This window comes from Lynx rufus, unplaced genomic scaffold (genome assembly GCF_022079265.1).
Source record: "Lynx rufus isolate CCGP_SWC_20201006 ecotype Redwood Valley unplaced genomic scaffold, mLynRuf1.p SCAF_3, whole genome shotgun sequence".
In the NCBI taxonomy this organism is placed as follows: Eukaryota; Metazoa; Chordata; class Mammalia; order Carnivora; family Felidae; genus Lynx; species Lynx rufus.
In genome coordinates this window covers 120025401-120169579 of record NW_025814845.1, presented here as the reverse complement: position 1 = coordinate 120169579, position 144179 = coordinate 120025401, and the positions used below count along the sequence as shown (strand labels likewise).

At 38.7% G+C, this 144179-nt stretch overlaps 1 pseudogene; it reads left to right on the top strand.

Annotated features, from left to right (window-relative positions):
- Nucleotides 1-93942: 93942 nt before the first annotated feature.
- LOC124521300 (60S ribosomal protein L6-like) lies at nucleotides 93943-94789 on the top strand (annotated as a pseudogene).
- Nucleotides 94790-144179: the final 49390 nt, after the last annotated feature.

The window sequence follows — 144179 nt, the reverse complement described above, 5'->3', positions numbered from 1 at the left end:
TGGGCCAGCGTGAATCTATCACAGGAGAGGAAAAACACTATCTGCCCCCTGATGAATAAGGGGTCTGTTCCCTCACCACAGTGTCTCTGAAGTGCCACCCAGAGCCATTCCTCAGCGGTGAAATGACCCACTTTCACTGGGCTGCCGGCTAGCTGGGAGACTCTGGCTCTCTTCTGAAGGCTTAGGCAACCCACTCCAGTTCTCCATTTCCATGACTGAAGTCACTCCTGTTAGCCCCTGCACCATGAAGGAATGGAAATCTTTTTGATGGGTCTGACATAACACAAATTCAGCTTCTCTAACATATCTAACCACTTCTGTCTTTTGCCAACTAGAGGCTCTTTTGTATAGAAATGCCCTGCTCATCTGGGGGACTGATGGGCATTTCAGGCAAAAATGATGAAAAAGGACCAGGAGTAGACAAAGGAGGTATCATTTTTACAACGTGCAGGGCAAGAAAGCCATTATGGTGGTTTGCCAGTAATTGTTAAGCAAAAAATGAAATAACATGAAAATTGGAAAACACTGTGTCAAACCATATCGTATAGATTTCTTCACTGTAAAACGTTTTTTTCTCTCTTTTATATGTTCATATTTATTGTGAATCTCCAAGAGGAATGTCAGTTAAGCAATATTTCCCAAATGGTCTTGGTCATGGAATACTTTTTAGGTGAAACATCCCACAATATTTATTTAAGTGCAAATATCCAGAGGTACCATGGTATCACAACGTAACAAAACATTTGATGTTTACAATGAGACCTGTGATTATATAGAAAAGATTTTGTTTTGTCCATAAAATAAGTTCATGATGGTAAACTGTTAAAAATAAGTCAAAATGGGTTTTTGGGAGAGTAATAATAAGACAGGACATTTGGATATATGGTTGGTGAATAGGCCTGTTGGATATATAAACATACATAAAGCACTAATAATTAAATCTGTGTATAACTGGCTCAATAATTGTTTAAAATAAATAACAGCAGAAAGTTAAATGCACCCTATAATATACAAGTAGTTAATACTTGCTTTTAAAGAAAAGCATGTCAAATCTTTGAGAACGAATGGATTATGGAAAAATTTGAATACTTCAGAAGTCTGGTTATCTATTTAGAAACAAACAAACAAACAAACAAAAAAGCAATTTAGATTCTTATCCCTATAGATGTTACAATAAATTCCAGATCAATAAGAGTGGTAATATAAACAAAGAGAACCATGAAAACTAAAAGAGAAGAGAAACAAATATCAGTTTAATCTCTAAATAGATGGGAGAGAAATTAAAAGCATTCAAAACATCATAAAAATTAAAATTAGCATATTTGAAAATCTAAAAAGTAGGTGGCTTTGTGTGTCCAAAAGTTTAAAAATCAAATGATGATCAATAAATTGGGAAGTGTTAGAAACCAATTATTAAATATTACTATGTAAAACATATAGTGGGAAACATACCTACAAGTAATTATATGGAGAATTAATATAGACAATTATTTCACAATAGAAGAAATACCAATGCTATTAGATATTTTAAAAGATGTTTAACCTCACTAAATGTTACAATTTTAGAGGTTAAAAATCATACTTGCTAATCATATTAGCAAACAAAAGTACATTCAGTGTATATGAGGGTGTGGTAAAATATTTAACTTTCTAGAAAACCAATGTAATAGGAATTAATTTGGGGAATGCTCATATCCTATGGCTTAGTATTAATTGTTTTATTATTTACAAAAGCAAATGTGTGTTAAATTGAGGAGTTTGATATTATTTTCAAGTCAATATGTCCATTTTCTTTGCATCTTGATGCTGCTAGACAGTAGCACTTTACAAATCTATTTTTACCATAAATTTAACCAAGCAGAGGAATATTTTGGAAGAAAACAAATGTGGTCCTGATGACTCCCTGTTTTGGTTCAGAGACATAAATCAGTGTTTATAGAACCAGAGTGGTTCTATTGAGGCTGCTTTATTTTAAAAATGTCAAAAGCCACAAATGTTGGGAACCTCAGGGATGATAAAGGAGAGTGCTGACTACAACTCATAAAAACTATAACTAGTAGTACAAGAGGAAGCAATATTTCTACTAAAATTATTACTATTCACTATGTGAAAGGTTTATCTACTAATTTGCAAAATTTCTTTAGGTGGACAAATAATTCCCCAGCATGAAGAAGAAATGAAACGTTATTATATTTCTACTTCCTACAAAATCCAATCCGCAAAAGCAAATTAACTTACCCATTCATCATGAGAAATTTTCCACTTGACTTTAAATATAGAAGTGGCATTTAGTTGACACAACATAAACGCATTTATACAATCTCTAACAATTTATTAGAACTATTCATACTGTTAAACTAAAAGTTTTTTTTTAATTAATGGTTATTTATTTATTTAGAAAGAGAGGGCCAACAGAAGAGGAGCAGAGGGAGAGGGAGGGAGAGAATCCTAAGCAAGCGTGGAGCACGGAGGGTTCTATCCCTAAAGGCAAAGATGTTAAACTAGAGAAAAAGGATGCAGTTCTCCAGAGCAAACTTCTCTTAAGGGAGGGGATAGCCTGAGTTACAAAATCAATAATCTCTGTTGCCCATCTATAGGAACAGAAGCTTCTCTGAATCTTGTTTGGTGTGAATGAGAAGGCTGAATGGAAAATACAGGTAAGTCCCATTTGCAAAAGTCAAAGTGTAAGGGATAGGAGAGAGATTATACATTTTTTATTACCCTGCGGTACTGATCTCAGTTGGCTGGGAAGAACTCCTCCCACATAAAAACCCGATGTCATAAGGAGAATACTTGTAGCATAGACACACATCTGACTCCTTGCTGATACAAATCTCCTATAAATAGAGATGAGCAACAATAAAAGAAACCAGCACAATTTCTATACAAACATGCTAAAAGATAAAAAGAGGAAATAAGCTGGATAAAAACAATAGGCATACGAAGAACACTTCCTGGGAAAATGTTGCCAGTGATAATGGTAAAGTGGAAACAGCATTAGGAAGAATATAAATGACAAACAAGATATTAGGCATAGAGGATAGGATTGAAAGTTTTAAGTGAAATAAAATGGAAAGGAATAAAAAGTTAAAAAGCATTAGTTAAAAAAAACAATCATAGATGTGGTAAAGACAAAGGTGATCCAACATGAGCATAATTAGTCTCTTAAAGAAAAAAGTATAAAAATAATAGAAAAAAACTGTTTAAGATTTAAGAAAACTATTCCAAAATAATGGGAAAACTTGAAAAGCAAAATAAAAAGGCACAGCATGTTTAAGGAAAGATTATCATTGAACTTCAACAATAAATTAAGAATTTTATGGATATCAAGGCAAAAGTTTTAGTCATCTCTAAGGAGAAAATTCACTTCAGTCTTTGTCATGGCAAATTTCATTCCTGGAAGCCAGTGGACAAAATGCCACTTATAATGTCTGCGAGGAAAGAAAACATGACTCAATAATTTCTTCCCAGTCACTGTTGTTCAAGGAAAAAGGCAACATCTATGCATTAAAAAAAAATTTAGTGTTTATTTATTTTTGAGAGAGAGAGAGAGAGAGAGAGAGAGAGAGGGAGAGAGAGAGTGTGTGTGTGTGTGTGTGTGTGAGCAGGGGAGGGGCCAAGAGAGAGGGAGACAAAGAATCCAAAGCAAGCTCCAGGCTCTGAGCTGTCAGCACAGGGCTCGATGCGGGGCTCAAACCCACAAATGGTGAAATCATGACTTGAGCCAAAGTTGGCTGCTTAGCCAACTGAGCCACCCAGGCACCCCAACATCTATGCATTCTGAACATATTAGGAGTTAGTTAATATAGTTTCTATGAGCCCTTCCTGGAGAAACTATTAGAGTACAAGCTGAAACAAACCAGGATACATAAATATATTATTTAATATAATTAAAGCAAATATGTAGATTATACTTACAGAACATGATGTGTCACACATCTTAAAAATACAGAAATAATGTGAGTAGTAACAGGAGAGGAGAGAGAAAATGGAATGGTATAGTTACACTATTTGTTTTCCTTTTGTAGTTGGAGATAAAAGACAGTGCTTAAAACTGATCACTAAGTCAGTAGGGCTGTAAGTATATGTAAAGGTATAAATAAAGTAAACAGCAAGAAAAAATATGATTAATACATAAATGCATTAATAAATATAAACATATGGATGTAATGTCATCAAGAAATAAAGGTGAGAGAAGAGAAGGAGATCAAAGGGGAAAAATCTGCCTTTATCAATGCTAATAGTAGGGAGTCAGAGGTACTATGGAAAGGTACTATGGAAATGAACTATAAATAGAAAGTTTTGGTTACAAAAGTGAAAAACAGAAGGGAAGTGAGAACCTTCTAAATTATTAAGAAAAACACAGTAAGATATCTTCAAAAGCAATGAATACATAAGTGTTATCCAAAGAGCAAACATATCCATGATCTCAGTGATACCTAAGTAGTTTTTACAAAGACAGACTGGATGACAAAGCTGACCCAGCTTTATGCTGTATAGAAGATTAATGTCTAAAAACTGTTACTCTAAAGTTAAGGGGAAATGGTGGGCAAAGAAATACCAGAAAAGTACAAATTTTTAAAAAGCAGGAACAACAATATTTAAAAAGTTGATTCCAGAGAAAAACAAATTATATTTATTTTGCTTCTTTAAAAGCACTCTATTGGGCCCATTTGATGTTCTCATCTTTTTAGTTTATGAGTAAATTCTGATTTTTCAATGCAATCCTATACAAAGCAAAAATAGTGCAAGGATGAAAAATATCTTCACGCTGCACATCGAGCTCCATTCAAAAATAGAGTTCAGTTGTGACCTTCATAAAATACATGCATGTCTGAATCTCCTCTCTTAATCTGGAGTTCACTGCATGATCTAATATAGGCTTCTCTGTCCGGTTCACCTAGATGGGCAACAAAAAGAGCACTAGATTGGTTGTCAGGACACTTGGGTAGGTGTGAAGCTTGTTTATTCCTCTCCTTGAATGAGTTTGTGCAAGTTTTTTAGTCTTTATAAACCTCAACTCCCTTATCTGAAATACAGGGATTAGACAAGTGTGATGGTTAGTCCAGATGTTGCTGGGAAGGTATTTTGCAGATGTGATTAGCATATACAATCAGTTGACTAAGCAAAGGAGATTATCCTTGATAACGAGGATGGAACTCATTCAATTGGTTGAAGACCTTAAGAGCAAAAATTGAGGTTTCCTAGAGAAGAAATTCTGCCTCAGGACTGAAGCATTAACTTTTTTTTTTAAGTTACTTATTTATTTTGAGAGATAGCATGCAAGCATACATGGGGCAGGGGCAGACAGAGAGGGAGAGAGAGAGAATCCCAAGCAGGCTCTGCATTGTCAGCACAGAGCCCGATGTGGGACTCGAACCCACGAACCATGAGATCATGACCTGAACGGAAGTTGGATGCTTAACTGACTGAGCCACCCAGGCACCCCTTGAGCTTCATGGACCATTAAACAGTCTTTCTAAATGATCTCATGTTCTTGAATTTGTGCTCTACAGTCTCTAGTGTGAATCTAAGGCTTAAATCTGACTTCTCTGTATAAAACACTTCAGTGGTTCAGGACTACCTTCTACCAGTACTGCCCAGTAGAACTTCTCATGCTGATGAAGATGTCCTACAATCTGTACTCGTCATTGTGGCTGCAAATTTCATGCAGCTATTGAGCAAACCACATGTGACTAGTGCAATTGAAGGACTAGAGTTTTATTTTTTTTAATATTACTTAATTTACTTCTAAATAGTCATTTGTGGCTGGTGCTAGAGATCATTGGAAGCACATGTCTACATCATAAACTTCAAGCCCTCCATGTTGATAGCTGCCTGATTTCTTCAGCGCCATGTCTCTTTGCTCACACCTCACACTTTACAAAACAGAAAAGCTTCACCACATGAAGTTCTCCAAATGTGTCACATGAGTTGTCAACTTGGTGTATCTGCTTATGTAGTCCTCACAGCCTTCCATGCTCCAAGTTCACCTCTCTATCAACTCCTCATTATTGACCATTGAACTCAGAAATCTTTCCCCCAGGGTCATCCCAGCTGGATTAGGTACACTTCCTCCTAATTTTCATAATTTCTAATACATAGATCTATGATTTTTATTTTTACTATTGGACTCTATCTGTTTATGCCTCCTGTCTCTCCCTCTAGAGTTGCCTTTCTTGAGGCCAGGCCTTATTTGTGTCTTTATATTGTGAGTTCCTAGCTCCATGAATGGCTCATAGGTAGTGCCCAGTAAGTCTTTGTTGAATAATGAAAACAGAAAGAATGCATGGGACCGAGTGCTATAATGGAGGGCATTGGCTTACTAGACATGCCAGTGTTCACAGCCTTCTTGCTCCTTACATGAACCTGGAAAAACCTGACGTGGAAAAACTTCTCTTTGCTTCTGGGTTCCCCAGTTGGATTTTGAAGCCAGCTCCATACCAGGAGTTTACACTTGTCTGGCCCTTGTTATCATTAGCTTCCTAAAAGACAGGAAGCACCTTTATAATCATTTTCTGATTCCTTCCTTCCCTGTTCCTTTCCATTCTTGAAGTTCTCCTTTGGGAAAGGATGACTCTGGGTAGTGGTCACAGCAGTCACTCTGCTGGATTTAGCTTTGGGGAGGGTTTACCTATAATTGACCTGTGATTTGGGAGAGCTCTGAGAATGGTAGGGCTTTGGGTGAAGAACGCAAACATCTGTGCTCTAAATGAGCTAGCTCTGATTCCCCAAATTATACAGAATAGCACAAATTCATGCTGTCAGAACTTCTGTGACTAATTCTTGTTTTTTTCTGTTTTTAAAAATGGGGTTACACATTTACTGTGGATTATCATGATGTACCTAAAACACATCCATAGAGTATTCAGTCAAAGAGTTAAAAAAAAAAAAAAAGGAGGGAAGGGGAAGGGTCTACAGAGAGGTGGGTGAGAGGAAAAGGCAATAAATCTCAGGTCCATGGGATTTGGACAACAATCTACATGGGCAAATCTAACAACTGCCAGCTCTGGAATGTGTCAGCATAATATCATACTAACTGTTACCTGGTAGGTTGTCAGAATTCTAAGAAATGTGAAGATCAAAAATGTTGCAACTGGGAAGTATTCCAAATGCCTTTCAATGTATATTTGCTGAAACAAGGAGGTTATTAAAATGCCCTTTAAAAAGTCCCATTAAAGTAATAATCCAGGAAAAGGAGTGCATAATCTGAGAGCTTTGAGGCCAATAGTAAGTGAGTGCCAATATAGCTTACTGACTTTATTGGAGTTTTTCCATCTTCTGTTTTCATCTTTGTGTGCCAAGCAGTGACTTTTAGTTTGGATTCTCCATTAAGCAATGCAACATACCATCTCTACCATCACAAAATTACAAAATAGGAGAGTAGCTGCACATATAAATACAAATGTATGACAATTACCAACTTTCGTAGAAAATAGACACTATCTGGAACAATAGAAGGTTATAAAGGAATGTGAGATCTTGATTCATTGTTCTACTGGATATTGATATTGTGCCCTAGAAAATAATCTAATCAATTTTAAGTTCCAGCAGGAGCATTATAGACACACTGAAAAAAATCGCATAAACTTTCTATTGTAAAACTATCTAAGAATTGAATGGCATGATACATGAATAGCCGAGAGAAAATTTGTGCTTCTTGATTTTTAGAAAAATTTAAAAATCTTATCCAAATTTTTCTTAATCTCCTTAACCAACTAAATTCTCTGTCAAATTCATTGTTTGAATAGAAATCTCTTGTGCTATTTCAAGTTTTTTGTACCTTCTAGGTGGACTAAGCTTGTATTTCCTACCTACCTTTGTCATATTACCATCATGGACATTATAATAAGGCACCTCCATTTTCTTCTCTTCACCACTGTATTATTATACAAAAGGTTTTATCTCCTCATCTGAAAACCCAGATGTTTAAAACAGGGAGTCATTCCCTATCATTGGTTTCTTCACCCATTGTTCCTCTTATGTATGCAAATATATTAGCTATACCATCATTCACTCATTTCCATTCATTCATTTAATAAATTGACCACTTGCTATGTACCAGGCTCTGTATTTAGAACTGGGGATGTAAATAAGAACAAGACAGAACTGAAATTTACTCCAGTCCTACTCTACAATCAGCAATGGCTCCGTGGTTTTTTAGAGAAAGAATTTAAACTCTTCCTGTTGAAGCTCCCCATAAACTAATTCTCCCTTACAGTTCTGGTTTTACCTCTCACCTTTCCCCCAACCTAAATTCCCCATTCTTCCACCTCCAACCACATTTCATGTTTGTTCTTCCTTTTGTATCTTTTCTAATTGCATCTCTTCTGCTGGAAATGCAAAGCATTCCTCCCACATCCATTTCAATCCAATCACTTTTCAAGGACAAATCCTCTTTCCTTCATGAGTTCTTTGTGGGGGGAAAGGACTCTCTCCAATTTAATGTATCTACTTGGCTGCTAACAGGCATCTCAAAAAGTTTGAGAAATGATTTAAATTTAAAATAAATGAGTCTCATATTAGAATTTTGATTACCTTATTTTCCTTCTCAGTAAATGGTATTGTCATTTATCCAGGAGTTTGAGCCAAAACCCCAGGAAGTACCTTGACTTCTACCTTTTCATCACCAAGTCTTGCTGACTTTGCCTTCAGAACATATCTCACGCCTAACCTCTATCTCCATCTTTAACCCAGCTTGAGATGAACCACCATTGCTTCTTCTGCTTAGGGTCATAGTCTCTCCATCACTGCTTCTGTTTTCACTCTTTCTTGGTTATTGTGTATAGACAATTTGATGTCTTGGCAGCAGCTGGAATGATTTCTTTTAAAATAGATCTTGTTACTGCCTCTTGCTTTGCTTAAAATCTTTCAGTGTCTTTCCTTGGTACTTAGAACAGAAGCCTGGCTTAAATCATCTGGCCTCCCTCTTCCCTTTGCTGACTCAGCCACTTGACCCCTCTCTCTGCTCCTCCATCACAGTAAACTTGTTCCTGACCTGGCCACTTTAACCTTAGGGTTTTTGTACTAACTCTATCCTCTGCCAAAATGATGCTTCTCCTCAGTCTTCTTATAGGTTCTTTCCTTCTTGTTGCATGAGACAACCTTGCTTGCCCCAAATCTTTCACCTACTCTCTCCCTCTTTATAGTCATCATAGAAACTATTGCTACCAGACATTTTTTTTATGAATTCATTGTATTACTTATCTACCCCCAACTAGAATGGAAGTGCCATAATAAAAGAGACTTTGATTTGTTCATGCTTTTTTCATGACCATGGCTCTTACTCATCCATAAATAAATGAATGAGTCTACACAGCACACAAATGACACTAGATGAGTTTCAGATCTTCATGGTTTTCTGAATGTACCCCACTATCCTTAACATGAATTTAATTAAGCTTCTCAAACAGGAGACTGCATCTTGATCTTCTATTTACACAACATGTAACAATGTTAGATTACACTAAGTACTTCATAAATGCAGCCTCAATGTACACTTAAAAATGGTTTGATTAAAGGTGATTAAAAGTTAGGTATTTGAGATACCTACCATAAACCTCTCTACTATTTTGTCTGCAGTTGTTAAGACAGTTATTACTGGAACTCTACCTTCTGTCTAGGACAGTGTACAAAGACCAATGGAGAAACTAATTAGAAAATCACTATTTATCCTACCATTATTTTTTTCTTTTCAGGGAACATGAAAGCTAATGACTTAAAGGATAAAATACTGAGTCTGGGAAGCTCACAGTAATTTCATCCAGTGTCTTTGCAGAGTTGTCAGATTTAGCAAATTAAAATTCAGGATTCCCAGTTAAAACTCTATTTCAGATAAACAGTGAATAATATTTAATATAGTATGTCCATACAATGCTTTGGGTATTCTTATACTAACAAATTATTTGCTATTTATCTGAAATTTAAATGTGACTGGGCATCCTAATATTTTTTCTGGCAAACTTATTTTGAAGTTTTTGATAGACTTACCAGATCTTTGCCATATGTTACTTATATGACAGTGATAATGTAAACATCTTTGGAAATAGCATTTATTCTTTCAGGCCACTAATGTGCTCTTTTTTAAAAAAATGAAAATATAAGTGACATATAACATTGTGTATGTTTAAGGTGTGCAGCCTGTCAATTTGCTGCATTTATATATTGCAATACAATTACCATACTAGCTAACACCGCTATCACTCTTGACAAATGATTGCTTTATGGATAGAGTACCCACGTGATACCAAAGATTCACTGTCGCTTCCAAGAGTTCAAGACTGAAAACCAAGACTAAAAAACTAACAAACAGGGTACATGTGACATAGAGCCTTTACTGACCATTCTTTTCCTGGATTGCTGCCTTTATAGTGACCTTTGGGCCTTGAGGCCAGGGTAATCTATTTACTCCAGATCGGGACTTCAGTTTGTGGGCTCCCTTACATCGAAGTCCAAAACTGGAGTAAATACATTCCAGGATAGTTTCTTTTGGATGACATTTGGTCTTTTTCTTTATTTGTCCCTTTGGTTACTGTAGTCATACTTCAATAGAGTTTTTATTGGTCATGTTTTTCTGAATTTAAGAATAAATCAAATGTAAATGTCAGCATTTTCCCCGTACATAAAAATCTTTGTGGGAGCAAAATAAAAATGTGCTCCAGGAAGTATACATTTTAATGTTTCTTATTCAATAGATTAGACTTAAGAAATACATAAACGCTTCAAAATTCTCACTGACAAACACCGACTTCTTGAATTTGTATTGTTCACACACCATGTCCCCCTGGCTAGTCTGCCTTTGCTACTGCTGCTGCCTAGCATGCCTGAGTCTCCCATGAACCTCACTCAAGTCTGAGCTTTTGACAACTGGGAATCATTAGGAGCAACATTTATCATTTATTCCCATTTCATACAGAAACCTCATGCTAGACCAAGAGGATATAGAATTGGAAGACTAGTCATTTCCTTCAAGGAATCTCAAGTTTCCTGATTATTAGCCTTCAAAAAACTGTAGAGTTCAGTCAACGAACACCTCTTATTAAAGCAAGAATCGAGGACTTCAGAGGTTAATCTGGGGTTCTAGTTCTTTCCAATCTAGGGTACTGTTGAAGTTCCCCTGAAAGAGAAGTTAGCTTGACTGGAGATTGGTGAAGACATTTTTTGACATTGATCTAATTTTTAATTTACTTATATATTTTTTAATTTACATCCAAGTTAGTTAGTATATAATACAATAATGTTTTCAGGAGTGGAATCCAGTGATTCATTCCCTATGTATAACACCCAATGCTCATCCCACCAAGTGTCTTCCTTAATGCTCCTTACCCATTTAGCCCAACCCTCTATCCACAACCCATCCAGCAACCCTCAGTTTGCTCTCCGTATTTAATAGTCTCTTATGTTTTGTCCCCCTCCTTGTTTTTATTTTTGCTTCCCTTTCCTTATGTTCATCTGTTTGTATCTTAAATTCCACATATGAGTGGAGTCATATGATATTTGTCTTTCTCTGACTAATTTTGCTTAGCATAATACTCTATAGTCCCATCCACATAGTTGCAAATGACAAGATTTCATTCTTTTTGATTGCTGAGTAATACTCCATTGTGTATGTATGTGTGTATGTATGTGTGTGTGTGTGTGTGTGTGTGTGTATATATATATATATATATATATATATATATATATCTGTCGATGGACTTTGTGCTCTTTCTATACTTTGGTTATATCTATAGAGTTGTTATAAACATTGAGGTGCATGTGCCCCTTCAAAACAGCACACCTGTATCCCTTGGATAAATACCTGATAGTACAATTGCTAGGTTGTAGAGTAGTTCTATTTTTAATTGTTTCAGGAATCTTCATACTGTTTTCTAGAGTGGCTGCGCCAGTTTGCATTCCCACCAGCAGTGCAAAAGAGAACCTCTTTCTCCACATCATTCAGCATCTGTTGTTGCCTGAGTTGTTAATTTTAGCCATTCTGACTGGTGTGAGGTGGTACCTCACTGTGGTTTTAATTTGTATTCACATTGATCTAATTTTTGAGATAGGAGTTTTCATAGATGGAGTGATATGGAAAGCAAGATGGAAAGATGATTACACTAATGAAGTTTTAGATGAAATCACAACTCTGGAAAAATATTTCATTATGATGATTTTACTTGGTGATTTTGTTAGAGTATATCAGTGTCTTATTATTTCATTAATATATGTTGTAACTATTTCTCTAAAACTTAATTTCCTTTAGGCATTTGGTTTTAAAGCTTTTCTGCTTTAAATTAGTTGCTCCTATGCTTCCACCCTGTTATAATTTATAGACATACTAATGTTTCTACTTATCTCTCCCATCTACACAGCCTCATTAAATTCATTCATTAATTCAAAAAATATCCATTAAATATTTAATAGTTACAAGTTACTCTGCTGGTATGATACCATGAGAAACAAGGTTCCAGGACAGCTATAAAAGATCATGTTGGGTGCTACAGAAAATACAAAGACCAACAACACACAGCAGTGCTAAGTAAGAGGGATTAATTCATAAGTAAGAGGGATTAATTTCATCATAACTAAACCCAACGTAGTAAATCTTAACCATTGTGGAAAGGACTTTGGAATAGATCTCATTTTTTTTTCAACTTATTAGCAGTGTAACCTTAAACTAGTCAATGATTCTGAACCTCAGTTTTCTCATCTATAAAGTAGAATGGAGGGTACATCTAGGTTTCAGCCTGAATATTCCAGAGATCAAATGAGTTTGTCTTTGTGTTATGTTATCTATCACGAGTAATCCTAAATAGTGACAGTTCAGGAGAATGAATGTAAGGCTGATGATTGGTAAGAAATTAATTATCCAATACTTTACAATGTCCCTGAATAGATTCATATGCTGTGTATATTAGTTGTCTATTGCTATGTAACAAAGTACCACAAATGTAGTGACTCAAAACAAAATTCATTATCTCATAAGTTTTCATAGGTCTGAGCTCTCTTCTCAGGGTCTCACCAGATTGAAATAAAGATGTTGGCCTGGGCTGTGATTTCATCTGAGGCTCAGGCTATTCCAAGCTCATTCAGGCTTAGGAATCTTCAGTTTCTTGCAGCTATAGGACTCAGGTCTCCATTTTCTTGTAGGCCATCAGATGGTGGTCACTCTCAGATCCTAGATGCCATTCACCATTTCCTGCACATGGCTGTCTCTGCAGTTTGCTCCTCCAGTGCCTGGTGAAGACTCCCTTGCACTTTGAATCTTTTCTTTCAGGAAGGGCCAACCCTTTTTAGGGCTCACCTGATTAAGTCACACCTGCTCAGCATCTCCCTTTTCTTTACTGAAAGTCACCTGATTTGGAACCTTAACTACATGTGCAAAATCTTATCACATTTACTATAATGTACTATAATGTACAGTTATGTCCAGTTATGGACATGGATGGTACTGAAATCCATCATATCTACAGTGTCATTCACATTCAAGGGGAGGGAGTATACAGTGTGTGCATACACATTGTGTGCACACAGGACAAGAATCTCAGAATTCTGCCTACCACACACTGCATAAGAATTGATGCTGAGGAGTAAGACCCCTTAGAAAATGGAGAATTCTGACACGAAATGCCTCATGCCTTTTCAGCTCTTGTGAATGAGAAATCAACATTTTGCTTAAATCAGTTCAAATGAATAGAGAGGACAGTTTTTCACTTGAGTAGTTAAAGTAGAATAGATGGAAAAGGTAAAGTCAGTTAGAGAAGGATATGAGTTCAGGAAGAGATCCTTAATCTCTTTACAATGAGCTTTACAATCAACTATCTTGTTAAATCAGAATCACTCAATCCATTATATACAAAAATGAAAATGGATTAAGGGAGACTGACACCCCCAGTGCAATCTCTTAAATCTCCTAGTATGTAACACAAGTTATTTTATTTCTAATAACATTTTAAATTTCACAAGCAAGAAATTAAATTTATCACTTCAAAGAATAATGTCTTATACACATTCTAAATAAATTTAAAGAACATAAACTAATAAGTGTTATTAGTTTATAATTCCTTTCTGAGGAAAGAGTTTAATTTCTGGAAAGGAATATACAAAGACACAGTTGGTGTCATTACATTAGCCAATCATTACATTAGCCAATGACTGTTTCCATGTTGGCGAAATTGATTTTGTAATTTACTGAGAAATCCTGACTGGTGATGAAAATGATAAACATCCATTTTTCTTTCAGATGAATACCAATCTTACCTCTCTCTCCTTTGCCTACATCTTTTTGTGGCTTCACCACTTCTTTCATTTTTCCTTGGAGGTTAAGGTCAAGAAGGGAGAAAAAAGATAGGGCAGCAGTTTAAGAATTTACAACAGACACAGAGATAAATGAGGTTGCTCTTTTCCCCAGAGTCTTGTACTAAAAACTAGTAGCTTCACATAAAAACAGTAGCTGCCTTGCATCTTGGGTGGCTTTGCCTCAGTGATACATCACATTAAAGATGGGATGTGTCATAGTCCATTAGCTTGCCTATCTTATTATATTTGGCTACAATGGGACGCTACTCAAAAACAACATGCCTGAAATTGAAGACAGATGGCCACATAAAGGGTTACAGAGTTTCATATCATTATTTACTATTTCCTTTTTTACTGTGCTTTTCTCTCCATTTGTTATGAGTGCTGTGTAAGGACATTTACACTTTTTGAAAAGTGTCATTTATTTAGAAAGTAAGCAACAGGAGTCACAAGGCAGGGCAAGGACACATTGATATTCTGCTAATACCATCAGCTGGATGTGATATTTGCTTTTGGCTATGCTATTCATCTTTATATTTGCATAGGTTTATGGTTACAGAAAAATAAAATGAAAGGAATTTATTTTAGTTCTATCTCTGCAAGGGGTTTGTGACTCTAAAAGAGAGGATTCTGAAACGGTTCCTTATTCACGAGTATAGTAAGAGTTGTAAGAAATCAGTCCAAAAATAATGTCCATTCAGAATTAAAGTGTATGAGACTACAGCGTTCTGAGTTTTAAATGGCATCCTCACTGGCTTTCATCTAGCAGCTTGGGGCTTATAAAGGCACCGGATCAATTTCTTCAGGGTACTCATCTCAATGTCTTAGAACCCAGTGCAAAGGCAGAAATTGATTTTTGGTAAAGCCCCCTTCTTCTAAACACACACACACATATACTTACACACATTTACAGTTTATTTCTAAGACTTTTACTCAGCACCAGAACTTCTAACATTGAATAGCTCTTGGGGCACAGTTTTAAGGACTGTCATGCAGGTGAACATACCCAAAATTTGCCAAGCTACGTGATAATGTTTGAGAGGCAAACATGAGTGGAAAGAGCCAAGTAAGAAATAACACTCAGGAGGCATTTTATACGTCTGGTTGTAGGAACAAAGTTGGCCATTTCTTACATAGCTTCATGTTGGATTTTGTTTAGGGGAAAGGCAATTTATCTGGGTACACAAATATACGATTATATATATACGATTATATAAGTTTGTTTTCTAAATGAGAAAGTGACAACTTTTAAAATTGCAACAGAAACTTTTAAAAATTGATAGGATGTATGCAGATTTGTTATTGCCAGAGGAATAGCCACACAGGGTAAGGGAAAACAGTGAATTTTTTTCTGTTTACATTTCAATTCCCAAAGATAATTGTTTAGCCAAGATGTTTAGCCTTCATTGTGGGTTATTAGGAGCCACTAATAAAAGATTCTGTTTGGATTTTCAAAGTTTGTTTAAATATGTATGCTTTTTTTTCCCTCTACAAATCCAAGCTACATCAATACTTTAACATTGACTGTAGTGATGATGGCATGAAGCGGTATTTAAACTATTGGTCACATTTAGAATTTGTGTAGACATAAAGACAGTTAATGAATTGATTAACATTGATAGCGGATATTTGTTGCATGAATCTAAACAGAGAATTGCTGTATTTTGCCATTTAGACTTTTAGCATGTCATGTGAACATGAAGGATGTACATGTGGTATGTTAACCTGCCAGGGTGTGTGGTAGTACAGTGATGTGGTGTGCAGGGCTCAATCCCACGACTCTGGGATCATGACTTGAGCTGAAATCAAGAGTCAGGCACTCAACTGACTGAGCAACCCAGGCACCCCTGCATAAGACGTATCTAATTAGTTTCAGACATATGTATTGTTTTGAACTTGCCATTTTCAACTGATATATCAGGAATTGTTCTTCATATTAACAAATACAAATCCACAATAACACTTCATTTGGAATGGCCAGTTTCACATTAAATGGATGTATCAAAGTATGTTTAGCCAACTTCTTATAGCTGGGCATTGAGGATATTTCCTTTTATGTATTTATTTTCCTATTACAAACAAATGGAAGAACAGAAATGTGATTTTCTGAAGAAAAACTTTAAGTATGTGGTATGAGTATTAACTTTATGGATTAGAGGAAGATCGCTTTCAGAGATCTCATGAAGAGACTAAGAGGAGGAGAAGCAAAGGAAAACAGCCCTATATTGTGCCAAACATTGCATACTGGATAAACACTTTTTTTCATCCTAGGCGTCACCACCAATTTATAAATGTATCAACTATCGTTTGGTAGAGCTTGAGGAACTTTCCCAAGGCTGCCAAGCTGGTCAGTGGCAGAACTACCTGATAACATTATAATAAGAGTCACAAAGTCAGCATCACATCTCCTTATTGGTGCATGTACCCATAGCTGAGCACCCACCTACAGCACCTATTTACAGGATGTCACCATACACCTCATAGTTCATACGATGGTTTTGAAAGTTTTTATGTAAATTAAACTTTGAAGATTAAATGCTATTTTAAATAACAGGGTATTTATATGATATATATGTATATGTAATTAGACAAATTATATCATTTATGTAAGATTTTAAGTAACAAGCTATTGCACATTTTAGAGGTACTTTCATCACTAAGTCCTCCTTTGTAAAATAAGTCTCTTTTTGCAATGTAAGTAATTCATGATTTCCTGTTTTTCAAATTTCTTCTGTCTTTGCATCTATTAGTTTATTTTAAATTGGGGCATATTTGCCAGTCCTGCTCTGTGGTTAGTAATCTCTGTGTTTCAAATAATTACTAAATCCAGAAGTCTCCTTGGAGTTGGCAGAAATGAAATTTCATGGTGTAAAGTATAGTTTAGTAGCAGGAAAGTCAAAGGGACAATCACTACACCTGTACCTGGAGATGGAAGACCTGATTCCTCGTTCTGATGTAGTCACAGATTAGCCACATAAGCTGGTAAAATTCAAGTGATCTTTCGGTACTCAATTTCTGCCTGTGAAATAAAATCTCAAGGTGTTGTTGTGGGCAAAGAGAAAGGATAGATGTAGAGCACTGATATTTAAAGAACTGTTATGTGCCAGGCATTGCACTAGGTGCTCAATACCTTTTATGTCAAATTGAATGTTTCCCAATGCTTAGAGTACTGGTTGTGAATGTTGTTTGGTTATAAAGGAACCCGAAAGATGAATCAATGTTGAATCAATGACTGATTAGATACAGGACGTGAACAAACACGAAAGTCGTTGGGATCAACTCATTAGTGTTAAAGAGAGTGAGCAAGACAGTAGTCAAAATCTAGAGAGAATCAGTTAACCTTGGCTTTGACTCTAAAACTGACTTTTTAATTTCTTGATACTACTGCAATTAAGTCTCAGATTGGAGGGGAGTAAAGAATTGCCCCATGGGTTTAGACATGATGAACAGTGGGAGAATCTTGAGTGGCAGTTAGATCAGTGTGTGCAATTCCATGATAACTTTGTGAAGATAAGCAAGACCTGTGCATGTCCAAATGTGGCCTGTAAAGAGCCTGGGGAGGAGATAAGGGATAAGAGATTAATAATAAGAGAACATGCATTTGGTGTGGGTGAAAGGGCAGATGAAATTCAGTGATGACTTTTTGTGAAAAGTAAAAGCCAACTCTCTTGAGCAAAGCTGAGAAAGATCCTGAGAAGAAATAGATTGATGAAGAGTAGAAGAGGAGCACGTTTGAGGCCAGGGTTATCAGCAACTGAGAAGAGATGGGGTCAAGACAGGTGGAAGCGTTGTGCTCTTGGAGGGTTGGGGGAAGGAAAAGAGAATTAGGATTGTCATCATGTTTGCAAGTGATGGAGAAAGAAATAGGAAATTGAAAGTGATGGCAAATCTATATGGTTTGTAGGTGAGTGAGAATGTCTGGCAGCAGTTGTCAGAAGTAGCTGGGGAGGATGGTATTTAGTTTCTGAAACATTTAGTTGAATGTTTAGAGATTGGTTAGTAGAAGTAGGCAGAGGATAGTTCTTCTGAGCGTTTAGCTAGGGCAAGGGAATCAAGATTGTGAAAATAAAAAGAATTAGAAGTCATTGCTGCAAACTTTGTTTCAGGGTAGAATAATTAATCCTGCATATGTCATCACTTTCATTCATGCAGTCATTCACCCACCTAGTCAGCAGGTTTTTTTCAGATTTCCATTTATGTTCTAGGCATTGTGCTGTGCTAGAGATATAAGATCAATAAGAAAGTTTCTATTCCTAAGAGATTTATGACTACTGGAAAGATACAGACATGTATCAGTGACGAACAAAAAGTATTTCCTGTGTAATTACAGAAGTTTATTGAGAATGACCCACTTCAGGGCCTGTGTATCAGTGGGGCTTCCTAGAGGAGATCACATGCAGGCTGAGTTGGGAGATAAGGCTGTTTGCAGCTGGTTGGGGACAGATGGTTGGAACAAAAAAAGTAACTTACAAAAAGTCCTAGATGGGGCACAAATATCCCTGCTTTCTCGGGGGCCTACAGACAGCTCAGAGTCCAGACAACTGAAGTACAGCAAAGCCTGCAGCTAAGCCCCATTTGTGCCAAACTATACGTCACCATAGCCACCAACCATACTGCAACCTAACACAATTTTGGCAACACTGACTTGTCTCTAATCCATAGTAAGGTCCATGTGGCACACACACAGGAAACACACACATATGCATACATCGTCTCTGAAAAAAAAGAGTCTTATCTGTTTAGATAGTAAATCGTCCCAAGCACAACTCCTTCTTCACTCGGGTCATATAATAAAGCCAGGGCAATAGACATTCAGTTATACCACTTTTGCGCAAAGACTGTTCCCAAAGAGGCAAAACGTCTAGTTTCCTCATCCAGATGTGAGTTCTTATGACACGCCTATTCACCTTTTGGTTCCAATAATCTCAGTACCCTGCATTTGGTAGGAATTTAATAAACATTTGTGGAATGAAAGAATGAAGCAATAATCATAATACTGAAGTTCTGAGGGGCAGAGAGGGAAACTGGAATGCTACCTAGTCATAAAATAATAATAGTGATAATAATGTTAATAATAATAATGTTAGTAATAAGTAATAAAAGCTGCAATTTAATGAGTGCTTACTCAATATTATCAGGCAGTAAGCACCAGTTATACATTCTTTTATTTAATCCTTCTCAAAGCACAATGAAGTAAAAAATAGTATCTTCTCCTTGCAAATGAAGACGCAGGCTTAGACATGTTCAGGACACTAACTCAGGATCACCTAGGCTGTGAGGTGTGGAACTGTGCTTAGATTCAAAGTGCTTCCCCTATTCCTTTCTCCCTACCCACCAGCATCTCTACTGACTGTGTTCTGTGGGTGTTGTCCTGGGGGCCTTGCCCATGTCCTGGCATAAGGATCATTGCATAAAAACAGACAGGTTGTGGGGCGCCTGGGTGGCTCAGTCAGTTGAGCGCTGGACTCTCGATTTTGTCTCAGGTCATGATCTCAGGGTTGTGAGATCAGCTTAGGTCATGATCTCACAGTCACGATATGGAGCCCCAGGTCCGGCTCTGTGCTGGGTGTGGAGTCTGCTTAAGATTCTCTCTCTCCTGCTCTCTCTGCCCCTCCCCCATGCTCCCTCTCTCTTTCAAAACAAACACAGAAACAGCAGCAGTAGCAGCAACAACAACAACAACAAACCAGACAGGCTGTAAGGAGCTCACTTGTGGAGACTAGGGTATGGTTTAAGAAGAAAGTAATCCTTCAGCATTATGTCCAATAGAGAAAAGGCATCTTGGTTTTTAGATCCTCTTGTCCTCCCTGTTTCCTTTCTCTGTCTCTCTTTCTCCCATCCTCTCTCTCTCCTACCTTTCCCTTCCCTCCTTCCCTCTCTTCCTTTGTTTCTTCACTTTTTTTACTTGATGGATAATGATTAATAAAAGAAGGCTTTGCTTCTCTCTTCTGTACAAACGTCATCTAAAATTAAAAAGTGATAAAATTAAGAAGTGAAAGGTTGAAAGCCAGTGATCTAGTCCAGCTTCTCTCCTGATTCACATGTGCCATCTGTAGCATCCTTTACCAGGCTCATTTTATCCTATTCTCAAAATCTGGGGGAGGGGGGTCAAGCATGACACCCACTACTTTCTTTCTGTGGCACTCTAATCCAGTTCTCATTAATCATTGAAAGTAAGACAACCAGGGATGCCTGGGTGGCTCAGTTGGTTAAGCGTCCGACTTGGGCTCAGGTCATGATCTCCTGGTTGGTGAGTTCGAGCCCTGCATTGGGCTCTGTGCTGACAGCTCAGAGCCTGGGACCTGCTTCGGATTCTGTCTCCTTCTCTCTCTGCCCCTCCCCCCCCTCAAAAATAAATATAAAAAATTAAAAAAAAGAAAGTAGGATAACCATACTATTAATCTAAACTGTGATACATTTAAAAGTAAAAAGAGGGAGACACTAAAACTAACTCAATTATGTAATTCTTGAAATGTTTATTGACTGACAAATTGGTCTTAGTAAATTGATGGAATATAAAACAGTTGTATTGAAAAATTATTTCAGAAAATACTTTCCTTCAAAACGTCTGTAAATTAATATATGATTTTAAATTCATTTGCATATTGATTATCTGAACATTTAAAAAAATCATGTGGGTTGTCACTCATTATCAGGGAAATAGAAACCAAAATCACAATGACACTCATATGAGGACTTTAAGGTACAAACCAGATGAACATAAGGGAAGGGAAGCAAAAATAATATAAAAACAGGGAGGGGGACAAAACAGAAGAGACTCTTAAATATGGAGAACAAACAGAGGGTTGCTGGAGGGGTTGTGGGAGGGGGGTTGGGCTAAATGGGTAATGGGCACTAAGGAATCTACTCCTGAAATCATTGTTGCACTATATGCTAACTAATTTGGATGTAAATTAAAAAAATAAGTTAAAAAAAACACACTGAGATATCACCTCACACTGGTCACAATGGCTAAAATTAACAACTCAGGAAACAACAGATGTTGGCGAGGATGTAGAGAAAGGGGAACCCTCTTGCACTGTTGGTAGGAATGTAAACTGGTGCAGCCACTCTGGAAAACAGTGTGGAGGGTCTTCAAAAAATTAAAACTAGAACAACCCTACGACCCAGCAATTGCACTAGCAGGTTATTTATCCAAAGGATACAAAGCTGCTGATTCGAAGGGGCACATGTACCCCAATGTTTGTTTATGGAAGGGCTATAAATGTCCATCAACAAATGTCCATCAACAGACAAATGGATAAAGAAGTTGTGGTGTACACACACACACACACACACACACACACACACACACTACAATAGTTGGTGTTGAAGAAGAATGAAATCTTGCCATTTGCAACAACGTGGATGGAACTGGAGGGTATTACGCTAAGTGAAATAAGTCAGAGAAAGACAAGTGTCATATGATTTCACTGATATGTGGAAGTTGAGAAACTTGACAGATGATCATAGGGGAAGGGAAGGAAAATTAGGATAAAAACAGAGAGGGAAGCAAACCATAAGAGACTCTTAAATACAGAGAAGAAACTGAAGGTTGATGGGGGTGGGGTAAATGGATGATGGGCATCAAAGAGGGTACTTGTTGGGATGAACAGTGGGTGATATATGTAAGGGATGAATCACTAAACTCTACTCCTAATACCAATATTACACTATTTGTTGACTAACTAGAATTTAAATAAAAACTTGAAACAAAAACAAGGAAGATTTTTATTTTGCTGAAATAGTTTGATCAAATATTTTTATTGATTAAAAAAGCTGTAACCAAAACTTAGAGGAGTTATTTACAAAAAGTCCCCTGCCATGAAAGGTATGTAGGCAGTTTATAGAGAAGTTCTTTAGAAGCTTGACATTTCTTTTTTATTTTTATTTTTTAATGTTTATTTTATTTTTGAGAGAGAGACACAGAGCACTAGTGGGGGAGGGGCAGAAAGAGGGAGACACAGGATCCAAAGCAGGCTCCAGGCTCCGAGCTGTCAGCACAGAGCCCGATGTGGGGCTCAGTCTCACAGACAATGAGATCAGGACCTGAGCCGAAGTTGGATGCTCAACGGACGGAGCCACCCAGGTGCCCCAGAAGTTTGACATTTCTAGTGCTGAATTAATGATGGGCAGAAAAGAGAAAAAGTGTATGTTGCCCTGTTAAATGAATTTCTTTTATCCAACATAGGCTTCATCAAAACATTTTTGTAGTGTTATTACTCTATGTGTATGTGAAAGTACATTTTAGCAACTAGAGATTACCCTGATTTCGTTGTGATCATGAATTATTTGCATGGCAAAACCAATTAATTCTAAGTGCACTTCTGCTTCACAGGTTTCTTAATTTGGAAAGAAAATTTACTTTACCAAAATCATCTCTTCCTCCAAAATTTACATCCGTATTACCAATGTACTTTGCCACTTGTAAATTGGATACTTCAAGTTAAAAGCCACTTGACTGATTTTTCAATTGAAGCATCTGATGATTACTGGTACGAAATTGGTATCATTTAAATGTTTGCACATTCTTTTATTGTTAATGAAGTCAACACTAATTTTTGGTAATGCATAAAAAACAAAACCCCACAACTCTTAGAATGGAAAATGAGCAAAATTATTGTATAAAAGCAGTCATTTGATTAAATGAAAAGTTAGGTTTCAAAGAATAACATATAAATGCACTTTCTACCACTGGTTATGATAAATTATCATCTTAAAATAACTAGTAACTTAGGAAGTATTTGAGTTGGATTATATGGCATTACTGAAACTCTTTGCTTTGGATCTACAAAATAGCAATTTCATATAGTTCAGTGTAATGAGACCTTAATGCATTGTCAGCAAATTTGTGTTTTCCGGATTTTGTATGACCAGGAATATCACTATGACCTTTATGTGGATGCTAACTGCCAACAAGTTGTATGAAATAGAAATTCAGAACTTAAATTTTAATTAAGCATATAGTTTCATAGGGGTGCCTGGTTGGCTCAGTCAGTTGAGCATCTGACTTCAGCTCAGGTCATGATCTCGTGGTTCACGGGTTTGAGCCTCACATCAGGTTCTGTGCTGACAGCTCAGAGTCTGGAGCCTGCTTCGGATTCTGTGTCTCCCTCACTTTCTGCCCCTCCCCCACTTATACTCTCTCTCTATCTCAAAATAAACATTAAAAAATCATATAGTTTCATTTTTTTCAGCATATTGTTGCTGACTTTATTACAAAACAAAATAGATTTAAACAGTAAAATAACTAAATAATTGAAGATCAACACTGTACAAAGTTAAAAAAAAACAACAACACTGGAACAAGACTGTTCCAATTAATTGTTTCGTATTGCTTGGCAGAGAAATGTGGCCTTTGTTTCCTGCATATAGTTATGAAGACCTAACTTATAATTTTCTACTTTCTCCTCTGCACTTGCTAACTGGTGGCATGGTAGTTTTGCACACCTTCCAAGCCAAGCATGAGTGAAGGTATGGCATGTTAGGCCACCAAGTGTCCCACAACGATAGCAACATACACTGCTTATCTCTGTACCATCTGAGGCTGGACCCAGTTAGCTGCCCTCGGTTGTTGGGGTCCCAAGGTACTTATTTTACCAGTAAGCTTTCTGAATGCTGTTTTATAAATGGAGGTATTGGAAAAGGATGGGGGAAAGAGAGAGAGTCATTCTTGGTCACCTTTCAGATTTAACCACATGTTAAAAGCGAGAATTCTGTTTGCTTACATTTACCTCACAAGTAGTAGATGAGACCATGGCAGAAGCTGGAAATATAAAGTGGAAGTAGGCTCAACCATCCTATCTTATTTCAATGCAACTAGGAATAATAATACTTTGCTTTAAAAAAAATGTGGGGTGCCTGGGTGGCTACCAGCTCTGGGTGATGTATGGTATTGTTGAATTACCATATTGTACTCCCGCAACTAATATAACATTGTGTGTTAACTATATTTGAATTGAAATTAAAAAAAAAAAAAGAGAAATCCAGGACAAATACTAAATTGGAAAGGACTGCCTTAACAGGTACACCAAGAACTGTCCTATCAAATGAGAATACATGATCATCCTGATTAGAGAGTTACTCATTCACCCATTCCACAACTATTTACTTGGCACTATAAAGTGGATGCACTTTGTTAAGAAATGAAGGTCTGAAGAAATCTGCCTCCCTGTGGCTTTAGTTCCATCTGTGGATCATTATCATATGCATCACCCCCTTATGATAGCCCACTGATCCCTGAAAGATTGCACTCAGGTTCCCCATTCTAGCAGTTCCCAAATGCTTGTGTGCAGAGACATAATCCGAGAAACTTCTTTAGGAAGCACATATCTCCCCAAATGGCTCCCAAGACTCTGATTCTGTAATTTACAGGTGCAGCCAAGAAATCAGCATTAAAAAAAAAAAACAACAAAAAACCTCAAATGCAGTCTGTTCCTTGTTAAGTCTGAAATAAGTATGTTGACTTTCTTTTACTCTTCCTCAAATATCATACATCTTCTGTGCTAGGGCTAATTGGTGGCCATTTTTAGATAAGATTCCTGGATAAAATGGATAACCTGGATAAAATGCAATCCCTCAAAGCAGTGTGAGGGACACAAAGCAGTGTGAACCTCCAGAGGGACCACTGCATTCAATGATTCAGGCACTGCATTTCCATCAGCACATCCTAATATGGTCTTCTTTTCATGCATAGAATTGTACTGTGGGCTAATATTGTTCTTATAGCCATCTATGAATAACCATCAAACTATATCTTTCCCATCTTGTACCAAAACACTTGAGTATGATTATCTAGGCAATGGAATATTTATTTAAATGAATTCCACAGTAAGTCTGCTTTCTTTCTGAAAACTCTGAAATATAAAGTCAGTCTGATATGCTCTGTTTCTCCCTTAGCCCTCTTTACCTCCCTCCTTTCCTCTTCCCTTCCAAGAGAGGTTATTCCTGGCAAGGTCTCTGTAAGGGAGTATGATACCACCTGAGAAGCAAAACAGACCCAGATACAAATCATTCTACTCAAGTCTTGGAGTAGCCTTCAAAGAAAAACAAATTCCATACCAGCCAGAAGCTGAGTGGAGGCCAAGAACTGCCAACATATTTGGAAGGCCAAACCCCTACAGAAATATGGTCCCTAACCACCTTCTAGAGAGACCATCAGTTGAGGATGAAAGTGAGCTGAAATTTCATTACTTACAAATCCATCACCGAATTCAATGTTCAGGATTTTATATCCATAGCAGACCTAACTCATCTGCATGAAAATAACACCAAATAAGGCTAATAACACCAAAAAAGAAAAAAAAAACGCTAATTCAGAGCTACCCAGGTTTTCCATATACTTAATGTTGCCACAACTTCTTCAATTCCCATTCACAAACATGCATAGTAAGAATTTAAGACATGCAATGTATTGGAATAAAGTAGAGCTATCAACTGAATCCAAATAGTTTGTGGGACATCAGAATCACTGCAACATTTTTCTTATAGACTTGTGAATATGTGACTTTATAGTTAAGCCAAAGTCAGCCCATTGCACTTATGCCTTAGATTTAAATTGAGAACATTGGCAAGTCTCATGGGGAGAAGAAGCAAAACCAATAAACGAGGTTCTGGTTTTCTTGAATATACAACTGTATGGACAGAGGAAGGGAAATGATATCCTGATGGTCATAGAGGCACTAATGCCAAACTCATTCCCTTGAGCATTAACATTGAAAGAAAAAATCAGTTACACTACTTTCCTTTTAACCTACATTACTTCTGTGAAGATAACCTTCAATTCAAGAACAACATTGCTAAATGTTCAAAAATGTCCTCAGGGTTTTGCCTTGGTCTTTTTCTTAAGAAAAACAGTCCTTTGACAGGCTGAAAATTAGATTTAGGAAAGGAATTCTTTTTTTATTTTATAGAAAAAATGAATAGTAAATAGGTATTCTTTATTTGATTTCTGCTTACAGACTACCTTATTAGTAAACTTCATATTTGGCACTAAAAGAAAAAGATATCTTAGTGTCAAAATGCTTGGAGAATGGAGGTGATATCCCTAAAGTGGAAGTCTCCACAAATGGTTTTGATGACATAGAATACCCATTCTATTCCAATAGGTGTACCAACTCACTCTTCTAGGACTCACTGAGTAGTGAGATCTCGTGTCATTGTCCAGTGCAGTACAGATTTTGTTGTCAAAGGACCCCAACAGGGACTGTAGGTACCATCTAGTTCAACATGCTCAGGAAAGTGAGGTCCAGAGACTGACTTAGGAGCATACGGAAATTAATTACAGAATAATGAACATGTGAAAGAATTTCTCGAGTGTTTGGAGTAGACTAGAAATTGAATTCTGGTTCATAATGCCAAATTTTTTTCATCTGAAAGAGGAAAAAGATTATTAGCCCATTATCCCTCAGCATTAGCAGAAGTGTATATGAGACACTTTGGCAGTTAGTGGGCAGAAGTGGGGACACAGATACCTGTGAAACACTGTCCTTGGATATCACAGGAAATCACCTCTTCCACGCTCACTTCAATGATATGCAAGCACCACTGTCTGCTAGCCCCATTGGTCTTCTGAAATTACTAGAAAATGTATTGGCCCTTTTCATACTGGGTTTAATGACATTACTCTTCACCTAGTTAATGCCCCAGATCCAAAAGCTGAGTCATCTTGGCCTCTTCCTCTTCTGTCCCCAGCCACATTCCAACAGGACCAACTCCTAATGATCAACAGACATTCCCTTCCTTCCATATCACTGAGCTGACCTTAAGCTTCGCTTTCTTTACTGTTCTATTATAACAGTTGTTTTTATTTTTGACTGTGCCTCACTTGTCTCCATGCATCAATTTACTGTCCAAAATACCTCCAGAGAAATCTTTCTAAAATGTAAATCCAATCCTCATTGTTTACTTGCTCAGAATGCTTCAGTAATTTTGCTATCATTTACAGAAATAAGTCAAAACTCAGCATTGCACGTCATGCTGAGTTCTCCATGATCCAACCTCAGTCTCTCTGACTTCTTACCTTTTTTGTTGCTAATCCCTCTCCTTATTTTCTCTACACCATGCCCTATGTCATACTAATATCCATGCCAAGCTCTGTTTCCTTGTGTTACAACTTTGGTAATATTGTTCCCTATGCCTACAATACTCCCTCCTTCTTTGGGCATCTCGTGTTGCATAGAAACCTCCATTTGCCTCCCACATCAAGAGTTATCCCATATATAAAGCCTTCACTATGGCCTTCTCACCTAGATGATCCCATACTCTGCCATCCTGTTCACAACAGTTTATTCACACACGTGTCCTTTGCTTATAGAAGTTCTTGATTTTATTTCTGTGGCAAAATACATAACAGATGCACTTCACATGTGTGACATATCTTGGGTACATCTAGAATTCGATCTAGGGGCTATAACCTCTCCCCTTTCTCTTCTACTTAAAATAGTACATAAAATATAAATGATGGAGGGTGTATCTCTAACATGGAGATCCTTAAAACAATATCATTGGAAAGCTTCGGTGCTTTAGTAATAAAAGTGTAATTCACCCCAGTGATAATCTCTAAAACCCAGTGCCTTGCGATGCTGCAATGGGGTCTTTGCTTCTCCATTGCTATAATGTCAGTCTAGTATAGGATCTAGCACATAGTAGGTAATAAAGAAATGTCTGCTGAGTGTGTAAATTAATGAGCTACAGATTGGAGATTTCAACACGAATATTTGGCATTTAAACTTCTGTCAGGAAACATGATTCCAAATAAGGTTTATATAAATTAATCCATAATGACTGAACTATTCTAATGAAGACTATTTTTTAATTTTACTTTCTTTGGAAATATGCACTAAAATGACAAAATATATCAATTATTTAACTACTTATGTCCCTTCTTTATATATTGCTAACCATAATACACTGCATCAAAAATAAGTGAAATGTAGGGCACCTGGATGGCTCAGTCAGTTAAGCATCTGACTTAGACTCAGGTCATGATCTCATGGTTCGTGAGTTTGAGCCCTGCATTGGGCTCTGTGCTGACAGTGTGGAGCCTGGAGCCTGCTTCAGATTCTGTGTCTCCATGTCTCTCTCTCTGCTCCTCCCCTGGTTGTACTCTCTCTCCCTCTCAAAAATAAATAAACATTTAAAAAAAGAAAACACTTGTGCTTTAAAAAAATAATAAGTGAAATGTATAAGTCAAGTTGAAGATAAAGGGAACTGTTTGTATTTCCAATTAAATACTTCTTTAAAGTCACTCAGTCCTTCCTTTTTAGTTCAATCCCCACTCCCTGCTCCTTAAACACCCCCCCCCCCCACACACACACACATATCCCCACACACAAAACATCATTTAGCAGGGAAAGGTTGTGAAAGAAGTTGAAATCTGGAGAGAGTTCATATATGTTATAGGTCGTAGAACAGGAGAGGAAGGGGGACAAATGAACACAGAATCAACTTTGGGGAGATGATACTAGAAGTGAAAAAATAAAAAGAGGCAATTCTGTGAACTAATCACAAAATGAATGCTTTTATCAGGTACCATTTGGTGTGCCACAAATGAATTCAAAATTTAATGGTTTAAAACAACTATTATTTTAACACTTTAATGATTTTTGGGTTAGCATTTTGGTATGGGTTCTGCTGACAATCTGCTGCTATAGGCTGGACTCAACTCATCTCACTGAGAGTATCTTCAGGTGTCTGGGATTGGCTATATGCTGGCTATAAGTTAGGGAATATTGCCTCTCTTCCAAATGGTCACTTGTCATTTGACAGGACAGCTCAGGCTTTTTCTCATGTCATGGCAAGCTACCAAAAGCAAGAGTGGAAACAAGATCTCTTGAGTTCTAAGCTTGACCTGACTCGGTTCACTTGTGTTGCCTTCTATTAGCCAAAGCAGCTAATGAGGACAGATTCAAAGGGTGGAGAAGCAGACTATTCCTCTTGTTGGGATGGGTGGTAAAGTAACATTGCTGAGGGGTATGCCTGCATGAATGAAAATACTCTGTGGGCATTTTTTTGCATTTTACCAGAGATCTGAAGTTGGATTTTGATAGATCTGAGAGCAGTTCCAACCTGAAGATCCCAGGGAGTTTGTTCTTTCACAGACAGCTTTGAACCCAAACGTAAAAGTTAAAATTGGAAAAGAAAAGAAAGAAATTGATAAAATGACTTATTTAGATAGCTTTGCTTCTTTAATTCCAGTCTCTATGTCCTTTAGGGCTTTTTGTACTTTTGTTTCACCAGCTTCCATGATCTTCAGTATAGCACTAACAGAAGTGCAAATAGCAGATAATCTTCTCAGTTTTGATCTTAGGGGGAAGCATTTGGTCTTTTATCATTAAGTATAATATTGACTGCAGGTGTTTCATAGATGGACTTTATTAAGTTAAAACTTTCCTTCTATTGCCATTTTGCTAGGATTTTTTTAATATCATGAATGGGTATGGGACTTTGTCAATGGTTTTTTTTTTTTTAGTATAAATTGAGGCAATAATATGCTTTTTTCCTTTTATCTGTTAATGTAGTGAGGGTTATTGGTGGCCTTTTATAGATTCATCCAATCTTGCATTTCTGGAATAAACTGTTCTCTGTTATGATGTGTTATCTTTTTATCTATTGTTGGATTTGATTTGCCAATGTTTTCTTATGTGTTTTTGCATCTAACTTCATGAGGAATATTAGTATGTGATATTCCTATGAACTATGTCTGGTTTTGGTATCAATTAATTTTTGTTACCAATTTTGATAAAATAATTAAGAAATGTTCCTCCCTCTTCTACTTTCTAAAATAATTTGCATAAGATTGGCATTATTTCTTCAATAAATATTTGAAATAATTCACCAAGCCATCTTAGCCTTTAGAACTCTTTAAGGGAAAGGAAAACAAAAATTTTAATTGAGGTATAATTGACATACATTATATTAGTTTTGGATGTACAACATAATGATTCAATATTTGGGGGCACCTGGGTGGCTCAGTTGGTTAAGTGTCAGACTTCGGCTCAGGTCTGATCTTACCATTAGTGAGTTCAAGTCCCGTATCAGGCACTGTGCTGACAGCTCAGAGCCTGGAGCCTGCTTTGGATTCTGTGTCTCCCTCTCTCTGACTCTCTCCTGCTCACACTCTGTGTCTCTCTCTTGCAAAAATGAAAAAAAATAATGATTCAATATTTGTATGTATTGTGAAATGATTACCACAATAAGTATAGTTAACATCTATCACTATACATAATGACAGAATTTTTCTCGTGATGAGAGCTTTTAAGATCTACTCTCTTGGCAACTTTCAAATATGAAATATAGTATTATTAACTGTAGTCACCATGCTGTCTGTAAATTACATCCCTATGAATTATTTATTTTATAACTGGATGAGAGGAATTTTTTCATTATAGGGTTTTTTTTTAATGTTTATTTATTTTTGAGAGAGACAGAGACAGAGAGACAGAAAGAGAGAGAGAGAGAGCATGAGCATGGGAGGGGCAGAGAGAGAGGGAGACAGAGAACCTGAAGCAGGCTCTGTGCTGTCAGCACAAAGCCCAATGTGGGGCTCAAACCCATGAACTGCGAGATCATGACCTGAGCTGAAGTCAGATGCTCTACTGAGCCACCCGGGTGCCCCCATTATAGTTTTAATAGCCATAAGGCTATTCAAGTTTTTATTTCCTCTTTGGTCAGTTTTGGTAATTTGTCTGTTTCAAAGAATGTGTTAATTTTTTATCTAAACTTACAAATTATGTGGCATATATTTGTTTTAATAATTCCTTATTATAATTTTACGATCCATAGGTTTTGTAGGAATGTTGCCCTTTCATTCTTGATATTGGTAATTTGTGTTTTTTCTTTCTTTTTTTCATTAATCTTAACTGTACCTTTATGAATTTCATTAATCTTTTCAAAGAACCAGGTTTTGGTTTTATTAATTTTTGTAATTGTTTATTATCCATTTCATTGGTTTACATTCTATTATTTCCTTCCTTCTTCTAACTCTGAGCGTAATTCGCACTGCTTTTTCTAGTTTAAGGTGGAAGGTATAAGGATCATTGATTTTAGACACTTATAATTTTCTGATATAAGCATTTAAAATTATGAATTTCTCTCTAAGCATTATTTTAGCTTTAACCCACAAAATTTTTTTTTAATTTTTTTAACGTTTATTTTTGAGACAGAGAGAGACAGAGCATGAATGGGGGAGGGTCAGAGAGGGAGGGAGACACAGAATTTGAAACAGGCTCCAGGCTCTCAGCCGTCAGCACAGAGCCCGATGCGGGGCTCGAATTCACAGACCGTGAGATCATGACCTGAGCCAAAGTCCGACGCTTAACCGACTGAACCACCCAGGTGCCCCTAACCTACAAACTTTAATGTGGTGTGATTTCATCTCAATTCAGTTCCAAATATTTTCTAATATCCCTAGTGATATCTTCTTTAATACATGGGTTATTTAAAATTGTGTTCATTTTTAGGGGCGCCTGGGTGGCTCAGTCAGTTGAGCATCCGACTTTGACTCAGGTCATGATGTCACGGTCTGTGAGTTCGAGTCCTGCCTCAGGCTCTGTGCTGACAGCTCAGAACCTGGAGCCTGCTTCTGATTCTGTGTCTCCCTCTCTCTCTGTCCCTCCCCTGCTCATGCTCTCTCTCTGTCTCAAAAATAAATAAAAACATTAAAAAAATTTTAAATTGTGTTTATTTTCAAATAATTTGGAATTTTACAATGCATTTTATTATTGATTTTAATTTAATGCCATTGTTGTTAACAAGCATATTCTATATAATTATAGTCCTTTTAGATTTATTGACACTTGTTTTATTGATCAACACATAGTTTGTAAATGTCCATGTGCCCTTGATAGTGATCTGTGCATTTTGCTGATGTTGTGGGGAATGTTCTATAAGTAATAATTAGGTCAAATTGGTTGATAGTGATATGACAACTAATCCTTGCTGATTTTGTCTACTTATTCTATCAATTACTAGGAAAAAAATTTTGCTTTTTCTTCATCTATTTTGAACCTCTATTGTTTGGTGTATGCACATGTGAAAAATTGTTATATCTTCTTTATCATTATAAAATATTCTTCCCTTATATTCTTTTTTGTTCTTAAATGTACTTTGTTAGCTATTAATATAGCTACTCCAAATTCCTTTAGATTATTGAGAACATGGTATGTATTTTCAATCATTTTACTTATGACCTGTGTCTATATATTTAAAGTGTGTTTCTTCTAGAGAGAATATAGTTAATTAAGTCTTGCCATTTAAAAAAAAAATCTAGTCTGATAATCCCTGCCTTTCACTTGTAGTGTTTAGATTATTTACATCTAATATAATTATTAACAGGGTTTCATTTAAATCTGTCATCTTGCTATTTGTTTTCTATTCGTCCAGTCATTTTTTCTCTAATTCCTCATTCTCTTCCTTCTTTGGGGTAATTATCCATTTTTTTTCTATTTTTGTCGTATATTTTATTTTCTACATGTTATAAACATGTTTTTATTTTAATTAGTTAATTATATATTTTTTAATTAGGAAAGATAAAAATTATTTAATACTTAATCACATATTTACTATTTCTAGCTCTTTACATTCCTTGCTATAGATATGTTTCCATCTGTTATTATTTTCCTTTTACTGAAAGAACTCCCTTTAACATTTCCTGTAGAGCACGTCTGCTGGCTACGGTTTCATAGCTTTTTCTTGGCCTGATTTTCATTGCATTTTAGGAGGACATTTCCAGAATGACATTTTTCCTTTCTTTCAGCACTTTAAAGATCTTCTGGCTTGCACAGTTTAATTCAAGATGTCTGTAGTCATTCTTATCTTTGTTCCTTTCCACAAGATGTGCTTGTTTTTCTCTGACTTTTATCAGCAGTTTAATTGTAAGATGCCCGGATGTAGTCTTCTTTTTATCCTGTATAAAACTTATTGACATTTTTAGAATTGCTATGGATTTATAAACTATAGGTTTATCATTTTCATTTGGAAAATTTTCAGCTACTCCTCAGACAATGTTCTCTTCTCCTCCTCTGCCCCATTTTTCAAGATTACCATTACATGGATGTTAGACTAGATATTTTCCCAGGTTACTGAAGCTCTATTCATTTCGTTTTAATGTTTTAGTTTGTGCTTTAATTTGAATAGTATCTTCTGTGTATTAAAACTCACTGATATTTTCTTTTGAGTGTCTATTCTATTATTAATGCCCATCAGTTAAATTTTCACTTCAAATTATATTTTTAAAGTCCTCATCTGCTAATTGTATCATCTCTATAGTTTCTGAGTCTGTTTCTTTCTAGTGATTTTTCTCTTGGATGTGGATTATATTCTCCTGTTGTTTTAGCCTCACCCCTGATCTAGAAATATTTTTATTAGATTGTAGACATTGTCAGTGCTACATTGGTGAGTATATGGATTGTCTTGTCTTCTTTTTAAGAGTTTTGCATTTTGTTCTGGTGGGCAGTTTAGTTACTTGCAGACATCTCGATCTTTTAAAGTCCTGTTTTTACGCTTAATGAGGGCTACTTTAATGTTGTTTTAGACTTCCTATTTAAGAATGACTATTCTGGCATGTCTACAGAATTTCTCAAATGTTGAAGAAATCTTTACACTATGGAAATTTGTACATAAATGTCTCATGAATAACATCTGGGAATGATTCAAATCTCCGGTCATTTTTTGCCCAGATGCATTGAGCTCCACACTAAGTATGTATGGCTTAGTATTCAGCCAAAGGTTTAAGAGAACCCTTAAGGAGTTCTTCCATGGATTTCTTCCTTCTTTCCAATACTTTTCTCTTCAAATTGCCATTGTCTCAGGTTCTCTGGACTTCTATCTCTGTCTCCTCAAGCTAGCAATACACCTGTGCTCTGCCTGAGAGCCTTCTCTTTATACCACAGTACAGATGTACCTCTAAGTAGAGAGTCAAGGAAAGCATAGGGAGTCTGCCTTGTTTGTTTTCCTTTCTTTCAGGGATGCCAGTGCTCTATTTCTTGCTATCTCAATGTCTGTGAATAATTATGATACAGGTTCTTTCCAATATTCTCACTGTTTATGGCAGGGGGACAACACCAGGCCTAGTTACTCTATCATGATAAGATCTTTATTTGAGTTAGATTTTCAGTGACATTTTTTAGGAATTTTGGCACACCGTTTCTTTGCAGACAATAAGAATTTAACTTTACAGAAAAAAAAACCTACTTATGTAAATATATTTCTAAGATAATAATGCCCTCAGTGAAATGGTATATGTACTGTTGAAGTACTATTTCAGGAAAGCTGGCAATTCCCGAGATTATGTATAGAATTCTTCTATTTTCAGATTTTCTTTGAATCTGTTATCTTGATTATGATGTGAACTTATTAGTCTTGAGAAAATTATTTACTAGGGTGATCTTTATACTTCTTTATGGTTTTTTACTCCATCCCCCAATCATCTCCATCTGCCAAATTTTAATATTCTGCTCTTAACGGTTCCTATGACCTGATAACACTCTTATTACCAGTCTTGCCGCCTCCATTCTCCATAACACTTCTTTTTCATTTGACTTCTGGGGCACTATACCCTTCTGAGGTTGCTTAGTGACCACTTGGTGTTTTCTGTGGGCTCATTCTCTTCCCAAACTTTAAGTTGTTACTCAGGGTTCAGCCCTGTGTGCTCTTTTCTTCTGACTCCGTGTTCATTCTTTAGGTGATCTCAATCATTGCAATGCCTTTAATACCATTTATAAGCCTATGGATCCCAAAGATATCTCTCCAATTAAGATGACTCTCCTGAGCTTCAGATCCTTAAATGCAATTTTTTTTTCAGAAATCACCATTTGGATTACTATGTTTAGAAAGTAAATTTGCCCCATATGTCACTATTGTTATCCCTCTACTAATCTGTTCCTCATCCAATTGTTTTGACTCACCTGCTCAAGCCATCAGCATAACAATCATCCTTCACATTACCTCCTTCTTTCTCATCTTTCTCAGCCATAAGCTAGTTTTGCCAATTTTACCTTCAAAACCTTTGTTTACTCTTCTCCATCTCTACCACCACTCTTCTTTCTGTCTTATCTCTTTAAAAATTTTTTTTAATATTTATTTATTATTTTTGAGAGAGAGAGAGAGAGTGTGTGTGAGCAGGGGTGAGGGGCAAAGAGAGAGAGACACACACAGAATCCAAAGCAGGCTCCAAGCTCTGAGCTGTCAGCACAGCTGACAGCCGTATTCCATGTTCCGACGCTCAATGGACTGAGGCACCCAGGCGCCCCTCTGTCTTATCTCACTTTCAACCCACTCATCATCTTTAATCTGTTCTCCAATCACTAGTTCCAACGATCCAATTTTTTAAAATATACTTTTATTTTAAGGACAAAGTTAATTTTAAAATATAAAATATAAATAAAGTCACAGCCTTTCTTAAAAACTTTTCATAAGTACACTTTGACTGTAAAACAAGATACGTAACATGGTGTTTTGCACTAAAATTTTGACCATTTAGGGCAATTTTCAATTCAAGAATTTGGCAAATGCTTTGCATTTTCTTCACTTTATTAATTTCTGTTATCTTCTACATCTCAGATTAAGTGAGACATCCTAAAAGATACCATTTGCATTACTCAAGGATCTCCAGAGAGACAAAACCAATAGGATGTGTCCATTTATATAAATATACATATATATGGGAGAGAGGGAGTGAGAGAAAGAAAGAGGGAGAAATTATAAGGAATTGGCTCATGTGACTGTGGAGGCTGACAGGTTCCAAGATTGGCAGTTGGCAGGCTGGAAACCTAGGAGAACTAGTGGTGTGGTTCTGGCACAAAAGTCGGCAGGCGTGAGAACCAGGAAGAGCCGATGTTTCACTTTGAGTCAGAAGACAGGAAAAAACTCATGTCCTACTTAGAAGACGGTCAGACAGGAGGAGTGTTCTCTTACTCAAACTTTTTGTTCTATTCAGGCCTTCAGCTGATTGGATGAAGCCCATCCACATTAGGGAGAGCAATCTGCCTTATTCATTTAGTCTATGAACTCAAATGTTAATCTCATGTAGAAACATCCCCACAGACATGACCAGAGTAGTATTTAATCAAGTATGTAGGCACTCATGGCCTACTCAAGTTGACGTATGATATTAACCATCACACCATTTATGACAAAATTAAGTCTTACTCTGCCATTTGTTTTCTTTATTGTACATGTTACCGTTTTATTTACTTGTTTGTTTAGGTGTTTATGGATTTGTTTAATGTATGTTTGTAAATTCTATGAGGGCAGAGCTTCTGTTTTGTTTACTATTGCACATTTAATGCCTAATGCAACATCTAACTATCTTTAAGATTAAAATTCTAGGGGCGCCTGGGTGGCGCAGTCGGTTAAGCTTCCGACTTCAGCCAGGTCACGATCTCGCGGTCCGTGGGTTCGAGCCCCGCGTCGGGCTCTGGGCTGATGGCTCAGAGCCTGGAGCATGTTTCCCATTCTGTGTCTCCCTCTCTCTCTGCCCCTCCCTCATTCATGCTCTGTCTCTCTCTGTCCCTAAAATAAATAAACGTTGAAAAAAAATTGTTTAAAATTCTAAATAGTGTTTAGTATAGATGTTTACATCTAATATAGATACAGCATTAAATTTTTCTACCTGCTGTTGTGTATTATACTATAATATTAACACCTAGTTGGTATTTTTAATAAATTCTATGGCAATAAGTGAATTCATGAAGTCAAGTTGTTTTTTTAATAATGCTTTTTGGTGTTTATTTTAAAAAAAAACTTAATAATTTTGAGAGAGAGACTACAGAAGCAGGGAGGGGCAGAGAGAGAGGGAGGCTGAGAGAATCCCAAAAAGGCTTTGGGCTATCAGCACAGAGCCTGATGCGGGGCTCAATCTCATGAACTGTGAGACCAGGACCTGAGCCGAAACCAAGCGTTGGGAGCTGTACAGACCGAGCCACTTAGGCACCCTTTAAGCTGTTTGTTGTTTTTTTGTTTTTTAAAATTCTTGTCTCTTTGAACTTCTATAGCTGCAGTGAATTTTAAAAGCTTAAATCAATGATGTGTGTTTTAAACACCTATAAATTTTTTTTCATATATCACTGCCTTTAATATTATTCTTTAAGAGGACCGGAAAGATTTTTATGTAGAATATGTAAATGTAGCTGGAGAAGATGATGTACAGTTAGAATTTTGTATGCCCAAGTGAGTGTCAAAGGAACTCAATGGCTTCATTATTCTCTTAAGGATATTAGTATAAAATATGGTCCCATCTCTACCAACACATTAGTACTAGCTGTGGAGCAACTTGTGGTTTGCTCCATTCACCCAAGACTGTGGGAGTGGCAATAATGGTGCTCGTGATTGCTGACGGCACACCTCCATCATGAGGACACACCGTGGCCAACAGAGCCATCCAGAATTTGAAGGGCTGACCTGTTCAATGTCAGCAACTTTCGAAGGACCAAACCAGGAAGTTTGGCTTTTCTCTTGGCAGACCTTTACAACACTCTGTGTGTGTGTATGTGCATGTGCATGTGCGTGCATGTGTGTGTGTGGACACATGCACATGCTGCACATGTATGTAAAATGTGCAAAATTATTTCTTGAACAAATAATTTTTTACTTAAAAAAATTAAAGAGGAAAACATGGTCTGAGTGACCTTGATTTTTTATTTTTCATTTCAAAGGCATTTATGGACCTTGGCTCATGTCAACTCCTGGTGAATATGCCCTGATCACAGGCATAGTCAATTTTTTACAAAAATGTTTTGGATCTTTCAAACTTGATATTGATAACTGAAACTGAGCAGAGAGACATTAGCATCTGGTTTTGATGAATGTGGTCTGCTAGCACTTTAAAGGAAAAGCATTTAGGAAAAGACTGGAAATTCCTGCTCAGAAAATCAAAGTCCAATACAGTTTTTCAATACCTGATACTTGTATGTTACAAGTGACCTTGGAGACTTTATTCCACCAGTTCCACATATTTTTTACATTATAGCATTATAGCATTATGCTTCATTTTAGGATATGTTTAGGTTTTTGTTTTAGGGTATTTTTTGTATACTTGTTTGCTTTTCTACCATATATACAAAATAATGTCTTGCTTAGAGAAAAATCAGATACTCTCATTTAAAAATAAGACAATTTGGTTCTCTGCACCATAGGAAAATACTTGCTACCAAAATCAAAATGATTTCTATCATTTTGTATTAAACTGGCAGAAAGACATCATGTGCAGCACAACATACTGGGGGGTTTACCAGATTATAACATCCTCTGGTAAACTACAATTTTCTAGGGACAGTAACCATGTCTTTTGTATTATTATATATTTCTAAGTATATCTAGATCAAGGTCCTGCAAATTACAGATCTTCAAATCAGAAAAATTAAGAAACGAATGCTTCTTGAAACACTTGTCTTTTAGAAATTTAACTCCAAATATGCTGAATAATTATCTTAATAAAATAATTATTTTAATTTCTGCGGGCTTCTATCTAGTTCTACAGTCATCCAAGTACTGGATTCTCTCCTCTTCCTCTGTGTTATCCTGCCTAAAATCAACACTCTCAAAGCAGAAAAGGAGGAACAAGAATAAAAGCCAATGTTTAATCTTATGTGTATTACTTTTTTTTCTGAAATAGTCTGGTAAAGGACTGTTTTGAGAAAGCAATTAAATGAGGCTAAAATGAGGCTTGGGGATTATCAATAGCCATCATTTATTAGTGTTGTCCCTGTTCTACATCAAAAGAGATCACCAAGAAAGCGTTTACCAGAGACCGTTTGCATTGGCTGTGCTAAGGAAATTACTGTACTCAGCATGAGGAGGACAAAAATCATTTGTGCATGCAAAATACCTACCTGCTTTATGATTAAAGTATTTATCTTTCTACTTTTGTAATGAAAGTCATGGGATAACTTGAATCTATGTAAAATATTATGGTTCCAATGTCGAGTGCTGTAACAAAATGACCTTTTCTCTGTATTTCCACTAATTGGCTTTTAAGATGCTTTTGATGTGGCTGAAAAGGTCAAAGATCAATGAGTGGCTTGTTAGTCTGAATCGTTTATTTTATCAGAAAAAAAAGCACAAGCTATTGAAAAAAAAATAGAATTTTGAAAGAAATACACAGGCTATCTGCCTTTGGCAGGCTCCACAACTTTTCTTTGGCTCCTCCAAGCATGGGATGGTCTAATCAGGGGATTATCAAGTAGACTGAAGAACTATAACAAAGTTTTGTGCTGCAGTAAATATTTGTAAAGCAAAACTTTGGAAAAATCCATGATACATTTTCTGTTACTGATTTGAGAAATCCAAGGTATTCCTGAAATGATGCGGTATCAAATTGCCTGAAGAAACATGGGTCACATTGTCATTAGGCAATGCTATTACAGATTTCAAGAAATGAATCAAATTTGCGCTATAAGAGGAAAGGTGAATGGAGAGTTTACATAGAACATTGACATAAAAGGTTATGCAATTTGTAACTTAGAAAATATCAACTCTCTAATATCATGATTTGATCCATGGAGGAAATAACAAATACAACTGGACTTCTTAGAACACTATGTTTAAATTTTTATAAAAATGAAGGACACAATTTTTGTTATTGCCAAGAAGCAACTCATATGTAAACAACTGATTAAATTCAGGGAAAACTGTGCTCATTATGTTTAAAGGAGAGAGATAGGCAATGTTCTGCCTGCGTACTAGTTTGTGCTTAAATTAAGCAATAATCATGGAGTTTCAGGCCATGTAAGGGGAGCCTAATGACTGATTAGAAATAGTTTTTGGCCTAAAGCAAGACATTGGGTCATTAACCCTTAATGATCATGTATTCAAAAGAGATGCTATAGGTCCTTAGTTCTCTTAAATAACACCCAGAGACCGAAAGGTATGTTTGACTGCAGGTGAAGTTTTAATGGTTACAGCTAAGCAAGTGGAATTCACCTGGTAATGTGGAGTTTAATGTCTTAGGTCAGTGCACAAAAAGAAATGGCAAAAGTGCCATGCTGTCACTACAATGGCAATATCTCAGGTAAAATTTTATTTCCTTTGCTATTCATTTATTTATTCCTATTTATTCCTCTTATTTTATCTTAAATAATTTATTTATTTATTGTCAACTGCTTATTCATTTATCTAATAGATGCTGTTGAACACCCACTCAATGATCAGGCCTTCAGTGGATGCTAGGGGAAAATGATGGGAACAGAGACATGTAAAAATGCCATTGTTGAGGTAAAGGATTTACAGGCTGCTTTCTGAGTCAATGGAAGGGTGGGCAACCCAGGGTAGGGAGGAGTTGGGAGGAGTTGGGGAGAACATAAAGTCTGTAACTCAAACTAACATGATAAGTAAGACTTAATCATGCTAATCTGGTTGCAGGGACAGCATAGAGAGAGGAGGGGTAGAGGGTGGGGGGCTCAAAGAAGCTAGAGAAAAAGTCTTCAACCTACTCCCAGATTATGATTACCACTAGGCTGTTTTAATTTTTAAATTTGCTCTGTAATGTGATTGACAGATTATTTCTTATCCCTGTGTGGTTAAATAGTCGCAGTGGCTATGAACTTTAAACAGATCAACAATTCTATGGTACTTAATCTAAAATATATTTGGAGAAAATCCTAGTAGACCTTCACACTTAGCATTGGGTGAATCTCTCCATCCCCCAAACCCGCTTCCTCTGACCTCTGGTTGGGAAATCTTTTTTTCAGCATGCAGACAGACTAGATAATCTTTTGCTTAACATGTGCAGCAATCATTCATTTATCACAAGCTGTGGGCATTTTATTTTAGTTTACATCAGGAAGTCTAATTTAGGCTTAGCAGTTCATTAAGACAATTATTTTTGAGCTGGTTATTTGGCTTTTCTTCTCACAGTAGAAATTGCCTTTTTATTTATTTTATAGCTATTTTCTTTATGAGATAATGGAAAAATAAATTAGGAAAGTGAAGTGTAGACCAGTGGGGATGATATCCCTCAGATAGACTAAATTCAGTTTCCCGATGCCCCAGACACTAAGGCTCCCACCTCTGAGAAAAGCTTCGAGACAAATACTGCTTGTTACCTGGGATTGTTCCAAAGGAAAAGGTGGAGATATTTGTAAAGACCTAAGGTCCCTGTTTTACGCTTCTTAAAATTTTAAACCAATGACAACTTTCTTCAATTCTGTCTTTTCTATTTCCTCCTTAAGAAGAGTTAGAAAAATTTTTTTTAATGTTTATTTATTTATTTTGAGAGAGAGAAAGAGAGAGAGAGAGAGAGAGCAAGTCAGGGAGGGCCAGGGAGAGAAGGAGAGAGAGAATCTCAAGCAGGCTCTGTGCTGTCAGCACAGGACTTTATGTGGGGCTCTATTCCATGAACTGTGAGAACATGACCTGAATTGAAACCAAGAGCTGGACACTTAACCAACTGAGATACACCGGTGTCCCAAGAAGTTTTTTTTTTTTTAAATGCATAAAGTAATTGCATAGTACAATGTTAAATTAAATACATAGGCCATAGTGGTGTATTCATTATGATATTGATTATGTTTCTGCATCCATACATGCACCCAATAGCTATAAATTGGCCTACAGTCGATTTGATCTCACTTTAAAAATACCTCTCTGCATAACCAAATTTTAGACAATGGAAATATATTATGTTTATAGCCCAAAGAATAATTATTTTTATATTAACACACTCCTCTCCTTAGTTGTTTCCTTATAAAGCCTTTGCTACAGTGCTTCTTTTTTACATATTTCTTTAGGGTAATAACTGATTTACAGTCCCATAGTGAACACTGAAAGTTTATTCAAATTTCAAGAAAATTCTGATAGTCTTCATAAGTTCTGATAGTCTTTTTGAAAAAAAAAATCCTCTTGCTAAAAAAAAATTTTAAAAAACCCCAGCTATCCTGGATGTCTGTAATCCCTCTGGTAACACATTAATTTAGAATATGTATTTTATAACATTTCTTACTTTCTCTGAGTGGCAGAATCTTTTGCCAAATCAAGTGTTATGATGACCTTCAATGTATACAGCAGCCAAAAGTACAGTCATGTGGCTGACAGGGCAGTTTTCTCTCCTGGCCTGTCTCCCACCTCCACTCCAGCCCCACTCCTACTGAGGCTCTCAGAACACTATCGGAAAGCCCCTGATTGTGAATCAGCCATAACTTGCTCCTTGAGTTTTTTTCAGTTTAGAAAATTTAACCTAAATCATGCAGTCCAAAGGGCTTTTAAAAGTTGCCAAATTTGAATATTCTCAGGATTATTGTTCTTGATTGCTTTTTCTGATTCCTTATAAACAATTTTAAGACACAACTCTTCTGCAATCAAAGGTTTGCAGAAGATACCAAATGTATTTCCCACTAGCTGAAATTGAAAGAATATCTTTTAAACTACTCTCAGCAAGTATTATATGTGTCTGCCAGTCTTGTGTGTGTCCTTGGATGCAAACCCCTAAAACGTGCTATGGAATGAGCTCCAGGAATGAGAAGGGGTTAGGTCAATCACATTTCCCTCCTGACAACGTTTGCCTTTGCTGCCATCCCTTTTGCCCTCCAGAATCAGGTGAGAGAAGGTAACAGTGAGTCACTTCAGAAAGAGAGCAGGCAATCCAATACTTGAAAGATATCCTATGATCTTACTTTTTGGTGTCCAATGGAAGAGAATATGACTTAAGATAATTCTTCTCACAGGCACACTGAGTGAGGACAGAGCTTGTGTTTGAATCATATTTTTAGCCAGATACCTCTCAGAGCTCTAGATCTCCTTGGGAGTAAAAAGTGATCTTTATGAACCTCTGTAATTCCAGTACAAGGGCTACTAAAAATATATTTTGAATCAGTGAATGGGTTAATGTGTGTAAGGTAAAGAGTACCACCTATTGACTTTTTAATAAAACCATATGGTTAAATACATGAATAAAATAGCACCTGTTTTGTTTTGTTTTGTTTTTTGATCATGGTCAAGGAATCCCTACAACTAATCTTGGTCTGGAAATGCCAATTTCCTAAATTTGAGATGGCAGGTCATATTTGCCCATTCTTAAAATAAACACCTATTTATTATAATAAATACCTATATATTATAAATTGTCACCAAATCTCAGGTTCTCTGGTACTCTGTTAAAATAGGTCAGACTTAGTGAGTTACAGTAGTTCTAGAACTTAAATTGTGAGGAGACTTTTGCACAAAACTAGGTTTTCTAGAAGAGGGATGTTAGACTGAAGACTTCTGTTACGGACTGACAGATTCCAGGAAGGAAGAAAGCCAAGGATGTTCCATTTAATTAAAAACAAATTGAACTGATATCCTAAAATAAAATGCTTGGCAACCCACACTCCAAGTAGATTATGATTTGCAGGTAAACACGCCATGTTATGTTGCTTATATGGCCCTGCTGACAGAAAATACTGCTGCGTCGGTCACCTGGCATAATTTGTTGTCCACAGTTGCTTGGTAGGGAAGCAATTACTGTAAATGATTTTTCGAGACTATTTTTAGCATTTCAGGAAAAGCCAACTGAATAGCTGGATAACCATTAAATTCTTATGTAAGTAGGAATGAGCGCTCTTTCAGACAAACATAGTTCACTGCTACATCATGCTCCAGCTAGGGGAACCATGAAAGAGTTAATGCTTATCCAAAAGTGCCTTTATTTCCATAGAGGAAATAACCAATGGGGAAAATCTAGCTGCCCGAGTAATGGGAAAAATACACAGGGGCCACGAAACCTTTAAGATCAGACATTGTAGCATCTGTTAACTAATGTGGAATGACAGGGAACTTCTGTGAAAGTGTATGTTTGAGAATATAAATAGTAGAATACTGTAATTCATTACAATTACACTGTAGAGAATAAAAATGAAAGGAATTCTTCTTGACTGAAAGCGTGGAATGTTCCTATATCAATTCTAATAAGGAGACATTGTGACTGTTTCAAGACCTACCCATAAATCAGAAAAAGGAGCCTCTACCAGTCTGGCTGTATACAGTCTAAAATATAATACACAGACCTCCTTTCTGTGTTAACCCGTGACGATACAGCAAGCTAACAGCACCAACATACCAAAGCATTACAGTTTGCCGGTGTGCAAATGATTGAAAACTGTTTTGCCATGAATCATAGCTTTTCACCCTATTGGACTGTCACTGAAAACAATATAAGTATCTTTACAATCTCTTTTTGTCAGAGTAGAATGTGGGGAGCCTTCGTGTTTTAGTCTAGCTGGTGGCCAGATCTGATAAAAAAAAAAAAAGTCACTATAACAAATTAAAGAAAGAAAATCCTTTAGTAGACTGTAATGACTTTGTGCTCTAATTCTGCAGGCACTAGGATGTCAAAGGCATACCTTCCCCTGCAGCCATATATGGCCTGAGGGCCATTGGGCATTTTCTTTTTTTTTTTTTTTTTTTTAAGATGAATGTTCTGGTATGAGCATGCTCATAGAATCCAGTGACGTTCTTACTCAGGGTGGTCTGTAAATATTCTAAATCTTTGCTTACTATATAAAATTACAAGAAAGTGTTATCTTGCATCACTCACAAGCACTAGATTCCTTAAGCTATGCAAACCCTACTAAGAAATCATTCCCTTAAAAAAAAAATAAAATGGTTCTTTCCCCCACCCCTCTGCATTTAGCTAGGGACTATCTTTTGGCTGTCTATATTCTGGTTTATATAAAAGCACATAATGTTATAAGTCAAGAATATCACAAAGCTTTTGCTTTAAAATACATGGAAAGATCAGTTTTCTACGTGTCGTTTCGTCTGTGTCTCCCTGTCCATTTCTTTGCTTTTCTCTCTGGCTTCATGCTGTGATTGCCTCACTCTGAAAGGGAGATTTCTCTCACTTTACCTACTTTCTGATCTTTCATCTAAACCACCCTGAGTGCATGAACACAATCCCAGATGAAGATGGAAATGATGAAAAAAAAAAAACAACAACAAAAAAACCTTAAAATATATTCCAGCCATCCAGGAAAAAAGTACATATACTGGAGAAATGGATCCATTTTAAAGTAAATGTACGAATGAGTGAAAACTGAAATTTTGTCAGAGCTTTATTATTGGATACGTTAGAGTTTTGGCTTTGTTTTGCTACTTTTGCATGCTTGTGGTGTAATGAATTGTATTACTTTTAACTTGATGAGATACAAACCACAATGTTGAATTACTACTGGCACATGTCCCGGCTGGATGATCCTGCTACTATCATGTGACCATCTATTAGAATTCCCTCTCAAATTAATATTATCTTATGACCAAATGTTGAAAAGTGGGCCGTTGGCTGTATGCTCCTTCAGCTTCTAAGGAATTAAAATGATTTTCTTGCTTATGGCTCTGATTTGGGAAAGGCAAAATCAACTGTGCATTGTGCTTTAACACATGTAATGTTGTTTTGCCAAATCAGACATCTTTCCTCATGGGATGAGATTATAATGGCATTGCAAAGTAGTTCTCTTGAAACCTTCTAAAACAGATTATGTTCTTAAAAAACTTGATTCTTGACTTTGCATGTTTTAGCACTGCATTCCATTAAACCTGTGTTTGAAGTTACTAGGATTTGCTAAAATATTTGATAATGCCTAAGCAGATAAGAGATTATATGCTTTATGTATATAGTGGAAGGATTTGTTCCAGCTTGGATACAGGGTATTAATTGGCCACCTACAGTGAGCAGTGTTTAATATTTTGCTCCTACCCACCCCCGCTTCGGCCTCACTCCTTTCTTGCTGCTTTTCAGGCAGAAGAGCATATAAGTATTCTCTGAACTAAATTTGCTAACTTTCTGGAACACATTTAAACAATGTGTGCTACTTGTGTCATATTACATTAACTTCACTTACAATGACAAGTTGTATATATCTGTAATAAATAGCCCCTCAGGGATCAGATCAAGATTAAGGGAGAGAAAGTACACTGCTGTAGTTAAGTAATTTATAATATCTCAGTAAATGCTTACAAAGAGATGTTTGCATCAGTGGAGCTGATTAACAGCACTTGTAGTCCCTGATGACTGTGGGATGTTAAACTCTCCAGTGGAAAGTTACAATCACTTTTGGGTTCAATTTTTAAGAAGTAACCTTGAAGCTCTATACCGGTTGATACTATGTTCTTGTCTGCCATATCACAGAATATTTACAACAGAGAATCACTAGTTTTAAACAGACCAACATTGGCAGAGGGCAATGGTGGCGGTTGGGGAGGGGTGATGCTGGCAGGAATAAGCTCCTCAGCGCTCATGAGGTGGAGAAGAAAACCTTAGTTAAATCAAAAAACTATTCCTGATGTGCTCATTTCAAGTCAAGGTATTTTTAATTCATCAGAATAACACACAAAAGAAAAATTACAAATATCTATGGGTAGAGTACAGTCAAATTGTGCGATTGAGTCTGATTAACCACAGCATGTGTGGGGTAACAAACCATGCTGACAAGTCTGTAGTGAGTGAGCCAGTCCTTAAGCGTAAAGCCCACTCAGGTTTACCCGCAGACTTAGAAGTGTGGTATTCTAGGATTTGCAATTCCATCCTTTCCCCCTTCAAATCTGTGCAGTTCTGTTTCAGATTTGAACTTAAACATCCAGTCGCCTCTGAATGATTAGCATTTGGACCACAGTCAGCGAATTTTGCTTTTGGGTTTGGACAGTTTTCATCCATTTCTATGGCAAGTGGTTGGAAGTGATGTCCTGTGAAACCAGAATGCTTAATTGTGTCTTGGCTCTCAGGAAAGTTCAGAGAGAAGTGATTTTTATCAGTCTACTGTGGAATTCAGTCGATTTCTGGAAGGAGTTGAACGGTGTAAGCAAGTGAAGAATCTGGGCAGCTCCCCGCCTCTGCTGAGGTCTCTCTTCATTGTCAATTCGTGCCTGCTACTTAGTTTGAAGCGAATTGAACGTCAAACGCTCTCCTACACAAAAACTCAAAATTCAAATTCACTGCCTTTAAAATCCTCCCAAAAATGATTGTGGCAGGAGTGTGTATAATCACTACCTCAGCCGTGATGGAAGGATCAGTCTTACTATTTAGTGTCGTCGCACACATAGGCAGGGCTTTCTTGGTTGCTCACAATATGTGCTCAGTGGCAGTGCTCTGCTAAAGGTCCTGTGTTTTCATGCACCTGATCTTTCAGTCTGGCTCTCCACTGTGCCTCTAATAGGCTGCCAGGAAACAGGAAGAGGGTTTTTGAAACCCATCTACGTCTCCAGTGTTCTCTCTCAGGCTCAAGGGAAGTTTAGAGAAACAGCAACACCAAACCTTAGCTCTGAGGAACTAAACCTGGCCCGATGCTCTCCATGTGTGGAAGAGGCAGCTGCAATAGGCTTCGTGGGTTTAAGTTTTGGGAAATCAAAGCCAGGAAAATCAGTGGTCTTTTCCCTCTGCTTTTCACTCTCTCCTAACCAACTCTGGCGCAATGACTCACAGCCTACAATTTGCTAGAAGGAGTTGAAGGAGGATGGAGAACATGGATGGAGTGCAGAGAGGGTAAAAGAGTTGATGCTCTTACAAAGACTATTTCCTCACATTATTCTTTGGATTGTCATAATTTTGTTCAGCCCCTTAGAGTGAATAATTGACAGCTCTTTGGACAAATGAGAAGCGGACAAATCACTTTCTTCCTGGAGTCTAGCTTTGAACAAATCTGAGTGGAAACTGAGGCTTTTGTTGGTTCAGCTGATTTCAAAGTCTTTGCTGAAGCTCAGGGCATATCTTACACCTGAAAGGTAATTATTGCTTCTAACAGATGTACCACTGGTTTACTTCTTTTTAAGAGTTTGCTTCTGATTATCCTATTTTCTTTGTATTATTTTTATGAATACAAAAAAGTTATTCTTATTTTCTATTATTTATGAACTTCATTTTTAAAAAACAATTAAATAAAGTTTATGCAAAGTAGTGAAGACCAGTCTGGTTTTTTGACACCTGTTTAGAGAAGATTTGGGGGATCTTTAATAACTTTAAGACATGCCATAACATCGTCTTTTAAAATAGCACCTCCATTTAAAAAACACATTAAAGTATATTTATCTTTATACGTAACTCTAATCTATCTTCAAAATAAATTTATACCAAGTGAAATTCCATTTATGTAAAATCAACTGCAAAATGATAAAATGTGCTGATCTCAAGATTCTGGGGATGGAGTGCCTAGGTGGTTCAGTCGGTTAAGCATCCCAATTCAGCTCAGATCAAGATCTCATGGTTCACAAGTTCGAGCCCCACGTCAGGCTCTGTGCTGACAGCTCAGAGCCTGGAGTCTGCTTTGGATTCTGTGTCTCCCTCTCTCTTTGCCCTCCCTCCCCTTCTCTCTCCCTCTCTCAAAAATAAATAAACATTAAAAAAATAAAAAAAAGATTCTGGGGAAAATTGGTCTAAAGATATAAATAACATTTTATTATTTTTTTCTAGTTTTTCCAATTAAGCTCCACTGTAATAACTCCCATTTTATATTTAAAAAATGAAGTACAGAAGTATAATGTGAATTCTAAAGTTCTCAAAAATGCATCCACTTTGGGCAAAACAAACCTCAAAACTCCCAATCCTATATATTTTTTTCCCATAATTTCTGGTTCTGAGTTTGGCATCACATCAAGTCATATTTTCCTAAGAAATTAAGTCATTTCCATATGAGAAATTATTTATTAACTACTTTATTTTCTTAAAAGTTAATTGACTTCTGTGTTTTTAGGGTCAATCGATTAATTTTTTACCATGCTGTATATGGATTTTTGACAAATTTCTTTTTTTAAAAAAAGTGTATTTATTTATTTATTGAGAGAGAGAGAGACAGCATGAGCAGGGGAGGGGCAAAGAAAGAGGGAGAGAGAGAATCCCTTGATTCACAAACCATAACATCATGACCTGAGTAGAAATCAAGAGTCAGATAGATGCTTAACCGACTGAGCCACCCAGGCGCCCCTAACAAATTTCTAATTTTGTAAAATACTCTCCAGTAGTAGGTGAAGTATTTGACACAGTACAGTATAAATAATGACTGCTTCCACTTGTGAGAAAATGAATACTCCCTGGAAGAGCCGACCTAATTTGTTCCCAGTTAACGATATGGGGAGAATAATGGCGATTGTCTGGACTCTTTTCTTCATCCTTCTAAATCGGTAGGCAGTTCATAAAGTGGGCCTGGTTGCAAGGCAAGGCCTTCTGCTAGAGTCTAATCTTGCTTCTAACCTTAATGCTTTCTCTTGCCTTGAGTAAAACACTTAACTAACTGCTCTTTTTTTCAGTTCTCCTGCTGTGAGAAGAAGATATGATAATAATCTTCTTCTTTCCTACAGTGGTGTTAGGAGCAATATTTAGTTAAAGCCTGAAAAGTATGTTGACAGTAATAAGATAACATTTCATAGCAGATTATTCATGCTCTTATGGCTAAACACCCACTGAAATATCTCAATAGAACATACCCCAAATAATTTTCGTGTGTGAGCAAAGGATTCTGGCGATTACATTATCTTTTTTCTTTTCTGCAGAAATTTTAACTTCTTAGCAGCAAAAGAAAAGAGAAGAAATAATTGATTTAACACATTGGTTTTTGTAAATATGCCATAAAAGAGGTAGATCTTTTTCCTCCTTCAAATCCTGAGTGCTGCAAAGCCTCAGTTTCAACTGGCATGGGTATTAAGTAAGTGACAAAACAATTTTATGTTTCCTAGCAATATAGTTTACAAATTGGTGTGTATCCAACTATAAGTAGATATGATATTTTGATGTCATTACACCACTTTAACTTGGGGACTATAATCTTCATTGAAACCGGATTTTTCCATGAGGCTCCATTTCTCCGAGGCTTCATTCCTTTTTTTCATCTCCACCCTGTGATGCCAGTACAAACAGGGAGTCCCCTTGACCTCAAAGGGGGCTTTGTGCTTAGATTCACTAGTTTGGACAAGAAACAAACTTTTTAAAAAAGGGGACATGAAGTTCTAAATTCCACCTGATTCAGTTGGCCTCGTGTCTACAGATATGTCTCTGAAATGCTATGTTTTTTTCTTAATTATTGTGTTTACATTATAAAAGGAAAAAACCAAAATGGATTTCACATTACATACCCCATGGACAATGCTGTGTGCCAATGCAAAAATCAGTTTTAGTTGCCATGGTACCATGTATATACCTGGCTTAATTGTCACATACATTTCAGAAACCTGTCCAATATTACATGTTTGCTTTTTGAAATTTCAATGAAAATATCCTTAGAGCTGTATCAAGTGCAACCAAAATAAAACAAAATAAATTGCAAACCTACCACGAATTCAAGAATTATGTGGACACCATCTAAGTTACTTTAACGTAAGATATAAATCCAGAGATTTCTCATGCCATCATTTTGTAAATAATTACAGTTCTGCTGAATCTGTTGTATAAAGTTTACATGGGAGGTTCAGCGCACCCTTGCCCTTGTTTAGAACATTCGGAACCACCAGAGAGCTGTTGATATATGGCTGTGCTGTTTCAGTGCCTAAGACATCTACTACATGGGAGCATAATAAACAGGGGCATAAAGACAGGTTTGTGCAAGCAGTTTGGAGTGACCTTTTTGGCAGCTGAAATCCATCTTGAGTACATGGTGCTGATGTGGACAGACATGTAAACTTAGTCTTGTTACCACAACTACTAGTTCTACAAATATACTCAGATGCCCAAAATGTACATCACTCTTAGGAAAGTGATTTTAAATGGAGAGTTGTAGTTGAGGAACAGCAATTCAGATAAGATCAAAAGCCATATATTACCAAGAAATCTCTGTGACGGAGTTCACAAAAGTGTTGGAAGCGTGCGTTAGGTAGGTTTAACGCAAAAGGCTATAAAGTGAGATATTCGTGATAGCTTGTTTAGATAAAAAGGTATAATGTCCTCGTGTGTGTGCGTGTGTGTGTGTGTGTGTGTTTAATAAGTAGAAATGTATTAGTGTCTTGCTTTTCAAAGTTAAACTTAGTGTAAGGAAGGTAAAGTCAAGGTATCTATAACAATATGTTTAAGGGTGGATGTACTTACCTAATAATTGGAGAAATAAAACAGACATTTGTGTATTGAATTTGGCCAACTGGGGGAACATTAAACTTCAATCCAACTTTGAAATATCTCTTAACCAATGAGGTCAGCTTGGTCTTGAATTCCAACATTGCTCTCCTGGCTTGCCTGATCTTTCTAAGGCAGCAATGAGGGGAAGCTTTCTGATTGAGCAAAATACCTTCGGGCCCATTTTCCTCTAGCAGTAGACCCACCAGTGACATCAGTTTTAGTCTCCCAATGTGGTTGATGCTCCAGAGCACTTAGATTTCCTCACTGTCGAATCAGAAAAGCCTCTTAATGAATCCACACCCTTGTTCCCCCTTTCTCCCTCTCTCCACTTAGGAACTAACTGCTTGCAGAGCTCATAGCCTCTGGTCTGACTCTCTATGTACTAAGTGTACTCTGTCAGGCCTCCCTGCAGGAGGGACCAGCTCTCCCCTGGGGGCAGCCTCTGGTAGGGTTGCGTCTGTGCCTTGCTGGATTGGCCAGTTTAATTCTGGGGTTTGGTATTTTAAAACTATTCTTCAACCTAGGTCTTATCAATGAAAAAAAGTGGCATTGGAATCCGCATCTGCCTTTCGTTCTTGTTTTCCCTCTTTATTGAGAAACCTGGTAAAGAAAAAGATGTTCTAGGAGGAAAGGTTATCTGTTTCTGGGCCTACGCAAGCCAAACAAAGAGAACTGAAATAGTATTGAGGCAAACACATTTACTGGAAACTTGAAATGAATTCAAAAGCAGTTAATATCTATAATATGTGAGAACCCATTCCAAGAGTCATCCCTTCGATATTTACAATTCTTTCAGTAGGTGAGCTATGGTTATATCTTATGGGGAAAACCATTCTTGAACCCGTTGTAAAAGAAATGGATTGAACTGGCAAACCAAGTGAGAGTCTTCTGTATAGTGGTCCTTCAGCAAAATCTCTATATAGTTATCCCTCAAACTGCTTTTGTTAGATCTATGAATTGAATAAAAGTTATGTTCAGAACATGTGAGAAATGGCTAGTCCTTCTCATGCTTTAACAGATACAGCTTTAGGTTCAAAGGGAATGGATGAGTTTAACCATTCAAGATAAGTGAATCTTTAAAATAAGTTTGACATTTTGATACTGTCTTCCTAATTCTTTTTCTTTTTATTTCTATTGCTAAAGTTATTTTTCTGGTTACAATGTCTTAAAGAAACACCGAGGTGAAATTAAGGCAAATGTTAAACATTTGAGAATAGCATTCATAAATAAATAAATAAATAAACAAGCAAATAAGTAAATGTATGCATGTATGTATATATTCGTATATCTATATACATGTATATGTATCGTATATATCCAGTCACTGATCAGGAAACTCCAATCTTTAAGGTTTCAAATGGTTTTAACAGCCACAATGGTGACTTATTAACAGCCTTATAGTCACATATGATGCTTGTCAAATGCCAAAGAAAGATCATAATGGCATAAACCCAGTTCTGCCTGTTGAGGAATTTGTATCCTCAGGCAGGGCCAAAAACCTTTAAAGGGAAATATCATTCTGAAACATGCCAATAGTTAAAACGAAAAACAAACAAACCAAAGACTGGACATAGTGTCGGTTAACAATTACCATAGACCCTGGGGCTTCTGGGTCTCGCAGTCAGTTAAGCATCCAACTCTTGATTCTGGCACAGGTCATGATCTTGCTGTTCATGAGATCCAGCCCCACGTCAGGCTCTGCTCTGACAGTATGGAGCCTGCCTGAGATTCTCTCTCTCTCCCTCTCTTTGCCCCCCCCCAGCTCATGCTCTCTTTCTCTCTCTCAAAAATAAATAAATAAACTTAAAAACAAAAGGAATTACCATAGGCCCTTGGTAATTAAAGGAGCCTAAACTATGCAGGAGTTTATCTGTGTCTCATATAAAATTGGGCCTGAGGGTAGGCAGTCCATGGTAGTTCAGAGGTTACACAATATCATCAGCATTCCAGGCTCCTTCTATGTTTCTGTTGTACCTTCCTTGGTGCCCATCCTCAAGGTCACCTTGTATTTGTAATTTGGCCCCCATAGCTCCAGCTATCACATCCATGTTCTGGGTAAGAAACATAAAGAAGGAGTAAAAGGGCTGCTCGAATTATCGAAGAACTTTTCTGGAAGCTCTGCTCAGCAATTCCTCTTCTATGCCATTGTCTTTCCCTGTGATGGAAGCTGGAAAATGAACATTTGTATCTGGTTACGTTGCTTTAATTGAGGTACAATGGATATTAGGTATATCTAGTAAAGCGGTTTCGGCCCCTGAATCTTGAGATGGTTTCAAGTAATATGAAGTGAAAGAAAAAAAAGTTCATCCATAATAGGAAAACACAAATTTCAGAATCTTAAAGTTTCTCACCATCAAGGCAAAAAACATATCCCAATGTGGCATGAGGTGTGGAAAGCATGTGTGGCAGAATGCGAAGAGTAGAGTGGTTAAGACTTCAGTCAAACCTCTGTGTTTAGTATCAAAGAGCAGGGATGGTCATAAGCGATAATGAAGATGGAGACACTCACTTTAGACAAAAACGGAAGTGTTCCTTCCAATAAAACTCAAGAGATTTCTCAAATATATATGCTAATTTTGCAGATAAAACCTTCCAGGGGTTAAAGAAATGACCATCTCCCAGGTTTTAAATGTACTTTAAGAGAATAGTCTCCTAAAGCAGATCTGCAAAAAAGCATAAAGGTCTTGAACCTTAAGACATACATATGTGCCAAGGAATTTTATGATAAGTGATAAAGCAACAATTATAATAGCAAAGCCTCCTACAGCATGTACTGTCTTTGCATACTTTAGTCGTTTGTGGAAGGTTTACTGAAATGTCTACAGGAGATTTTCCACAATACATGAGGATGAGGCAATGACACATGATTTCTGACTGGCACCCTCCTAGTTCCTGCTGGTGGCACTCTGGTCTGAAACCTGCTGTACAATTTTTAAAAGCACAAGGCAGATTTGACCTTAATGCAATATCGGTGAATCTCGGTCGACCCAGAAGTGCAGAGAATGCCAGCACTGGTTTCAATGTTCATGGAGCTTTTGTTCCCATAGACCTTGGCAAACTTTAAAAAAGCTTGGCTTCCCAACTGGTGTTCATGAAGATCTCCGAGCTACTTAATGAAGGTTTGTTCAGTGGTGTCACCATTGACATCATCATGGCCAATCCATTCCTCATTACCGATGGACTAAAACAGAGAATTGTGTAATAGGTCAATTTTTATTAAATCCATATTCCACAGACATAGTTCAAAGACTCAACAAAGGAAGTTAGACTTAGTCAATGTAAGATTTTCATTGGCAACATGGCTAAAAATCATCACTGAATTTTCTTTCCTTGGCAGCACTATATCTAACAGTGTGCTGATTGACCAAGATGCATAAAATTAAATCCATAAGGCCAGGATGTCTTTCAGGAGACTGGTGGACAGAATGAGACACCGTTCTATCAAGCATCACTCTCAAAAACCAAAGCTTTTTCCAAAGCAGTATTTGGGCCAATCTCTTTTGCCGCTCCAAGACTTGGACCTGCTACAGGAATTGATTCAGGCTCTTTAGTAATTCATCAAAATCACTTATGCCATTAGTTAATATTAACTAGCAGGGGTGAGTTAATAAAAGTCTGTAATGCAGCCAATCTAACAGCGTTGAAATGGATATTATTCCCTGGGTGAGACATCTGTGCAGAAGGGATGACAGCAGAAACCACAGTGGCCATTGTCTGTGCAGCAAGCCACACTGAAACAGCTTAGAAGCGGAAGAAACTGAAATTTTCTGCAACAGAATTTCAAGTTGAAGCAGCAGATAAACCAATAATAAGGAACACAGCAATCAGGAAAATTATTACCGCAAAAGCCATGAACCCTGTAAAACGAAATGTAAGAGCCATTAGCTGTGATAGCTTTGTTGCTGCTGACTACAGTTTCAAAATACCAGTCAGCCTTCAGAGAGGGCTCTCTTCAAGTAGCAATCTTTTAAGTCATATCCAGAGTAAATGTCAATCATTTTATGTTCAAAATAGAGAATATATATTTTTTAAATTTTTTTTTAACGTTTATTTATTTTTGAGACAGGGAGAGACAGCATGAACAGGGGAGGGTCAGAGAGAGAGGAAGACACAGAATCTGAAACAGGCTCCAGGCTCTGAGCCGTCAGCCCAGAGCCCGATGCGGGGCTCGAACTCACGGACCGTGAGATCATGACCTGAGCCGAAGTCGGATGCTTAACCGACTGAGCCACCCAGGCTCCCCGAGAATATATATTAAGTATGCATTCCTGTACACATACATAGTATATTTGTATTTGTTTGTGAATGAATAGATGTGTCACTTTCAAGAGTCCAAACTTTTCATCCTGGTGACTGGAACACATACCATACTCTTGAATCAATCTACCTATTCAACTTTATCTTCTATGCATGATTATTTTATTTTTGGTACTCATCTTTTTTTTTTAATAAAATTTTTTAATGTTTATTTTTGAGAGAGAGTGCAAGTAGGGAAGGGGCAGAGAGGCGAGGGGGTGGGGACAGAGGATCTGAAGTGGGCTCTGTGCTTGCAGCAGAGAGCCCAGCATGGGGCTCAAACTCAAAGCATGAGATGGTGACCTGAGCCAAAGTTGGACGCCCAACCGACTGAGCCACCCTGAAGCCCCTTGGTGCTCATCTTTTACACATTAAACTTAGCAGGGATTTTTCACGCATCCAAACTAGTTCCTTAGTGCCCCCCTCCAAGTTCTATTTTAATGTATGCCTCTGGCTAGACTGCCCTTCCTTCTTCTCGTCATTTCTTCAAGCCCCTCTCTAGCCATCCTGAAGACCATATAGGATAATTTCCCTACGTGGGCCATGTTCTGCTGTGATCTCTAAGGGAAACTATTATTATCACCATTCACTGGGCACTAAATCATAAAGTAGTTTGCACTCTTACTTAGCAATGGACATGTCTTTTTTTTTTCCTCCCCTCCAAATGGACTGTCACATTCCTGTGGAAAGGACCATGTTTTATTCTTCTTTTGTACTTTAGGGAACACCTAAGACAGAGCAGTGCACATGCTGGTAAACATCACTCTAAAACCCAGCACTTTTCCAAAGTGATATTTTTGCAGATCTCTTTTGCCACTACAAGAATCAATTCAGATTCCTCTAGTAATTTACCTAAATTGCTTGTGGCACTCATTAACATGAACTAGCAGGAGTGAATTTTGGTGCTTCTCATAGTGGTTTTCAAAATACTGGACTATTATCACAACTTTGCTCAGAGTATTCCATGACAATAGAGAATGGATGTTATTATTTTCATTTTAAGGATGAAGACTGGGAAGCCCTGAAATATGAAATGCCTTGTCTAAGGATATGCAACTAGTCAGTGGCAAGGCTAGGGATAAGCACTATATTTCCCATTCTCAACGTTGCTTAAGAAAATAATTGGATATAAAAAATATTATAACCCACAATATTGATCCGGATCTTCCATACTCAGACTTTGATATGAATCTGCAAAGAAAACACTATCAGAGCTAGTATTTTACAGGAATTGCTGCGCAAATTAGTTGGGCCTTCACTATTCACCAGTTGTTGGATTGTTTGATTGCCTACCCCTTTTGGTTTTGTTCCCCGGCTTTACAAATGAAACTTAAGAGTTGGTGAGCTTTTAAAGTGAAGCTGCTTGCATAGTTTAGCTATCTGGTGGCATTTAAGAGCATTAAAACTGCCACTGATGATTTCTTTTTCTACTCATTTCCACAATACAAACAATGTTATTAAAAGTAAACTGTCAGAGATATGCTTACAAGTTGAGTCTCTCACATCTTGCCCCACTTCCCTTAATACATAGGCACAAGAAGTGAGTGGGCAGAGGATGGGGCAGAATCAGCTTGCTGACTCCTTAATGGCACTTTGCATCATTACCTGTTACATCTGTGAAAGTATTTTTCACTTGCACTGTCACAACCTCATTTTTACCTTCATTTAATTGACTGAATCAAAAGAAAGGTCTCTCAATGAGAAGTACCACGCTCAAATGCCCCCTCTGTCTTTAGAGATCCACTCCCTTTCACTCCTTACAACACAGGCACCCTCGTGGCTCAGTGTCCATATCTTAGGGGAGGAGTCTCATTGCTTTGAGCCGGAGCAGGAAAACTAGGGTGTGCTTGGGACTACAAGATTTAACAAAGGACACCCAGTGGCACCTAGGTGACTCAGTCGGTTAAGCGTCTGAGTCTTGATTTCTGTCCAGGTTATGATCTCACGGTTCGTGGGTTCAAGCCCCACGTCGGGCTCTGTGCTGACAGCTCGGAGCCTGGAGCCTGCTTCGGATTCTGTATGTGTCTCTCTCTCTGCCCCTCCCCCACTCATACTCTTTCTCTGCCTCTCAAAAATGAATAAATGTTTAAAAAAACTTTTAAAAAAGACCTTGTTAAAATCTTTCTAAATGATATGCACTATACTTTCAACAAGTATTGAGCTGCCACAGTGCTATGATGCTAATTCCCCCAGTCAGGCCGGCCCTGCTCCAATAAACTGGAAACCTTGATGATGGTCACCCAACTCCCTCTTGCCTTGAATTTCAAGCCATATAGCTTTACCACCCACTTCTCCTTGGATATGTTATCTACTGATTTTTCCATCATTCTCCATTCTTAACTGAAGATTTTTGGACCCTAGCTTTTATGCTGCTTTCCAACCACAGCTGTACCAATATGGTGAATGCTTTCAGTAGTCACTTGAAGAAATAAAGCATCTAACACACTAATTTTCCAGTTCCTTGATGTTCACAACTGCAAATCCCACCACTCGCCTTGAACAATCCTCTCCTTGGGGCACCCTGAGCAACGCTATTGTGGAGAACCTCTGAATCTCTAGCCTACCCCCATCTGCCCATGCTCACTCTCTGATTTCCTACCTTTGTCTCTTTGTGAGGGCCTTTTAGGATCGTTAAATCATCTGGTCATCCTTTCAACAAATGTTCATCAAGCATCTGCTGTGAGCAGAGCACCATGAAAGATATAGGATGTAGTAGTACACAGGAGAAACATGCTCAATGAACTTGCAAAATATAGGGAAAGAAAGATGGTGGATGAGCAATTACAAGTGTGAGGAACACTAGGGAATAGAGTGTAGGTGTAGGCAGAGCTCACCGAGCCAGGGACCTGAGAATGTTTCTCTGAAAGGCTTGTCTTTGAGAGTTTCTACGGTGGAGTAGAAACTGAAGAACGAGGAGAAGCATCTATGACATCTTTGAATCCCAAGCCTGGATTCAATTCAAATTGGCCTCCTCTAATCCTTTTTCTTGGTAGTTCAGTGCTGGTGAGAGAAACTGCACAGCCAGCATGGCTGGCGTTATCACAATCCCTTGCCTACTCACCTCATTTGGAATTTTTGTACCATTTATTCATCTCTTCACTCACTCCTCTTTGGTCAACTCTCTCCCTCCTCATTCAAACCTTGTCCATTCTTTGTATCCTTCTATCTGCCCCCTACCCCCAGCCCCCAGACACAGAGGCTTTGTTTTCAATACAAGCAGGACCAATGAGCAGAAACCACTCAATGCCATACCTGCCTCTACGTAAACACAATCCATAGCCCCGCCTCCACAGTTACCCCCTGGCCTCTTTTCATGGGTTGGGGGCTCTTTTCTCTACCTTAGCACCTATCTCTCCACTTTTATTGTTGGCCATTTTTCTCACGTCTTGCCTCTTCATTAGTCCTTTACTCTTCTCAATCTTTAGCCTGCCTACCACCCTCTATTTTGTTTCTGTATAGTGTATATAGTTTCTTTGTATCCCACATCACACTATCACAGAATGATCTGTTTATACATTAGTCTTGCCTAATGGATCATATGCTGTTCAAGGGTGGGACCGTGTGTTCCATCTTCTGCCCTGTCCACAGGCATCACCTCTCAGGGTAGGACTTCCCTTCCTCCCCAGGCCTTTCTGCAACAGAACATAAGGTGACAGTTTCTTCACATTCCATATATGTTTTGGAGGTTTTATATGTACAGGAAACAAAGAGGGTCAGAAGACTGGACTGCCCAGGTCCAGCAGGGAAGGTATGTTTGGATAGCTGTGACGGTCTTGGAGCACTCTGGAGGAATGATTACACTTGGGGGTCCCCTGGTGTTTGTTTACAGGCTGGAGGCTGGCATGGGGAGCAGATGACAGGAATGTGGGAGCAGCGAGACAAAAGGCAGGGTGCTGGGAGGCTGTCTGAAGGAACTGGCTGCTCGAGCCCAGAGGTCCTGTATTCAACACCTGAGCATCCAGGGCCACAATAGAGGCCCAGAAGAATCTGAAACTTGGTTAGAAGGTGTGAGGATACTAACATGCAACAGGGCTCTAGTGCTAAGAAGGGAATGGGAAGGGGGAAAACGCACATCTGCCACTCACCAGGGAGCCCCTCATAATTAGCAGGCACATAGAAGTCAATAGCAAGAATTTTGTTCAAGGTTGTATGGATGGTATTAAACTGGGATTCAAAGCTTTATTGCTTTATTTTTTCTTCTTTTTTTTTTAGTACCATGCCAGTTAATTCTGGTAGTATCTGCTATCTAGTAGATTCTCCTTGTAAGAATAAATTCTGTGTGGACACAAATTTGAATGTAGACCATCTCATATGTTTCAATTTGATAAGTTCTTGATGGTGGTGGTGGTTCCAGTTAATGAAGACATTATCATTCATCCATTTTAGGCTTTAGACTAGGCAAGACATGTATGCTAATTTTGTAGTTAAGTGAATTTCTTGTGTGGTGTATAATTGTGTTAGAGTAGTTGCCTTTCTCATGACAAGAGTTCAACTGTGCTGAGGAGGGACAGGTCTACTTCAGGGAGAAGGCGAAAGTAAAATGGAAGGGGACAGCCTGGGCAAGCAGTCCTTAAGGGAGCAGGGAGCAGGGACCAGGGAGCAGGGACCAGGAGAAGAACAGAGAGACTGGTAATGGCCCCCTGGATCCTGTCTGGACAAGTGTGCTCAGTGTTAGACTGAGGGTGGGTAACTTGTTTTTAAAATAGTATTGTTTGTGAAGCGAAGTGACCCGCTTCAATGCCACTGTCATAATGGCCATGACTCAAAAGTTCCAGCTTCCCCATTTTTTGCCTCACCACCTATAGGGATAAAAATTTCCAATCTGTGTGTATCCAAGTGGTACAGTTTATACACATGACCTCCGGTGTGCAAACGCACAGTTTTAGCACCACCAAAGCAAATCAGTTCTGGCAGAGGTTAACTAAATGAGAGAAAGTTGCAAATTATACACCGTAAGAGCTAATTTTCCAAGTGACTGATGTCTATTAATAATGAAAGGAGGTTGTTGCCAAATTTTTTCTTAAATTTCTTCTATTTTTTAGAGTTTCTATTTCTTCTGGACTCTTTTCTTTGGAATTGTTTACCTTCTCCAGCATTTTGGAGACCCCCAAAGATGCACATACAGGCCACTTTGTCTACGTTGTGTCCCTTGTGGTTACAGGGACATGACCCTGCTCCCAAGAGGAGTTGGGTGGGTCACAGATATGCAGCAACACCAGTGCAACAGTTGCCCTAATTCTTACAATCGCTCTGACTCAGAAAGGCGGCTTCAGAGCATCTGCCCAGAACGGTTTCTCAATGATGTGGAACACACGTGTGTGAAAGAAGAGAAATGAGAGTCGCTTCACAGGATGAGTGAAAGTTTTGTGAGTGACAGGTTTCGTTTATGACACTTTCGTGTCACTGTGGAGGGAGCTTCTTATCACGTAAAGCTATGTGTAAGCTTGCAAATGAAGATTTTAACTACCAAATTTTAATGGGCTATAGGTTATCGAGAGGTGGATTCCCTGGCCTCGTTGCTGTGATTTCTAGGTCATGGACTGTTGACAGGATTGCTTCGCTGTGACCCTACAACTCACATATTAAGTCACAAATGATATAAGTGATCTCGCCCTCCTCCCTGGTGGGCCTGAGTCACAAAATTGCCTGTAATGAGGACCCACGGTCTGTCCTGCCTTCAGCAGAGAGGGATCCTGGGGAGGACTTTGGAGAGCTTTCAGGCAGAGTTTCTCCTGTGAGCAGAGCACTCCTGGAGAAGTTACCTGCCCTGCCTTGACTTTAGACAAAGGTTAAATACAATTTGTTACTTTAAGAACTTTATTCTCCCAAACAACAAATGAAAGCTTACAAACCAGTGAGTCTCCGGAGCACAAACCCGAAGTTTATCACCCGGGGAGGTGGTTCCTGGAGACACAAGTGACTGACTCTCCTTTAGCTTCAGATTCCTTCAACACCCTAAATGCTACCTGCCCTAGAGTCTTTGGGAAATCATTAGATTGCACCTTGAATGTGTTCCCTTTTCTGCCAAACTTTAGTTGGGGGAGGGATAATAGTTTGAGGGGAAAAAGGGTCACAATTTCAGTTGCCTATTAGGCTTTGCAGTGTGGTTTAAAGTTCAGCCCACTTTTAAAAAATGCAAGCAAAAAACCTCCAATCTCTGCCCCACCGCCAACCTCCCCCTCCTCCCAGAGAAGGGACTGCTTCACATAATGAGCTGGGGTCTGCCTATGTGATAGCAGTCGCCTGCTAATAGTTGTGTTTAAAATTCCTGTTTCTTATCTTATTTACTGACTGATGGGAACGTGACTTCGCAGACCTTCCTCCCTGACCATCCCTCGGAGTGAATCATTTGACACAGGGAGCATTACACAACACGTTTGTTTCCTTGTTAAATCCCGATTGGCCACATAATCGTGCCGGATGCGCACCCCCCCACCCCCACCCCGGGTTGTGTCTGCATTGTGTCTTATCGGAACCACCTGAAGAGCCCGGCCACACAGGGTGGCCTTCCTTAATTTAAAATCCACAGAGGAAAAAAAAAATTTTTTTTGTCAACAAACTCCAGCAGACGACAAAAGGCCTGCATGTGGCTTTATTTTTCTACTACTTTTCTTCTTAAATCAGGCTCCCTGGTTTTAACAAAATAAATAAACAAATAAACAAGTCTTGGGGGTTACTCTCAAAGAGATCACATTTTTAAAAAATCAAATGGTTTCCTACCGCTAGTCTGTTTTGCAGTATTTTTTTTTCTTGTTTTTCTTTTTCTGCTCCCTTTTTTTTCCCCCTGTAGATTTTGAAAAGAAATAAGCGGCTGTAGGCATCGCCTGTGGCTCTCTGGTCTCGCTCCTTGGGTGGTCTGAGCCGACTTTATGATTTATTCAGCTAATGGGAAGGGAGCATGACCCCCAGTGGCCACAGAAAGAGAGCTGCATGTGGGTTTAATGCTTTCACCACAAAAATGTCTGCTATGACTAAGCTCTGTGGCTGAAGTCACTGTCTGAATGGTGCTAAAAAGGAACTTAGGCATTAAGTGTGCACTATTTACTATAGATCGGCTCTTGGGATTAGGCCAAGGGGTTCGTACTCAGTTTCAAAGAATAGCATGGAAGCTGCTAGGAAAATTAGAGCCGTGCAATTTATTTTTACCAGTCTCCCTGGTGAGTTGCCGGTGAAGGATTTACCTCATATGCTTTTTCTCTCCCCTCTGGTACTAAAGAGTCATTTAAAACGTGCCAGTTTGTGCATTTTATAGAGTTTTATTGTGGAGGTATCCCTGGTTTTTCTTTCTTTCTTTCTTTCTTTCTTTCTTTCTTTCTTTCTTTCTTCTTTCTTTTTTTTTTTTTTTGCTTGTTTATCATAGCTGGGAATCACTATGTTATTGTTCTTTAATGTTAATTTGAGACTATAAAAGAATGCCTAATGTTGAAAAAGAGGACAAGCAGGAGAGAGGGAGGGAGGGAGAGAGAGAGAGAGAGAGACCTGAGAGAGTAAAGTTCCCTTGCTGAGCGCTGCCCTGCTAGAGAGGCCTCTTTGATCCAGTGAGGGTCCCCCTCCCCGACGGGCAGCATTATTGGTGCAGAGGAATGAACACGTTTTGCTTCATGTTGATTTCTTTGACCGTGAGGAGAGCGGATGCATGGAGCGGGGAAGGGGTGACAGAGAGACCTGTTTGTAATTTTGACTAAGATGGATGATGTTTACAGTCAGCCTACTACCTGCTGTCGTGATGGCCTCGCATTTGCTTCTGCTGGGCTCCCAAATGTGCGAAATTGAGAAGCGAATCCCTCTGAAGTCTGTAACTCAGGTTCCCGGGTCCTAAATGCAGCGAGCCCTTTCAGAATGTTTCTCGATGGTATTTTGTACTTCGAGGTCCACAAGGACAGTTCAGGCCAGTCCATGTCACTGGCTTTCACACATAACATGTACCAAAGTCCCACATTACTAAACTGCTTGTGATTGCAGCTTTAACCAATTGAAAGTTACTAGACTTAGCTCTGTGCCAGGCAGAGTCCATTACTAAGGCGAGTGTGCACCTCTTCCCCCACCCTCCCACCCTCACCCCTACCCCCACCTCCAAATGTGCCAAGGGACTCCATTTTCAGTTTCTGTTCCAAATTTTTCCTAGTAAAAGCATTTTACTTGTATCCCTGCAAATCAATGCCATTTCAAGTAATAAGGGTTAGTGACTGAGATTTCAGGACAGAGCTCAGTTTCCCATTAAGCCTTAGTCTTAGTGTTACTATATGTTCCATGGGCCTTTGTGATTCAAAACATGTCACTCAGCAAGACAGGGCTTCATTGTCCCCATCCATGAAATGGAAAGAGTAATCGAGGGCTGCATCAGACCAACTGTTGGGCCCCTAGAGATGAACAAATTTACTATAAGAGAGTACTTGACCTTTCATTTTCCCAGGGCTGAGCGGATAGGAAGGGTCCAGAAAACCACTTTGCTATGTTACTCTGTTCCCCCTGCAGGTGGATTAAAAAATAAGAAAATCACAGTTTTTCCCATCTTTCCACTTTGTCTTGATGCCTATCTCCTTTTCTGCACTTCACTAATCCAAAGGCACAGAACTTCCTCCCCCTAAATGGTGAGATGGTAACAATATGACACCTGCTGAGAATAAATAAATAACCTCATTTAAAACTAAATAAAAGCCAAATGCAGTGTGATACCCCAGATTAGACCCTAGAACAGAAAGGGGTAAGTGGAAAAACTGGTTAAATCTGAATACAGTCTGTCATATGGTCAACAGTATTGTACCAAGGTTAACCTTTTAGTTTGGATAAGTCCCAGGGTTATGTGTGATACTCATATTAAGGGAAGCTGGGGGTAGGCTTACAGGGATTCTCTGTACCATCTCCGCATCTCTTTAGTGAGTCTAATATTATCTCAAAATGAAAAGTACAGAAAAACAGAACAACGGTTTTTGTCCAAGGACTGATTTGTTTTAGGCCCTGGTTGATAACCTCCGTCTCTTCTCCGCAGCCATCCGCTTCCCACAGCCCAGTCCATTCTCTATAGCTGGATAGAAAGTTCATTTGCATAACACCCGGAGTTTAAGGGCCTGCTAATGCATCCCAACATTTAACATCTTATTATTCTTGTGGAACTGTCACTAACTGCCTGTACCATGTGTGATGCTGTCCTAAGCAAGTTGGACTCATTCTACGTCGTCTGAGGACACTGCACCATAGGAGAGAAGAAACCAGGTTGTAGAAAAATGCAGCAGAATAAAAATGGCGATACTATCAAGTGTATTAAATGCAATGCTGTTTTTGCAATACACAGTGCAGTTAGTTGTACTTCATTCATTGACAAGCTCGGATGAGGCCGTTCGCCAGATGTCCTACCTCCAGTACTGAGCATGACACAAGGCGTATGAGTGCTCGGTGGATATTTTCAGAACGAAGGAAGCTCAGCACACACACACTTCACATTTCACATGAGCAAGAGTCACAGCCATAACAGAAGGGACAGACTGTAACCGAGGTTCTGTTAACACTCAGTATTGTATTGTTTGTCTTTCCATTTGTCCTTCCAGCCTGGATCAAAAAGGCAGGACGAATAACGACGGAGGGAAGATACCACCTGAAATATAACTGCCGCTCAGGCCTTTTAAAAGCAAAAGGTTGTTTTTGGCATTGCACATTCACCCTTGGGTAGAGTGCTAGGGTGAGAGAGAGAAATGTGAGAAGAAGAATTGCAAGGGAAGGGGGATAATGAGGACCAAAGGAATCTTTTCCTATGGTGTGGGTTTCCCACCCTAATTGGTCACCACCCCAAACCACCCGAGTGAGGCATGCTGGGCAGATGGTTCCGCAGCAGTGCTGTGCCTGTCTACATCTGTGAGTTTCTGGCACACAGGTGTTTCAGCTTTATTCAGCCAGGAAGCAGCTTTTCCCCCTTCTTTTTCAGGGGAGGGAGTTTTGGGGAGGTGGGAACACCCACGATTGTTTCTCAGAATAAGAAGGAGGCAGGGGTTGGGGGAGGGTGTACAGCCCACCCACCGCTTATAGATTCAGTTGCTTTCCTGCGGGTCAGCCTTATTCTGCAAGGTGTAAATCAGAGGGCAGATGCATGATCTGGGAAGTTTTCCAGATGCACGTTGCACAAAGGCCCATGTGTTCTCATTGTGCGGAAATCACATGCCATCAGAGCAGGTCTGGGACACCAGACCTGTGTTGGGACATGTCATCCTGTCTGCACGTCTTCCACTTAGTAGAGAATGATGTTGCAGACACAGTGTAAGAGCTCGGAAGCCAAGGGAATGGACAGTTAAGAAAAGCCGCCTTGTCCCCTGGAGGAGGCTGCAGCCGGGCCCGATGGGCTGCTCCACAAAGCCCAGTGCCAGACGGTGCCTGCCAGATGTGCCTGGGAGGGGCGGGCCCGCCGGAGTCCAGCGGAAGCGGCTCCAAACAGGCCAAGCCAGCACCGGGAGCCTCTGGAGTCCTGCGCCTGCACCATGAGCAGGCAGCGGCACCAGACTGACAGAAAATGTTCAGTTCTTGCTCCTTCTATCTGTAATTGGCCCTGACTCTGTAGGGCCTAAGCGGTTAAGCTGCTTGTGCATATTATATTTTTATTCCCTCTCCGGTTTTTGAAGTGATTTTTCCAGGCAGAATCTAACTGAGAGTAAATTGTTTTCTTGAAAGTAAATCATATGCTAGGAGGTTACATTAGCTTCCAGATCATTTGGGTGACATTTGGTTATTTCCTGCCCCAGTCTGGAATTAATATTGCATCCAGAAACCTCTTAAGGGAGGGCTTATTCATGGGGAACATACATTTCCAGTTGTGTTAACTCCTCTCTTTTGAATCCTTTCATTTTTTTTTTTTTTTACAGGATTCTTTCCCTCCTTTTGTTTGAGTGACAACTATGTATTGTCACCGTTTCTTCTCGCCTTCGTCAGACTTTAGGTGATCTGACTCTATTTTCCCTCAGCAAGTGCTCTCACGGTGCTGTTTAAAACTTCTTTCTCTTACTTTTATCGTCACCACGTGGGGGTAAACATCTTTCAGTGACCGCTGGGAAGGGGAAAACTTAGATTTCTGCTCAGTTGTCATAATTATTCTTAGGCTAGTATCAAGGTATAACTACCTCTTCCTTTAAGAACATAGCTCTTTTCTTTTGTGCTCCCCTTTACTTAATGATTCCATTTCTCTGGCATTTGTAACAAGCCACCTCAATTTCTTTTAGGAAGTTGTTAGCGTGTAAAATACAATTAATTAGTGAAATGGGGAATGGAGAGTAAAGACTAACAGGGCAGGAAATAGGCGAGGGATTCTACAGAGGATATTGCCCTCAGCCCCAAAGGCTCCAGAAATAACCAATAATAGGATTGTGAATTATGGAAATTCCATGCACAGGAATCCATTTGAGGTCATAATTCAACTGGAAATTATCATGGTGTTTCTGGCTTATTTTCTGACCCTATTTGCAATCCTGTTTTCTAGTCTCCCTCAAAACCACTAAATAAATTCCAGACATATAACTCTATTAAGAAAAATAAATTTCTTATCCACCTGTTAATAGGACTCAAATGCTCGGGAGGTTGAGACCTGAACATGCTTTACCCTACCCTGCTTTTTAAGCCCAGCAGTAAAGGGTAGACAGGTAGTATATTGCAATGGAACCACTTTTTTTGTACTTTAAGAAATTTTAACACAATAACTTAAATTTTCTTCTCTACTTTTCTGCGAAGGAAAAACTTTTTTCTTTTTTTTTTAACGCTTATGTATTTTTGAGACAGAGAGAGACAGAGCATGAACGGGGGAGGGTCAGAGAGAGGGAGACACAGAATCTGAAACAGGCTCCAGGCTCTGAGCTGTCAGCACAGAGCCCGACGCGAGATCATGACCTGAGCCGAAGTCAGTTGCTTAACCAACTGAGCCACCCAGGCGCCCTGGAAAAACTTTTTTCCAAGCAAAATGAACTGTGCTCCCTGCCACCAATATTAGAAACCTGCTTTAAAGTTACAGCATTAATGATGGTGTTTTCATCCTTACCAAAGTCCAAGATAAGATGATACGATACATAGTTTATTCAAAGCCCCAGTCCAAATGGAAGGTGTTAACAACTGAGCAAATGTGTAGAGGCCAAAGAGAAAATAGATTTTAAATGAGATGATCTTCATGATAGTCAAAAACCCAATTAGAAATTATGAGGTACATTTTATTTTTTTTTTCAACGTTTATTTATTTTTGGGACAGAGAGAGACAGAGCATGAACGGGGGAGGCGCAGAGAGAGAGGGAGACACAGAATCGGAAGCAGGCTCCAGGCTCTGAGCCATCAGCCCAGAGCCCGACGTGGGGCTCGAACTCACGGACCACGAGATCATGACCTGAGCCCAAGTCGGCCGCTTAACCGACTGAGCCACCCAGGCGCCCCCCCCCCTTTTTTTTTTAGCCACATCTCCATTTTAAAGGAAATGACCACACTACACAAGTTTTGTGCAGGAGGCCATATCCTTTTGACCATAGCTGGCTGAACCGGGAATGAACACCTGATCCAAGGAAAGCCTGTGGTCTCTGTAAGACACGCTTGCTCTATCAGCCTCTGACTCTGGGAAATGTAGTGGGAACAGAGGAACACACACACTTAGCAGTGGTAGCAGAGCCTAAAAGATAATGAGTGACACAAAAGAAAAGGCAAGGGTGTGGGATGAGCCATGAGGGAAAGGGGAGTTACAAAGAAATTACTATGAGGAGACCGCGAGATCGTGACCTGGCTGAAGTCGGACGCTTAACCGACTGCGCCACCCAGGCGCCCCTATGAGGTACATTTTAAAAGTCACTTTTAAATATTTGTAATGTATAGATAAGTCCAGTCCATTATAGTCTACAACTCAGCAAGGGGATAAATATACTTTTTGCATTCACTTAATAGACATTAATGTTCTTTGGGTTTACAGTATACAGAGTACTTTTTCATGTATTATTGTTTTCAGGCTCAGCTGTGTACTTATCACCACCTGTAACATCAGTTCCAACGTGAAAGGGGATGAGTTGCACAGTCAGGAAATTTGTGAACGTAACTTTGCAATATCAACGATTTGAGGATGATTCACAAGACTCATGACACATGGTAATCTCCAGTTTTGCTGATGGGGAATTTAGACAGGCTCTAGAGTTAGAGCTGCAGTCAAGTCTTTGCTCTGTTACCAGTGATGAGTGACCCTGAACTAGTGACTTGAAACTTTCTAACCCTCATCTGTAAATTGGAATAATAATAACACCTACCTTATGAGGTTATCAGGAGGATTGAATTTCATGAAATGCAAGACAAAATGCTTAGTGCAGTGCTTGGTGTTTGTTGAGCAGTCAAAAAATAAGGAAGTGGAGAGCTTAGCATGGATTGCAACATCCATGAGGCCGTGGCACCTGTGAGTTTGTGATACTTGTATCACGGATCGTGTCAGTTCACGTAACACAAATAGAGCTTTATACTTGTATTGTTTTCGACTCCTCATGTAGATTAACTTTCATCATTTAGTAAGGGCCTAATGTTTAATGAGAAGATGGCCCGAGAGAGAAAAGCAAGAGCTCGTACTGTAGATGGATGTCAAAAGAACACGGAGACACATGAGGAAGTGGTGGTTCTCTGCCAGCAAATGGAAGTGTAAAACCAATCATGGCAGAATGTGAGTTCACTTGTGAATTGGATCCATGATCAAATGCACTCACCTTATGCGCCATTTTAGAATAAAAAAGCAATTTGTTAAATTATTTCAGTCACTGTTCCAACCAAGACAAAAGCTGCAGGGGGGAGATAAAACCTCAGGGTCAATGAAAAAGGGAATTAATCTGTGGTATGAGGCTCAGCACAAAAAACATGGAACTTTCGGCAGCGATACAACTTGGGAGAATGCATGAAGTCTTTGCAATGTCGTAAATGTATAAATTAGGCAATTTTGACCCCCTTCATTATATATACCATTAAAATCATCAGATACAGAGTTATGCCTGTATCTGTTATAATTTCAAGCAATTGTACAGGCAGCTGTTTACACATTGCTGAGTATCACAGAATGAAGAAATTGATAAAGAGTAAGTCCAACTTCTAAGAGGGTAAATATTCAACAACACAGCTTTTACTTTGCAATATAGCCTGCCACTACTCTTTATGTGTACTTCTAGTAACACCTCGTGTCCCCTACCCAACCCAGTCCTAGGGACACGAAGATAGAGACTAGTGATGAAAGATGCCACAGAAGAAACAATACGAGCAACAAAAGGAACAGCTGGAATCACAGAATGACGGGGATGGAAGGAAACTGAGAATTTACCAGTCTGACCTCCTGGTTTTGCACATCAGAAAATTTTGGCCCTGAGAGGCACAGTGACTCTTCAGAATAAAAGTGAGTATAACACCTGATCTTAGAACTCAGTGTTCTTGGTTCCATTATTCCAATCTACCTCTTTGCTTCAGCTTAGTACCCACCTGGCCACAGTCCACCCACATGGACCTGTCGCCCATCTCTTACTGTGTGTGACCTGCTTGTATTTTTCCATTTCACGGCTGGAAGACATGACTGAAAAAGGCAAGTGAGAAATCAGACAATTTTGTTAACCTCACACGTGGATCAGATTAGTGAGTGTGTGACCAACTTGGATGCTTTCTTATTATTAGTTTATTTAGGAAAATACGTTTGTTTTGGTATGGGTTTGTTCTGGCCTGGGTAGTTTTTATTTATATATTCAAATTCAATACCATTTTGTATGTGTTGAAGTAATCAGAATATCAATTGAAATGTGAGCATTTAGAATATAGTGACTGGTGACAGAAAATTGAGGGCAGTAAAATTATACACACAATTGTTCTCAACTGAAGAATGTATTAGCATTTTTGCATAGCTTTTTTGTTTGTTTCAAATTTTTGTTTAAATTCTAGTTAGTTAACATATAGTGTAATATTAGTTTTAGGAGTAGAATTTAGCAATTCATCGCTTACATATGACACCCAGTGCTCATCACTAGTGCCCTGCTTAATGTTCACCACTCACCACCCCCTTCCCTCCATCAGCCCTCCATTCGTTCTCTATAGTTAAGAGTCTCTTATGGTTTGCTTCCCCTTCCCCTATGTTCATCTGTTTTGTTTCTTAAAGCATTCATTCTCGCATAGCTTTTGCTTTGTCCCTGCTATTATGTGAAGTCCAAGTTTTTCAGCAATCCTTAGTCCTAAGTTGCTAAAATAGTACGCACACTTCTGAAATACTTCCATGAGTTATTGTGAGTCGCGTTGATATGGAGTGATTTACAGTTATGTCTTCATTTGTTGCCTTACAAGCTTTCTGGCTGATACTGTCATCAGCCATGGCTGGAAGGTTTATTTGTTTGGACTCCTCCTCTCTCCATTAGCCAATATTTGTCGCCGTGACATGTGACAGGTTTCTCTCAGACCTGATGTTCAGACTTTTGCTTCTCTCCACTCCGTCTTTTCTTTGCTATCTTAAGCCATCCCAAGAGAATTCTTCTAGTCATGGATGAAGATTTCATTCTTTCAGAGATGAGTTGCTATTTTGATTTTCAAACCTATCAGTGTGCTGTAGGAGTCCCTCAGAAAAAATGTTGAGCTTCTTCTTAGATTTTTTTTTTCAAGAAATATTTCCTTCTTTACTAGTCTGAATCAGTACTTGGGAGATTGAGGAGCCTGTTATTACTAGTAACATGAGTGCAGATGTATTGAGTACCTACTGTGTGCTAGCCACTCTGCTAAACACTCTAATCCTTACAACAACCTAAGAGAGAGATGCTATGTTAGTCTTTTTCTGGATGAAAACCATGTAGGTTTCAACAAGTCCCTTTGCCCAGGGTCCTTCAACTTCAGGAAGTAGTAGAGAAGCACCCGAAACCCAGTCTATCCGACTCTACTGTTAGAGTTCTGAGCCACCGTAATATATGCGTCCCCACGGGCTTGCCTTCTCTCTTTTGGGGGTTTCACACTTGACTTATGACATGAGTGGTTTCTTTAAGGGAAAGTGTCATTGAGGACAGTTGTGTTCTACAGGAGCGTATCTTTTAAAACGATACATTAGGAATCTGGAAAATTTTTTAAATGCTACATTTAAAGTACATATGACTAATTCAGTACATATTTTAATTATATATATATATATATATATATATATATATATATATATATATATGCAGTTCATTGTTTGGTAAAATTTATAGGCACTTCCTGTGTTATATCACTTCATCCTCATATAACTACCCATTGCAAGCTCAGTTTTGAACAAAAGGTGTCTTTTAAAGCAAATGACTCCGCGTAATGAGTCCCAACAATTGTCTTACTTTTTGATTACATCTATTCTTAAGAACCCCTCCTAACTGAAGATTTCTATTCTACTGAATTTTAGTTGTTCGGTGACAATGCATTAATTTCATATGTTTAAGGAGCTGGACAACTGTGAGTCAGAATCAACGCTTTGCATGATTAAGAGCTACCGGGTATAGGTACAGGCTTTGTACCTAGAGACCTACGTAAGGCATGGAACAGCCATTTCAATCTAGTGACTGACGACAACAGAACTCAACTTTTTCCCCCTGAGTCTATATGGAATGGAAGGTCTTTCTGGAGGACAGTCTGCCCAACTGCCTTCCTTTCCTGCAGCGCACACCCAGTGAGGGCTAAGGCCGTTTCAAGATTGGCTGTGAGTGGTAAACTAAGAAGTTAAATAACTCATTCAATTGACACAAAATTACAAAACTTAAGTGGGCTTTTTAAGCTAGGAATTAGCTTGGTGCTAACACAGTGATAGGAGCTGTGGGGCTGAGCTCTGTGTGGATGGAAAACCAGCATTAAATCACCACCTTTGTGACTCTTTGTAACCCAGAACTCAGAGGATCTCGGACCAGAACTTTCCTTTTTTCCTTGACGTGGTTCCTTTTATGAAAAGCATGGAGAAAGGGCTGGGCAATGTGCCTGAATACATTATTTTACCACTACTTAGTTCCTACTTACTTCTTTCACTAAAAACAAGGACACTTTTTTTTTTTTTTTTTTTTAACTAGGACCAAAGCCCTCCCTTCTCTTCCTCGTGATGGGGCAATAAACACGTAGAGATGAACCTTATGAAAGCGAGCACAAGAAGAGATGGGGGCTGGAGATGGATGTTTCTCCTAAGAGTCCGTAGAAAGCTGTTCCTTATAAATAGAGCCATTGCTGTTATGAAGTACAAAACCACATTGTTCCTTTCTTTAGTTCTGAATGGAGTTGGTTAAGCTTTCAGCGTAAGTGTGAAAAAGGCAAGAGAAAGAAGAACATAACCTTGTTCAGCGACTCTAAATAAAAGAGATTGAGGAGGACAGTGGCACCAGTTATAAAATGTTTAGAATTCATTAATGAGAGTATGTGGTTTTAATTAATTTCTGAACTATAATCTAAAAGGAAGTTCACCAAAGGAATAATATTACAGCGAATTGAATGTGCCACCTCTCAGCATCAAGGAAAATCACAGCAACATCATCACCTCCTTTCAATGCCCAGAAAAAAAGTATTCAAAGTATCAGCATTCATCAGTCATTTCTAACAATGTAATTTCTCTACTGCCTTCAGTGTCTGTTCCTGAAAGATGGAAACAGAAGGCCAGGACCCCAATTATCAAATCTTTGAGCTATTACCTATCTGTATGTTGAATTTCTTAATGATTTATGCATGAAGATAGTCCAGGCAAAAGCACACTTCATTACTGGTGTTCATTTATTCATCCATTCATTCAGTATTAGTAAGGATGCCAGATGCATTATCTCCTAGTACGACATTCTGGGAAAAACTACGTTGGGGCTCCTTGATCCTTTAGCACAAATTCTAAGTTGGGAAAAGCTCAAGCAACTTGCTTACAATTCTTTTCCATTTGGAACTCTCCTCTAGCCCCTACTTGACATTCAGAAGGGCAGCTCACATGCAGAAGTCACCTTTAGGCTCTCGTTTGCCACACTAGTTTCACATTTGGGACAGGCAGAAAACAGAAAAAGTAGCCAAAATCAGATGATAGATGAGAATCTGGTTACCATTTTAATTTTAAGTGTGTAATCTCTTTTCTCTTCTCACTCAAAACTTCATCCATTACGACACTGGCCCATTGGAGTCTCTAAAGACTCCAGTGGGGTGACCCAAGGTGGGGTGTAGAGAGTGGTGTTTGATTTAAAGTAATCTGGGCGTGCCTGGGTGGCTCAGTCGGTTAAGCCTCTGGGTGGCTCAGTCGGTTAAGCCTCTGACCTCAGCTCAGGTCATGATCTTGTGGTTCATGGGTTTGAGCCCCATGTTGGGCTCTATGCTGACAGCTCAGAGCCTGGAGCCTGCTTCAGATTCTGTGTCTTCTTCTCTTTCTGCCCCTCCCCTGCTCATGCTCTGTCTCTCTCTCTCAAAAATAAATAAGCATTAAAATTTTTTTCAAAAAATGATAATTTAGAGTAATCTGTCCCTGAAATTCATTTTTATAGGATTTATGGGTAATTGACATTCTTAGAGTACAATAACCTGGATAAATAGTTTCTTAACTAAACATCGGTTTAATGAAATGTTAATGTTAGAAAAAGGATTTTTATATTCTACTTTGCTCATTAAATTTCAAAATTTAGCATATCTTAAATGTTCCTGATCCTAGGTATACTGAAAGTTGATATTCTACAGTCTAAGTATATGAACTTAAGCCTATTAAACTTATAAAGAAACCAATAATGAGACTTCCCAGAAACAAGGATGATATCTGTTTTTTTAACACGTTTATTTATTTGAGAGGGAGAGAGTGTGTCTGAGCATGTCAATAGGGGAGGGGCAGAGAGAGAGAGTGAGAGAGAGAATCCCAATATATAGCATGGAGCCTGACTCGGGCTTCAATCCCCCTAACCTGGAGATCATAACCTGAGCCAAAACTCAAGAGTCAGATGCTTAACTAACTAAGCCATCCAGGTACCCGAAGGATGATACCTGTTTTTAATATAAAATTACGTATGTGAATGGGAAAATTGGTTGGTAGTGGTGGATGGGAAAGGATCATTAAATTTGGCATTTGGTAGTTTAAATTGTTTAGATGCTACTAGCTGGCATTTTAAAAAAACTGAGGGATGCCTGGATGGTTCAGTCAGTTAAGTGACCAACTCTTGATTTTGGCTCAGGTCACGATTTGATGGTCGTGAGATCAAGCCCTACGTTGGGCTCCATGCCAACAGTGTGGAGCATGCTGAAGATTCTGTCTCTCTCTTTCTCTCTCCTTCTGCCCTTCTCCCCCACTTGTGGTCTTTCTCTCATTCTAAGTAAATAAATAACAAAATAAAATAAATCTGATAAACAGTTATTGTGACTCCAGGGAAATTTACACTTCCTCATTTGCAAAAGGGAGCTAAGAGTCATGTTTACCTCAGGAGTTGTAAGGATTAAATGAAATACTACTATTCCTACTCCTAATCCTACTCCTCCTGCTTCTAGTAGTATTACTAATGCATCACCACAGTGTCTAATATGTAGTAGTTGCTGAATTAATGGTAGCCACTGTTACTGTTGTTATTATTACTGTTATTTAACCTCTGCTTTACAGAGATTAGAACTTCATTACAACTAAGCCTTATCTTTACAAAGGGTAAAGATTTTCTGGTAAAATTAGGAAGGAAATGAAGACAGAATCTGAAGTGGGGAAATAACCACACTAAATGTGCTGATAGAGTTTGGTGACCCAGATTAGGGAAACTGAGTAAGTATATCCACGATCAGCTAAAAAATCCATCAGACATTCCCTGTGGGCCAGCACAGAGGCATCAGATCTCCACATTAGCCCAGTGCCAGGGCAGTTCACTGGAATTGAAGTTAAATGGGTCCAGTGGGAATCAAACAGTTTGACTTTACTTCTTAGGGAGCCAGAGCACTAGAGGGTGAAAGCCAAGCCCGAGCCAGGGAATGGATAGAGTTTATTTCCATGTTTTAAGTTGCATCAGTGAAAAATAATCACCTTATTAACCATGTCCAGGGAAGGAAGTGGCTATCTCCAAGAAAGAGAGGGAGCAAGGGAAGGGGATCCTTACTGTTCTCAGAACGTGCCTAGCACATTAGATATGCAAATAATATTTGTTGATTGAATGACCAACTGATTGATTGACTGAATGAATGACTGAACAAATTGCCATCAACTCAAGAGCATAGTTTTTAGAGATTATCTCACCCTCCCTTTTGTTTCATGTGCAGACAACAAAGATTTCCCAAGACAAAGAGCAATAAAGAATCTCAGGCATTATGCTGCATCATTCATTCATTCATTCATTCATTTGAGGGCTTTTGTTGAGCCTTATGTATAGTAGCTGTTAAAAAGGACACAAAAGGGGGGCACCTGGGTGGCTCAGTAGGTTAAGCCTCCAACTCTTGTTCTCAGTTCAGGTCTTGATCTCAGGATAGTGAGTTCAAGCCCTGCATTGAGCTCTGCACTAGGCATGAAGCCTACTTAAAAAGACCAAAAAAAAAAAAAAAAAAGGACCCAGAGAAAAATCTTCAGACTACAAGCTGTGGAAGTGTAGGATGGTGTTTTATGAGATATCCATACAGAACAGTTAAGGAACTAGCAAAACAATATAATATATATTCAGGGATTCAGAGGAATGGAAAATACACATGAGCCAGAATAACTGTAGAGGTTTGTCTTTCATTTTTGTTTTTGCTGGGCTTTGAAGAATAGGTGGGGTTTGGATGGATAGAGAGGAGTAGAAAACCATTGCTGCTGAGGGAGGTCATGCATTGTATGGGTATGTTTATGCGTGGAGGGCGCATGCATAGTTTATTTCTGAAACAGGAGATGGGAGGTGCTGGAGGCTCACATTAGTAATTAATGGCAGCTATTAATTGGATAAGATAGGATATGATAGATGATAGAGATTGCTAGTTGAGGAAATTATTAGCAAGTCTACTTGCTCTTCTGGGTATGAAAAGAATATTAAAGATGTTTGGAAACCAAAAAAAAATGACATGATGATTATCCCACTGTTTAAGGAAAATCAAAACTACAGATAAGAGACCACCGACGCAGTGGGGTACAGGTAGATGTAGGGCTTATCCTGGTACTTTGGCTATAGGAAGAAAGGAAAGAGTCAAACAGATAAAAAAAAAAACCAGTCACGGTTTTGAACCACCTAAGATACTGGGAAAGTATGATAGCTCTGATGAAAACATGGTAAAGCATAAAGTTTAAGAGGATGTGGTAGCAGAGAAAATGGTCAGGTAGGTGTGACTATTTAGAATTCAAATTCAAAATAGATCTTATAAAAAGAAGCAGGGGTTCTTTTTTAATTTTGTGCCAGAGGGGCGCCTGGGTGGCTCAGTCGGTTAAACGTTGACTTCGGCTCAGGTCATGATCTCACAGTTCTTGAGCTCGAGCCCCGCATCAGGCTCTGTGCTGACAAGTGAGAGCCTGGATCCTGCTTCGGATTCTGTGTCTCCCTCTCTCTGCCCCTCCCCCACTCACGCTCTGTCTCTTTTCCGTCTCTCAAAAATGAATAAATGACCAAAAAAATAAAAAATAAAAAAATTTTGTGCCAGAGACATTAAAATGTCTGGAGAAAAAAAAAAAAAAAAGACTAACTTTCGAACTGGGAGATAGATAAATCTGCCACCATGTGTGGCACTGAGCAAGTCACTTCATTTCTTGTGACCTGGGTTTCCTGATACATCAAATGTGGGAATTGGACACGTTACCCCTGGGTCTCCTCCAGTTCTGACATTCTATGACTCCATGAAATAGGCCTGGCACCTGTTTTCAATTTAAGCTCCAACATGAGTTTCCTTATTCTTTAAACCTGCCTTTCTAGTAAGCTGCCACATTTATTACCAGGCTTGTAGTCATTTCCTTTTATTCTAAAAAGAATATATATTCACTTTTTCAGCTCTAGCTTTTCTGTATTATAACCTCATAGTGTTGAAACCATTTTGTGAGAACAGCTGCTAAAGTCATCTTTCCGTTTTAGACATGGTCATGGTGGTGAAGCTACACTGGTCAGGCTACCTTTGGAACGCTAATCCCGAGACAGTGGTTTTCCTACTTTGATGAGAATTCAAAGTGATGTTTTATACCATTGGAAGCTGTTTTAACTTATCTGGAGCAGGAAGGAATGCCTGTGACAGCCTCTTATCCTGGACTTCATTATTTCTGCCTTGGGCTTCCTAACCAACTCCTACCATTCCAGCAGAGGCCTCTTTGCGGGACTCAAACGATCTGTTTGTCATTACTCACTCATTTCTTTTTCACTTCTTCTCTCTCTATTCCATTAGTACAGCATTCACTGTCATCATTATCAGTCATCCAGATTAGTCCATGCTTTCAGCCAGGCACATAAAAAAAAAAAAATTGAGGATAGGCATAGAGGAAAATTAACATCCAGCTTGAAGACATTCTGTATCATTTGGGGTGGGGGATGGGGCTCTGATCCTCTCTTTATGTGGCAAAGAGATGCTTCTTGGTGGGTTGGACAAAAGCACAAAATAGCCCCGTGAGACCCCTACAAGTCATTACTGACCTGTCATGGATGGGGTCTGCAGCACGATAGTCACTAAGGAAGTTTTCCCTTTGTAGATTCTGGATGTTGTGACTCTAGTGGATTGAAATATCAAAAAGACCTCACGATAGGCAGCCCTGTCTATAAGATATCTTATTTACGTACCCTTTCCCAGATCCCTAAAACCACCTGATCTAACAACACACGATGCTGTGGAAATACGCGAAAGCATCCAAAGAGAACAATTCTCATCTTAGGCGTTTACCCAGACCACCCACCCACTCACCCTCTCAGCCCATTACTCTCTCTTCTTTGATGCCCCTTATTGCATTCCAGATCCCTGTGTCTGCTCCAAGGCTTTCTCATTACATTGGCAGCCCCTCGAAATTCCAGCTCTGGTTTAATGAGTAAGCCCCTCCGAAGGGTTAATATTAAAAATATTGAACAGCACGTACAGCAGGGACACTGAAAAATCAGGGTGCTGACTGCAAACAGCCAGAACACCAACTCACAGTGTGCCCAGTAAATATCACTCCATCTGTTCTACTGGACTCTGACTCAGCCTTCTCTTTCAGTTCCTGCAAAGAAAGTCCTTCTCTGTTTGAGCCCCACAGGACAGCCACCAGGTGCCCTTATCTATCACGCTCCCTCCCCTCATGAGACAGATAAGAAGGGTCATGTAGCATAAATTGAAGACTGTGTTATCATCAGATCATCAAGTTGCCTTATTTGTGGCTTTACCCATTTGGCAGGTAGAGGTTCATCTTCTCATTCCTGGTGGAAAAGCATTGCAGATGTCATTGAAGTCCCATTCTTGTGCCTAAGTCCTTACTATTTCCATGCAAATAAGCCTGACTTCTGCCACTGACAATAATCTCTTTGACTGCAGACCCTGGAGGATAGAGTCAGCTCTGCCCTGTGTGGCAGAGGGGAAGTGCCAGACAATCAATGTCCCTCCCGGAGCTTAATGGATAAAGATCCCAGGTTCCTGCCTTCTGCGTGGAATAACTCTGAGGTGAACATGCCACCCCCAAACGTGCCACGGTGACGTTTCATTTTGAGCTGAAGGCAATTGAGAAGGAGCAGATGCAGGGAGTGCTCTCTGACTTCCTCTTTCCATAAATGCGCTGTGAGGAAGGTGCCCTCTTGTACCAGGAAGAGAGAACATTCTTACCACTGGAGATGGGAAGTTGATGCCAAGATGAATCTGTACAAACAAACTTATGAAAATGACCTTTATCTTTCATTCGTTTCCCCTTGTATTTCCCAGTCACTTTCCAACAGTTTACTTACCCTAGTGGCCCAAACCTCTTTGTCCTTTGTCTTGTCACATCTCTACAAGTTATCAGTCTTTGTTAAATTGGTACATAAGCTCTCAGGGCCATCTTCTTCTGTGAGTCTCCATTTCTTTTCTACGAAGGGTCTCACGCCAGGTAAAGATATTAACCTCAAGTAAAATTTGTGTGCTTTTCTCTTGTTAATCTGTTTTTTGTCAGTTTAAATCTCAGGCCCAGCCACAGAATATGAGAGTGTAGAGGAAAAGTCTTCTCCTCTTCAGAAGTATATGTTCTTCATTGGTTTCCAGGGCCCCCCCCCCTCCGCCTTCAATATGGGCTTTAGTTCCAGTTGCTCACAGTTTAACTGGAGGGTTTGAAAACATTACCCTTCATCGCTGCCTTCCCTTCCCTGTCTTACTTGCCCATACCCCTAGCAGCGTTTACTGGGATCACCTTCCAAATAAGGTGATTGTACCTTGTACCTGGATTGCTGCCTTAGAATCTGCTTCTCAAAGAACCCAAACTGGATCAGAGAGGACTCTCTATTTATTCATTTAAGTATTTTTGTGCATCCACTAGATACAAGGTATTATTTGGGGATACAGGAATGAACAAATTAGACAGAAATCCCTACACTCAGAGCTTATCATAAATACAATAATTAAGTAATTATACATGGAATGTTAGAAGGTAATAAGTGCTATAGAGAAAAATAAACCAGGATAAAAGGGTTAGGGAGTATAGGGATAGAAGTGTGGGTTACAAATTTTAATAGGACAGTCAAGGTAGGTGTCACTAAGAAAGGAACATTTGCCCAAATACTTGAAGGAGGCGAGAAAGCCAGGCATTTCTATATTGCAGACAAATCTTTGCAGTCTAAAGGAACAGCAAGAGTGAAGGAGCAAATGTGTGTCGGGCATTTGAGGAAGAGCAAGAAGGCTGGTTTTGCCTAAACAGTGAGTGAGAGGGAGAATAGCAGGAGACAGAACCTGAGAGGTAACTGGCCAGATGATGTGGAAGGTTGGCAGTCCTCTTGTAAGAACTGAGTGAAATGTAGAGACTTGTGAGAGTCTGAACAGAACAGTGACATGGTCTGACTTGCCTGTTAACAGGGCTACTCAGCCTGTGGTTGGAGAGGACTGTGGGAGGGCTGCTGTGTACAGTTGCAAGGGTTGTATTCTGTATGAGGATATGTAGTCGCCACTCTGCTCGCCACACTATCTACCCTGTCATGGGGTTGTTTCTGCCTGAGGAAGGACACTTTTTTTCTATTTCTCATGAAGCTGCCATATCAGCTAGTAAGTGGCTGACTAGGGTGGTAGGGACAGGAGAACAGAGAATAGTGGATGAGAATAATAACACACAACTGAAATCTTCTAGAGCAGAGATGGTGCTCTTCTAGAGCAGCAAGGTGGTAGCAAGGGAGGTGATGAGAAGTGCCTCCATTCTGGGCATATTGAAGATAAAGTCAACAAGATGTCACCAGAGTTTAGACATGGATTCATTAGTTCTCTATCATTGCTATAACAAAGCACCACAAACTTAGTGGCTTCAAACAACATAAACTTACTATTTTACAATTCTGGAGGTCAGAAGTCTAAAATCAGTTTCAGTGAGCTGAAGTCAATGTGTTGGCAAGACTGTGTCAGTCTGGAGGCTGAGGGGAAAATCCTTTCCTTGCCTCTTTCAGCTTCTAAAATCTGCCTATATTCCTTGGCTTGTGGCCCCTTTCTCCATCTTCAAAGTGCACCACACCAAACTCTACTTCCATTATTGGATCTCCTCTCCTGCCTCTGCCTCTGCCTGTGTCCCTCTTGTAAGGACCATTGTGATTACACTGGGCACCTAGGTAACCCAAGATAATCTTTCCGTTTCAAAATCTAATTTAGATACATCTGTAAAGTCTCTTTTGCTATAAAATGTTCTGGAGATTAGAGCATGGAGCTAGTTGGGGTCCCCATATTTAACCTACCACTTGGAGCATGAGAAGAAAGCTCAAGTTTATGTTTTTGGCTTGAACATCTGGAAGGATGCAGTTGCCATTGCAAGTAGACCGGTTTGCTGAGAGTGCTGAGGGAAGGGAAGAGCAGGTTTTCAGCATGAATATGTTAATTTTGAGACGCATCCATTAGATGTTCATGGTGGTCTTTTGATGTATCAACTTGGCTAAGCTATAGCTACCAGTTGTTCATTCAAACATTAATCTGAGTGTTGCTCTGAAGGTTTTGTAGATGTGAGGAAAGTCCATAACTGAGTGACTTCAAGAGGGAGATTATCCTGGATCTTCTGGATGGGCCTGACTCAGTCAGTTGAAAGGCCTCAAGAGCAGAGTTGAGGCCTCCCTCAGGAAGAAATTCCTCCTGTGTCCTGCAGCTTCAGTGTGGGCAGGAGGGTTCCAGCCTGCCCTTCCTGGAAGCCTGCCTTGTGGTTTTAAGACTTCTCTAGCCAGACCCCACAGTCGTACTTAAGCCAATTCTTTGCAATGTATCTCTTAATGTGTGTCTCCTACTGGTTCTTTTCTCCAGGTGAACTCTGACTGATATATGTGAGGAGGAAATAGGATAGATGAGTGTAGAGTTCAAAAGGCAGAATAATAACGAATAACAAAGTTATGCAATCAGTGGAGAAGTGTATGCAGAAGCTTCATTCAGAAAGGGGTAAGAATCCAGGGCATAAAGTTTTGTTTGCTTTGGCTTAAATGCCTGTCTGGCCTCTGGCTTTTTTTAGGCAAAGTAAGACATGAGATAAAGGTGGAAGTCTGGAGTAACAAGGTGGGAAAGGAAGGAGGGAAAGTGATTAAGGGGGTGGGATGGGATTCTAGTTGTCCATATGAGGAAGACTCCATAATAGACCAAAAAGAGTTTCAGTGGGAAGGCTAAGGAAATGTTTTCAATTTTCTCTAAATACAATGAGTATGTGCATAATTAGCTATAAGAAAGATTAGATTAGGGGCACCTGGGTGGCTCAGTCGGTTAAGTGCCCATCTCTTGATTTCTGCTCAGGTCATGATCTCATGGTTTGTGAGTTTGAGCCCCAAATCTGGTTCTGCACTGACAGCATGAAGCCTGCATGGCTTTCTCACCCTCTCCCCCCACCACCCCACACTCATGCACTTGCCCTCTCTCTCAAAACAAGTAAATCTATATTTTTAAAAAAGAAAGATTTGGAAAAACATTCACAAGACTACTAGGAAGATGGCGGCGTAGGAGGACGCTGGGCTCACCGCGCGTCCTGCTGATCACTTAGATTCCACCTACACCTGCCTAAATAACCCAGAAAACCGCCAGAGGATTAGCAGAACAGAGTCACCGGACCCAAGTGCAGACGAGAGGCCCACGGAAGAGGGTAGGAAGGGCGGCGAGGCGGTGCGCGCTCCACGGACTGGCGGGAGGGAGCCGGGGCGGAGGGGCGGCTCGCCGGCCAAGCAGAGCCCCCGAGTCCGGCTTGCAAAAGCGGAGGGGCCTGACGGACTGTGCTCCGACAGCAAGCGCGACTTAGCGTCTGGGAGGTCATAAGTTAACAGCTCTGCTCAGAAAGCGGGAAGGCTGGAGGACAAAGGGAGGGTGAGCTGCGGAGCCCCCGGACGACAGAGCTCAGTTTGGCGGGGAACAAAGGCGCTCTCCAGCGCCATCTCCCCCGCCCATCCCCCAGCCAAAATCCCAAAGGGAACCGGCTCCGGCCAGGGAAATTGCTCGCTCCGCGCGAACACCCAACTCTGTGCTTCTGCGGAGCCAAACCTCCGGCAGCGATCTGACTCCCTCCGGCTGCACAGGGCCCCTCCTGAAGTGGATCACCTAAGGAGAAGCGAGCTAAGCCTGCCCCCCCTGCCGCCGTGCACCTTGCCTTCCCACCCCAGCTAATACGCCAGATCCCCAGCATCACAAGCCTGGCAGTGTGCAAGTAGCCCAGACGGGCCACGCCACCCCACAGTGAATCCCGCCCCTAGGAGAGGGGAAGAGAAGGCACACACCAGTCTGACTGTGGCCCCAGCGGTGGGCTGGGGGCAGACATCAGGTCGGACTGCGGCCCCGCCCACCAACTCCAGTTATACACCACAGCACAGGGGAAGTGCCCTGCAGGCCCTCACCACACCAGGGACTATCCAAAATGACCAAGCGGAAGAATTCCCCCCAGAAGAATCTCCAGGAAATAACAACAGCTAATGAGCTGATCAAAAAGGATTTAAATAATATAACAGAAAGTGAATTTAGAATAATAGTCATAAAATTAATCGCTGGGCTGGAAAACAGCATACAGGACAGCAGAGAATCTCTTGCTACAGACATCAGGGGACTAATGAACAGTCACGAGGAGCTGAAAAACGCTTTAAAGGAAATGGAAAACAAAATGCAAACCGCCACAGCTCGGATGGAAGAGGCAGAGGAGAGAATAGGTGAACTAGAAGATAAAGTTATGGAAAAAGAGGAAGCTGAGAAAAAGAGAGATAAAAAAATCCAGGAGTATGAGGGGAAAATTAGAGAACTAAGTGATACAGTAAAAAGAAATAATTTACGCATAATTGGTATCCCAGAGGAGGAAGAGAGAGGGAAAGGTGCTGAAGGGGTACTTGAAGAAATCATAGCTGAGAACTTCCCTGAACTGGGGAAGGAAAAAGGCATTGAAATCCAAGAGGCACAGAGAACTCCCTTTAGACGTAACTTGAATCGATCTTCTGCACGACATATCATAGTGAAACTGGCAAAATACAAGGATAAAGAGAAAATTCTGAAAGCAGCAAGGGGTAAACGTGCCCTCACATATAAAGGGAGACCTATAAGACTCGTGACTGATCTCTCTTTTGAAACTTGGCAGGCCAGAAAGAATTGGCACGAGATTTTCAGGGTGCTAGACAGCAAAAATATGCAGCCAAGAATCCTTTATCCAGCAAGTCTGTCATTTAGAATAGAAGGAGAGATAAAGGTCTTCCCAAACAAACAAAAACTGAAGGAATTTGTCACCACTAAACCAGCCCTACAAGAGATCCTAAGGGGGACCCTGTGAGACAAAGTACCAGAGACATCACTACAAGCATAAAACATACAGACATCACAATGACTCTAAACCCGTATCTTTCTATAATAACACTGAATGTAAATGGATTAAATGCGCCAACCAAAAGACATAGGGTATCAGAATGGATAAAAAAACAAGACCCATCTATTTGCTGTCTACAAGAGACTCATTTTAGACCTGAGGACACCTTTAGATTGAGAGTGAGGGGATGGAGAACTATTTATCATGCTACTGGAAGCCAGAAGAAAGCTGGAGTAGCCATACTTATATCAGACAAACTAGACTTTAAATTAAAGGCTGTAACAAGAGATGAAGAAGGACATTATATAATAGTTACAGGGTCTATCCATCAGGAAGAGCTAACAATTATAAATGTCTATGCGCCGAATACCGGAGCCCCCAAATATATAAAACAACTACTCATAAACATAAGCAACCTTATTGATAAGAATGTGGTAATTGCTGGGGACTTTAACACCCCACTTACAGAAATGGATAGATCATCTAGACACACGGTCAATAAAGAAACAAGGGCCCTGAATGAGACACTGGATCAGATGGACTTGACAGATATATTTAGAACTCTGCATCCCAAAGCAACAGAATATACTTTCTTCTCGAGTGCACATGGAACATTCTCCAAGATAGATCATATACTGGGTCACAAATCAGCCCTTCATAAGTTTACAAGAATTGAAATTATACCATGCATACTTTCAGACCACAATGCTATGAAGCTTGAAGTCAACCACAGGAAAAAGTCTGGAAAACCTCCAAAAGCATGGAGGTTAAAGAACACCCTACTCACGAATGAGTGGGTCAACCAGGCAATTAGAGAAGAAATCAAAAAATATATGGAAACAAACGAAAATGAAAATACAACAATCCAAACGCTTTGGGACGCAGCGAAGGCAGTCCTGAGAGGAAAATACATCGCAATCCAGGCCTATCTCAAGAAACAAGAAAAATCCCAAATACAAAATCTAACAGCACACCTAAAGGAAATAGAAGCAGAACAGCAAAGGCAGCCTAAACCCAGCAGAAGAAGAGAAATAATAAAGATCAGAGCAGAAATAAACAATATAGAATCTAAAAAAACTGTAGAGCAGATCAACGAAACCAAGAGTTGGTTTTTTGAAAAAATAAACAAAATTGACAAACCTCTAGCCAGGCTTCTCAAAAAGAAAAGGGAGATGACCCAAATAGATAAAATCATGAATGAAAATGGAATTATTACAACCAATCCCTCAGAGATACAAACAATTGTCAGGGAATACTATGAAAAATTATATGCCAACAAATTGGACAACCTGGAAGAAATGGACAAATTCCTGAACACCCACACTCTTCCAAAACTCAATCAGGAGGAAATAGAAAGCTTGAACAGACCCATAACCAGCGAAGAAATTGAATCGGTTATCAAAAATCTCCCAACAAATAAGAGTCCAGGACCAGATGGCTTCCCAGGGGAGTTCTACCAGACGTTTAAAGCAGAGATAATACCTATCCTTCTCAAGCTATTCCAAGAAATAGAAAGGGAAGGAAAACTTCCAGACTCATTCTATGAAGCCAGTATTACTTTGATTCCTAAACCAGACAGAGACCCAGTAAAAAAAGAGAACTACAGGCCAATATCCCTGATGAATATGGATGCCAAAATTCTCAATAAGATACTAGCAAATCGAATTCAACAGCATATAAAAAGAATTATTCACCATGATCAAGTGGGATTCATTCCTGGGATGCAGGGCTGGTTCAACATTCGCAAATCAATCAACGTGATACATCACATTAACAAAAAAAAAGAGAAGAACCATATGATCCTGTCAATCGATGCAGAAAAGGCCTTTGATAAAATCCAGCACCCTTTCTTAATAAAAACCCTTGAGAAAGTCGGGATAGAAGGAACATACTTAAAGATCATAAAAGCCATTTATGAAAAGCCCACAGCTAACATCATCCTCAACGGGGAAAAACTGAGAGCTTTTTCCCTGAGATCAGGAACACGACAGGGATGCCCACTCTCACCGTTGTTATTTAACATAGTGCTGGAAGTACTAGCATCAGCAATCAGACAACAAAAGGAAATCAAAGGCATCAAAATTGGCAAAGATGAAGTCAAGCTTTCGCTTTTTGCAGATGACATGATATTATACATGGAAAATCCGATAGACTCCACCAAAAGTCTGCTAGAACTGATACATGAATTCAGCAAAGTTGCAGGATACAAAATCAATGTACAAAAATCAGTTGCATTCTTATACACTAACAATGAAGCAACAGAAAGACAAATAAAGAAACTGATCCCATTCACAATTGCACCAAAAAGCATAAAATACCTAGGAATAAATCTAACCAAAGATGTAAAGGATCTGTATGCTGAAAATTATAGAAAGCTTATGAAGGTAATTGAAGAAGATTTAAAGAAATGGAAAGACATTCCCTGCTCATGGATTGGAAAAATAAATATTGTCAAAATGTCAATACTACCCAAAGCTATATACACATTCAATGCAATCCCAATCAAAATTGCACCAGCATTCTTCTCGAAACTAGAACAAGCAATCCTAAAATTCATATGGAACCACAAAAGGCCCCGAATAGCCAAAGGAATTTTGAAGAAGAAGACCAAAGCAGGAGGCATCACAATCCCAGACTTCAGCCTCTACTACAAAGCTGTCATCATCAAGACAGCATGGTATTGGCACAAAAACAGACACACAGACCAATGGAATAGAATAGAAACCCCAGAACTAGACCCACAAACATATGGCCAAATCATCTTTGACAAAGCAGGAAAGAACATCCAATGGAAAAAAGACAGCCTCTTTAACAAATGGTGCTGGGAGAATTGGACAGCAACATGCAGAAGGTTGAAACTAGACCACTTTCTCACACCATTTACAAAAATAAACTCAAAATGGATAAAGGACCTAAATGTGAGACAGGAAACCATCAGAACCTTAGAGGAGAAAGCAGGAAAAGACCTCTCTGACCTCAGCCGTAGCAATCTCTTACTCGACACATCCCCAAAGGCAAGGGAATTAAAAGCAAAAGTGAATTACTGGGACCTTATGAAGATAAAAAGCTTCTGCACAGCAAAGGAAACAACCAACAAAACTAAAAGACAACCAACGGAATGGGAAAAGATATTTGCAAATGACATATCGGACAAAGGGCTAGTATCTAAAATCTATAAAGAGCTCACCAAACTCCACACCCGAAAAACAAATAACCCAGTGAAGAAATGGGCAGAAAACATGAATAGACACTTCTCTAAAGAAGACATCCAGATGGCCAACAGGCACATGAAAAGATGTTCAGCGTCGCTCCTTATCAGGGAAATACAAATCAAAACCACACTCAGGTATCACCTCACGCCAGTCAGAGTGGCCAAAATGAACAAATCAGGAGACTATAGATGCTGGAGAGGATGTGGAGAAACGGGAACCCTCTTGCACTGTTGGTGGGAATGCAAATTGGTGCAGCCGCTCTGGAAAACAGTGTGGAGGTTCCTCAGAAAATTAAAAATAGACCTACCCTATGACCCAGCAATAGCACTGCTAGGAATCTACCCAAGGGATACAGGAGTACTGATGCATAGGGGCACTTGTACCCCAATGTTCATAGCAGCACTCTCAACAATAGCCAAATTATGGAAAGAGCCTAAATGTCCATCAACTGATGAATGGATAAAGAAATTGTGGTTTATATACACAATGGAATACTACGTGGCAATGAGAAAAAATGAAATATGGCCTTTTGTAGCAACGTGGATGGAACTGGAGAGTGTGATGCTAAGTGAAATAAGCCATACAGAGAAAGACAGATACCATATGGTTTCACTCTTATGTGGATCCTGAGAAACTCAACAGGAACCCATGGGGGAGGGGAAGGGAGAAAAAAAAAAGACGTTAGAGTGGGAGAGAGCCAAAGCATAAGAGACTGTTAAAAACTGAGAACAAACTGAGGGTTGATGGGGGGTGGGAGGGAGGGGCGGGTGGGTGATGGGTATTGAGGAGGGCACCTTTTGGGATGAGCACTGGGTGTTGTATGGAAACCAATTTGTCAATAAACTTCATAAAAAAAAAAAAAAAAAAAAAAAAAAGAAAGATTTGATTATTTCTGATAATCACAGAAACCCTGCATTCATTTCCATATCATGAAGTGAAATGGCAGGTTGTACTTAAATATGTTCCTTAGGGGTAGAGTCTGGGCAAAGGAAAATGGAGGTTTGAACTTGGAGTGATGAGAAAGAATGATTGCAGTAGGAGGAGTTAGAAATGGCCAAGTTAGACAACTACTAATTGAACGTGGATAGTGAGCAGGGAGAACAACTCTTGTTCTCTCCAGTCCTCAGGAGCTAACCAAAGAAGTATGGAGCCATGCAACATTCTGGATCCAGGTATCTGGAGCATCCAAAGGGAGAGATCTGGGATCCAGGCTACAGGAGAGTTTGTTGCTGAGGAGTAAACAGTCCTTTGATACCAGGAAGAGTTGGGCCAGGAAGGACATTGTAGCAGGAACTTAGATGGGAAAAAGAAAGCATCTAAGGGCTGAGATTTAAGGTCGACTGAGTGGGACACCATGTGGGTAAGGCCGAGCAGATGGGAACACTGGGAGCGTGATGGTGGCAGAAGAGGAGGTGAGGAGAGCTCCACAGGCTGGGGCAGTACCTCCTCCCTTCATGCAGCTCTTCCACTGTGTGTTCCATTGTGCCCTCCACCTGGGGATCTCTGCAGGGTGAGGGCAAACTTGGTATGTCAGGGCCCCAGGGCGAAAGCTAGGTAACAGGTTGCCAGGAGAGAGACAATGAGTTTAGTTTTCCATGCGTTCAGTCTGAGGACATCCATGGTATATCTGGCGGGGAGACAGAAATCTGGGGGATATGAGATCAAGTTTTGAGGTCTTAGCAGCACCCCAATTTCCACAGGTCAGTTGATAAACTTTTCATGATAATTTTATTTCATGCATACAGTTTCGCTGCAGCAAGAACATACAAACATTATGTACCTAGTGTCATCTCACTGAAAAAGCAGGAACCCGAGAGTCAGAAAACTTAGCTCATCACCCACACTGTGTCAGGAGTAAGCTGTGTGAACTTGAACATTCTAGCCAATGAATGGTCTAGCCATTCATACCTGGAGCCGAAGTTCCCTCATGCACCCCCTCTTCCACAGAAGGTTGCAGTTAGGATCAAATAAAAAAGATGTGAATGTTAGAAAGTAGAGTGCTAAAGGAAAGGATGATAATTGATGCCATTTCTCTATCTAGTTCACTCCATTATGTCAGGGGGAAAACACATGTTAGAAACAAGACAAAACAAAACCCAAGGACATTTATGTTGAGTTGAATAGGTACCTAACTGCAAAAAGGTACTGAATAATTGCTCTAAGACCCCACTCGGTGAGTACCATTTAGGAAAGAAAATCCCAGGTTTGATGCAGTGGTAACAACTCCATGGATTAGATGCCCCTTTTTCTTTTCAGCTCTCCTTCCAGTTGGTGGGTGGGCTAAGTACACAGAGGCCTTTTACATGGTACTTTGCTATCTTCTAAACAGAACTGCTATGCATGCTTTCTGGTTTATACACAATGTATTTGTTGTTTTTTTTTAAGCAAAGCACCCTTCTATTACCCTATTTTGAAAGATGAAGCATTGCAGGAAATAATTATATAAATTATCTTACATTTGCATTAAATTGTCTATTTCTCATTTGTGTTTCCATATGTTTTTAAAATAACTATGCTCGGGCCCTAAAATTGTAATAATATTCTTAACAGATTTATTTTTTTCTCTCTCTTACAGATGAGGTAAATCTGCTTTGTAGCCATATATGTTTTAAGATCTTACTGTTCAAGAAAGTTTCAGTTAATATGGAGAGCAGAAAAACCAAACTCCATGATTAATCTGGAGTAAAAAAGACAACTCTCCTATGTAGAAAATAGAACAGTGAAGATTCATGTGCTGCCCGTGCCCTGCAGTTCTTAAGATGAGAATGTTATTACTTGTTTATTGTCATTATGGACCACAAATAGAGAAAGAATGCATTGATAGCACTTAGAGATTATAATCCCTCTTAAAATTCTGTATTAAGTGACCAAACAAACTGGGACAATTAAGTGTCATACAGAAACAAATGTATGCTTTAAAAGGCCATTAAACCTTGCTCATATACAGTAAGACAGTTTTAGAATTATTTTCCCTAAAAATTCTGGTAGGTTTCAGTTTTTGCCAAGACATGAAGTGTCTCACAGGACAGATTAAAATGCTGGGGTCCTACCTAAAGCTGGAAAAAATGGGGTTCAGAATGCATCTGTACCTGAAAAGTTCTGCTTAAAATGGAAAACCTTTGGAAAGGCTTTCAACTCTGTGAGAAAAATGTTCTTAATAGGCAGTTATGGTTTAGATTATACACTAATAGGAAAGGGCTTCATTTTTACAGTATAAATCATTTTCCTTTTCCTTAGCAACATAAATTATTAAATCAACTTTATTCTTTTTTAATTTTTATCCTTTTATTAAGTTTATTTATTTTGAGAGAGAGAGAGAGAAAGAGAAATGGGGGGAGGCAGAGAGATAGAGAGGGAGAGAGAGAATCCCAAGCAGGCTCTCCACTGTCAGTGGAGACCCAGTGCGGGGCTCAAACCCACAAACTGAGAGATCATGACCTGAGCTGAAGTAGGACGCTTAACCGACTGAGCCACTCAGGTGCCCCATAAAGCAACATTATTCTATGACACTCTGACGCCTGAACTTTGAATGCAATTTCGCAAATTAAGCACATGATACAGAGAGAGGAGAACTGGCTTGACAGCATAGCCGGCAGGTGCTTATGACAAACCACCACTGAGATGAGACATCATCAAAACTCAAAAGGAGAGCGTCTTAGCTGGCACTTAGAGAAGTGTAGCATCCAGAAGTCAGCAGGCTGTCCGAATTCTACCCCATTTCTGAACACACTTGAAGTGACATGTCTAATTTTTGATGCCACTTTTTTAAAGAAATTCAGAAAACCATATATATATATATATATATATATATATATATATATATGGAAATAGTGTAAATCAGTGAAAGGAATTCCTGTACTTGGTGGAGGTAAAGTTCATTGTAGCCCTACTTCTGTGGTTCAAAATCTGTGCAGCCTTAAAAGAAAATCATTTAATCTCTCTGGGTCTCACTTTACACAGGACATCTATAAAACAAAAGGGTGGACTTGATGAACAATTTATAAGGATTTTGTTCAGTCTTAAAATTCCAACATTTTTGGCAGGACATTGTGAGGTAATAACTAAGGCTTGTCCTTCCAGCATTCCTGTCTTGTCTTCCCCTGTGGAGCCGCTAGCTAGCTTTCATTATTTAGAACAAGGGTAAATACAGTATACAAAAAAGTCATTTGAATTTTTATTGTTGTTTTTCAACTCATTTTAGCCACAATCATCTTCAAACCCAAGGCAATTGATTGCAAGTGTGAAGCTATTTGATAGAGGGTTCCAAAAATATGACAGCCAAATTTTAAACTATGTCTATGTAAATACTGTGGAATGATTTAAGAGCTCGTTTTTCCCCAAAAAGAGATAAAGTCAACTTTCTGGAAAGGAGAAATAAGAGGGGATGTGACCAGACTTTAGATAGTGATGAATCCCTGAACCTGGTGACATCCCCTCAGGCAAGTGCCAGGAGTAGGGAGGAACAATAAAAACCTCAAATTATTTTGAGGGTATCCCAGACCACAGAGAACCATTGGCTAACTTCCCAAGGAGGTTGCAAGCCTCCTAGAGAGACCCAACATTCATCATGGCAACTGAGCAGTAAGGTAGCAATGGTAGAATGAACCGCTTAAATGCCTGAGGACAGCCTCACAGAATTCCGTACTTCCTAAAAGATGGAAAGGAGGGCCTGTATCCCCAAGAGGAACATAGGCTGGGCTGAGAGGCCCAGAAGAGTAGAAATCTTTCACAGACAGGGAGAAGAGGATTAAAAATGAGCTGTTCTTGGAAAACAGATTAAAGGCAAATATGTCAATTTGGATTTGGATGCTCTGGAACTGGATGTTGACAACCAAAGACAAGCCAGGACTGTGCCTCTGGACTCTGATGCCAAGGGACCATTCCTTACTCTATGATAGTAAGATTCTTAAGTATGGGGCCCCAAAATTTATTGTTCAAGAGATATGGACTAAATTGTGTCTCCCCCAAAATTCGTATTTTGGAAACCTAACCCACAATGGGGTGGTATTTGAAGGTGGGGTCTTTGAAAGATAATTACATTTAGATGAGATCATGGGGTCCTCATGATGGAATTAGTGATCTGGTAAGAAGAGACACCACAAAGCTTGGTCTGTCTCTCCCCACCATGTGAGGTATGAGGACACAGACAGAAGGCAGCCATCTGCAAGCTAAGAGAAGCTTCACCAGAATCCAGAACCCAAACATACTGGTACCCTGATCTCAGACTTGTAGCTTCCAGAACTGTGAAAAAATAAATACCTGTTGGTAAGCCATCCAGTCTATAATATTCTGTGATGGTAACCTGAGCAGAATAAGACAGCAAGTCAAGACACTTTTGAGAATGAAAGGATACATTAAAATTGATTATAATTTTATATTTGAAATATTTATTCATTGAACAGTTAATTCACCATATTATTTATATTGGCTGATGTATAAAATAGTTTTCATAAAAATTATTTTCAAAGATAAATTTTTTTCTAAAAAGTAGTATGACATATTTTCTTGTAGAGAAAAGCAAACTATAAAAATTATGTTGATTGTCTAAACAAAAAATTAGCACAAACCATATATCTCTCTAATATTAATTCACTAATATTTTTCTGCAGGATGTATTACTATTTTAATATGGTTTTAAATTTTTAATTTTTCAAAAATTGCCTAAAATCTTCAGTTAATATTATATTAATACACTTGAAAATGACATGTATTTACTTTTTTTTTGTAGACTATATGGGATTTTTTGGTCATATAATATTTTAATTGAGGAAATATTTAGAGGTTCTGAATTACCTAGTAAGTTCAGAGACAAATTCCAAGTGGAAGATAGTCTCAATTCTACTTTTAATGAAATATGTAAATGTATCAGTTCAAACATTTTTATAGACACTGTCTTTTGTCTCAGTTTAGAGTTTTCCTTTTCTACAAATATACCCTATAAAGCTTTACCCTCTAAAAATCTACCTTATAAAGTTCATAAAATAAATTCTCCATTTATAATATTTTTAGTGTTTTGCAAAACAGATGCTGCAAAATCATAGGTCTTTTCAATTTCGTTGCATTTCAGTACATAATATAATCCAATTACAAAAAAAGGAACTGGATCAAAAGATTTTTTTTCTGCAAGTCATTTCAAAGGCTTTTACAGAATTTTAAAATTAAATCTTGCATACTGTTTGAGGCCTCATCATTTAATTTGTTCATGTCCCCGTTTTTGTAGGGATAAATTTGCCTTTGTTTGCAGCTATTGCAAAAACTAGTTTTTGGCTTCAATTCACTGGACATTTTGATAATAGATTTCCAAACATTTTTCTTAAATGCAGAGTTCTTTCAGAGAATATTCAATGCCATTCTTTCCCATCTTGCAAGATGCTGGGTGAAAAAGCTGAGAAGCCGGATACTAAGGAGAAGAAACCTGAAGCCAAGAAGGCTGATGCTGGTGGCAACGTTAAGAAGGGCAACCTCAAGGCTAAAACGTCAAAGAAGGGGAAGCCCCACTGCAGCCGAGACCCTGTCCTGGTCAGAGGAAGTGGTAGATACTCCCAACCGGCTATGTATTCGAGACAGGCTGTGTACAAGAGGAAGTATTCAGCAGCTAAATCCAGGCTTGAAAAGAAAAAGAAGTTCTGCTACTGTCACAAAACCAGTTGGTGGCGGCAAGAATGGTGGTATCTGAGTGGTTAAACTGCGCAAAATGCCTGGGCATCATCCTACAGGAGGTGTGCTCAGAAGCTGTTGAGCCATGGCAAAACACCTTTCAGTCAGCAGGTGAGGAAACTGCGAGGGACCACTTTAATCGTCCTCACTGGGCACCACAGAAGCAACAGGGTGGTTTTCCTGGAGCAACTGAGTGTGGCTTGTTACTTGTGACCGGACCTCTGTCCCTCAATCGAGTTCCTCTTCGTAGAACACACCAGAAATTAGTCATTGCCACCTCCACCAAAATTGATACCAGCAGTGCGAAAATCCCCAAACACCTCACCGATGCTTACCTTAAGAAGAAGAAGCCGTGTAAACCCAGACACCTGCAATGTGACATCTTCGACACAGAGAAAGAGAAAATATGAGATTACAGAGCAGTGCAAGGTTGATGAGAAAGCTGTGGACTTGCAAATTCTGCCAAAAATCAAAGCTGTTCCTCAGCTTCAGGGTTACCTCCGCTTTGTGTATTCCCTCCGGAATGGAGTTTACCCTCACAGATTGGTGTTCTAAATTTCTTACAAAGAACCTAATTAAATAACTGATCCATTAAAAATAAGAAGAAAATAATTCAATGCCATTACAGGACTTGTAGGTTGATTTACAAAATAGTTTTCTTTTTTTTTTTTTTTTTAATTTTTTTTTTCAACGTTTATTTATTTTTGGGACAGAGAGAGAGACAGAGCATGAACGGGGGAGGGCCAGAGAGAGAGGGAGACACAGAATGGGAAACAGGCTCCAGGCTCTGAGCCATCAGCCCAGAGCCCGACGCGGGGCTCGAACTCACGGACCGCGAGATCGTGACCTGGCTGAAGTCGGACGCTTAACCGACTGCGCCACCCAGGCGCCCCTACAAAATAGTTTTCTTAAAGGCTGAAACATTTCTAAAATCTGTGGATGAACAGCAAAGAGAGAATGCACTTATGACCTTGCAAAAATACATTTCGGGTACTTAACATAAGCTTCATCATGAAATTTTTATAGTACTTTAATGTTTATAAATTTTGACATCTGTAGTTTCTATTTCAATGTTTACTTATTTTCTGTGACAGAGACAGAGCGTGAACAGAGGAGGGGCAGAGAGAGAGGGAGACACAGAATCTGAAACAGGCTCCAGGCTCTGAGCTGTCAGCGCAGAGCCTGACACAGGCTCAAACCCACAAAGGGTAAGATCATGGCCTGAGCCGAGGTCGGAGGCTTCAACCGTCTGAGCCACCCAGGCGCCCCTGTAGTTTCTATTTCAAATGGTAGACTATTGACAGTTTGTTGGAGGAAATTATAACTTATTTGTGTGCCAGAGCCAACTCCAAGAGTATTTTTCTCTGTAAGTTTCTTAATTTAGTAAGACCATTACTTTACCCATGATGTACAGGGCTCTGCTAAATTTGTATCCACATTAATATTGCAAAAACAAATAATTGTATATTTAGTGTTGAACTTTTAACTGAACATACAGTAGACTTATCTTCAACAGACTGACCTCCCAAAGCTTTACTTTGTTATGTGAATTTAATGAAAGAAACTCAACCATAATAGAAATAACTGACTGCATGAAGCATGTGATTAAACTTTTACAAAATGGCACCCTTTAACTGTTTACAGACATTTTCCTTTGCCAATGAAACCAACATATTACAGCTATCACTTCCCTTTCCATGGGGATACAAGGAACACTCGGATTCCAAAAAATGAATGAAGTCAATTTAGAAGGAAAGTGATTTGATCTCAATGAAAAGTCATGCTTCAAAGTGATAAATAAACACATTTTCTGCAGATGCACCTGTGAAATTGAGATATTTGGGTACGGTTTTCTAAAAATAATCATTATCTTTTGAATTAGATGCTTCTACCTTCAGCATATCTATTTCTTCCAGCTTTTATGTGATTAGTTTTATCTCTACATACAGCCTGCACAAATATTTTGTGCAATTCACATGCTTATCAACTCTCTTGAGAAATGGGAACTTAGTATTTAATTATTCATTAAGCGTGTATTAACATATTGGTGCTAAAAGGGGTTATTGCAAAAAAATTTAATCATTTATCAACTGTGTCAGTTTTCACATAATTTTACTTTTAACTTCAAACTCAGCCTCCTGGACTCTGCTGTGTGATGCTGGAGCTGGATTTTGGAAATGCAAATTTTGAGAGTTGTCTTCTTATTTGGCTCTGATAAAAGGGGAGTGAGAAAAGAACCATGAGGTTGTTGGATGAAGAAGGAACTGCCGTGTTGTGCTCATTTCCTGTGGGGTCCTTGCATGCCTTTAAAAAAAAAGTTTATTTATTTTGAGAGAGAGACAGCATGTGAGCAGTACAGGGACAAAGAGAGAGGAAGAGAGGGAATCCCAAGTAGGCTCCTTACTGTCGCACGGAGCTTCATTCAGGGCTCGAACCCATGAACTGTGAGATCATTACCTGAGCCGAAATCAAGACTTGGATGCTTAACTCACTGAGCCACCCAGGAGCCCTGCCTTTTTCTATTTTAAAATTTCAGCTCTATTGAGCTTTATATAAGTGGCGTATAAAATGGTAAGATATTTAAAGTGCATGTCATATATGTATACAATGTAGAAGGATCCCCCCTATTGAGTACATTTACACATCCATCACCTCACGTATTTTCCCTTCCCTCCCCCCTTTTTGGTGAGAATATTTAAATTCTCCTGTCTTAGCAAATTCCAATTATATAATAACACCGATAGTCACCATGTTCCACATGAGATCCTCAGATCTTCTCATAGCTGAAGGTTTGCTTCTTTTAGCGTATTCCTCTTAGAGCTGAAGGTTTGCAACTGTAGGCTGTTGATTTCTGTGTGCATCCCGCTAGCAGTGCCTCTTCAACCCATCTAGAGCAGGGCCATCCTGCAGCTGCAGGTCAACTGGTTTTTCAAACATTTTCAGAACCAGATTCATCTGTCAGCCCTAAGGGTAACACCTGCTTCCTTCAGTTGCTATTTCCTTGATACTTCAGGGTTCCTTTTGCCTATCAAGTTACCTTAGGGTTTTCTTGTTATCTGTTCAATGACCCACTTAATGACATCCTTATACTTAGTTACAAATTCTTTATGTTAAATTCTTTCTGTTCAAATGAGTGGTATGGTTATCTCATGACTAGACCCTGACTGGCACAATAATTGTTCTAAGAAATAGATTCTTTTTTTTTTATTATTATTAACTTCTTTTATTTTTTATTTTCTTAAATTTACATCCAAATTAGTTAGCATATAGTGCAAAAATTATTTCAGAGGTAGATTCTTTAGTGCCCCTTACCCATTTGGCCCATCCCCCCTCCCACAACCCCTCCAGGAACCCTCAGTTTGTTCCCCATATTTATGAGTCTCTTCTGTTTTGTCCCCTCCCTGTTTTTATATTATTTTTGTTTCCCTTCCCTTATGTTTATCTGTTATGTCTCTTAAAGTCCTCATATGAGTGAAGTCATATGATTTTTGTCTTTCTCTGACTGACTAATTTCACTTAGCATAATACCCTCCAGTTCTATTCACATAGTTGCAAATGGCAAGATTTCATTCTTTTTGATTGCTGAGTAATACTCCATTGTGTGTGTGTGTGTGTATATATATATATATATATATATATATATATACCATGTCTTCATCCATTCATCCATCAATGGACATTTGGGCTCTTTCCATACTTTGGCTATTGTTGATAGTGCTGCTATAAACATGGGGGTGCATGTGTCCCTTCGAAACAGCACACCTGTATCCCGTGGATAAATGCCTAGTAGTGCAATTGCTGGGTTGTAGGGTAGTTCTATTTTTAGTTTTTTGAGGAACCTCCATACTGTTTTCCAGAGTGGCTGCACCAGCTTGCCTTCCCAACAACAAAGCAAGAGAGATCCTATTTCTCCGCATCCTCACCAACATCTGTTGTTGCCTGAGTTGTTAATGTTAGCCATTCTGACAGGTGTAAGCTGGTATCTCATTGTGGTTTTGATTTGTATTTCCCTGATGATGAGTGATGTTGAGCATTTTTTCATGTGTCTGGATGTCTTCTTTGGAGAAGTGTCTATTCATGTCTTTTGCCCATTTCTTCACTGGATTATTTGTTTTTTGGGTGTTGAGTTTGAGAAGTTCTTTATAGATTTTGGATACTAACCCTTTATCTGATATGTCATTTGCAAATATCTTCTCCCATTCCATCAGTTGCCTTTTAGTTTTGCTGATTGTTTCTTTCGTTGTGCAGAAGCTTTTTATTTTGATGAGGTCCCAGTAGTTCATTTTTTATTTTGTTTCCCTTGTGTCCAGAGACGTGTTGAGTTAAGAAGTTGCTGTGGCCAAGATCAAAGAGGTTTTTGCCTGCTTTCTCCTCAAGGATTTTGATGGCTTCCTGTCTTACATGGAGGTCTTTCATCCATTTTGAGTTTATTTTTGTGTATGGTGTAAGAAAGTGGTCCAGGCTCATTCTTCTGCATGTTGCTGTCCAGTGTTCCCAGCACCACTTGCTGAAGAGACTGTCTTTATTCCACTGAATATTCTTTCCTGCTTTGTCAAAGATTAGTTAGCCATATGTTTGTGGGTCCATTTCTGGGTTCTCTATTCTGTTCCATTGATCTGAGTGTCTGTTCTTGTGCCAGTACCATACTGTCTTGACGATTACAGCTTTGTAGTACAGCTTGAAGTCTGGGATTGTGATGCCTCCTGCTTTGGTTTTCTTTTTCAAGATTGCTTTGGCTATTCGGGGTCTTTTCTGGTTCCATACAAATTTTAGGATTATTTGTTCTAGCTCTGTGAAGAATGCTGGTGTTATTTTGATAGGGATTGCATTGAATATGTAGATTGCTTTGGGTAGTATTGACATTTCAACAATATTTGTTCTTCCTGTCCAGGAACATGGAATATTTTTCCTTTTTTTGTGTGTGTCTTCTTCAATTTCTGTCATAAGCTTTCTGTAGTTTCAGTGTATAGATTTTTCACCTCTTTGGTTAGATTTATTCCTAGGTATTTTATGGTTTTTGGTGCAACTGTAAATGGGATCAATTCCATGATTTCTCTTTCTGTCACTTCATTGTTGGTGTATAGGAATGCAATCAATTTCTGTGCATTGATTTTATATCCTGAAACTTTGCTGAATTCATGAATCAATTCTAGCAGTTTTTTGGTGGAATCTTTTGGGTTTTCCATATTGAATATCACATCATCTGCGAAGAGTGAAAGTTTGACCTCCTCCTGGACAATTTGGATGCCTTTTATTTCTTTGTGTTGTCTGATTGCAGAGGCTAAGACTTCCAATTCTATGTGGAATAACAGTGGCGAGAGTGGACATGCCTGTCTTGTTCCTGACCTTAGGGGGAAAGCTCTCAGTTTTTCCCCATTGAGGATGATATTAGCATTGGGTTGTTCATATATGGCTTTTATGATCTGAAGCAATGATCCTTCTATCCCTACTTTCTTGAGGGTGTTTATCAAGAAAGGATGCTGTATTTTGTCAAAAGCTTTCTCTGTACATATTGAGAGGATCATATGGTCCTTGTTCTTTCTTTTATTGATGTGATGAATCCCATTAATTGTTTTGTGGATATTGAACCAGCCCTGCATCCCAGGTATAAATCCCACTTGGTCGTGGTGAATAATTTTTTTTAATGTATTGTTGGATCCGGTTGGCTAATATCTTGTTGAGGAATTTTACATCCACGTTCATCAGGGAAATTGGTTTATAGTTCTCCTTTTTAGTGGGGTCTCTGTCTGGTTTAAAATTTCTTGCAGGGCTGGTTTAGTGGTCACAAATCCTTTAATTTTTGTTTGTGTGGGAAACTTTTTTCTCTCCTTCTATTTTGAATGACAGCCTTGCTGGATAAAGAATTCTTGGCTGCATATTTTTCTGATTCAGCACATTGAATATATCCTGCCACTCCTTTCTGGCCTGCCAAGTTTCTGTGGATAGGTCTGCTGCCAACCTGATCCGTCTTCCCTTATAGGTTAGGGACTTTTTTTCCCTTGCTGCTTTTCATGATTGTCTCCTTGCTTGAGTATTTTGTGAATTTGACTATGATATGCCTTGTTGATAGTCAGTTTTTGTTGAATCTAATGAGGTCTTCTGTGCTTCCTGGATTTTGATGTCTGTGTCTTTCCCCAGGTTAGGCAAGTTTTCCACTATGATTTGCTCACATAACCCTTCTACCCCTATTTCTCTCTCTTCCTCTTCTGGGACTCCTATGATTCTGATGTTGTTCCTTTTTAATGAGTTACTGATTTATCTAAATCTTAAATCATTCTCTTTTGTCTTAATCTCTCTCTTTTTTTCTGCTTCATTATTCTCTATAAGTTTTTCCTCGATATCACTGATTCTCTGTTCTGCCTCATCCATCCTTGCCACTGCTGCATCCATCCGTGATTGCAGCTCAGTTATAGCATTTTTAATTTAATTCTGACTAATTTTTACTTATTTTATCTCTGCGGAAAAGGATTTTAATCTATTTTCCACTCCAGCTAGTATTCTTATTATCATGATTCTAAATTCTGGTTCAGACATCTTGCTTGTATCTGTGTTGGTTAAATCCCTGGCTGTCGTTTCTTCATGCTCTTTCCTTTGGGGTGAATTCCTTTGTTTTTTCATTTTGAAGGGAGAAAAGGAATTAATGAGGTAGAAAGATTAAAATGAAAAAATTAAAATTAAAAAAATATTAAAATTAAAAAATTAAACACACACACACACACAAATCAAATAAATGATGCTAGATCCTAGGTGTGTTTTGGTCTGGGTGTTGAAAGTGGTTTGACAGATTAGAGAAAAAAAAAGGTGGGGGGGGAGGAAATCGTTTGAGAATTTGAAAAAATCAATACACTGAAGTAGACTAAAATGAGATGATGGGAGTAAAATAGGATTTGAAAACCTTTACACAAAAGTAAAGAATATAGTAGGAAAAAAAATTAAAGAAAAATATTTTAATAAAAATTAAAAATAAAAAAGGATTTTTTTCTCTTTCTGTACTCAAGAAAAAGAAAAGAAATGAAGAAAAGAAAAAGAAAAAAAAAGAAATCGTTTGAAAATTTGAAAAAGTGAATACATTGTGGTAGACTAAAATAAAATGATGGAAGTAAAATAGAATTTGAAAAAATTTACATAAAAGCAAAAAATATAGTAAAAAAATTAAAGAAAAATATTTTTAATAAAAACTTAAAATAAAAATGAATTTTTTCCTTCTGTATTCAAGAAAAAATATAGTATAAAAGAGAAAAGAAAGAAAGAAAATTGAGTAGATGGACCTGCTAACAGATTGAAATAGTACTGAAATTACTTTGTTTTCTCCTAGAAGTCAGACTATGTAGCACTTTATAGTCCATAATCTAAGTAGGCAGTGAGACTTGTGTTCTTAAAGAATGAGGTTGGCCCAGTTGGGCGGGGCTCAGTGTAACAGCTCTGTTCTCCACTATATGGTACTGCTAGCCTACTGGGGTGGATTGTTAAAGCGCTTGTAGGTGTGTATGCACATGCGCAGGAGTGGTGAAAATGGTGTCACCCAGCTATCCAGTCTCTAGTATGGGAACTCTGTTCTCTCCGATCAGCAATCGCACACCTGTCCTCTGTCTTCAGCTTTCATCCACTCCCCGCTTCTTCACTGTCCGTGACCAAGCCCCAGGCAGTACCTGTCTCCTGAGTTTTGTCTCAGATGCGGCTGTTTTCCCTGGCCCCTTATTTCTGAAGGACTGCGGCTTTGGTCCGTTCCGCCCCTCTGTGGGAGGGTCTCACTGAGCAATGGCCGAATGCCAGCTGCCCCCAGGAATGCCTGCTGGACCCTGCTGCTGCCGGTGCCCCAAGACTGCGGCCAGGTGCCAGCCTGCCCCAGAAAAAGTTTGCGAGATAGTGTAGCAGCAGCATTTCAGGGATTATGGAAAATCACAACACACATCTGGCACTAGGCTTCACCCTTAACAGCCTTGTTCCAGCACCAGTGAATGTGGCCGTTTTCTGCGGTGTGCTGGGACCAGGTGGCTTCAACAGTCTCTACCAAATGTCCTTCCAGCAGTGGAACTGCTTTTCCCCGTGTGGCCTGAGGACTTACCGGACCCCACTCTGTTCCTGAGGATTCACCCTTCCCACCAGAGCACCGCCAGGTATTGAGTTGTGGAGTTGCAGACTTTGCCCTCCCCTTGTTTACAGTCTTAATGGGATTTAAACCCTCTCCTTTCTCCTTTCTCCCTTTTTAGTTTAGTCCCTGCGGTTGTTTCCAATTTTCCACTTTCTCTCCAGCTGCTTTTGGGGAGGGGTGCTTTTCCCGTATTCTCCCTGCCCCCAGTCTCCGTCCTCTCTGCACCTGCAAAGGTGGCTCCCTACCCGCCACCGGCTTCTCTCTCCCCAAGTTCACGTCTCCACGCCATGTACCTGCTGAATTCTGTGGTTCAGGCTGTGCAGATTGTTGTGTTAATCCTCCAATCAGTTTTCTAGGTGTGTAGGATGGTTTAGTGTTGATCTGGCTGTATTTCATGGATGCAAGACACACAAAAAACTTCAATGCTCTTCTGCCATCTTGGCTCCTCCTCCCTGTAAGAAGTAGATTCTAAAAGCAGTCCCATTTACCCATATGGTTTAGCTGCGTTTTTGAACTTGAATGAATGTTGAGCCCCTTGCCAGCACAAAATGGATGCTATTAATTCATTGCATGTAGTGCATCACAATTAATCAAAGAAATCCACCTGTAGTTAGTTGTAATATTATTCCTACTGAATAAATTATTTAGGGGGAGGAATGACTGCTTTACTTGACCATTATGGCTATAATGAGGACTAGAAGGTCTTTGGTACAGGATGGATTCCTCTGAGTGAAGAGGAGCATTTATAAAAAGAAAACGACAAGTTCAGCCTTTAAGCTCAAAATTAACAAAACCAAACAAAAAAAATAGAATTTCTCTGACAGCCCTATTTTTAATAGCAAATATTTCTTATTTTTAATATTACATGGCCAATATTGGTGGAAAATTAAATCTCCAATTTAATTGTGTGGTTGCAGAATTACAGTGTCAATTGAATTCACAGTTTTTCCAAATTTGTCATGTGAACATGAAGGCATTGATTGGGCAGGAGTAGAGCCCTGAACCTGGGAATAAGGACATCTGGTTGGGCTCAGATGAAGCTGAGGCTCTGGGACCCTGAGTCATACTGAGGTGTTTTGGTCTGTGGAAATAGCTTGTCTTCCATGTCTGAGAATAACATCCTTCCCTGTGTTTGAAAAGCTTCTAATGACTTCACCTGGGGTATTTGTCACACAAGGGGATGCCCCATCTCCTTAAGACACCTCCAGATGCCCTTGTTGCCTACACTCCCATTTAAAGTCAGATTTCACTGTGACCCAGGGAAGATATCACAAATTTTGAAGTAGGGGGAAATAACATATATCAAGAAAATTGGCAGATTTATATTGAAAGAAATGTGGCAAATATTTTTGGGAATAAATCCTCGAGCTTTTAGACCAACCAGGATAGAGTATAACACCAAACTGGGCCAACTTTATTTATGTGGTTTACTTACCAATGATTCCCAACTGAATGTGTTAACTCTTTCTGGCAGATTGATGCCATATTGACTTAGCTAAAGTGGACTACAGTTATCAGAATTCCTTTCCATGAATAGATGAGTGTGGGCCATATGACACGTGTTACCTGAGATTTGTAAAATGGATGTGGACTAGTAGCCATATTTTATTTTTTTTTATATGAAGTTTATTGACAAATTGGTTTCCATACAACACCCAGTGCTCATCCCAAAAGGTGCCCTCCTCAATACCCATCACCCACCCGCCCCTCCCTCCCACCCCCCATCAACCCTCAGTTTGTTCTCAGTTTTTAACAGTCTCTTATGCTTTGGCTCTCTCCCACTCTAACGTCCTTTTTTTTTTTTTTTTTTTTCCTTCCCCTCCCCCATGGGTTCCTGTTAAGTTTCTCAGGATCCACATAAGAGTGAAACCATATGGTATCTGTCCTTCTCTGTATGGCTTATTTCACTTAGCATCACACTCTCCAGTTCCATCCACGTTGTAGTAGCCATATTTTAATGCTAGGGAGCTTGGTGCAGATATCTGGGTAGCACTGAAACTCGCTCACATTGGCATGGATCTGCTGGGTCACCTTGTGGCATGGGGCAGCAGCCTGGCTACAGCTTCTCTAATTTCACTTTCTCCTTCAGTTTTTCTGAATTCTGGACCAAGTGCCATAACAATGAGTGCCAGCTTTTTCTGCAGGCCACAGGAGCAATGTTGGAAACTTGGATGTGGTGACGGATTGTATTATTTTTGTATTGCTATTGTAACAAATTGCCACGAACTTAGTGGCTTAAAACAATACAAATTTGTTACCTTTTTTTTTCTTTTTTAGTAAGTGTTTTTATTTTTGAGAGAGAGCACACAAGCAGGGGAGGGACAGGGTGGGGGGACAGAGGATCTGAAGCAGGCTCAGCACTAACAGTAGTGACCCCCATGCAGGGTTCAAACAAACTGGGAGAACATGAGCTGAGCCAAAGTTGGAAGCTGAACCCTGAGCCACCCAGGCGCCCCCAAATTTGTTATCTTAATAATAAGCTCTGTAGATTGGAATCTGGCCTAGTATTGGCTGGACTGCATTCTTTCCTAAGGACTCCAGAGAGAATCTATTTCCTTGCCCTGAAAGGTTATTGGCTTAGTTCATTTCCTATCTGTCATAGCACTGAAGCCCTCACTTTTTTGTAGCTGCCTGCTGAGAGCCATTCCTAGATTGTAAAGTCTGCTCCCATTTCTTGGTTCTGGGGCTACCTCCTCCATGTCCAAAGCCACACACAGTGGGTCAATTTGCTCTTGTGCCTCACCCCTCCTGCCTTTCTTCCATTACATCTCCTTATCTTTTTTTTTTTTTTATGTCTATTTACTTTTGAGAGAGAGAGAGAGAGAGAGAGAGAGAGTGAGTGAGGGACAGAGAGAAAGGGAGACACAGAATCAGAAGCAGGCTCCAGGCTCTGAGCTGTCAGCACAGAGTCTGACACGGGGCTTGAACTCATGAACTGTGGGATCATGAACTGAGCTAAAGTCAGATGCTTAACCCACTGAGACACTCAGGCACCCTACATCTCCCTATCTTAATATCAGAAGATTAACATCATTGATTCTATCTACAAACCTAATTCTCTTTTGCTGTGTAATGTAACATAGTCACAGGTTCTGGGTGTTAGCATGCAGACATATTTGGGGGTGTAATTTTTATGTCTCCTACATAAACCATCATGGGTTCCAGATCATTCTCATGGATTCCAATTTTTCTTCTGCTCTCCCTTACGTCAATGTTCACCTTTCATTTCCAACATTCTGCCTTATTGACCTCAGGCCCAGCACCAGTTTCAGAGAAGTAACCATCACATACAAACTGTTTAATCAGCTCCTACAATTGCACAAGGCCAAGGTTCTATAATAAATCTCATATTTCATATCACTTGTACTGGCTCTGTTTCTCTTATTGAAGTCTAAGTGATACATTCATGTATGTGGAAATGACTGTAGCCATTTATTTGGCTGGTTGACTAACTTGAGACTCAACATTGGCCTACGCCAAATTGCATGTAGACAAAGAAATTCAAAGGTTTAGGAGATGAGAATTTTGGAGTAGGTTCATTAACTGCAATCTGTACTTCTACTCCTCAATTCCATTTTATGAAAAGGTCCATAGGATGACCCTTTCTCTAAGACTTTGAGATGAGGGGACATCTGCACCCTTGAAAAGGTTTCTGGTGATTGTTGGCTAGATATAGTGGGGGTGCTGCCATCGAGATGGGTGGCTTGATTTTAATCTTATGGTAGCAGAGGTGAAAAGCTCTTAAAAGCTTGGGGTCTTGGGTGGCTCAGTTGCTTAAGTGTCCAACTTTGGCTCAGCTCATGATCTCATGGTTCGTGAGTTCAAGTCCCATGTCGGGCTCTGTGCTAACAGCTCAGAGCCTGGAGCCTGCTTTGGATTCTGTGTCTCCCTCTCTCTCTGCCCCTCCCTGCTCATGTTCTGTCTGTCTCTCTCTCCCAAAATAAATAAATAAATAAATAAACATTAAAAAAATTTTTTTAAGAAAGAAAACTTTTAAAAGCCAAAGATGAGGTGGATGTATTCAAAATAAAGGGTAGCAGGGCTGTTGGGTAATCAAAAAATTTAGACCTATAGGAACTAATTTGTCATAGTTTCCCTAGGAATGATATAAATGGATAGCTTCCTAAATATTTCTTCATATGTATAACAGAGAAGACTCCAGATCCAGTGATCAAAATCTGACTTAATTCACTATAATGGTGAACTGTGATCTCTCACCCAGTTTTTAGACCTGAGTCAGTTTACAGACAGAGCTAAAGCTTTCTATTTGATGGGAAAGCTCCTCACTTGTGAGGAAGGACCTACAACAGTGCTACAAATATGCTATAAATCATCTTCCAAAGAACCTGTAGCTATTTTCTATAATGACTGTAAAAGAAAAAAAAAAATATATATATGACCATTATTTCAGGGTTGGTATATAGATATAGATATAGATATATAGATACAGATATGTAGACTTTATTAGGTAGTAAGCTGAGTTGCAGTTATGCTCCAAGTCTAATACATATTTACATATACATATATATATATTCTCCAAATGTATTTACACATACATATGTGTGTGTGTGTGTGTGTGTGTGTGTGTATATATATATATATATATATATATATTTAGAGTTTTAAGAAATAACCATTTATTTCAGGTTTGGTATATATATACCATACCAGAATCTAGGAGCCCTGAAATAATGGTAATTTCTTAAAACTCCAAATTCCACCCTGGTCCATTAGGCACAATGAGGATTTATGGTGGTCAGGTAACTAAATTAAGGTCTTAGCCCAAGTGTGAACCACACTAGGCCCATAGGTCCACAAAATCACTTTGTGGTTATTTCCCTAGTTTTTGGATCTATAGTTGGAAAAGATATACTTGACAACTGGCAGAATTCTCACGTTAGCTCTATGACCTACAAAGTGTCAAATGGAACCTTGAACTTCCCCTCCATAACAAGATAGTAAATCAAAAACAATATCACAACCCTGGGGACAATGTAAAGATTAGTGCTACAACCTAAGACTCGAAAGATACAGTGTAGTGGTATCCATCATAACCTCATTTGCTTATTTGATTTAGGAAGAATGAAGATAAATCTTAGATAATGTCTGTGGATTACTGTAGACATTATTAGGAAGTAAGCTGAGTTGCAGTTATGCTCCAAGTCTAATGACTTGACTGGAGCAATCCGTACAGTTTCTGGCAGCTGATATGAAGCTACTGCTTAGGAAATGCACTTGCCTCCATACCAATGTGCAAGAACCTCAAGAGTTAGGTTTTGTTTTTATTTCTGTTTTTACTTGACATGTCCAACAGTATACCGTCACAGTCTTGTCTCAGGGTTTTTTCAAGTGTGCTACTCTTTACCGTAAGGTAGTCTACAAGCATTTTGATCACCTTTCTCTTCCACGGAGTATCCCCCTGGCCCAAGATAGTGTTAAGGAGGAAGTAAAAAGTGCTTTAGATGCCTCAGTAAGACATATGCAACACAGATGACGAGAGAACAAGTAAGAAAATTAAGTAGCTCTCAACTTCAGTGAAGTCTGTGGGAGTCTAGGAGCCTGAAACATGTTGAGATATCCTCTTCAATATGAAAAATAATTTGCTGTACCTAGTACACCTTCCACTAAAAATGAGGCACAGTATTTCGTTGGATATATATATTTTTTTTGAAATTTCGCGTATAGGGATGCCTGGGTAGCTCAGTCGGTTAAGCATCCGACTTTGACTCAGGTCATGATCTCGCGGTTTGTGGGTTCGAGCCCTGCATCAGGCTCTGTGCTGACAGCTCAGAGTCTGGAGCCTGCTTCAGATTCTGTGTCTCCCCCCCTCTCTCTGCCCTTCCCATGCTCATGGTCTATCTCTCTCTGTCTCTCAATAATACATAAACATTAAGAAAAAAATAAAAAATAAATAAATAAAATAAAATTTTGAGTATATATGCACATAAACATATACTGTATTTAAGTGCTATTTTGACTAACCTACGAGGTAATTCATAATATTGACAGTTTTGAGTAGTGCAAGAGAAGCTGCTACATTAAGTTCAGACGAAAATGTAAGCTGTTGTTCCACTTGGACCTTATATTTCAACATTTCTGAAATCTGGAGTGTCTGAAGAATGTCTGAGGAGTGTCTGAGGCAAATAAGGAGGCTGTATGGAACCTCTGGCAAGCACTGAAGGAGAATCACATTACAAACCTTTGGGTTTGGGGGCAAATCCAGGCTATCTTCTACAGGTAACTCCTTTTGAGAAAACGTATCTCCTGGCTTGTAAGGAGGACCTGTGAGTCTGTGCACACAATTAGAGGACATTAGTGACCCTGTGGCCTGAGCTTCTCATTATAAACTGGGTGTTTTTTTAGCCAGTATTAGCTGAGAAAAGCTTCTCCCTCAGAGATACGAGTTTCAGCTCTATGGGGACCCCTCCTCCAGCACTTGTAAGTTTTAATAGTTCCAACCTCTTCTCTGTGTTCCTTCAGCCTTAGAAAAGGCAACTACTTTCTGAAGTTATTATCTCAGGATCCTCTTACAGTGTTTTTGTTTGTTTGATCCTTTTGGTAACATAATTAACAATTTTTATCTAGTTAAAAATTATTTATATTAAGTACCTCTTTAATGTTATATCTGTCTCTTGATTGACATATCAAAAAATAATTTGAAAAACTTGATTTAGAGTTACAACATGAAATAAATAGTAAAACCACAGTAAGCAATGCTGTGTGTTCCATAGCAAAAACACTCAATCTCTACTTTCTATACATTTTTCATGATACCTAATGTATTTTTTACAGTTTCATTCTGCTCCCAACGTCCTTCAGCTAGGTCATTTTGTAGATGTCACAAGCAGTGGCTAGTGCCCAACTGGCTGTTATACAATGTGACCAGCAGGGGCAGCAGTGCCCCACACTTTCTCCACTACCATTGAGATATAAACCAGTTCATCATCCCAAGTTGCTCATGATCCAGTGCATTTCATTTTATTGTTAAGTACCTCCCATGCTGATCTTGAGAGGAAAATATTAGTTTCCTGGGTCTGGGAAAGGTTAAAAAATAGGAGCAGATTATCACTGGGCGTCTTCAGATTTACCACATGTAAAGTGGGAACTGTGATCACCATGTACATGTATTGCACACAACTACAGGAGGCCAAAATGGAGGTCACAGGTACAAAGGGCAGGTCTACCAAGCCATTTCCAGATTAATTTAATAAAATTATCATTAACAATACTTCATTAAAATTTTAAACGTTAGAATAGTTGCTAAACCAGATTAAACTCCAAGATAAAGAAATGAGCCAAGACCGTAGCAGATGAATTAGGGGGTACAATTAATACATATATATACACACACACTCACACACACACACATTCTCTCATTCTCATCTCTACCGATTCAATAATCTAGATAATTAGCAGAGATAAAAGAATGAAAATGGCAAAGGGATAACCTTAAAGTGACTCACTTTTACCCAAAAGAAACTAAGAAAAATCCAAATTGGCAAAGTTTGGCCTGAATTATCAAGGTTAAATTTCGTACCATAAGTGGAAATGGACTCTTGAGCATGACTATAAATCAGGAATAGAGAAAATAAGGAAGTTTCAAGTTTGGATACTTTATTTTTATGACTGTAAAATTTATTCCTAATACAAATTCTACAATGATTATGAGGCATCTGTAAATCTTTTCATATATGATCTTTTTTGTACTTATTTCTCCATCATTGTCTTAAGCTTGTATTTTCCAGGCTGACTTAAGTTCTGATATTTTCTAAGCCACATTGATATTTTTCCTTCCCCAAAGTATTTGTTTCTGCTATTCCCTCTACCTGGAATTCCTGGCATTTTGCACAGCCTTTTCTCATTTCTCAGGTATAATTTTTAACATAACTTCCAGAGATAAGTTTTTATAATTATCTAAATTAGCCCGTAGGCCATTTTTCTTTATAAATAATTCCCTGTTACTTACTCTATGTTCTTCATCTTAATCTGTAATTAGTGTGTTTATCCAGTTGTTCACTGCTTTATTGTCTTTCTACCATTTGAATGTAAGCTCTGTGGAGGGGAGGAAGGTTGCAGGAATCATGGTGTTTTTTTGTTTTTTGTTTTGTTTTTGTTTTTGTTTTTTGCATTGCTAGATCTCTTGTGCAGACTAAAAGCTCAGCACAGAGCAAGTTCTAAATAAATATTAATTTCTTGCATAAGTGAAAGAATAAATGCGCTCTAAGAAATCATTAAAAGAGCCAATTTCTTCTTTTTTTCTTCTTCTTCAGCAAAAACTGTAAGAGAAATTTCAGCTCAATAAAGAAAGAACTTTCTGATCCTATCAAAATGTATATATCTAAACCAGATAAATTTCCTAGTAACTCCAATTGCGTATCTCCCATAGGGGCCTCAAAATCAATAATGTACTCATTATCATGTCTTCAAACCTGTTTCTCTATTTCAAGTCATGCTGGAAAACATTCAAACATGGCTAAGTCTGACAAATTCTTCCTTATTAATCTGTTGTATTTGTCTATTTCCTCTTCATCCTTATTATTCCTTATTTATTTCAGTTTCTCCTATTCTGCAGTGAATTCTTAATTAGTTTTCTGCTTCCAGCTTTATTCCTTTTCTGATTATTGCCCACAATAGCCTTTAAGACAAATCTTTCTAAAGCACAATGCTGATGAACTTAAAACTCTGTTCACTATTTCCCAGAAGAACACAGTTCAAATTCCTTAGCCTGGTATAAAGAAGCACCACAATTTGATCTTTGCTCACCTCTCTGGCTTCAATTCTCAATGCTTCCATCTCTCTCTCTCCTTAAACTTATGTTTTTGTCTACAGAACTACTTGTAGTTCTCTGATCTTGCTGTGCTCTTTCATGTTCGTATCTTTACTTGTCCTCCTCCCTGTGCCAAAAATACTTCTTCTCTGCCTGGTGAGAACATCCATTTGTCTTTCAAGATTTGACTCAAACAGTAAGACTTTACAAAGCTTTGACCTTGCATGAAGAAATTGGCTACAGTTAAATATGGAATGTGCTGTTTTCTGAGACATTATGTTATTGGTGTTGTTAAAAATTAATGTTTAAAGAACTAAAGAGATAATTGAGCGAATTGGTAATGTAAGTCCATTAATGTCCTTAGATTCTGGGAAACTGGACATCAGCAAATAATCTCAGAATCACAATTAAAATAAAATGAGACAATGTATGGGTTGGATCTGCAGAAAATCTCTTTTAAATGCTTTAGTATGTTTGACAACACTAATGTATAATATATGTATGACCACCTTATTGCTCAATTCTGTAAAAAATTAAAGCAAAATAAACTTTAATAAAACATAGAAGTAATATAAACTTGAAATAAAAGAAAATCTCCACGTGCCAGAAAAAATAACGAAGGTATCTTTATAAATACATCATGATATAATAATGAAGGGTATCAGCCACAGATATGAGCCCCTTGGGGATTGGTTACTGGGGATGTTAGCAACTTTTGGGGAATAACAGGTGGAGTCTTGAATCCAAGAAAGGTAGAGAGCTGGAGTTAAGCCTCCTGCACAAAACCAAAAACTGTCAGACCATGAAAAGGGAACTAGAAAAGTTTTTCCACTTCCTAGGAATTCAACAATAAAAGTACCCACCTGAGACTGAGGGTAAGAAAAAAACGGTACCTACGAGAAAACAAAAGGAAGCACTCTGAAAAGCTTAGGAATTTGGGATGACATTACCTTAATTGTGTGGAGTCCCCCCAAAAGAAATTAATGCAGGTATATTTTAAAATAAATTAAATAAATACAATATATAAGAAATTAATGTAAAATATGAAACCACCAGGACCCAGGTAAAAGAAACCAATTTCTAGAGGTATTTACAGGGTGTGAGACTCCCACATATTTCTGAGAAAGAGGAGAGTGTGTGCAAGAAAGTGCTCACAATGAAAACATATAAACTGCAAGAAGACATTAAATACTGAGGAATAATTAATATTTAATAAACAATAAATATAGTTCCCCAAGAACTAGAGCTAATAGAATAATCTGAAAAAGATTATAAAATAAATATGTCTTAATGATGATCAAGGTAAAAAAGAAATAGAACACATGATAAAATAGGTCTGCATTAAAAATGAACAGACAGGGGACACCTTGGCAGCTCAGTCAGTTGAACATCAAACTCTTGATTTCAGCTCCAGTCAGGATTCCAGGGTTGTGGGATCAAGCCCCACATCAAGCTCCATACTGTGCATGGAACCTGCTTGGGATTCTCTCTCTCTCTCTCTCTCTCTCTCTCTCTCTCTCTCTCTCATCTCTATCTATCTCTATCTCTATCTCTATCTCTATCTCTATCTCCCTCCCTCTCTCCTTGCCTGCCCCCCCACACACACATTCTCTCTCTCTTTCTCTCTCTCTCTCTCCCTCTAAAATAAATTTAAAAAAAAGAAGAACAGGCAGATTTGAGTAGATTCAAATTTAACATTAAGAAAAAATTTTAGGATGGGGTGCCTGAGTGGCTCAGTTGGTTTTGTCTGACTCTTGATTTCAGCTTAGGTCAGGATCTCATGGTTCATGTGTTCAGGCCCCACTTCAGGCTCTCTGCTGTCAGCATAGAGCCCACTTTAGATCCTTTGTTCCCCTCTCTCTCTGCCCCTCTCCCACGGGTTCTCTCTTTCTCTCTGTCTCTCCATCTTTCTCAAAAATAAAATAAATAAACTGTAGAAAAAAAGAAAAATTTTAAGGTACATAGTCATTAAAATTAAAAATTTATCAGATGAGTAATGAAGTAAAATCAGACATAGTCAAAGAGAGAATCAGTGAACTAGCAGATAGGTCTTAGGATATTATACAGAATAAATAGTGCATAGGAACAAAAGATGTATTTATTTATGCTTGAGAAGAACTCGATAAGGGTCAATAATATAGGGGAAAGCAGTATTCAAAGAGATAATGGATAAACATTATCCAGAGCTGGAAAAAGAAATCAAAGAGAAAAGGTAAATTACCTATAAAAGAAGTGCCATTTTGGCTGGTAACAGACTTTACATCAAAGAAGATCATGTAATCATATCTTTCAGTTCAGAGGGACAGTAATTTTCAATTAGGGATTTAAGCCCAGAGAAATTATCACTCAATAATGAAGGTAAAATAAAGACATTTTTAGATAAGCATGAAGAATATGTATCACTCATAGACAGACCTCACTAAAACAACAACGAAACAAACAAACACTAAGAAATATATTTCACAACAAGAAAGATCTCAGGAAAAAGAGTAGAATGCAGATGCAATAAGCATAAGTCAAATATGCATGCTAAAGATGTAATGTAACCATTTAAAAATAGACCTCAAATGTTTTAATTTCTCTAATGCTTCCTAGACATTTCTACAGGCAGGATGGAATGCGTGAAACAGCAGAAATATATCTGGGCTGAATTACTAGCCATGGGACTTTACATATGCTATTATTTTTTCTGCAAAATGAGAAAATCATGCTAGATTTTGAATTAGTTGTCATAAGGTCTTTGTTTGCAGTGATTTTGTTGTCTATGATGACTGAAATTATTAAACAAAGGCTTACACTTGGGGAAAAAAGAATACTTTAAAATCATAGAAACTAGGAATTGTAAAGGATCCTAAAGGTTATCTAGTTCAAACTATAGTTGAGTTTTTAATTTCTTCAGTAGTGGAACATGCATAGTAACCTTGAATTACTTTACTTGCCACAGCCCATACTTTAATTCTATTCTTAACATACTTCTAATTTTTAGTTCTTAGAGAAATGTTGGGGAGGAGGGGAATCACTGTGAGGCCTTTATTTAAGTAAAAGAAATAGATTTCCTTCTGAAAGTTAAATGAGGAAATCTTCTGCAAGTGGGTCAGGGTATAGGTTGGGAAAGTCACTTTAGGAATACAATAAATAGCTATAAATAGATCTCACATCTATGAGACTTTATTATAACCAAATTGAATCTATTAATATTGTTAAAAGTATTTTTAATATTGTTAAAAATTTTTTTAAAGGTATATGTGATGGAAGAGAACTTTCTACACTCAAAGACCATCTACCCTAGAAAAAGGAAAATCCCCCAAACACACACTGTTTCTAAGCTCCAGTGCCTTCTGACAAAATCTACAGACTTCCAGAAGGTACTAGTGCTGCAGTATGATAGGTAAAACCTTAATTCTCTAATACCAAGAGAAGAAGATTGAGGACATTGGAGGTTTTTTTTTTTTTTTAAATTTCAAGTGTTTTTTAAAATTCTAATTAGTTAACATATAGGGTAAAATTGGTTTCAGATGTAGATTTAGTAATTCATCATTTACATATAACACCCAGTGCTCATCCCATCACCCATTTAGCCCATCACCCATTCACCTCCCTCCATCAACCCTCAGTTTGTTCTCTATAATTAAGAGTCTCTTGTGGTTTTCTGCCCTCTCTTTCTCTCTTTTTTCCCTTCCCCTATGTTCATCTTTTTTGTCTGTTAAATTCCACATATGAGTGAAATCATATGGTATTTGTCTTTCTCTGACTGACTTATTTCATGTAGCATAATACACTCTAGCTCCATCCATGTCATTGCAAATGATCAAGACTTCATTTTTTTTGATGGTTGAGAAATATTCCACTCTTTCTCTCTCTCTCCACACACACACACACACACACACACACACACACACACAGTAAATATTACTTTATCCATATCCATTCATCAGGGCAGGTGAGTTTTAACAGTGACAAGGGATTTAGAAAAGCTTAGGCATATGGGAAGCTATAAAAGTCAGTTGGGAGCCATGGTAGGGAAATAGCATATATTTTGTGCAAAGACTTGGTTCAAAAGATGGGCTGTCTTACGTGTGGAAGGAGAGATCCCAACAGCTCTATGTAAGCTTCACTAATCCGTACATTTTCAAACATTAATCATACTCTGAGACAATTGCTTCTTATCTTCATTTAACAAATTTGGATCTTTTCTGATTCTTCTCACAAGCTATAATAAGAATGAATCATTTTATTTTTTATTTTTTTCAATATATGAAATTTATTGTCAAATTGGTTTCCATACAACACCCAGTGCTCATCCCAAAAGGTGCCCTCCTCTATACCCATCACCCACCCCCCTCCCACCCCCCATCAACCCTCAGTTTGTTCTCAGTTTTTAACAGTCTCTTATGCTTTGGCTCTCTCCCACTCTAACCTCTTTTTTTTTTCCTTCCCCTCCCCCATGGGTTTCTGTTAAGTTTCTCAGAATCCACCTAAGAGTGAAAACATATGGTATCTGTCTTTCTCTGTATGGCTTATTTCACTTAGCATTACACTCTCCAGTTCCATCCACGTTGCTACAAAGGGCCATATTTCATTCTTTCTCACTGCCACATAGTACTCCATTGTGTATATAAACCACAATTTCTTTATCCATTCATCAGTTGATGGACATTTAGGCTCTTTCCATAATTTGGCTATTGTTGAGAGTGCTGTTATAAACATTGGGGTACAAGTGCCCCTATGCATCAGTACTCCTGTATCCCTTGGGTAGATTCCCAGCAGTGCTATTGCTGGGTCATAAGGTAGGTCTATTTTTAATTTTCTGAGGAACCTCCACACTGTTTTCCAGAGTGGCTGCACCAGTTTGCATTCCCACCAACAGTGCAAGAGGGTTCCCATTTCTCCACATCCTCTCCAGCATCTATAGTCTCCTGATTTGTTCATTTTGGCCACTCTGACTGGTGTGAGGTGATCTCTGAGTGTGGTTTTGATTTGTATTTCCCTCATGAGGAGTGATGCTGAGCATCTTTTCATGTGCCTGTTGGCCATCCGGATGTCTTCTTTAGAGAAGTGTCTATTCATGTTTTCTGCCCATTTCTTCACTGGGTTATTTGTTTTTCGGGTGTGGAGTTTGGTGAGCTCTTTATAGATTTTGGATACTAGCCCTTTGTCTGATATGTCATTTGCAAATATCTTTTCCCATTCCGTTGGTTGCCTTTTAGTTTTGTTGGTTGTTTCCTTTGCTGTGCAGAAGATTTTATCTTCATAAGGTCCCAGTAGTTCATTTTTGCTTTTAATTCCCTTGCCTTTGGGGATGTGTCAAGTAAGAGATTGCTATGGCTGAGGTCAGAGAGGTCTTTTCCTGCTTTCTCCTCTAGGGTTTTGATGGTTTCCTGTCTCACATTCAGGTCCTTTATCCATTTTGAGTTTATTATTGTGAATGGTGTGAGAAAGTGGTCTAGTTTCAACCTTCTGCATGTTGCTGTCCAGTTCTCCCAGCACCATGTGTTAAAGAGACTGTCTTTTTTCCATTGGATGTTCTTTCCTGCTTTGTCAAAGATGAGTTGGCCATACGTTTGTGGGTCTAGTTCTGGGGTTTCTATTCTATTCCATTGGTCTATGTGTCTGTTTTTGTGCCAATACCATGCTGTCTTGATGATGACAGCTTTGTAGTAGAGGCTAAAGTCTGGGATTGTGATGCCTCCTGCTTTGGTCTTCTTCAAAATTACTTTGGCTATTCGGGGCCTTTTGTGGTTCCATATGAATTTTAGGATTGCTTGTTCTAGTTTCAAGAAGAATGCTGGTGCAATTTTGATTGGGATTGCATTGAATGTGTAGATAGCTTTGGGTAGTATTGACATTTTAACAATATTTATTCTTCCAATCCATGAGCACGGAATATTTTTCCATTTCTTTATATCTTCTTCAATTTCCTTCATAAGCTTTCTATAGTTTTCAGCATACAGATCTTGTACATCTTTGGTTAGATTTATCCCTAGGTATTTTATGCTTCTTGGTGCAATTGTGAATGGGATCAGTTTCTTTATTTGTCTTTCTGTTGGTTCACTGTTAGTGTATAAGAATGCAACTGATTTCTGTACATTGATTTTGTATCCTGCAACTTTGCTGAATTCATCAGTTCTAGCAGACTTTTGGTAGAGTCTGTCGGTTTTTCCATGTATAGTATCATGTCATCTGCAAAAAGTGAAAGCTTGACTTCATCTTTGCCAATTTTGATGCCTTTGATTTCCTTTTGTTGTCTGATTGCTGATGCTAGAACTTCCAGCACTATGTTAAACAACAGCGGTGAGAGTGGACATTCCTGTCGTGTTCCTGATCTCAGGGAAAAAGCTCTCAGTTTTTCCCCATTGATGATGATGTTAGCTGTGGGCTTTTCATAAATGGCTTTTATGATGTTTAAGTATGTTCCTTCTATTCTGACTTTCCGAAGGGCTTTTATTAAGAAAGTGTGCTGAATTTCGTCAAATGCCTTTTCTGCATCGATTGACAGGATCATATGGTTCTTATCTTTTCTTTTATTAATGTGATGTATCACGTTGATTGATTTGCAAATGTTGAACCAGCCCTGCATCCCAGGAATGAATCCCACTTGATCATGGTGAATAATTCTTTTTATATGCTGTTGAATTCGATTTGCTAGTGTCTTGTTGAGAATTTTTGCATCCATATTCATCAGGGATATTGGCCTGTAGTTCTCTTTTTTTACTGGGTCTCTGTCTGGTTTAGGAATCAAAGTAATACTGGCTTCATAGAATGAGTCTGGAAGTTTTCCTTCCCTTTCTATTTCTTGCAATAGCTTGAGAAGGATAGGTATTATCTCTGCTTTAAACGTCTGGTAAAACTCCCCTGGGAAGCCATCTGGTCCTGGACTCTTATTTGTTGGGAGATTTTTGATGACTGATTCCATTTCTTCGCTGGTTATGGGTCTGTTCAAGCTTTCTATTTCCTCCTGATTGAGTTTTGTTAGCGTGTGGGTGTTTAGGAATTTGTCCATTTCTTCCAGGTTGTCCAGTTTGTTGGCATATAATTTTTCATAGTATTCCCTGATAATTGCTTGTATCTCTGAGGGATTGGTTGTAATAATTCCATTTTCATTCATGATTTTATCTATTTGGGTCATCTCCCTTTTCTTTTTGAGAAGCCTGGCTAGAGGTTTGTCAATTTTGTTTATTTTTTCAAAAAACCAACTCTTGGTTTCGTTGATCTGCTCTACAGTTTTTTTAGATTCTATGTTGTTTATTTCTGCTCTGATCTTTATTATTTCTCTTCTTCTGCTGGGTTTAGGCTGTCTTTGCTGTTCTGCTTCTATTTCCTTTAGGTGTGCTGTTAGATTTTGTGTTTGGGATTTTTCTTGTTTCTGGAGATAGGCCTGGATTGCAATGTCTTTTCCTCTCAGGAGTGCTTTCGCTGCATCCCAAAGCGTTTTGATTGTTGCATTTTCATTTTCGTTTGTTTCCATATATTTTTAAATTTCTTCTCTAATTGCCTGGTTGACCCATCCATTCTTTAGTAGGGTGTTCTTTAACCTCCATGCTTTTGGAGGTTTTCCAGACTTTTTCTTGTGGTTGATTTCAAGGTTCATAGCATTGTGGTCTGAAACTATGCATGGTATGATTTCAATTCTTGTATACTTATGAAGGGCTGTTTTGTGACCTATTATGTGACCTATCTTGGAGAATGTTCCATGTGCACTCGAGAAGAAAGTATATTCTGTTGCTTTGGGATGCAGAGTTCTAAATAAATCTGTCAAATCCATCTGATCCAATGTATCATTCAGGGCCCTTGTTTCTTTATTGAGCTTGTGTCTAGATGATCTATCCATTTCTGTAAGTGGAGTGTTAAAGTCCCCTGCAATTACCACATTCTTATCAATAAGGTTGCTTCTGTTTATGAGTAATTGTTTTATAAATTTGGGGGCTCCCGTATTCGGTGCATAGACATTTATAATTGTTAGCTCTTCCTGATGGATAGACCCTGTAATTATTATATAATGTCCTTCTTCATCTCTTGTTACAGCCTTTAATTTAAAGTCTAGTTTGTCTGATATAAGTATGGCTACTCCAGCTTTCTTTTGGCTTCCAGTAGCATGATAAATAGTTCTCCATTCCCTCACTGTCAATCTGAAGGTGTCCTCAGGTCTAAAATGAGTCTCTTGTAGACAACAAAGATGGGTCTTGTTTTTTTTATCCATTGTGATACCCTATGTCTTTTGGTTGGCGCATTTAGTCCATTTACATTCAGTGTTATTATAGAAAGATATGGGTTTAGCGTCATTGTGATGTCTGTATGTTTTATGCTTGTAGTGATGTCTCTGGTCCTTTGTCTCACAGGATCCCCCTTAGGATCTCTTGTAGGGCTGGTTTAGTGGTGACGAATTCCTTCAGTTTTTGTTTGTTTGGGAAGACCTTTATCTCTCCTTCTATTCTAAATGACAGACTTGCTGGATAAAGGATTCTCGCTGCATATTTTTTTCTGTTCATCACATTGAAGATCTCCTGCCATTCCTTTCTGGCCTGCCAAGTTTCAGTAGAGAGATTGGTCACGAGTCTTATAGGTCTCCCTTTATATGTTAGAGCATGTTTATCCCTACCTGCTTTCAGAATTTTCTCTTTATCCTTGTATTTTGCCAGTTTCACTATGATATGTCGTGCAGAAGATCGATTCAAGTTACGTCTGAAGGGACTTCTCTGTGCCTCTTGGATTTCAATGCCTTCTTCCTTCCCCAGATCAGGGAAGTTCTCAGCTATTATTTCTTCAAGTACACCTTCAGCACCTTTCCCTCTCTCTTCTTCCTCTGGAATACCAATTATGCGTAGATTATTTCTCTTTAGTGTATCACTTAGTTCTCTAATTTTCCCCTCATACTCCTGGATTTTTTTTATCTCTCTTTTTCTCAGCTTCCTCTTTTTCCATAATTTTATCTTCTAGTTCACCTATTCTCTCCTCTGCCTCTTCAATCCGAGCCGTGGTCGTTTCCATTTTATTTGGAGATCGTTTATAGAATTTTTAGCTCCTCCTGACTATTCCTTAGTCCCTTGATCTGTAGCAATAGATTCTCTGCTGTCCTCTATACTGTTTTCAAGCCCAGCAGTTAATTTTATGACTATTATTCTAAATTCACTTTCTGTTATATTGTTTAAATCCTTTTTGATCAGTTGTTATTTCCTGGAGATTCTTTTGAGGGGAATTCTTCCGTTTGGTCATTTTGGATAGTCCCTGGAGTGGTGCAGACCTGCGGAGCACTTCCCCTGTGCTGTCTTGAATAACAGGAGTTGGTGGGCGGGGCTGCAGTCAGACCTGATGTCTGCCCCCAGCCCACCTCTGGGGCCACAGTCAGACTGGTGTGTACCTTCTCTTCCCCTCTCCTAGGGGCGGGATTCACTGTGGGGTGGCGTGGCCCGTCTGGGCTACTTGCACACTGCCAGGCTTGTGGTGCTGGGGATCTGGCGTATTAGCTGGGTTGGATAGGCAAGGTGCACAGGGGCGGGAGGGGCAGGCTTAGCTCGCTTCTCCTTTGGTGATCTGCTTCAGGAGGGGCCCTGCGGCACCGGGAGGGAGTCAGACCCACCGGAGGGATGGATCTGCAGAAGCACAGCGTTTGGTGTTTGTGCGGTGCAAGCAAGTTCCCTGGCAGGAACTGGTTCCCTTTGGGATTTTGGCTGGGGGGTGGGCGAGGGAGATGGCGCTGGTGAGCGCGTTTGTTCCCTCCCAAACTGAGCTCTGTCGTCCGGGGCTCAGCAGCTCTCCCTCCCTTTGTCCTCCAGCCTTCCCGCTTTCCGAGCAGAGCTGTTAACTTATGACCTCCCAGACGCTAAGTCGCGCTTGCTGTAGGAACACAGTCCGTCAGGCCCCTCCGCTTTTGCAAGCCGGGCTCGGGGGCTCTGCCTGGCCGGCGAGCCGCCCCTCCGCTCCGGCTCCCTCCCGCCAGTCCGTGGAGCGCGCACCGCCTCGCCGCCCGTCCTACCCTCTTCCGTGGGCCTCTCGTCTGCGCTTGCCTCCGGCGACTCCGTTCTGCTAATCCTCTGGCGGTTTTCTGGGTTATTTAGGCAGGTGTAGGTGGAATCTAAGTGACCAGCAGGACGCGGTGAGCCCAGCGTCCTCCTACGCTGCCATCTTCTGAGAATCAGAATGAATCATTTTAATAGAACTGTTGTTTGTCCCATGGTTTCACATAGACGTTTGATCAGATTTGTGTTAGCATTGCCCCCAAATACAAAACCAATTGGCTGTGTTTGAGATCATAATTTTTTTCATCTGTTATTTTCCTCTGGCAATGGAAATTTTTTTCTAATTTCTCATGTATTTTGAATTGAATTGATTCTCACTCACAGCTAAAGTTGTAAAAGGAAATTAAGGATCTTCTAAGATCTTATCCCAGCCAGAAGGATCGTGGCTTATACACTATGAAAGGAATTTATTTAAGGACATATAGAGTCATTAAGGAGCAAACTCGAGTAAAGAAATAAACAATCAACATACAGAAAAACACAAAGAAACAGTGATTTATTTTCCCTCAAATTATTCCACGTAAAGATCTATACACTGGTTTGAATCTGGATTTGGCTTGTCATGGGATGACAAATTTTAACTTGTTCTTGATTGAATCAGTGATCTAAAATATTTAAGTAAGAGACTTTTGTGTATTTGCGAAAGAAATAAACCTTGAAAGTTTGTTGTGAACTTGGTAAAATCCTGGTAGTTTGGTTGTGAGCATTTAACCAGAGTGACCACAGGCTGCCTAAAATATGTGTAGCCTCTTCCGTCTAATCTGGTTTTCATACTTGAGAATACTGGTGGTTTGGAATTTCAAAGTTCTTTTACCCACCCTTGTCTGCATATGAACAATGAAAAGTGTCTATTTATCAGTACTTTGGATTCCGTTCCACTATTTTTCTTAAGTTTGCCAAAATTAAGTTTTCCACATCCAGCCAATTTTCCAGAGTGAGATCGTCAACCTGCATCTAATTATGATATTAGTCGGCCTCTGATGCAGCGTCTCCTGCTTAACTTACAGCTCTAGAAGAATGTAGAGCTAAGGAAAGGCTGTTAGTCCCCTTCTCCTCTACTGTATTATAACAAATGGAACTCAACTTCAGAGAGTCAAGAGAACTTTAGTTACACTTATTGTAACCACTAGGAACATTTAACATCAGCAAAATGAAATGCAGTTTTGTTGTCAATACTATTAAAATGATTATCAGTTTCTAGCAGACAAAATAGGCAGCAATATAAAATAAGGAAAATATGTCATTCCTGTCCTCATGTACTTACATAATATGGAAAAGATTGGTAGCAAACATTCTGGAGATTATTTTATATTTGGGGGAATTCTTTTTGGAAACTTTGGAAACTGTGACCAATATTGAAAAGAATTTTAAATGTCATTATTTGCAGAACTTCACATAAAAATGTCATTGCTCTTTGGAAAAGGTACATTAGAAGTGCATTTCTTTGATGTTTTCCCCCCGATCTTCTTTCTTCTTAAATCTTAGGCCTTTATGGGAGCCCTTTAGTCATAGCATCGTTTTTCAACCACTGGATAAAGTGATATCCAGTCAAGAGTTTGGGTGGTGGATTCTTTTTCCTAAGACATGATATAAAAATGTATGGAGAATGATATCGATTTTATTTTTGCAGGTGAAGGGAGTTTTTTCGCCAGTTGAAAAATGATGCCATGACTAATATGACTTCATTTGGTCCCCCACAAAGTTGGCTCTTCTACAAACTTAGGAAGAGACAGCTGTGAGAGAAGAAAAATCTTTCCAACCATTAATATTAAGCCTATTTTCGCCTGTGAAAAGTATCTACAATTAAAAGGGTTGGGAGAGAGTATGGAGGACTGGTAATGTCTGAGCGCCTCACACTGCAGTAAGAGCTGAGGACTCTATAAATTGAACATGAATGCAAAAGATTCATTGATTTGTTTTTAAGCATTTTTGTGTACTGATGCCAACAGCTGACAGGGGACTCTAGAGGCATCTGCTTCAGCAAACCAGTCTCAGCAAACAGAAAAGTCAATGATATATCATAAGATGCTCCATGGGTCTCTACTCAAGCAGCATTTATTAGGCTCAGCTTTTTGTCCTGACTCTTTAATTTATATAAATGAATACTTTTATGCTTCTTCTACCATCAACACTAGTTATATCTAAATAAGGAATTTAACTGTGATGTAGGGGTAGGGACAGGGAACTTCTGCCCATAAGCTAATCATTGGGGCTTCTCAGGATGCATAAAACCTAGGCTAGGACATGTACTTAAATCCTGACATCAGATGATACCCTTCTGGCAGGCACAGCTCCCCCTAATTTCAGTTATCGTAGTTTTTCTCAAGATGCTTGGAATTTCTTTATTTTGAAGAGTCTTTCAGTGTGTCTTTTATTAATTTACTGTGGTCCTTGGACTTGAGCTGAGACCTCTATCCCAGTTGAGCTAGCACCTCAAAAGAGGGTGGGCTGGGGATTGAGACTCGAACCTGGCCACTTAGCAGCTCTGGTGAAAGGTTTTATGAGGAAGAAGGATGTAATTAATGACCAAAAACAGGCTTGGGAATCTACAAAGGACCTCCATTAGTCATGCCCCCCTACCCCAATCACCATGGATGAGCGACAGTTGGCTGGAGTCACATCACTTCCTGGGGTCTGAGTGGAACAGAGCGTCAGGGGTCAGAGGGGCCATGGAAGTGCTTTCTCATGCCTATCAAATTTCTTTAACGATCTAGGTCCACGCCCTAGCTATTTCAGAACAGGAATGTCATCCTATGCATATTTTCTACAAGAGGTATGAGTGCTAAAATTTCACTTTTTCCTTCATAAAGTTCGCCTAGTCTCAGGACATGTCTGGTCTTGCTGTTCCTTCCTGATCAGCAGGCAGATTGTGTTTCCCACCTAATTTAAAGCATTTTTGTTACTGTATTTTGCCCTGGGAGGAGAGTAGGTCTGACAGGAGAATAGATGCGTCGGAGCGGAGAATGCCATGGAGGCAAGCTCTGCCGGGGGGGGGGGGGGGCGCGGGGGGGTGGTCAGGAGTGTGTGTTCTGAAGGACAACATGTACAGAATGCAAGGAGACAAGAGAGAATGAGGGGTCCTGGGAGTGAAAGCAGTGGTGACGATGACTTAAGGCAGGCTTATTCTGAAAGTTGCAACATCATTCTCTTTGAATGGCTCCAGCATGGTACAATAGTCCCCCCTTATCTGCGGTTTTGCTTTTTGTGGGTTCAGTTAGCCGTGGTCAACTGTAGTCCAAAAGCAGATGATTCTCCTCTGACATAAGTTCAGAAGGTCGATAGTGGCCTAACATGATATCACAGTGCCTACATCATTCACCTCACTGCACTTCCTTTGTAGGCATTTTATCATCTCATATTATCACAAGAAGAAGGGTAAGTACAGTACAATAAGATGATTTGAGAGACCACATTCACATAACTTTTTAAATAGAATATCATTATAATTGTTCTATTTTTTTATTAGTTACTGTTGTTAATCTCTTATTGTGCCTATTTTATAAAATAAACGTTGCCATAAGTATATATGTATAGGAAAAAGTATAGTAGACATAGATATTATCCATGGGGGTTTTGGAACATATCCCTGCAGATAAGGGGGGGACAACTCTAATTGCAAATGAATACTAAAAACTCCAAACTACAGCTAATTTGTCTGTACTGGCAAGATTGAATCCAATGTGGGCCTGTCCTGGAAAGTCGGCTAAGCAGATCATGCCAATTCTCTTTCCAGAGAACCACCACACCCGCTTGGATTTCCAAAGGCCACAGAAAGATCTTGATGCTCAGATGCCCCATGGATTGACTGACCTCTGGGACCTCAGGAAGAAGTGGGATATCATCTAGTAGTGAGTAGCAAACTCGGTGCTTGAGTGTGGCATTCAAAACAACTGGGGGGGTGGGAAGGTAGCAATAGCTAGAACTCAACGAGGTAGAAAGGAAGTCCTAGGGGAGTTCATACTCATTAAAGCTCTCATCTTGTTCCTTCATGGCTTGCATAGCTACTTGAGAAACTTTCCTAAAGACCAGATGAAACTTACTGTCATAGTCAACCACCTCTTATTGTGAATGAGGTATAGCTAGTTGATCCAGATGCTAATAGGTCAAAGATATTCATGGCCCTCAAGAAAGTCACAATCAAGTACAGGAAAAGACATATTCATATATGAGAGACACAGATGTACATATATATGTACCTGGAAGCTGGCAATTATATATATATGTGTGTATATGTGTATATATATATATATACACACACACATATATGTGTATTTATGTGTATTTATACACACACACACACACACACACACACACACACTGCCACTATGTCAGTTTTGTATAAACTGGTATGTAGTTTCTAGTAGCTTCTTCCCTAAGGTCTAATTTTCTAATTATTTTTAAAAGGTTTTTAGTGCTCTTGGATATCATGGCCACAGTAGATATTTCCTGCTTCAACTCCTAAAACTAGTCACTCAAATGTGATTACTTCCTGTGGTTAACCCTTTATTTGGTGACTGATTGTTGGTCTTGGCCTATTTCCTTGGAATTGAAACTTTTGGTCTTCCTGAGCTTTCCTTTATCCAGGACTCAGTCTCAGTATCCTCTTTCTTTGTATTTGAAGCTGCAGCCAATGCTTTATACTCTTCAATGTCAAGACCCCAACCATGAAAAACCAGAGGCTCAGATCCCCTTGGGAACAGAGGAAGAGAGGCTGGACCCTAGCAAATGTCTCTATGATTCTTTGGGTCTCAGTTAATCACTTGTATAAAAGAGCAAACCTCAATTATTATCTAAGGTCCCTTCCATCTCTAAAATATTGGGATTCTGTAGAAAAAATGTGATAATGGTCAAATCAATAGTAGAAAAAGCACTAAAGGAAGTTGATAAGGGGCTAAATTTCACAGGGGTGGGTCAGTTGGGGGCAGGGCCCACCAAAGGTGGTGGGACTTGGGCTTGAATTTGAAGGATGATTAGACTGAGGCAGTGAGGAGGAATTGAGGGACAGGATGCTACACAGATGAATGATTGTGAGCAAAAGTAGATGGGAGGCAAAGTGCATAGGAGGAATTAATATACCAATACATCAATTTGCTTAGGGCCAGCATTAATAACAATAGAGCTTGAGGTGGGCACTTCACATCAAACAAGAGTTTTGAGATACATTCCCTTGGGCCTGGCAATGGAGAGCTGTTAGACAGACAGCTGTGAACTGCTAGGCAAGGGTGACCCAGGATTGCCCGGGGTAAAGTGTTTCCTTATTGGTGGTGCATAGTTTCTCTAGATGATAGTATTTCTGCAAACAGTGACCACAACTCCTCAGGGGTAATTACTCTGCCCACCAAGCGACCCAGCTGGTGGGATTAGCATCTCAGAACAATTATATTAGCCTATAAGAAGCATGGGATTTGAGAGAGGGTGTAATAATTGCGGTAGACAATGGACATGGTACAAGCTAAGTACGGCGCAACAGCTGTTGCCTATCGGCAGCAGGTCAGGAAGAAAGACAGATGTCTCAGGGTGACCTTCTTGAATGAATGTGTTTGGGAACTTAGGATTCCCTTGGGGGTTAATGACATGCCATTGCTTGGCAACCATAATGAACAGTGTAGCATTACATACCATAGGTGCAAACAAACCATAAAACTCTGACAGGATGGCTGGAGGAACTCTGGCAGCCAGGTTGAGAAGAGTGGTAAATAGAAATTGACTTTATGGCAAAAATAGGGGGATGGTGAAGAATGAAGAAGGAAAGCAGGGAAGCTAAAATTACCTTAGGAAGCATTTTAAACACAAGATTCTGCACATGTAGATAGGACAAGAAATAAGAGACAAAAGTGGAATGGAAAAGAAGGGGACTAAGTTACATGTTAAAGTTAAGACTGAGACAGAGCTGTGAGGGTGCCGGCTGCAGTTCCAGCATGCACTTGAACAAGACGGGATGGTCTTGTGAGGGATCCACTGGCAGCCAGTCTCCATCCTACATAAAAGAGGGTACGCTTTCTCTAGTCCCAAACTCCATTGGCCACGTGAAGTAGTTCCGTTCCATGCCTTGACTTCAATGTTGGCAGAACCTGGGAGGGCATCTATTTCTCATGTGGCACGTGCAAAGTCTTCAGTGACCACAGAGAAAAGGGCCATTGATTCTCCTAATCACCTAGAGATGATGCCAAGGCATCTAGATACCACACATTCACCTCCATTTATACAAATGTCCTTTGATTTTACTTTAAATTCTAAACATTTGTCTATATGTACAAATTAAGTTAGCTAGGGTTTTCACATAACAGAAAGGGTCTGTCACTTCACAAAAAAGACCATTAGTACTCCATTAAATTTTCAGATATCCTGCTTATATCTAACTTTTCTGTACCACATCTACTGTGAGAATAGTGTAAACTTGACTTTCCCTCTTCCATTTTTCTGAGTAAAAACTATTTTATAAAAATAGTCATCTATATGTAAAAGTTTCAAAAGTACTATATATTTATCACCTCTATAATTAAAGGTTTATTTTTCAGCTTGATGGGATTTTATCTACTTTTCACTCTTCTTTTCAGAGTGCTGATTTCACTATAAATCAAGAATACTGTGTAATTAGCACTTTTAATACTCCATTAAACATCAAATTAGATTTCTTATTTGCCATCATAGAATAATATTGATACTACTTTGTCACTAACCTTACTACAAAAATGGGATGAACTGATATCTTTAAGCTTTAGCTGGAATTGAAAAGCATGTATGATGAAAGAAAACGAGGTATTGTAATACCAAGCAACCACACAGCACTTAATAAATTTCAAATATTCATAAGCACTTTTCACTTAGTGACCTATATTTGATCTTTATTGCAAGTCTGTGAGGTAGTTACAATGTTCACCCCTTTTTACAGAAGAGGCCACAGAGACTGGGAGAGGTTACATTCCTTGCCTAAATTGACAGAGCTAATAGTAACTGGCAGATCTAGAAATCACACTCAGGGACTCTTGCCCAGGCGTCCATTCTCTTTAGCACTCCACTCTTTTGCCTCTATTTGTTTAGCACTTTTTGGTTGTTGTTTTGAAAAAATTTTTTTAAGTAGCCAGGTAAAGTTTATTAGATAGTCACATGACTCTTGAATCCTCTTCCACTCTTTCTATATGGGAGTAAGTGCCATTCTCTTGTCCTTTAGGGTACCCAATGAATCTCTTGTTTTTTGTTACTGAACTAACATATCTGCAGTTTCAACTCTATAACATTTTCTAGTGTGTTTACCTCTGTTTGCATCATACTATTAAATAAAAATGACTAGAAATTTAGGCCAAACCAGAACCGATCTGCTGGAGAAAAAGAGTATATGAGCATTGCTCTTACTGCATTTCTTTTTGTCTGATTTTTTTTTTAAGTCTCCCACATTCCATAGGCAGAATTCCTTAAGGCTGACCACAAGTACAGCTAAAATGCCTAAGGCAGGTATAGGAACTTCTACTGTCTATCAACTAAGCCAGCATATGCAAATCCTATTTTGACTGTCAAGAGTTTTCTCTACATTCCTTTCTGAGTACAACATGTGCGTTGCATCAAGAATGGTAATGTTCCGTGAGTCCTCCTTCCCGGGACACTGGCTACCATTGACTGCATGTAGAATTCCGCCAACAATTCTTTCCTTTTCCCTGCTCTTTAATTTAGCTCACTGCCAAAGGAATACTAAAGATGCATTTTGTGGCAGGAAAATGAATTTCAGGGATGTAGCCTGTGATATAATCTATCAGTACTGGTACAGTCCCCACCCAAACCCCTACCCTTGAACCTTTTATTTTTTTTTCCATGTTTCTTATTGATCTTCTTCCTTCACTTAGTAAAAATGGGAAGCTATCAACTGGGAATTCCCATTATCTTATACTCTTAGTTAAAGTTCACACTTAGTTCTTCTGGTTTCCATGGCTCTTCTTCTAATAGTCTATCACTTTACTTAAACTGTGTCTTCCTTTGTATTTTTTTGAGTTTAACTTCTGCCTTTTTTTACTTTATTTTTTTTAGAAGAAAACGTGACATGGAGTTACCTAAGTGAGCAGAACATGGTCCCTCACTGTGCATGCTTACTGACAAGATTTTTAAATAACCAAATCCTAAAGATAGACACCACTGGAACAGAATGGAGAGTCCAGAAATAAACCTTTATATTTATGATCAACAGATTTTTGACAAAGATACCAAAACAATTTCACTAGGGAAGGAATAGTCCTCTTTTCAACAATTTTGGCACTAGGACATTTGGCTAGACATATTCAGAGAGATGAACTTAGCCTGTTATCCCACAGCATACACAGAAATTAACTCAAAATGGATTATATTTATAAATAAAGCCTATACATTTACGGTCAATTAATTTTAGACAGGGCAAGATAATCCAATGGGTAAAGAATAGTATTTTTAATAAAAGGTGAGAAGACAACTGAATATCTACATGCAAAAAAGTGAAGTTGGACCCTTGCCTCACATAATGTAAAAATTAAATCAAAATGGATCAAATACCTGCATGTAACAGTTAAGCCCATAAAACATCCGGAAAAACAGTATGTGTACATCTTTGTGACCTTGGATTAGGCACTGGTTGCTTAAATATGACATCGAAAAAATAGAGTTTTTTGAAATTTAAAAAATGTTTATGCCTCCAAGGACACTACCAAGAAAATTAAAAGACAATCCACAGGATGGGAGGGAATATTTCCAAATAACATGTCTGATAAGGATCTAGTATATAGAATACATAAAGAATCTTTACAACTCAAGAATAAAAAGACAAAAAATCCCAATCTTTTTTAATGGACAAAGGATTTGAATAGATATTTATCCAAAGAAGATACACAAATGACTGAAAAGCACATGACAAGATGCTCAACATCATTAGACATTAAGGAATGCAAATAAAAACCACAGTAAAATACTGCTTCACACTCACTAGGGTAGTTATACTTTTTAAAAAAGAACAATAACAAGTGTTGGTGAGGATGTGGAGAAATTAGAGCACGTACACTGCTGGTAGGAATGTAAAATGGCACAACCACCTTGGAAAATAGCTTGGCATTTTTCCTAAAAAGTTAAAAAAAAAACAAAGTTATCCTCTACCTCGGTAATTTGATGCATAGGTATATACACAGGAGAATTGAAAAAATACATATTTTACATAAAAACTTGTACATAAATATTTGTAGCTGCATTGTTCATAATAGCCAAAATGTGGAAACGTCCAAAATTCCATCAATGATTAATCACATTGTGGTATATCCATACAACAGAATATTATTCAGCCATAAAAAGGAATGAACTACTGATATATGCTGCAACATGTATGATCTTGAAAACATTATTCAAAGTGAAAGAAGCCAGACAAAAAAGGCCCCATATTGTATTATTACATTTCCATGAAATGTCCAGAAAAGGCAAATCACTTATAGAGACATGAAGTAAAGTGGTGTTTGTCTGGGGCTTGTGTGAAGACAATTATTAGGATATGGTTAAGTTCTGTCATGTAGAAAATTTTGCTTGGGTCTTCAAAAAGCCTCCCAAATGAGAGCTCAAATTATAATGCCCTCATTAAATGTTTTACATGGATTATTTTATTTAATCTTCACAAAAATACTATGCAGTAGGCATTCTTTTTATGATTCTCATTTTTCAAAAGTGGGATACAAAGAAAAGGAGGTTGGATAATTTCCCAAAAACCAGTAAATTAGCAAGCAGCATGTCTGAGACACAAGTGTAAGGTGATTTGATTCCAGTACCACCCCCTTAATCTTTCTGAGATGAGACTGTTTCATGGTTATTCAGCAAACCTTACTTTGAATTTATCAGGCAAAATATATTCTGTAGCTTAATTATAAGACGATGGACTCATCAAGCATTTCCTTAGGATGATTTCATTTCAGGGGAATTGGATAGTTCTCTAAATCATTAAAAGACAATCAAAAATTATTTTGAAAAAATTAAATATTATGTCCTACTGAATTATCAGCTTAGCAGAAAGCAGGTTAGGATCAAATCCCTTGGCCTCATGGTGTCTATATTTCTCTGGCTAGGTTCTAAGCAGCACATCCCAGTCTAAGCTCAGACTTCTTCCACGGTCCTTACTCTACTCCATGATGAACTTGGTGACAGAGACTGCATACTAATGCAGGCCAGGTGACAAAACCGTAACTCAGAGTGACCCTTCAAATGACAAACATGGGTCAGAGGCCTGACCTGGTGGCTCAGAGTATCTGTGCCTCCTGAACATGCTCCAAACACTCAACCACAGGCCTTCGGACTTCAAGAAGAGATCTGTGAGAATGGAGGAAGGCTACTTAGACTCTCTGAACTTGATAATTCATTTGTAAAGTAGAAATGATAATCATCTTCTCAACACAACAGAATTTTTTTGAACATTAAAGAAGATAGCCAATGTGCCAACCTTGAACATTATAAAGCACTAAAACAACCAAGTCATGCTTACTAATGTGCAGTGCACTTTGTGAATCTAATCTGATTTTGCTCCGGACTTCTACTACACACAGATTTCCCTTTTAAGCTAAGTTTAATCCTGCCATCATCATTACTGAACATCAATTTTACAAAATCAGACCCGGCCAAAAATGTTGCCATCGTAATTCAAAACTTTGGAAAACGGAATGATTTATGGCATTGGAAAAGTAAACATTAGATCTTCCACTGAAGTTTTATTATTCACCTAGCAACATGACAAAATTGCCTACAGATGACTTAAGCAGGCATTAGTTTTTCTTTAAAATAATTTAATTAATATTTCAATATCAAAAGGAAAAGTGAATATCTCTTAAATCTTAACGTCTCAAGTAAGCTTTTTATGGGTTTTCTTTATCATTCTGGGATATACCCCTGTTTTTAGTGGTTGTGTCTTCCAAAGCTTTTATTAGTGAGACAAAGATGACTTTATTTGGCTTTTGTTCCCTGGGGGGGTGTGGGGGGGTGGGGAATGGAGTTCATGTGCTAGTATCTGGAGAATTTCAAAACTTATTCTTGTATAATTCTTTTCGTTTTCCCAAAAGATCTATCTATCCCCGTGTGCCTTCTTAACCCCCTTTCCGTGGAATCCCTATGTGAGCACACAAGTGTTAGAACTTGTGTGGCTGTTCCTGCTTCAGATTATTTAGTGCGTATTGCAGAACCAATGTGTGTATTTTTCTTGTCCATGGATCATTTCATTGCCACATACCTAAACAGCTGGAAAGAACTGACACTCAGTATTGGTAATTCACTCTATGTGATGTTTGCATTTGTGTCTTTCTGGTAATTCAAGGGCTAGCTTGGAGGTGAATGTCAATTTTATAAACTTCTCTTCAGCCAAATTTAACTTGATTTCTCTGCTGCCTAGTATGCTTAGCTTATCTTTACTTTTTCATCATCCCTTACAAAGAGATATTCTTATTAAAATAAATGTATATTATTATGCATTTTTTAGCTGAGACATTGTAAGAAACTTGTAGTATAGTGATAGATCAGAGGACAAAATATAAGGGGAAAAAAGTCCATCTCCATTAGATAAATCATTTTTTTTGATACTGCGTATTGACCTCTATCAACAGTTCCGGGTAGAGCAGTTTACCTCTTACCATATTTAGGAACAAAGAGAAAAACTGAATTAAATTTGGGGCCAGTTTTAAGAGCAAAGTTATTTATAAAAAACAAAATAAAGCAGGAAAAAACAGTTTTTAAAGCTTTCCACTGAATGAGTACTTTCTTAACATATAGTCACCAGCAATGTTTTATTTTCTGCCTTTATTAATGTATCATCTTTTAGCTTGACTCCTGTCAAAATTACACTAGCCAATGTTCATAACGTTTAGCTATGAGCACCAAGAAAGTTGTGGGGGATTGCCTCACACTCTAGGTTTATATCCCCAGCCAACAACTGGGTTCCTCAGTGACTGAGTGCAAGTCAATTCAATCAAATCATTTGACTTATTTGTCACTAAATTCATGAGCTTATGTTTCCTTTTTTGTTTCTTGAAAAACAGAGACCTGGTTCAAATAAATTAACCAAATGGATCACACAGCCTATAGTGCAGTCACAGCATTTAAATATTTTTGGAGGGAGCTACTTCTAAGGGTTAGGTATGAGTGAGTTCCTCAGAGAAGGGCCCCGACTTAGTTTCGGTGTCTTCTCTCTGTTCTTGTTCCTGTTCCAGTTTCTGGGAGGCCGGGATTCTGGAGGACGTCAAGTGGCTACTATAACCCTATTATTAGTTGAAGCAAGCATGACTTCCCTTGTACGCATATCTAGTTCTCCAACGTTACTCTCAATTATAGGATCTCCTGTTTAAAGTTTCAAGCCAACCTATAAAGTCTTGTGAATTATTTACCAGCCCCACATAAATATTCTTCAGCAAGCTGTCTTTGAATCTTTGGCTTGCAACATTATTGTGTACCGAATCTGAAAAGCATTCTTTGAAGTTTATGCACAGGCCAAGCAATCAAAGCTGTGCCTTTTTAGTTTTGAGAGGTTGCGTTGTTGTTGTTGTTGTTGTTGTTGTTTTTAAAACTGCCACAATTTCTTCATAAAAACAAATTCAAACAGAGCAGTCTTCTGTAGTAGAATTGCCTGTTTGCCCACATACATGTACAGGTAATTACCAGGGTTAACCGGTAATGTTATTTAAGTAATCGTTTTTATATTGTAATTGTGTAATTATGTAATTGTGATTATATTTGGCATATTATTATAGAAGTTTCCAAAATTGCATGGCTTTTTAGTATGGATAGATAAATTCAAGCATGGCAAAGTAATTGGAATCATCCGAGTTCATGTGAACTAGACTCTTGGAGAACTTCTGTTCTTTCTCTTTTCTTTCATTTATTTTTTTAATGTTTCCATGGCCCAGAATGCAAATATCTGGAAAATTTACCCTTAATTCAAATGAGAAAGAAGATTCTGGATCTTTGTGTGTTTCTATTGACACAAACATGCAAATTTGCAGAAATATATAGGATTTGAAAAATGCTTCTAGACCCTTACAATTTTTTCTTTCTTTTTTTTCCCCATGCTCCGAACTTAACCAAAACCTTAGACAACATCAATGAGATCAAAATAGACTAACGAAGGTAGAAGTGAGAAATAATCATAGATGCTTAGGCGAAAAAGCTCCTCTCCTGTTTTTGTCCTCACATGCCTTTACCCAGGAAGGTGACTGTCACCCCCATCCTTAAAGAATTTCTACCTGAACAATACCTCCTGTCATCATGGGTATTTCCCCATTAAATCTATGTTTCCTTGGCTGTAAGATCCAGCAAGTAAAATTTCTTCTAAGTCCTTTAGGAAAATGGAGGATTTTACTAAGCACGTAAGTTCCCTTGAGACATGTATGTGAAGCATTTGAAAAGGATGGATTGATTTGAAAAACGGTTGGCATGTATTCATTAGTCATTTTTTCCTATACAATATATTTAGTATATATTTTCATAGAAAACATGATCTTGAAAGTTTTTAAGGAATGTGCTTAAAACAGCTTACTTCGTGGCAGTGTTTTAGCTAATTTATCAATTTAAAGGATTAACTTTTAACTAAACAAAAAACATTTCCAATTTTAATACATGTTTTATAAAACACACATTTCTAATCATTGCAACACCTCAGATTCTCTAAATTCCTATAGTGTAGGTTTCATAACCTTCAGGCTCTTTTCCAAATTTCTGTTCTAGCATATTTTTATTGTATCAACTTTAAATGAGAGAAAAATAAGCCTTGCAAAATAGAAATTTCAGGATCCAGGAAGTGGGTTAATGAGGCCACTTGATTTCTCTTTTCCACTAAAGCTGGTTCACATGTATTTTGGCTACTGAAAATATTTATAACACTCACAGTATAACGTAGGGAGTAAGTCCTGTGTTTAAATCCTAGCCATAACACCAAACTTGGGCAAAATACTCAACATCTGTAGGCTTCTATTTCTTCCCTGGTATCTTGGGAAACATGTTCATCCTTACTTTGTGGATGAACTGGAAGGAGTAAATGAGTCAAAGGGTAGAAAGTACTCAGTACTGTGCCTTAAACATAGTTGGTTTTTAATACATGTTAGCTTTAAAATAATAACATTTTAAACTGCTAATATTTTCCTACATCACTCTTGAACCATATTTAAATTCTGGGTCATAGGTTTTATGGCAGGGCATAAACCAATGAATGCTTCCTCATTTGGCTCTTTTCTATTTTCCTCCAATCAAACAAAGCATCTCCTCATTTGCTCACTCATTTATCCCCCAAGTCCACGCCCCTCCCTGAAGTCCTGTCCTGTCTTTCACCAAAACTGTTTTGTTCTTTTTGCAAATCCTAATTATTTTTCACCTGCTTCATGAAGTCTTCCCCATAGGTAAGATGCTAGTTCTCACCTATTTATTGTCCTACTCAATTGGACTGCTGCAGTTTGGTTATACTTACACTTGTTTTACTCTGTATGGGTGTGCACATATGATATGTACTTGTACAGAATTTTTTTGTCTAGCTTCTCTTTTAATCTAGGAGAGCAAAGTTTCCAATGTGGACCATGGGCAGAAGTGCCATTCTGGGGGCACCTGGGTGGCTCAGTCGGTTAAGCGTCTGACTTTGGCTCAGGTCACGATCTCACAGTTTGTGGGTTCCAGCCCTGCATTGGGCTCTGTGCTGACAGCTCAGAGCCTGGAACCTGCTTCGGATTCTGTGTCTCCCTCTATTTCTCCCTCACTCACACATTCTCTCTCTCTCTCTCTCTCTCTCTCTCTCTCAAAAACAAATAAACATTAAAAAAAAAAGTGCCATTCTGGAGGTTAAGCAAGACCTAGTGTAGTCAGCTGCTTGCCAGAGTGGCCTTGGATAGCATGAGAGCATCCAGAGACTCTTTTTAAACTTTAAAAATACACATTTGCAGGGGCGCCTGGGTGGCGCAGTCGGTTAAGCGTCCGACTTCAGCCAGGTCACGATCTTGCGTTCTGTGAGTTCGAGCCCCGCGTCGGGCTCTGGGCTGATGGCTCGGAGCCTGGAGCCTACTTCCGGTTCTGTGTCTCCCTCTCTCTCTGCCCCTCCCCCGTTCATGCTCTGTTTCTCTCTGTCCCAAAAAAAATGAATAAAAAACGTTGAAAAAAATAAAAAAAATATATATACATTTGCATATGATTTCATGCTTAAATATTATAACTATATATGTATATACATACATATATATATCTACATATATATGTATACATATATATCTATACATATATGTGTATACATATATATATACATACACACACACACACACACACACACACATATATATGTAAATGAGAGAAAATGAGAGAGAATAATGAGAGAAAAATAAGTCTTGCAAAATAGAAATTTCAGGATCCAGGAAGTGGGTTAATGAGGCCACTTGATTTCTCTTTTCCACTAAAGCTGGTTCACATGTATTTTAACTACTGAAAATATTTATAACACTCACAGTATAACATAGGGAGTAAGGCCTGTGTTTAAATCCTAGCCATAACACCAAACTTGGGCAAAATACTTGACATCTGTAGGCTTCTATTTCTTCCCTCGTATCATATATACATATATATATATATATATACACACATACACACATATATATAGTTATATATGTATATATATATACCACCTCTTCTTTATCCATTCATCAGCCATTGGACATTTGGTCTCTCTCCATAGTTTGACTATTGTTGATAATGCTGCTATAAAAATTGCAGGGCATGTACCCCTTTGAATCCGTATTTTTGTATCCCTTGGGTAAATACTGAGTAGTGCAATTTCTGGGTCATAGGGTAGTTCTGTTTTTAACTTTTTGAGGAAACTGCATACTGATTTCCAGAGTGGCTTCACCAGCTTGCATTCCTACCAACAGTGTAAGAGGGTTCTCCTTTCTTTGCATCCTTGCTAACACCTGTTGTTTCTTGTGTTGTTAATTTTAGCCATCCAACAGGTGTGATGTGGTATCTCTTCATGGTTTTGATCTGTATTTCCCTGATGATGAGTGATGTTGAGCATCTTTTCATGTGTCTGTTAACCATCTGGATGTCTTCTTAGGAAAAGTGTTTATTCATGTCTTCTGCCCATATCTTAACTGGATTATTTGTGCTTTTGGGGGTGTTGAGTTTGATAAGTTCTTTATAGATCTTGGATACTCTTTATCAGATATGTCATTTCCAAATATTATCTCCCATTCCATAGGCTGCCTTTTAGTTTTGTTGGTTGTTTCCTTCCTGTGCAGAAGCTTTTTATCTTGATGAGGTCCCAATAGTTCATTTTTGCTTTTGTTTCCCTTGCCTCTAGTGATGTGTCTAATAAGAAGCTGCTACGTCTGAGATCAAGAGGTTGCTGCCTGAGTTCACTAGGATTCTTATGGTTACTTTGTCTCACGTTTAGGTCTTTCATCCATTTTGAATTTATTTTTGTGTATGTTGTAAGAAAGTGGTCCAGCTTCATTCTTCTGCATGTCACTGTCTGGTTTTCCTAGCACCATTTGTTGAAGAGACTGTCTTTTTTCCACTGGATATTCTTTCCTGCTTTGTCAAAGATCATTTGACCCTATAGTTGGGGCACTGGGTGGCTAAGTCAGTTGAGCATCTGACCTCAGCTCAGGTCATGATCTCGCAGTTCATGAGTTTGAGCCCCGCGTTGGGCTCTGTGCTGACAGCTCAGAGCCTGGAGCCTGCTTTGGATTCTGTGTCTCCCTCTCTCTCTTCTTCTCCCCCATTCACACTCTGTCTCGCTCTCAAAAAGAAATAAACATGAAAAAAATAAAAAGACATACTTTCTTTTTGACCCTATAGTTGTGGGTCCATTTCTGGGTTTTCTATTCTATTCCATTGATCTATGCATCTGTTTTTGTGCCAGTACCAGACTGTCTTGATGACCATAGCTTTGTAATATAGCTTGAATACATAATCATGATGCCTTCAGCTTTGCTTTTCTTTTTCGGAGTTGCTTTGGCTATTTAAGGTCTTTTGTAGTTCCATACAAATTTTAAAATTCTTTGGGGCGCCTGGGTGGCTCAGTCGGTTAAGCGTCCGACTTCAGCTCAGGTCATGATCTCACGGTCCGTGAGTTCAAGCCTGGCGTCCAGCTCTCGGCTGATGGCTCAGAGCCTGGAGCCTGCTTCCGGTTCTGTGTCTCCCTCTCTCTCTGCCCCTCCCCCGTTCATGCTCTGTCTCTCTCTGTCTCAAAAATAAATAAACAAACAAAAAAAAAACAAATTTTAAAATTGTTTGTTCTACCTCGGTGAAAAATGCTGGTGGTATTTTGATAGAGATGGCATTAAATGCGTGGATTGCTTTGGGTAGTATTGACATTTTAACAATGTTTGTTTTTCCGATCCATGAGCACAGGATTCTTTTCCATCATTTTGTGTCCTCTTCAATTTCTTTCAGTGTCCTATAGTTTTCAGAGTACAGATCTTTTACCTCTTTGGTTAGGTTTATTCCTAGATATCCTATTGTTTGGGTGTCATTGTAACTGACATTGATTCCATTGATTTCTTTTTCTCCTGCTTCATTATTGGTGTATAGAAATGCAACAGATTTCTGTATGTTGATTTTATATCCTGCAATTTTGCAATTCATGTATTAGTTCTAGGAATTTTTTGGTGAAGTCTTTCAAGTTCTCTATGTAGAGTGTCATGGCATCTGTAAATAACGAAAGCTTGACTTCTTTCTTGCTGAATTGGATGCCTTTTTAAGATTCTTGTTGTCTGTTGAGGCTAAGACTTCCAGATCAATTTTAAATAGTAATGGTGAGAGTGAACATCTCTGTATTGTTTCTACCATAGAGGAAAAGCTCTTATTTTTTCCCCATTGAAGATGATATTAGCTGTGGTTCTTTTGTATATGGACTTTATGATATTGAGGTATGTTCCATCTATCCCTACTTTTTGAGAGTTTTTATCAAGAATGGATGCTGTATTCTGTCAAATGCTTTTTTTGCATCTCTTGAGAGGATCATATGGTTCTTATCCTTTCTTTTATTAACATGGTGTATCAATTAATTGATTTGTGGATATTGAACCAGTCCTACAGCCCAGGAATAAATCCCACTTGATCATAGTGAATAATTCTTTTAATATACTATTACATTTGATCTTGTTGAGTATTCTGTAGTGTCTTGCAGTAGTATCTTGTTGAGAATTTTTGCATCCATGCCCATCAGAGATATTGGCCTGTAATTCCCTTCAGTGGGATTTTGTCTGGTTTTGGAATCAAGGTAATGCTGGCCTTGTAGAAGGAGTTTGGAAGTTTTCCTCCTATTTCTATTTTTTGGAACAGTTTGAAAAGAATAGGTATTAACTCTTCTTTATTTTTTTTAAATTTTAAAATGTTTATTTATTTTTGAGAGAGAGAGAAAGAGAGAAATAGAGAGACAGTGCGTACAGTGGAAAGGCAGAGAAAGGGGGAGACACAGAATCTGAAGCAGGCTCCAGACTCCGAGCTGACAGTACAGAGCCTGACACAGGGCTCAAACTCATGGACCTCGAGATCATGACCTGAGCTGAAGTCAGATGCTTAACCAACTGACCCACCCAGGTGCACCTAACTCTTCTTTAGATGTCTGGTAGAACTCCGAAAATCTATTTGGTCCTGGACTCCTGTTTCTTGGGAGATTTTTTATTGTTGATTCAATTTTTTTGCTGGTTATGGGTATGTTCAAGTTTTCTATTTTTTCCTGTGTCAGTTTTGGTAGTTTGTATGTTTCTAGGAATTTGTCCATTTCTTCCAGCTTGCTCAGTTTGTTGGCATATAATTATTCATAATATTCTCTTATAATTGTGTTTCTGTGGTGTTGGTTGTGATCTCTCCTCTTTCATTCATGATTTTATTTATTTGGGTACTTTCTTTTTTCTTTTTGGTAAGTCTGGCTAGGAGTTTATTAATTTTATCAATTTTTTTCAGAGAAACAGCTCTTTGTTTCATTGATCCATTCTACTGTTTTGTTTATTTGTTCCCAGATTATTTATTTCTACTCTACTCTTTATTATTTCCCTTCTTCTGCTGGCTTTAGACTTTATTTGTTGTTTCTTTTCTAGCTCCTTTAGGTGTAAGGTTGGGTTGTGTATTTGAGGCTTTTCTTACTTCTTGAGGTAGACCTTAATTGCATTATACTTCCCTTTTTGCCACATCTCATTGTCTTTGCCATATCTCAAAAGTTTTGTACTGTCGTGTTTTCATTTTCATTTGCTTCCATGTACTTTTAAATTTCTTCTTTAATTTCCTTATTAACCCATTTATTCTTTTTTTTTTTTCAACGTGTATTTATTTTTGGGACAGAGAGAGACAGAGCATGAACAGGGGAGGGGCAGAGAGAGAGGGAGACACAGTATCAGAAACAGGCTCCAGGCTCTGAGCCATCAGCGCAGAGCTCGACGCGGGGCTCGAACTCCCGGACCGCGAGATCGTGACCTGGCTGAAGTCGGACGCTTAACCGACTGTGCCACCCAGGCGCCCCAGACCCATTTATTCTTTAGTAGGATGCTCTTTAACCTCCATGTATTTGTGGTCTTTCCAAATTTTGTCTTGTGGCTGACTTCAAGTTTCATAGCATTGTGGTCTGAAAATATGCATGGTATGATCACAATCTTTTTGTACTTATTGAGAGCTGATTTGTGACCTAGTATGTGATCTATTCTGAACGAAGTTCCATGTGCACTTGAAAAGAATGTGTATTCTGCTGCTTTAGGAAAACATGTTCTATATATATCTGTTAAGTCCATCTGGTCTAGTGTGTCATTCAAAACCATTATTTCCTTATTGATTTTCTGCTTAGATGATCTGTCCATTGCTCTAACTATTATCAATAAGTTTCTTTATGTTTGTTATTAATTGATTCATATATCTGGGTGCTTTCAAATTGGGAGAATAAATATTTATAATTATTAGATCTTCTTGTTAAATAGACCTCTTAATTATGATATAATGCCCTTCTTTGTCTCTTGTTAGTCTTCAGTTTAAAATCTACTTTGTCTGATCAAAGTATGGCTACCCCAGCTTCCTTCTGACATGCATTGGCATAATATATGTTTCTCCATCATGTCACTTTCAATCTGTAGATGTCTTTAGGTCTAAAATGAGTCTCTTGTAGGCAGCATATAGAAGGACCTGTTTTTATTATTATTATTATTATTATTATTATTTTAATTGAATCTACTGTGCTATGTCTTTTTGTTGGAGCATTTAGTCCACTTACATTCAGAGTGATTATTGATAGATATGAATTTAGTGCCATTGTGTTACCTGTAAAGTTGGTGTTTCTGGTGATGTTCTCTGTTCCTTTCTAGTCTTTGTTGCTTTTTGCCTTTTTCTACCCCCCCCCCCCAAAGAGTCTCCTTTAATATTTCTTTCAGGGATGGTTTAGTGGTTACAAACTCCTTTAGTTTTTGCTTGTCTGAGAAACTCTTCATCTCTCCTTCTATCCTAATGATAGCTTTCTGGATAAAGTATTCTTGGCTGCATATTTTTCCCATTCAGCACATTGAATATATCATGTTACTCCTTCCTGGCCTGCCATGTTTCTGTGGATAGATCTTCTGCTAAGCTTATCTGTCTTCCATTGTAGGTTAAGGACTATTTTTATCCTTGCTGCTTTCAGGATTCTTTCCTTGTCTGTGCATTTTGTAAATTTACTCTGATATGTCTTGGTGATGGCTGGGTTTTGTTGAATGTAATGAGAGTTCTCTATGCTTCTTGGATTTTCATGTCAGTTTCCTTCCCCAAATTAGGGAAGTTTTCTGCTATAATTTGCTCAAATAAACTTTCTACCCCTTTTTCTCTTTTTTCATCTTCTGGAATCCCTATGATATGAATGTTATTATATTTTAAGGACTCGCTGAATTCCCTAAGTCTATATTTCATGAATTTTTCCTGTACATCTTCAACACCAGTTCCCTTAACCCAGTGACCCCATCACCTCTGTATTTTCTAGTACAAAATGCTGAGAGAGAGTTGACTGGTGTAGCTCATCTTTGTAGTCTGCATCACTGATGATGTTACTATTGCTAGCCCATAGGGCCAATGTATTCTCTGACACACTGGGGAGAGGCCAGGGAAGCAGTCATCTGCTATCAAACAGCAGTGCCTCAGCAATGGGGCTTAGAGATTCTTTGAAAGGATATCTCCCTCACTTGAGTATTAATTGGTTTTGTTGGGAGAGTGTTTCCCTCACATGGCTCAGCATTAGAATCAACTCAGGAGCTTGAGAGTTCTGGTTCTATCTACGCACATTCTAAGTCAGTAAGTTGGGGGGAAGCCAGACTTTGAGAATTTATGTTTTTAATGGCTGCCAAGGAAAATTTAATAGTATTTTGGTTTGGGAACCCTGAGTTAGTTGATCTCTGATGTTCTTTACTTTAAAAACCGTATGCTTCTGTAATAAACTCTACAAGAGCGATATTAACCTCCCCTTCTGAAAGCAAAGATCACAGCTTCTATTGAGATTCACAGAAAAGTATTTCCAGGAAACATTAATTTGTGCTTGGATAACAAAGGATAGTACAGAGAAATGTTGAATACCAAATCCTCTTCTTAGATATTAACAACATTTTAGAAGGTTTGATGCTGAGAAGGCCTGTGGTAAAAAGAAACCCACTTCATAACCATTGAACTAACTTGTTAGCAAAAGTGACAACTTTATCTCAAGAAGCCTATTAGTTCTCCTTCAAGGCGGTTTCCCTTAGCAGGGTTAGGAGGCTCCAAGTCTGCAAAATATTCTGCATATAGTGAATTCTCAATAAATGCTACTGATTGACAAATGACCAGTAGAAGAAAGGCAGAAGCTGAAACTTAGATTCATCAATTTTGTTAATTGTTAGCAGCCTGAGTAAAAGTTTTGATAAAGAGGTCAGAACTAATGGTTCCAATGAGGCTTTGGTATTAACTAAGGTCTCATTCATCTCAGCTGCCAGCACATTTGATTAATGTACACTAGGACCTCCTCCCAACCAAAGAGAATTATAATTTTGTTTCTATACCATATGGTGGTGGAACACGAACAAGGCTTAAAAATGTGGATTACAAGCTATTCATCATCATCTTAAACCTCATTTACATTTCAGAGTTTCAATTACAGTTAAATTTATATCTATTAATTAAATATACTGCCTACCCAGTGCCTGAACGTATATGTTATCCAATATGTGTTTATAAATGAATCAGATAATTTTTGCATTTTTGCTCCCTGGATTTTCTTTTTCAGCCACACCTAGAGCAGATACTGCAAACGACTAGGTAAGTTTGCATTATTGATGTAAGGGAGAGGGAACCAATGTTTGCCAGAAGTTGATCTTTGTCTCGGGTGGATTAATCACAGCTGAGGTCAAGATGAATAAATCTATGTTCCAGAATGTCCCGGTTACAGTTCAAGACTAAAAGAAAACAAAGGAAGTTAGGGGCTAGAAAGAGGAAGGAAGTGAAAGACTCTCCAAAAGAAAATACAGATGTTCTAAGAGGCTCATTATTGTTATAATTTGACTTTGTAAAAAGTCCAACTGGACTTAGTGATATTTAGTCTTAATCAACAACATGCTCTACTGTGTCAATTCCATCACAGGACAAGGAAAAAGAAATATTTTGGGACCAATCTTATTAAAATTTTATTTGAATACAAAAGAGGAATCTGTACTTTTAATTCATTTTAACTAAAAGCAATATGTGTGTGTGTGTGTGTGTGTGTGTCTGTGTGTCTGTGTGTTGTGTGTATATATACACACACACAGAATCACTGCAACACTTGCTTTCTCTTACAAGAAAAATAGCTAAATATTTTGCTTTGAAATTTCCATGCTATTACTCTTCAAAATAAACTAGGACTGTGAATAGCCATATTTTTACAAAAGTCACTGATTTAGATAAAAGCAGTTTAAATAGCTAGATGCCTGCAAATGCACTCAGAATATGTTTATAATATAGAAGATTCATTTCCAGTGGTATTTCACTGAAGCAGTTGCTTACATTATTGGAAATGGGGAAATTGTTGCCACTTGGGTCAGTCCATTTTCATCTCTGACTACCCAGAAGCATGTGTGCATATTAACCCTTCGAAAGCCTGCCCAGACTCCCTGTCCATTG